The sequence below is a fragment of the Theobroma umbraticum genome, unplaced genomic scaffold (assembly GCF_002168275.2).
Source record: "Theobroma umbraticum cultivar Fairchild unplaced genomic scaffold, ASM216827v3 scaffold_81.0, whole genome shotgun sequence".
Classification (NCBI taxonomy): domain Eukaryota; kingdom Viridiplantae; phylum Streptophyta; class Magnoliopsida; order Malvales; family Malvaceae; genus Theobroma; species Theobroma umbraticum.
In genome coordinates, this window is record NW_018397268.1 from 4,265,846 (window position 1) to 4,410,024 (window position 144,179).

At 31.3% G+C, this 144,179-nt stretch overlaps 8 protein-coding genes, 1 non-coding gene and 2 pseudogenes across 17 annotated transcripts; 3 read left to right on the top strand and 8 right to left on the bottom strand.

Moving 5' to 3' along the window:
* Positions 1–12,997: 12,997 nt before the first annotated feature.
* LOC110425536 (uncharacterized) lies at positions 12,998–13,758 on the bottom strand. The gene has a single exon (XM_089785076.1). The coding sequence runs from the start codon at positions 13,540–13,542 to the stop codon at positions 13,186–13,188; it is 357 nt and encodes a 118-aa protein (XP_089641202.1). The 5' UTR covers positions 13,543–13,758; the 3' UTR covers positions 12,998–13,185.
* Positions 13,759–19,830: 6,072 nt separating this feature from the next.
* LOC110425596 (DNA binding protein) lies at positions 19,831–26,695 on the bottom strand. Its single transcript, XM_021440508.2, has 5 exons — positions 26,528–26,695; positions 24,054–24,224; positions 21,961–22,864; positions 20,537–20,703; positions 19,831–20,426 (listed from the first exon to the last, which is right to left on the bottom strand). Exons 2-5 carry the CDS (start codon positions 24,185–24,187, stop codon positions 20,318–20,320), a joined length of 1,314 nt encoding a protein of 437 aa, XP_021296183.1. The 5' UTR covers positions 24,188–24,224; positions 26,528–26,695; the 3' UTR covers positions 19,831–20,317.
* Positions 26,696–27,901: 1,206 nt separating this feature from the next.
* LOC110425276 (UDP-Glycosyltransferase superfamily protein) lies at positions 27,902–37,275 on the bottom strand. Its single transcript, XM_021440144.2, has 14 exons — positions 36,593–37,275; positions 34,866–34,952; positions 34,534–34,637; positions 34,277–34,327; positions 33,977–34,148; positions 33,555–33,875; positions 32,749–32,952; positions 32,124–32,609; positions 31,754–31,963; positions 31,020–31,208; positions 30,289–30,458; positions 29,246–29,398; positions 29,052–29,133; positions 27,902–28,962 (listed from the first exon to the last, which is right to left on the bottom strand). The coding sequence occupies exons 1-14, from the start codon at positions 37,100–37,102 to the stop codon at positions 28,576–28,578; spliced, it is 3,126 nt and encodes a 1,041-aa protein (XP_021295819.1). The 5' UTR covers positions 37,103–37,275; the 3' UTR covers positions 27,902–28,575.
* Positions 37,276–43,977: 6,702 nt separating this feature from the next.
* SEX4 (dual specificity protein phosphatase (DsPTP1) family protein) lies at positions 43,978–51,354 on the bottom strand. The gene is made up of 14 exons (XM_021440470.2): positions 51,245–51,354; positions 51,064–51,142; positions 50,900–50,944; positions 50,138–50,240; positions 49,692–49,768; positions 49,532–49,608; positions 49,259–49,339; positions 48,903–49,035; positions 48,703–48,762; positions 47,847–47,903; positions 47,105–47,200; positions 45,469–45,528; positions 44,733–44,840; positions 43,978–44,270 (listed from the first exon to the last, which is right to left on the bottom strand). The coding sequence occupies exons 1-14, from the start codon at positions 51,268–51,270 to the stop codon at positions 44,139–44,141; spliced, it is 1,134 nt and encodes a 377-aa protein (XP_021296145.1). The 5' UTR covers positions 51,271–51,354; the 3' UTR covers positions 43,978–44,138.
* Positions 51,355–63,600: 12,246 nt separating this feature from the next.
* LOC149526635 (small nucleolar RNA snoR8a) lies at positions 63,601–63,693 on the bottom strand. The gene has a single exon (XR_016351827.1). It is a non-coding gene; the product is annotated as a small nucleolar RNA snoR8a (small nucleolar RNA).
* A 5,146-nt stretch (positions 63,694–68,839) lies between these two features.
* LOC110425280 (receptor-like protein EIX2) lies at positions 68,840–70,582 on the top strand. The gene has a single exon (XM_021440149.1). It carries the CDS (start codon positions 68,840–68,842, stop codon positions 70,580–70,582), a length of 1,743 nt encoding a protein of 580 aa, XP_021295824.1.
* Positions 70,583–70,625: 43 nt separating this feature from the next.
* On the bottom strand, positions 70,626–78,324 carry LOC110425281 (P-loop containing nucleoside triphosphate hydrolases superfamily protein). Of its 8 annotated transcripts, none has more exons than XM_021440155.1 (10): positions 78,274–78,324; positions 77,993–78,110; positions 73,512–73,699; positions 73,315–73,428; positions 73,136–73,213; positions 72,873–73,026; positions 72,638–72,708; positions 72,413–72,509; positions 72,069–72,274; positions 70,626–70,976 (listed from the first exon to the last, which is right to left on the bottom strand). In XM_021440155.1, the coding sequence occupies exons 3-10, from the start codon at positions 73,680–73,682 to the stop codon at positions 70,728–70,730; spliced, it is 1,140 nt and encodes a 379-aa protein (XP_021295830.1). In that variant the 5' UTR covers positions 73,683–73,699; positions 77,993–78,110; positions 78,274–78,324; the 3' UTR covers positions 70,626–70,727. The 8 variants fall into 8 exon arrangements, with proteins under 8 accessions (XP_021295830.1, XP_021295826.1, XP_021295825.1 ...); XM_021440151.2 differs by having other exon boundaries at positions 73,512–74,324; positions 78,274–78,323; XM_021440150.1 differs by lacking the exon at positions 78,274–78,324 and adding an exon at positions 74,297–74,324 and having other exon boundaries at positions 77,993–78,256.
* Positions 78,325–84,997: 6,673 nt separating this feature from the next.
* Positions 84,998–85,892, bottom strand: LOC110425538 (egg cell-secreted protein 1.3-like; annotated as a pseudogene).
* Positions 85,893–87,550: 1,658 nt separating this feature from the next.
* On the top strand, positions 87,551–89,287 carry LOC110425041 (UDP-glucose 4-epimerase GEPI48 pseudogene; annotated as a pseudogene).
* A 343-nt stretch (positions 89,288–89,630) lies between these two features.
* Positions 89,631–96,403, bottom strand: PHF1 (phosphate transporter traffic facilitator1). Its single transcript, XM_021439815.2, has 10 exons — positions 95,909–96,403; positions 95,425–95,525; positions 93,035–93,167; positions 92,866–92,957; positions 92,408–92,507; positions 92,248–92,320; positions 92,044–92,164; positions 91,399–91,518; positions 90,194–90,264; positions 89,631–90,112 (listed from the first exon to the last, which is right to left on the bottom strand). Exons 1-10 carry the CDS (start codon positions 96,086–96,088, stop codon positions 89,922–89,924), a joined length of 1,182 nt encoding a protein of 393 aa, XP_021295490.1. The 5' UTR covers positions 96,089–96,403; the 3' UTR covers positions 89,631–89,921.
* Positions 96,404–107,146: 10,743 nt separating this feature from the next.
* On the top strand, positions 107,147–108,992 carry VTE5 (phytol kinase 1 VTE5). 2 transcript variants are annotated; one of them, XM_021440028.2, is made up of 6 exons: positions 107,158–107,664; positions 107,753–107,820; positions 107,906–108,037; positions 108,198–108,313; positions 108,452–108,566; positions 108,652–108,992. In XM_021440028.2, the coding sequence occupies exons 1-6, from the start codon at positions 107,365–107,367 to the stop codon at positions 108,836–108,838; spliced, it is 918 nt and encodes a 305-aa protein (XP_021295703.1). In that variant the 5' UTR covers positions 107,158–107,364; the 3' UTR covers positions 108,839–108,992. The 2 variants fall into 2 exon arrangements, with proteins under 2 accessions (XP_021295705.1, XP_021295703.1); XM_021440030.2 differs by lacking the exon at positions 107,906–108,037 and having other exon boundaries at positions 107,147–107,664.
* Positions 108,993–144,179: the final 35,187 nt, after the last annotated feature.

Below are 144,179 nucleotides of genomic sequence, written 5' to 3' on the forward strand. Positions count from 1 at the left end.
ATAAGGAACCAAAATCCCGCAGGAGTCGTTGTAAATCAACATGATAATCCTCTTTTACCGTAACAACTTGAATCTCAACACCTTAAGCTAGTTTGGAAGTTTTAATTCCATGTAATTCTATCTGTTTTCCAAATTTAGTCAAAGACATCCACATATTTGTAAAGTCCCACAAGATGGGTCCCAAAGTCTTTAACCAATTGACACTTAATACAACATCAAAATCGCTTAAAGTGAGAACATATAAATCAACAAAGACAGTGTGATTGCCTAACCGGAGTGACATTCCCTTGCATTGACCCAGACTTCTAATTCTCTCTCCATTTGTAACCACAACTCGCAATCCATCTCACCTTTTCACCTGGAGATTAAATTGCGATACAAATTTAGAGTGTACAAAACTGTGAGTACTACCAGAATCTACTAAGGTCAAAGCTGGGTTACCATTCAATTTGCCTTGCAGACCCATGTTCTAAGGAGTACTAATACTAATGATGGCATTCAACGAGATCTCCGGTTGATCAGTATTAAGAGGTGGCGCATATTCGGTTTGCTTTTCATCTCCTTCTTCAACTGAGTCAATCCATAATAATTTCTTACATTAATGGCCTCTGACAAATGACTCATCACAATTGAAGCAAAGACCTTTAAGCCGCCTCTCTTCCATTTCAGCCCTAGTCAATTTTTTCACAAATCTCGTATGGTGTTGAAGTGATGTATCAGGAGGTTTTAATCGTCAAACCTCTGATATTGGTGTCAAAGTAGGCTGACCCTTGCATTCACAGAGTCGAGATATACTCATTGCAGTTACTAAATTTGATAGATTGTGGAGTTCTACTTTAACTGCAATATAATCTGCAAGGCTATTAATGTAAAGTTCAATTTTTTTGTGCTTGAGTGAGAGTGTCTACCCGTGAATCCAATTGCTTAAATTTTTCTTGGTAATCTGTCACAGAACCATTTTGCCACAATTTTGCCAATTCTCTCAACTTATGACTCCTTATAGGTGGGCCAAATCGTAAGTGATATTGACATTTGAATTCATCCCAAGAAGGTTGTGCCGTGTCAACTTCCATTTGAAGAAACCACAGCTGTGCATTCCCCTCCAAGTGGAAAGAGGCAAGGTTAACTTTTTCTTCTTCGGGTGTTTGTTGGTGTCGAAAGAAATGCTTGCACTTGCTTAACACCCTAAAGGATCTTCTTGGCCATTGAATCATGGGAAATCTAACTTTGTGAACTCAGGGATGATGGCACCTCCCCCTGTGGTTTCGAATCCTATCCCTCTTGCAATGCCTTTGCCCTTATGACTTCGGTTGTTACTACCCTCTTCTGTAGATATGGTATTAACTTTGGAAACTGCTAAATCCCTGGTGAGTTCATCCATTCGAGCATTTATTGCTTCTTGTCGAGCCAAATTGATTGCACATTCATCTTAAAACAATGGTAAAAGTTGCTGCAAAAGTTGTTGAATAGGGTCTCCCATAACATTAGGCTTTGATACTAAATTGATACGGTTTCTTGAAACGGATCAAGTTATGGGACGGCGTATGGAAGGGTTTAGTTTAGTTTGAGGTACACTACGTACCTTATGGCTTCGGTTGTTACTACCCTCTTCTGTAGATATGGTATTAACTTTGGAAGCTGCTAAATCCTTGGTGAGTTCATCCATTCGAGCATTTATTGCTTCTTGTCGAGCCAAATTGATTGCACGTTTATCTTGAAACAATGGTAAAAGTTGCTGCAAAAGTTGCTGAATAGAGTCTCCCATAACATTAGGCTCTGATACCAAATTGATACGGTCCCTTGAAACGGATCAAGTTATGGGACGACGTATGGAAGGGTTTAGTTTAGTTTGAGGTACACTACGTACCTTATGGCTTCGGTTGTTACTACCCTCTTCTGTAGATATGGTATTAACTTTGGAAGCTGCTAAATCCCTGGTGAGTTCATCCATTCGAACATTTATTGCTTCTTGTCGAGCCAAATTGGTTGCACGTTCATCTTGGAACAATGGTAAAAGTTGCTGCAAAAGTTGCTGAATAGGGTCTCCCATAACATTAGGCTCTGATACCAAATTGATACGGTCCTTTAAAATGGATCAAGTTATGAGACGGCGTATGGAAGGGTTTAGTTTAGTTTGAGATACACTACGTACTTGGGTTGATGGTTTCTTTTTTTGACCTATGTTTGTAATGCTGGTTCATTAGAAAGAACCTATCTAGAATAGATGCTAAACAACCTCCTTTTATTAACTTCAGTCCTTTTAAACTACAACTTACCACTAACAATAAAATATGGTGGAGATACAACCTCCAACAACATGAAATGGAAAACTATCACTAACAATAAAATAGGAACCACAATGAAACTGCTAACAATAAATTGCCAGCAACCAATCATATATGTTGATTTAGTTTATACTTTCCATGTGTGAATCGCTTGTAAACTAAGAGATTATCATATGTGCTAACAATAACAATGTTAAAGTTTTTTTTAGTTTTTATAAACTGAGAATAATAGTCTTTATTTTAATCTTTTTGTATTTTATATATTTAATTAAAAAATATTTCAGCCAAAATTTTTCATTTCATAAAATGATGAAGGCATTGATGATGGAGATGAAGAGTTTGGTGATGACTTTGATAAAATGGTGGACAATTTGGACGAGGAAAAGGGCAAATCATAGAAGTTGCAGAAGCTGGTGTTAACATAGTGAATCATTGCTATCATCAGATTTGGAAAGAGGAAGTCTTAGTATTGCAAGTTAAAAGATTTTTCATAAAATAAAGGGTTGGTAGGTAATTGGTAACTCTTTGTCAATATAAGAAACCATTGGTGTTTCTTTTTCTTTGCCCCAATTTTTAATATTTTAGGAGGACTCTCTTTTGCTAACACTTATATAAATTTGTTGGTTCCTACATAATTGTTAATTGTATAGGATTATTTTTTAAAAAAATAAAAAAAATAAAAACAAATTTTTTGGGCAAGATGATTAAGTGCTTTTAAAAAGAGCATGTGCATTTGGATCTTCTTCTAAAAATTTTGAATAAAAACTCTAATAAATCAATACTAATAATGATCCAAATAAAAATAAAATCAATACAATTTTAAAATGAATTGATCAATCAAAATTCTCTTAATAAAGGTAATAATAAAAGCAATCATTATATTTATTTAAATTCAATATTCAAAAAATATATATTTTATAAAAATGAATTAAATGAATAAAAAAATGAGAGAGGAAAATTTGAAAACAAAAACAATGATTCAATCTTTTGAACTTATTTAGAATTCAAAAAAGAAAACACTCTCTTTCCTACTTAAAGAGTGAAAAAGTAAGAGAAAGTTGAAAAGGAACCCAAGAGTTTAAATATTTTTAATTAAATAAATAAAATACAAAATGGCTAAAACAAGGATTATTATTGCTTGATTATAAAAAAAAACTAATAGAAATTTTAGCACTCTTACCCTTTTGGGAATAAAACTAAAACACAAGATTATATATAAAAAAAAAAACCTCAAGAAGCTATATGAGAAAAATTCATATCACAAAGAGTGTACGTGGAGTTTACACAATAAGAAAATAAGAAAGAACAAATTCTATTACTAGTTGCATTGTGTCACGGGTTAGAACTTAAACCCAATCTCGTGCAATTTTAAGTTTTGAAAATAAAACTTAACTAAGCTTATAAATCACGAGCCCATATTCTCAATCTGAAAAATATGTTTGATAGGTGGTGGAAGATTCATGTTTATATACCTAAGATGATGTGAGATCCATGCAATTCTGCCCGATCCAATTGTATAATGCCCCCATTGCACTAGCTCCTTACCCGTAAAAGAGAGGGACTCTTACACTAGTCGAGGTCTACCTCGACCCTTGTATCTTTCGTGAGGCCCTACATCAATGAAGATCCGAATCTGCTCTGATATCATCGTTATGTGTTGGAACTTAAGCCCAATTTCGTGCAACATTAAACTCTTAAAATGGAGCTTAAGAAAGCCTTAAAACTAACAAAAAAGAAAGCTAAAGAAAGAAGAAGAGAGATAGCTATTTAGAGAAATGAAATGTTTTGCTAATTCTCTTATATGTGTTACAAATAAGAAGAAGAGGCCTATTTATAAGCAGATGGCTCCTCTTGGTTTGATAAGATTAAGTTACAAGATAGAGATAACATATGATAAGAAATTTAATTTGAAGAGATAATATTCAAATTAAATCCAAATCCTAATTTAATCTAATATATTTATATTTAAATGGAGATATATATTAACAAATTCAATAGTTCAAATCAAATTAGACATTTTTAAGGATATGTGAACATTTTTATCCCTATGTCGCAAGTTAGGCCTTCAGATTGATCTGTTATCTAATTTGCTAGTTTGTTTGGACTATTTGGCCTATTTGTGGGGCCTGAGTTAGTTTGAACTATTTGGTTGTGACACATTGAATATATAAAATATACAAGAACCCAAGAAAACTAACTTAGAAAACTAACTTATACGTTAGATGGCAGTTTTGAGGGCTTGGGGCATTTAGGTGATTTAAGATTGTTTAGCAATGGGTTAGGGTTTCCATCTTTCCTTCTCAGGCTCCTCTTATGCAAACAAATCATAATTTTATTTAAAATTTGTTTAAAATGCGAGAAAAGGGGGAAAAGAACATTAAATTCATCTTGAAAATAGTGATCAAATAAAAGAATTTTCCATCTATGACAAATACTTGGATTGAAATATGTTCTTGAAAGAAATAATTGGTAATTTAACAAATATCTTTAGAGCACTCATGCCAAAAACAAAAAAACCAAAAGAGAGAAGCTTTTGAAAATAAACATGGATTTTTGCCAACGAGTGTCTTTGAGACCTTTTAGATATTATTTATAACAATATTCTTCTAATAAATATAACAATTGATAGCTGGTGTGATGATTTTCAAGATATTGAAAGAAAATACTACTTAATATATTTTAAAGAGTATCTTCACGGTATTCTCCTTACAAAACCCAATAAACCTATGCTCATCAGTTTTTAAGACAATTTGCATAGTCCATTACAAAAAACCTTTTAGTTCTAAACTACTAACGCTAACATAAGTTTAAAATCAAAATTAATAAACTAAACATTACAATATTATTTTTCTGATATTTTAATCAATACTTTTTAATATATATCAGATATTATAATATTATTTTTTCAATAATCACATTTCTTATGAATAAATTACAATTAACGTACTTATAGAGATGGAGGGCATCATAGATTTTTCAAATATACTCCTCACCCTTCGTCTCCAGTGATTAGTTATGATGTTAATCTGGCCAAATTCCAAACAATTTCTGCCATTTTTTTCTCTTCTTCTAGCACTTGTTACGAGAGGCCCAAAAGAACACGAGTACAAAGCCTAGGAATAACACCTCGAATTCCATGAAATTGGATTCCTGTTTCAGACAATGGCACAAATGCTTTGTCCTGAAAGACAAAAGGATTCTGTTCCCAAGTACAAAATGCTGGGGTTTTGCTTCCATTTTCACCTTTTCTGGATTTACCTTTTCTCAGTTTCTTTCCCATTTCTTCTCTTTTGTCTTTCTCTTTCGGCAATAAAGATTGGAATACGTAATGGCGACGCTGCCGGCATACGTGACTAAAGGAAAAAAAAAAAACATATCAGTTTATTTATTTGTTAATTATAATACAATTTTAACATTATTTTTTTTCAAATTTTAGACTTTTTTTAAGTGAATTTGATTTTTTGTATGATTTCATTTTCTTTATATCGTGAATAATATTTTTATGATAAGATTTAACACACTATTTGTTTCCTCACTTGATTAATATGCTTGATTTTAATCCAAATAACTCACACAACATTTTTTTCCTTTGAAGTTAAAACAAATTTACTGCCCTTCCACACAATTTCAGCCCAAAATTTTTTAGGGCGTATGGTATTGTATTATCCCTTCAATAATTATGCAAAAAATTGAGGAAATACCTAACATGATATATGTATTAAAAAACATGTTCGATGTGGTACTTAAGCTTTCAATCCGTCTGTTAATATGTCATAACATTTCATACTATGAAAACGATATGATATAATAGACCATTTACAATGTGTCATGTATTTAAATAAACGTCACGTCATTTATTGGATTGATGGTTAAGGTAGATAGAAGAAATAATCTCATTGGTTAAAGATTTTAAATTTTTTATTTTTTAAATAACAAATTGGATTTTTTTTTGAAAATTTAAAAAAAATCAAAAAATTTTACAGAAAAATTTTTATTTTTTGGAAATAAGATGGAAAAATAAAAAAATTTCATCTTCTCTTTCTCAAAATTTTAAAATTCATTTTTTGAAAAGTATTAAAAAATTTAGAAAATACTTTTTTATTTTTGAACAAGTACAACACAATTTATTTATTTTTTTTGTTTGAGAAACAAAAACTAAAATTTTTTTAAAAGGAAAAACAATTTTCCTTTCGTCTTCTCCCGCCTCTTCTTTCACACTCCTCTCCACGTCGCACCAACTGCTTTGAAACTAGATCTGGAAATTCAACTTGTTTAGCTCAAAAAACAATATGAAAACAGTCGTTTTTCACTTGAAACAAACAAGGCTTATCGATGTTGGATTGGATCTCGACTAGCCACATGCACTCAAATATTGGTCTGATTCAGGCTTAAATTAAACTATTAAAGCATGATGGCGAAAAGAGAGAGTAGGGAAGAAAGAAAATGGTTTTAATTTTTTGTTTTCATTTTTTAAAAATTTAAATTTCAAATTTTTTAACAAATAAGATGACACCATAAGTTCATCCTAATTCTAGATATGGAAAGTGATGTGATTTTGATTTTATCACATGTCGTTTTTTTTATAAAATTAAATTAAAAAAATTCAAATTTTACTTTTTGAATAAAAATATCATATACCACTCAATAAACTAAATACCCAAATACTATATGGCATGTTTTAATTGATCCATGACATGTTATTAGATTTTCTTATCAATGTTAGACATTTGAAACGCAGATAAAATTTGAGAATCACATTGCATATCTTTTTAGCACAAAATTCACGTTAAATTAATATCGTAAGCCTAAAATGTGGCATTATATATTTATGTGGTTTATAATTAATGTAAGTGACACCTCATTAATAATTTGTAATGTTTAATCACGAGGTAAAAAAACCAAAAAATAAATTACTTTTTCTCAAGAGAGAGACTCTCTTCCACTCGTCTCTACCATAATCCATTTTTCCTATGCGTATTATCAATCACATGAGAAAACCTACTAGCTAGTAACCCTAACCATATAATCTATTTTGTAACGTCGGTACCGCAAGAGTCTTCACTTGCCGAGTAGAAAGATCCAAGATGGGACACGAATGTCGTTTAAATAAAAAATTATCAAGGTTTTATAAGAAATTTTAGAAAAATTTCAAGATAGGTACTTGAGTTGAAAATTAGTTTTATCGATGTATTTACTATACGAATGATCAACATATAAAATGTTTTACATTTATTTTTATTTATTAAAATAATAATATTTTATAATAGATCTAATATTGTTAACGTATTGAATTTATTAAAGTAAAATACTCTGATTCGTTTAAGTTTTAATCGAAATTATATGAATGTCTATTAATTTTTAAAATAGATATTTTATCTTAAAACTACAAACACCTTGAACAGAAATAATAAAAAATTAAAATATAAATTATTATTATTTAAAAAAAAAAGAAAAACCCAACTCCTCAAAAAATGAGAGCCCTGGTGCTCCCCAATAAGGAGCTTTTTACAAAAATTAATAAAAAATAAAAACAATAAAATTATATAATTATAACTATAAAAATTAATTAAAAATAAAATTATTTTTTTATTCTTACCAAATCAATAAATTGATAAAAATATTAACAATTCACTAATAGTTGAACTTACGTATCTTAAGAAAAATAATTTTTTAAAACGAAATATATATTTTAAAAATTAATATATTTTCATATAATTTTAATTAAAATTTAAAAATTAATATATTTTGCTTGATATATTATTATACGTTTAGAAGTATTGGGTCTAACATGTGACTAGAGCTCCCTCTTGCACCTCGCATATATAATTAAAAGAAAAACCTATATAATGATTGGCTATAAAATGCTATTGATGGAAACCCAAAATTAGTGTTGTATCTGACAATTTCAGGTCTCGAAAAGGATTTTTCCTTCAGGGGGGAAGTGGACCCGTACAATGCTTAAGACATTGTGTTCATTTTATTCGGCCCTAATCTTGGACTCCCAGCAAAATGGACCTCAACCTTATCATAAACTTTATTTTATTATTATTCTCCAACCTCAACTACATATTTGAAAAATATTATTAAAAATCAAATTGAACATGTCATTGCAAACCTAAGTATATATAGATGTGTTTATTCTTGTGCTTTAAATAGCCGCATATGTAAAAGTAACAATTCTCTTTCCATCAAATGTTTACCACCTTTATACCTTAATTAACACTGGGTCTCATCTCTTCTTTATTCAGTCAAAATTAGGATGCTAAGAATCGCTTATGTTCTAAGCTCTCTTCCCAACCCACCTTTTTCCTTGTTATTAATTCTTAATGTAAACTTGATTCATGAGATTAATAGACTAATTTTCTTCATTATAGTCTAATTTTACTTTGACTTCCCCATTAAATTGTGAAAATTTAAAATAAGATAGACTAATAAAAATGGAAATCATGTTGACTCAATTAGTGACTGACAATTTATTCATCTTAGCCATAAGGAATTTAATTTTCAAAGATATATAATGATTTTACTCGGAATTTAATGTGAAAAAGAAAGAAGAGGATACCAAAATTATGCACGTAGAGAAGTCATTTTCGTAATCATCAGATCTTTCAGACAGTATAATATTATTTCATTATTTTCATACACTGCAAAGGGGCCCGTACGTGTACATTCTATGTATTTAGTATTATATATACTTTTTATAATAATTATTTCTGCTGCCATTATTACACAGATTGTGTATCTCTTACTCCAACATGGACCCCAGGCTTCATCAATTCAATACCACTGCTTTTGTCTTCCTTACCTGCACATAAAATAATTTATTTAATGAGAAAAAGAAAAAAGAAAAATGAAGTACAAGAAAAGAATATTTCTGATCTTCTATATTTATATATATATTGGTTAAACATCAAAATAATTATTTTATAAAAAGTTAATTAACAATTATTTTATTTGATCCAAATATTAGGATTCAAATTAAAAACTTCATTTGGAGTATTAATTTTAAAAGATTGAGTGTTTCCTTTTTTTGCCACAAAAGGAATATACAATATAGTGGTAGTGGCAATGGTATGAATTAGCTTTGATTAAATCAAAATGGGACTGAGAGATAAGCTTGAGAATCTAAGTTGAAGGGGGAAAAAACCAATTGAGGACCACATTTTAGTTTCCCGTACAATTGCAGAAAAACATATAGTTAATTGTATATCTGAAACATTAATTTCATCTCGTTGAAGCTGGTGGTCTTTTCATGGCGGCTTTCAAACCTGTTGATTTCATGGATAACATAATTTTCTTTTAGTTTGAAAGTAAATTTTCAAATTGTTTTTGACTTTCAAAGCCATAGTTTTTGTTGCTAACGTATCAGTATTTAGAATATTTAGAGGTTTTTCTCTTATAATACTTGAAAAACTCTTAAATTATTTAAGAAAATTTAAATATTTTTTTATTTTTTATTATATTCAATCAATTTTATGTATTTTTATTTTGAATCAAATCAGTTTTTACAATTAATAGTTGACTGGGTCATTAGTCAAAATATTATTTATCATTTGTTGCCTATAAGATGATGACGTGGATGGTAAAATCATCATGTCACGTCATCATCATTATGGCATGTTAGCGCTATGTTATGTAAAATGATAAATGATATTTTGATTAATAATAATTAATCAACCATTAAATATAAAAACTTATTTGACTTAAAATAAAAATATATAGATTTGATTAAACGTAATAAATGAATAAAGATTTTTTTGAATTTTTAAAATAACATTATGTTTTTCTTTCTTGAGAAATTAGATACTGTAACCTCATTTAATTAGCATTTTCCACATTGAATTAGCAAAGAGACCTACTATTCATTGATTTTCTTCAATTATATAAAATTTAAAGCATCGATCTTAGTCATGCTTGTTTACCTACATTGAATCATCATATTGATATTTGCATTATTTACATAATGACAAAGTTTACAACCAAGAAGCTAGTATATAATTAAATTGTGGCAAGTATTTTACTACAAATAAGAAAATAAAGTGTTGGACATAATTTTCTAATTGTACTAGTTGGTCCCATAAATTGCTTGATTGATTTTTCTTTGGACAAAAAAAATATAATTGATTTATTTTTTAATGCAAAATGATTTAAGTGTATTCTTGAGTGAGTTGTTTATCTAAAAAATACATAAAATACAAACCCATTTTCTTCTTAAATAATTTTGGCTCCCTAATTTAAAACTTTTATTTAGAATTTGATCACTATCCATGTTGGTGACTTTTAAATCCAAATTAATATAATAAAACATGGCAATTGATTTATGATTTATCTATGTATTTTTATGTTTACATGGAGTCATATGATAAGGTATAAGGATGCAGATGAAGACCCCTTGTGGGCATGGGTGGACCCATGTTGGAAGGAGTGGTGTCACATGGCACCACTCACTTCTTAAAATATTTTAATTTTTATGCAATTTATTTAAGATTGAAGGTAGGTAATATGCTAATGAATTCATTATTTTTTTTATAATTTTATAGGAAGTGGAGTCAAAAACTCCAAGTAAAAGTGATTTATCAGAAACTAATTTATGTATTAATATTTACATATTATAAGGAAAGACAAAAAAAAAATTCTTCTATAATTTAAGATTTTATTAAAAATGTTAAAACCTAAACTGCTCTCTCCATCTAAAAATTCAAATCCTTCCCCTTCTTAGTCCTTCACTATGCTTTTCATTTTTTTGAAACAACTCATCTAGGTTTCAATTGTAAGTAATCTTCAACCAAAATTAAGTTTTTACATACTTCATGTCAAAATATTTTTTGATTAGTTTGATAATTTCAGTTCATAATTATAATCCAGCTAATAAAAAATAGTATTACATGTCAAATAATATCTTGAAATTTGAGTATTTTTTTATTTATTTTGTAGATATATTATTTGATTATTTGATTTGTGTACTTAACTTTACGTGATTAGTGAATACTTATATTTAGTTTTGATAAATGAATAGAAATTTATCATATTGTTAGTTACTAAACTTGATAATTGTTATGTAAAATCATATTTTATTTAATTTTGATATTTTAATTTATACTAATAAATAATAATTTTTAACCACTTTTATAATTTTAAATAAATAAGCTATGAAAAGATATTTTAAAAGAAAAGAAATTGTCTCATAAGACTCAAATCCCAAACAACAATAATAAAATTTTACTAATGATAATACTCAACAATATTCTTTTAAATAAAGTCGTGCTAAATTTGATCTAAAGACTCTCCTAACAAATCCTAGATCAAGAAAAAAAAAATTTAAATATAACACCACTCTAAAAAATTCTTAGGTCCATCTCTGCTTGTGGGGATATCCAAGTTATTAGAATTTTAGATTTTAATTTAAATTCTCAAGCTTGAATTGATAATTAACTTTTATATACAACAAAGGAAAGAAATTAGTGAAGATTTTATTTTTGTAAAAAAAAATGTAAGAACTCATTAGATTTATATATATCACATAACATGATATGATTGTTTTATCAAAAGTTGGACATTACATCTTCAAATTAAAATTTTCACACTAAACTATTGGAGTATTCTAGACTTACAGCTCATCAAGCTCGACTCAAGTTGGATCAGGATAGGGTTTTTTTAACTTGGTCCAACTCAGTCCGAGATATCATTTTACCAATAAAAAATGTATTTAATTTTAATTCAATATATTTTAATATTTCAATAATAAATTTAATTTAAATTGAGCTGAGTTTAAACTCAAACTTTATTTTTAGAGACATCAATCAAGCTTGACCTCAACCCTGCCTGATCCGATCTATAGATACCTCTAGAGTATCCTTTTGTAAAATATCACCAAAAAAATCATTTTAAAGGCCTTTCCCATAAAAATATGATTTGAATGATGATGCTTTCCCTCCTTGTCTTTGAACAAAAAATGAATTAAAAATTGTGTATATATTAGAAAAATCAGATTTGAGTTTATCTTGGGTAAATAAAATAAACTATTTATAATTAATGAGAAAGGAGAGAAAAAAACAGATCCATGGTAATTAGAAAATTAATTTGTTGCTTTTTAAGAACATTTGGAAATTGATGGTTGACAAGTAGTGACTCAGCAGTACTTTGTATATTTGTCAGTAAAATCCTACGAAGGCAGAAATTTTGGTGGCAAACAAGAAATCAATGCGTTTTTTTTTATCACAAGGGACAAAACAATTGCATATGACATTAGCACATTGGACCATTCTCACTTTCTCTCTCTTTCTCCTTCACTTTCTCTCACTTTCTCGAGGAAAATCATCTCCGAGAAGTTAAAATCTTACGTCTTAGCAGATCCCAAAGCCGTGTCAATCACTCAAAGTTTGTCACATGTCAAACAAACAACACCCAAAACACGAATCAACCATTTTTAACCAACGAGGAATATAATAAGAATAATAGTAATAATTTATTAGAAGCCTAATTTAAATCTTGCTGGGTTTGTTTTTCAAACTTGAACAACCAACCCACCTCATCTAACCTATTCAGAAACGTCATACTTTCAAGAACAAGTTTTGGATCCTATTCCTTTCTCTTTTCAATCGTGAAACCCATGGCGGAAATGTTTCTGGAATTCACAGGTACGTTAGCGGGAAATAGAAACAAACCTTGAGAGGTTGGATTCAAATTCAAAAGAAAAGGAAAGAAAAAGACGATATCGAAAACAATTCATTCAAACAAAAGAAAGGGAAAGACACTTAAGGATCGAGATCCAAAAGTACTGTCTGCAAGTTACAGACTTATATAAGCTTTCGAATCATAGTGGCAGATTGGCGTGTAATTTCAATTCAATATACAAAAGAAAAAAATAATAATAATGAAACACCGGCAAAAATGATAAAAGTTAGAAAAAGCTGGTGTATTTTAATGTACATGGGCACCTTCTCTTTGAGCTACCAAAACCAGCTTTGAGATACGCCTCAACTTCTTCCCTGTTAACGATCTCGAAGAACTGAAGCTGATCAGACAGCTTTCTTTTGCATGAAACAGTTCTCCTCTTAGGTTTCTTTGGTGCTGGTGGACATTTCAGAACAGCTGGGATCTTGCTTTCTTCCGAGGTTGGCGTCGTACACTCATTGCCGCTGTCTTGATTGTTGCTTTCTTGTTGAATTACGGCACCAATCCCATTGGAAGATTGAATCTTGAGTTGGGGTAGTTTTATTTTGGTCAAATCCTGGAACAATTCGAGATCTGCAGACATTGCTAAAGAAGGAAAAAAGAAACAACCCCAGAACCAGAAATGAAGCTAGGAAAAATGGGATTTTCTTGTTCTGTTTAAATGATAATGGGTGGCCAAGGCCAAGGGAAGGAAAAAGAAGACGTGTAAGGGAAGGTAAGACAAAGGTTGGGGAAGAGGAAGGAGGGGTGTTGGATTCTTTTATATTCTTCTATGAAGAGTTACTGTTTGTTATCTTTGATAGGAAAAATGAGTTGGAAGGCTTTTTTTTTTTTTTGACAACATCACATGGAATAGTACTATTGCATTTGCATATCTTTTTGTGTGAAAAACTCTGTTTAAGCTGGTCTTGTTGCTGAGTTGGGTTTGGGGACTTTAGGTGAGACTTGCTTCTTAGGCTTTTACCTTATTTCTTTTAGCTGTGGGGAGGAAGATTTTGCTTTGGCTTTTTACGGCAACATGTTATTAAGACTATGCTTTATGTAGTTTACTCTTTTTGGATCTGTCTATGGGTTAAGAATCTTACTTTCCCTATTTTATTTATTTATTTATTTATTTCTTACCTTTTCTTACCAACACCACTTATTATTGTTTTTTTTTTTTGAAAGATAAACACCTACTTATTAAGATGAACAATTTTATCAATTAATCAATATGTTTATGATTAAATGTTGAATTTTAATCTCCCAATAATTTCTTTAAAGTATATAAATTAATAAAATGGAAGTATGAATTGAATATGAGAGAGATATATATATATTTCTACTCCTTTTAAATAAATTTTATTCCTTTTTAACTAGTTTGGGAGATCAATACCCGACCTATTTCAACAACCGTACAAAATTGTCCTTGAATTGCCACGTGGCAGAGTTTTATGCAACCAACATTTTGAGATCAGACGCTAGCCATAAGACCCAACTTCTGTTTTTTTTTTTTTTTTTCACTTTAGCGGATTTCAACTGGTGGAATGTAAAACTTACGCTGAAGACAAAAGGTCGTAACTACTATGTCTTCCGTACTCACCCACGCTCTTTCAAGGAGCGTGTATATTACACTCCTTAACTTTCCAGATATCTTATGTCTCTTTTTATTATTTCCCTTTCACGTAATACGAGTCTAACTACCCTTAAACCTTTTTTTATTCTTACATTTTTTATTTTCAAAATTCACAACCTAATACTTAATTAATAATGTCAAATTACACCCAAGTATTTAACTTATTGATTAACACATAATCTTTCTGACTTAAGAGTAAGATTCAAATCTCTTCTCTCAATTATAAAAAAAAATTAATAATGTCAAATTTTTATTTAAGACCTACATGCATGTATGCCAAAAAATATACATTATATATACATATATATACACTCACAAAAGACATACATACATAAATATTTTTTATATCTATTAATGTTTAAATTACAAAACAATTATATAAATATTTTGCACAATGATAAATGCATGTATGTGATGCTTATAACAAGACATGTCCAAATCTCCTTTCCTTAATAAAAACAAAAGATTCATAATTAATAAAAATTGTTATCAAGAAAATTGGAAGTTTTCATTAGGATAAAAGAAAAGGTAAAAAAATGGATAATGTCCTCAACATTTTTTTTTTTACCTTATAAACTTAACTACATGGATGAATCTTTCTTGACTATGCATATGTTCAACTTATTATTATATTGATTCCCAAAATTAAATAAAAAAAAGATATCATTATATAGAGGAAGAAAGAAGCATTGGAGTAGCATGCCATTAAAACATACTCCTAGGGGTTAGGAATTCAATATCCCATCATTGGGATCCTACCAATAGTAAAAAAATAGACAAAAGGATATGCTGTTATTCACCTTATGCATATATGGTAGAGCTTAGACAAATTACAGCATAAAAAAATATTGTTATTAATTTAGTACTTTTCTTGAAAAGTCAATGCAAAATTTGCATGCACTATATTCTAAAATAGCATAGAGAGTTTTACCTTAGGTCCAAACAAATTTAATTTATGTATATAGTGATTTTCTGCTTTATTTTCTTGCCAAATTGATAATGATAATTACTTTTTTATTAGCAAAAAAAATTAATATTGTCAAGCACCACTATTCAAAATGTTCTATAATTATTTTTTTCTAGTAAGTGTGATAAGGAAACATAAAAACTGTTTTACCATTTTTTTTAATTTCAGATTTAATTTTTTGTGTCATTTTGTTATGCGATGTAATTTTTGAGTTATAACAAGTTTATATATAACATGAATATTGGATATCATTAATTGGAGTTAGCAATTAATATTCATCTACCAATTTAGTTCTCTTAGTAATTGTCTTCCCTGGCATTTTGCAAGGATTGAGATCCAAATGGTACGTTTCAATCTCATTATTGATTAATCCACCTTACTTCTTTAAAAGCCTTAATCATCATGTTAAATGTTAGTTAAATCCAATCTTTCACACAAATAGAAAAAAAATAGAGAAAAAAAAAACCGCAGATAGACACTCATTTCTCAATATTCACTGGAATTCCCTTATTTTCTTTTTTCTTTCTTACCAAAAAATAAAAATAAAAAATATATAAATATTTAACTCAATGATAAGCGTATACGTCTTAATTTGAATTATTTTCCATACAGATAATAAAAAAAATGAAGAAAAGAAAACGGCTTGTCTTTTAGCTCTACCTCTCTCCACTACTTATTTGGCATAGGATACCATGTTAGAGCCTTGAATACTCCTATCTAACCAGATCCCTTCTTTCAGTATTTTAATGGAAATTTGTTGGATTTGGTTTCACCAAATACCAACTCATCTTCACAAAGGAAAAAAAAAAATGAATCTTCCCACGTGAAAACTGTCTGTTTCTGCTTACTCATGTTAGCCTCTCACTTGCATGGTTTTCAACACTTAATCCCCTTTGCTTTTCGTCTCTTTTCCAAAAGGTAGACAATTGGATTATATTCCTTAAAACGAAACATTACTGATATAATCCCTTTGTTAGTCCAATCTAAAGCTGCTAAACAACTACTTTGATTTTCCTTTTGTTGTGATGGGATTGGGGTTTTGGGTGTCATTTTCCCTTACTTTGTTTTTTGAGTCATTTTCGTAAGCTGTGATGAACAATCATTTTTACCCAGAGTTCAGTGAAAAAAAAAAAAATAAAACCCTAATGAGATCAAAGTCAATGGATCAAAAACCCTTTTGCAGGTTCTTCATGAGCTAATAAAACCAGACAACAACATTCCAAACCTTACCCTGTTAACCTTCCACTTTATTCCTTGTGTCAAGCTTGTTTAAGAATTCTTAGCCTTTTCCTTTCTTTTTTATATTCTTTTCTTCTATGATACTACGATCAGATATCAGATATCAGATAAGAAGAGTTCACAACAAGCCTTGTTTTAAGGGTCTTCTTTTATTATTGTTGTTGTTTAGTAAAAGAAATAACAAAACCCAATCAGCTAAGAGAGAGTAGACAGGAAGGAAGAAAATCGTATGGATTTCCAAGACTTGGAAAGGTGTTTTGACTGGAATTTATAGAAGCAACTTAAGTACTGAACGAGCTGTTTTTTCCTTACTCCAACCTAAAAAACTTAAAAGATATTAAAACATACATGGTTTTAATTTCCTTTACATGAGCCACAAGTCATCATATCAAATGAAATAATGCTTCAAACGAAGTCGAAAAGGGGGGAGACCCACAAAACCAAGTTGATTGTTTTGTGGTTCTTTCCTTTGCTTAGTTTTTTGGAAAACTGAAGATGGGCTGTTCCCTTTAGCTGTATGATTGAGGTTATATTTGGATTTGCATGTGCTTTTTCCCTTTTCTTCTTTTTTCTCTTAATTAAGCATGGCCATATTTGGTGATAGGTCTATTCAGAATGGGGTTTCTTCAAGCTGCAATAAGAAGAATAAAACTCAAGGAACAAATGGAATATTAATGTAGCTCAATTATGTAAATAAAAGAAAGATAAAACCAGTGTGGTCCCTATATAGTTATTTATGATGTTTCATTTTTGTCTACAGATATATAATTATATAGATTATATTTTCCTCTTAGTACCCCATCAAATTTAATGCTTTTTTTTTTTTTACATATTTGTACCTATTTATCACCAAATATGTGATACATAATAATAGTAATAATAATAACATCATGATTAACAGTAAAAATTAAGGAATAAAAAAACACCCAGTTAAAAAAAGGAGAAAAAGGAACAGCGCAATGCCAATGGCTTTCATTGATTGCGTAGATAGGATTTTTGTTATGGAAGTCTTTAAATAGCTTTGATTATGGTTATAAATTCAACTGTCATCCTCCAATAAGGATATAGATGGGGTTTGGTATGATTATAAAGTCCAATGCAGTTTATAGCAATACAAGAATTGCTATTTTGTATGCTATTCTTTTACCATATACATAATTTTTATACAATATCAAGTATTCAGAAAGTACCACCTCATCAATATAGAAAGATGAAAATTTCAAAGTATTTAAAAATAAATATTTTTAAAATTATAAATATTTATTTTTAAAAGTTCTCTACGTTTGAAGTTCATTTATTAATGAGATGATGACATTTATTAATGAGTATAAATAATTTATATACTGTCAATGTATCAAATATAAATTTATATATGTGAACAAAGATTTACTAAATCTTTAATACATTTCTTCATCTTTAAAAATTGAACATGTATATATTATATAAACTAATAAAACCTTAAAATAATATAAACTATAAAAAAGGAGTTTGATCAACAGATATGTTGAACTCATATTCTATTTATTACAATGTGCTATGTTGAATTTTTATTATGCATAGTTTATGAATATTTTTGGTACATTTGTATATAGTTCATTATATTTAATTTACCTACAAATAATTAATGAATAAAAAAACTTAGCATATATATATTTATATATATTATCACAAACAATTATACATATTCTTTGTTCTGAATTGAAAACCTTTATAGAAGTGAGGTTTATGTTATTATTTTATGCATGATTACAAATTCAATCAATTTTAGTGAACGTGATTATAATTTATATAAATTACCCAAAATTATGAATTATGTATTGATCACTTTCTGTACCTCCCTTATCGTTTTGTTTCTTAATTATTTATAAAGACTAAAAGAGAGTTAGTATGATTCATCAATGGACGTATTTGTTTCTAGTATGAAATTAAGACTGCTCTTTTATATTCTTCGAAGTTATCCAGACGGATGCTTAATTTATATTTTCCTATCAAAATAGTTCTTTTGGGTAATATAAACTTGTAAGTTTAATGCACAGAAAAAGGAATAGTCCTAAAAATATTTATTCATTGAGGCACCCCTCTTAGTCTTGCATGCATGCAGTTTTTCTCTTGTAAATTAAATTAATGATGAACAAAACAGCATGTAATCACTCATGAAATGTTTATTTTTTAACATAAAGAGTCATTAGATTATACTCTATATATATATATATATATATATAGCTATACAGTAGTATAGGATGTAATAATCATTTCCAAAATCCGTAAATCTGATGATTTAAAATTAATCTGAAAATTTTCATATAAAAATATCAGACAAGTACAATGACATGACAAAGTTGGTGAAAGCCATCTAAAAACCTAATCGAAAGATTTAAATGAAATAACGTAAAATTGGTTGATCCGATACAACAGCAGCTTTTATGAAGGGTGAGGGTGAGTTGGAACGCTGTACCATTTATGGAATTGCTTCCGTTCTTGTTATCTGATCTGATTATCTTTATTAGCTCGGTTGGCGTAAGATTTCATGTGCCATAATTTGCCTTAATCGTAAGGGATCCACCTCGGCTGAATTGACTTGATGTTTACCTACTCAACTTGAACATTTAAGCAGTGGTTTCAATGCCCATGGCCATACCCAAACAACGCTTAACAAATATGAGTTAAAGATTAATCCCTGCCTTTTCGGTATGATTGAAAAGGTGTCCTTCAAATGCCAGGCTCTGGCTCATGGCAGAAAGGCCAGAGTACTGCAGCCTGTAGGCTTTGTCAGTAACTTCATTTTGTTCAAACAAACTCCCAACTTATATCCCCTAAATTGAATGAGCCCACTTCTGCCCAAGGGTAATGGAAAATTACCGTATTGCTTTTGGGTGTCGGCTCCTAACGCCTAATATGGACATCAATAGGCAGTTCAATTCTAAGGCACTTCCAACCAGGCAACAATGAGTTGAGAGAAACATAAAAATGTTGGTTCGACTGGCACACAACATAGCTGGGGTGCCACATCTGTGAAATATTAAAGAGCCTTGGTACAAAGCAGAATAATGTTTGTTTTATCACCAACAGCTCCCTAAGATTCCGGAGGCATGTATAAGCAGGGATTCAGCTAATCAGTTTGCCCTGCATGTCATGCTTGCCATCTGACATATCCGGCACATCAAAGAAAACAGATAAACATACCAGACAATGGCATTCCAAGTGCAATCTAATTAGGTTCAAGAAATAATAAGTGTCTCCATCCTAACATTAAACTCGACATGATATACCCACGGACCATTGGACCAACTATAGCCTTACAACTAAACCTGTCCATGGCATAATAAATATCCCATCATATCCTTCAAATTGAGCTGTCGATTTACACACCCGAACTCTTGTAATACCATGATCACTACTTACTACTGCATAAACATCGAGCATGGTAAATTGGGTGAAATTGGAAATATAAGTTCAAACACCCACACACTTCAATGTGAAAAAAAAACCCTAGTAAATTTCGCATTACTCTCAAAATTCAAAGACCAACCAAAACTGTTACTCAGACCAGAATTTCATAAAGGCTGATATAAAGGATTTGAAAATTGCCCACAGGGGGTTAGTTTCGGACTTGGCAGCACTTATTGATGTCCCTTCCCATGATTCACTGTCCAAAAAAAACAGATATAATCCTAAGAAACAGTATAACGTTCAAACCTGTGACTAAAAGTGATTCAACTTAAAAGTCTCATGACTGATGACAACAGAAAAACTTACAGATTAATTCTGTCTAATGTTTTATTGCTTCCTTTCTGGGACTTGACATGCTGCACGTCAACTTTACCTTCAACCACAACATCCTCCTGGGTTGTTGACTCCCCAGTGCAGCTGCCAGTGTAAGTGCCATCAATTTTTGGGTGGATGCCATTTGAAGCATTTACTGCCTGCAAAACAAGTAAACAATGAATCAAGTAAAAAAGTTGTTGTGAAATGTTTCCCAGGATAAAAATAGATTCAATTTCATAGATCATCAGGTTTTATTAGGACATTCTTTTGAGTTCAGATACCAGAAAGACCATCAGGTTTCTCATTTGATCTACTATTTAGTGTGTTTCTCAGCAATCAATTTGTTCGAACAAGATGGATTTAACTATAATATAATAAAAACCTCAATTATATTTAACAAAAACATGCCCATACACATTGGTGTGAGATGCCAGGTGGTTTAGGTAGCATGGCCTCTTCCTGAATTTTTCTTTTCATTTGAGCACAAAGAATCATGAGTTTAACCTAAAACAAAGCCATTAACTTTCTCCAACTGACCCATAGTACTTTTTATTAGGGATTCCAATTGCAGAAAGGCAAATAAAATATGTGCCTTGTAACAAAAGTAACCAAAGAAGTTGGACCAAGCACGCACTGGAACTTTAAGTTTTTGTTAGGTTCTCACCTGCATACCTACAATTATATGGAGTAACCTAAAAAGGTGATTCAAAAATATGCTCCCATAAGACACCAAAAAAAGTGCAGGCATGCATGGATAAAAACACATATGCATGCATCTTGGTCATGTTCAGTTACATCATTACGTTTTCAATGGCGCATATGTATGCATCTTGGTCATGTTATATTATAAGCAACGTTGTTTCATTTTTCAACAGACAAGGCATTTGTTGAAGAGCCTAAAATTTGAGGTGTGCACGGATGGAGGGGATTACAGGAGAGTGAAGGGAGTAAAAGGTTTTGCTCCACCTAGTTTGTGTCTTTTGGGCAGACACCTGTCTTAGAGGAGAGGGGGTATGGAGTGAATCAAATCCCTCCAAACCCTTAAACCGCACTTTTCGAATTCTCTCGAAGAACAAGATTTATGGGTATAGCATTGCCTTGGTGAATGATTTCAGCTTGTGACCCCTTTTTTACCCTTCAAAATTTATTCTAATGATTTCATATCAAGGTACAGTGCTAATAGCACATAGACTTAACTCTTACCGCCACTCTACTCTCTGGAACTTTCCCCCCTTTATTTTACCCTCATTTACCTTCAAACTTCTGACCACTGATATAAGCAAACTTACAATTAGGGAATATAGCCAAGGCAAATAAACACTATTGGGTGAAACCTATTAATCATGCACATTGAGCAATTTTTTTCGCTTGATGTCAGACATAGACATGCACAAAGGTTTCGGACAAAAATTTACCTCTTCAACAATTGCTTGGCTTTGTTCATTTATTTCAGATGTTAAAACATTGCTACAAGAGACCTCTAATGCTGCACCATTGTAATCTTCATCAATGCCACTTTTCCTGGTAAAGCAATCTGAGCTTTCTAATAGTGGATCTGAAATGTTTTCCACCACTTTCTTATCTGCTAAATCAGAGTTCTTCTCCAGCAATAGATCCACGAGGTTTTCCACTTCTTTCTCCTCTGTCAAATTAGAAAACTCAGAGGAATTTATATCATCTAACTTAGAACAGCCATATTCTAGACTCTCATTCACCTTCACAGTTTCTGTTTGATTCAAATTTTCATTTAATTCCCCTCCTTCACTAGACCTTCCATCAATGCTGTCAATTAGTTTAGCCACGGGCCGTAATGGAAATGTCTCGACTACAACATCTGCTGTTATTTGAGTAACTTTAGATGTGGCTGCTGCCAGTTCTTTTCCACTTTTATCACTTTCCAGTGGTTCAGTTACTTGCAAGTCAACAATTGCTACTTTATCAGTTCCATTGGTCACATCTACAAAATTCCCATTAATGATTTGCTCACTGTCAAACTTTTTATATTCAGACCCCATAGAATGGTCATCGGAAACCGAAACTGATCCATCATTTGCATCCTCATGATGACTAGGAATGAAAGGACTCCCATTCGATGGTATGGCCAAAGAAGTTTTGGGTGCTGCCGAAATTGAACCCAGTGGATTTTGTTCCAAGAACTGATCAATGTTCTGCTCCCCTTCAGTAAACTTAGCAGGCCCCAACACTTTATTTTCTTGGATTATCTCTCGCACAATCTCCCGTATGATGTAGAAAGACCCACCAACTTCCTTGTGGGTAAGGTTAAGAGATGGAAAATTTCCATTGTTTGATTTCTGATACCTGCAACAAGTTCACCCAATAAATGGTACAGAAAGGTCGCAACTCAGTTCAGCTTTTGGCTACAGGAACTAGAAAGTTTAACAACTTCATCAAAGGGGTAAGAACCCATAAGTCTAAAAATCCACAATGAAGATAGATAAATAAACTGCACACCAGATAATAAGACTAAAATTAATATTAAATTAGGAACACCAAATTAGATGCAACATGGAAACTGAACTAAGTCCAATAAGTTTAGATAGGTTTTAGAAGTCTAATATTTCACACTGAATGGACAACAAATGATGCTCCCACAAGGCATAAAGGCAAAGGATGATGTCAACAAGTTCATGAAATGCCACCATTTCAATTTTTTACTACCAAGTCCGCTGAAAGTTGGTTGATTTAGAGATCTCCACATTTTACATGTTGCGTTTGCAAAAAATTCCTATACAAAACAAAGTATATTCAGTTCCAAATACAGGCCAAAATGTGTCTCACAACACAGTCTTCAAAGAAATAGAATAAATTTAGGCATTGAAAAATGAAAGTTTGGTAGGCAAACTATACTTCTAAAAGCTAATAAAAGGCTCATTTGGTTCTATCAAGTTTATAATCACATACTTATAGAACATATAAGCTTACCAATGTGAGTATGGGACATAGACATGTTACATCAATGTTCTCAAAAAACATGACCAAATGCCACTTCTAACTTTTTATATTCTCATGATATAAGGCCAGTTATCATGCACTGCTCTTTCTTCATAACTTTGATACCTTCTATCAGTTGGCAAGCAGAAAGATATTATGGATCACAAATTTAAATTGGGCAAAGAATACTTATCACAATCTTCTTTTAATACATAGTATTTTAAAAAGTTCCATGTATGCCAATAAGATTGTCAAACTAGATTAAAAAAAAACAAAAAAAAAAGGAGGGGGGGGGGGATGTGGTTAAGTTTTTTTGGAGCGATTTCTATTAACCCACTTAAAGTTAGCAGTGATTGGATCAAAGTCAGTTTATTCAGAAAACCTGTATTGCAAAAATATCCAACTATGTACAGAAGAATAATATTATGAGTACCACGGCAGAAATATAGAACGGGGATTCGAATCAAAACAGAGGCAACTGCTCATCACATATTAAGATGATACCACTAGATTCACCAGTACTAGCAAATAAAAGGAATAGGATATGTTGGGTTACTTTCTTATAAAAGATTCAACCATTGCCTTCCTTTCCTCCTTTGAACGCCGAATCCGAGACTTCTTCCCTCCTTGCTCATTGCATTTAGCTAGGGCAAATGTCTGCCCAACCCATCCACCTTTTATAGCATGCATCAGGATAAGAAGGTTTACCAGCTTACAGCATATACACCTACATGATATAGAATAAAACAAATCAGTAAGAAAAGTCTGATCCAAAAATAATTATTTTATAGTTAAGCTTATGCAGTCCACAGCCAGCCATGATGCATCAACAGCCACTTGGTCATTAGCAAGACCAGAATGGCCATATCTTACTTCGCATTTTAAATTATAATAAGATTAACAGCAACACAAGGATTCAAAAAATAAACACTTAAATATTATGTTACAAAAGGCCAAGCACAGATTCCTTACAAAAGCTACATTGATTTATGCAAACATTCATTCTACACAAATGATAACAAAAAGAAATAAATAGGGTAATCATTTGCACCAAAAGGAGACAACAGAAAGAATAATGGTATCTGGTTCCTGTAATATCTCAAAATGAACCCCAGACCTCTAAGCCACCAAAACCCCTTCCCCCAACCCCAAGAAGAAAAAAAATATAAAATATTAAAAAGGGAGAGTAGGGAGAAATTTTTTGACTAGTTATTGGACTGCAATATCTGGTATTGCATTTCATAATCGTTTCTTCACCTCATTTCCCTCTCCCAAGCCAGCTTGCAATTGGATTGCTAATCCAGTACAACTCACAAAAGTTACCATTAACCTTCCTCCAGTAAATTGGCTTCTTCTAAAAATCTTGCAAAGGTAGAATGTATTGCTGACCAGTCAGCTTAGCTATATGCGGCATCCCAAAATCTCAATAATCAAGTTTTAATATCAAAATCTCAAATTATCAAAAGCTCGATAATACGAAGCTACTAGAAACTGGAAAAAAAAACATAGGTACTCAAAAGCTAAATCTTAAACCCTAACATCAACTTGAAAGCATAACAACATACCGCCCTAGTATCCAAATGCTTAGAAAATAAGCAAATACTAATTGATATAAAATAACCTAAATAATCTAAAACATCCTAAAACTATATGGAAATTACTATTAGCACAGAAGACTAGCAATTAATATCTTCAATAATTTAATCCCTCAACTACCTTCTTTCCATCATGCATCACTTCCTTTTCATTAACATTTACAGCTGGATAAATATCTTTCCTAGTGTTTCAATTCCTATGGTTACCATTATGTAGAAGCTTACATTTCTTCTCAGGCAAGTGAAACATAAAAACAATATCCATAATTTTCCATTTATTTATTAATTCTAACAAAGCACCTGCTTACCTCAAAACAGTGACATAACAGAAGGACCATCTTTCCAGGAAAATGACAAACAAAAGATAAGCATTAAAAGGCACTATCCATCTATATATTATGGGAAAATTTAGCAAGAAAATATTTAGCTAGGAGGCTGTGCACATTTCTCAAACTAGTATGACAAATCCCAATGTTTTCAAAAGTGACAGCTCCACACCAATCCAGCTAGAGTATAAGAGAATCTGCAAAAGCTTCTGAATCATGACATCCTAACATCAACACCATGTAAATTTTTTATATAGATTTTATTTCTTTTTCTATTTCCAGACAATAAAACTTTAGGCTCCGTTGTGACTTGTTTTTTATTTGCCTTTTGCACTTTGTTTCCTAAAAAGTAAAAGTAAATTCATAATTGACTAAAAATGAACAAATGACTAAACTGCAACACAAATTCTAACACGGTTACTCTAAATTAAAGTAAAATCATGCATTTTGTTCTCCAATAATTTACAATTTTAGCTTTTAATTCTTCAAATGTATTACTTGCTTTTGCATCCAAGGGAATTTTATGGATTTTTATTCCAAAAGCAAATAATAACAAGCAAATGGAGCCTCACTGATCCTAGCAAAGCTAATAGCTTGAAGCCAGGTTCAATTCGGTTCAAAGTTTTAATTTTCCAGCTAAAGAACTTCAAAAAAATTACAAACTTTTAAAATTCAACCGAAAAAAAGCAGCAGTTCATTTCCCAATATTTAAACTTAATATAAATAATACCCATTTCATTTCAAGCATTAAAGACGTTGCAACACCAACTTCAAAAAGGGGTCAAAACTGAAAGAAAGAAGGGGCAAAAAACACTTCAAGGAACCAACTGCCAAAGTCCCATAAAAGGTCGAATGTCCAAACCAATACAAGACAAACACTCAAAACTAGTTACAAAATGACCCCATAATCTGAAGTGCATAGGCAAATTATAACTTGCTGACCGAAAGAAACTCTAAGCTAAGACGAAAAAGAAAACCCAGCAATTAAAACTAACAAGATAATCAAAGTTCATAGTCGGAATTGAATATCGAAGATCACCCAGGAAAATAAAATTAAAAAAAAAAAAGAAGCTTTAAAGTAGGGAAATGAACAGAGAAAGAGTGCTTACCTGAAGATAGACTGAGAGAGAGATTGGGGTTTTCTTTTCTTTTCTTGTTTTTTTGTTTTTTTGGTGAAATTATCTGGGGGTTTGGAGAAATGTTTTAAAACCCTACTGTAACGAGAGTAAAAGGATAACTGTAACTGTGCTCCAATTGGTCCTTGCTGGGGGTTGGGTGGGCGGGATTCTACTGAAAGAAGCACCATACACCATTCTGAAATGCTCTCTTATTTTTTTTTTCATTTTAATGAGTCGGTCGGGTTCAACCCGATTGAATTTGTTGGTTTGGTTCGTTTACAACGGTTTTTAATTGGTATAATACTTTAAAATATCTTTAACTTATTTAAAAATTTAATAAAGTTGTTATTATTTTATTACATTCAATATAATTTTTATATTTTTGTTTTAAATTAAATATTTTTTATAATTAATGATTAATTATTTATTACTAATTAAAATATTATTTATTAAACAATACTTATGTGACATATTAATATATCATAATAGATAATGATTGATATGATGATATTATTGTGTGTTATTTTCACTTTTCATATCAATTTCGGTAGAGTATAAAATGATAAATAGTATTTTAATTAATAATAATTAATTAATTATTAATTATAAAATTTATTTAATTTAAAATAAAAATATAAAAATTTATTAAATGTAACAAAAGAATAAAATTTATTAAAAAAAATTTTAATAATGTAAGAATTTTTTCAAACATTATATCTTTCTTAGATAAATTAATATTTTCTTATCTCATTAATCACATCCCTTGTATCAATATCTTATCCAAAATTTCAAGTTAAATTTCAAATTTCAATGGTTTTTTGAAAGCATATGCATCAAGATTGACAAATTTTAAAATATTAAACAAAATACAAAATAAATCAAAGATTTTATATTTTTTTATTAACTTTAGAGATACTTGAATTAATAATGTATTGAAATTGTTATTATTATTTAAATATTATTTTTTAATACTTAAGCAAGTATTTTTGTAACTTAAAGTGTCAAAATTAATTTTAATCTTGTTAAAAAAACCCATGGCCACGCACAAGTTCTATGCTCTCTTTATTGCCACAAGTGTCTCAAGCTCACGAATACAAATCATACTTTTTAAGCAAAAAAAGAACATTTATTTATAAATTCAAAATTCATCTAAGCTTTTTTGAAATTAAGATCTATGACATGTTCTGAGCTCTTTCCGTATAAGAAAAAAAGATTCATTTTAATTTAGACCTACCTCGATCTTCAAAATTTAACACCGCACGAAAGTTGAATTAAAATCTTGGCACATGACACAAGCAGTATGCTGATGCTCATTCTTATGAGAGTAACATTATTGAATAACACTACTCAAAAATAATATCCCTGTACTGATAAATAATAACTTCATAAACTCTTTATTCGTTTTAGTAGTCAAAAGGAGGGACCATTCTATATTATCAAAAAAAAAAACAAAACAAGATCCTAGTTTGCCTTATCAGACTGTCAATAGAATAAAACAATCAGAAAAGCAAGCCTCACCAGAAACTGAACTACAATTCTGATCAAACTACAATCCTAGTTTGCCCCTTCATTTTCTTTCCCCCCCTGAACCAAAATAAAATATACAATGATGAAAGAATATATCTACCAGCGCCAATTAAATAGAGAACGAAAAAAAAAAAGGAATATATCTACTGGATTGAATGTTCTATATGGTGAAAGGAATTTCTATCAGTCTTGCCATGTTTACCAGAATCCTGGTATGCTGTGTGCCTCATGAGAAAACCCTGTGAAACGGCTTTGAATCGCTAGTGAACCGAAATTGCTGGGAAGCTGCTTTGTTCTCCCCTTCCTCCTTGAAAGCAATTTTACTTGACATAAAAAATGAGAAGAATAAAATTTCTCCAACTGTGCTGTTAGATGTAACTAGGCTTCTCTTGTATGCAGCAGTTTTCCGCTCTTCCCAGTTTGGGAAAAAATAAGGGTTCAGTAGCTGTGCTAGAAGTCGAGTGTTTCTAAGTTAGTATAAAGTCATCTAGATTTAGCTTCTAAGTATCCTATTATCCGAGTGATCTCTGCTTGTACCCATTCTTCATCCTTTCAAATAGTTTCTCCTTAGTTTTCCTCTTTTTGTCCATCTTCAGCCTGTATCTTTCTTCCCTCTCCCTCTCATAAATTCCTTGCCAATGCACTTCCCCTGTCAATGGCCACAACCACATCTTCCTCGGGTGGTCTTCATCGTCTGCAGCCTCTGCTAGATCTTCATCCATACTCTTTAATAATGTAAAGTTAAAATATCTAGCCCACATAAATTCTTTTCTCTGATCAACTGGATGTTGCTCTTCGAGCAAACCAGAGTGTGGATCTATGTAGACCATCCTCCGCCCACTATGGTAAGCCCAGACATTGACCAAGAGTTCCAATACCCGACAGTAACAGTGTTTTTTCTGTCCATAATTAAATAAACAAAGAAGAGCACTGTTATGATTATACTCTCACTGAAACCCACAGATGTTATAGGAACTACACAACTTACCTCAAGCTCTGAGGAACCCAACAAACACAAATTGACCTCACCAGAGTTGGTATGCAAGGCATCAAGGGAATCAACAAACATCCTGCAGTCCGATTATATAAGTTTCCTGTCATCATCTACTGTACTTTGCTCGATATTGAAAAGAGAAAAACAGATAAGATGCCAAAAAAAGAAGAGCAGGCTCTGTAGATTACCGTGAAAACATTACAAACTCCAGAAAGGAAGTGGTTGGCATCACCCAGCTATGCAAGGCAGACCAGTGACCATCATCTTTGGGCATGGGAGGAAGAGCTTCCATATCCGATGGCAATATATACATCTTGCGGAAAGCACTTTCAAAAGCAGTTCTGCAGGCATTTAAAGTAATCTTCTAAGCCACTCCATATATTTTTCATATAGCAATAAAACTAATTTAAGATACCCACCTATCTAGTGCAAGTTACATAACAAAGCAGCAGTTGCATGTCCATATAACTCAACCAATAACCTATCTAGACCCTATCAGACTCAGGCTTGGATAAGAAATTTGTTCCAAATTTTTGAAAAGCTCAGCTTCTAGGCCCATAAAAAATGAATAAGCATCCACACCCAGTTTCAGCACATGATAACCTCCTAACCTATAAAACCAGATCCTCAGGTTCTTAAACAACAAATGTTGAGCTTTAAATAAACCAAGCCTGAAGCCCAAATCCCAGCCAATGACTAATTATCATCTCCTCACCTATTGATTTGATCTTGACCCATGTTCATGAACAAGAAATGTTGAACTTTGATGAGACCAGGCTTAAAACCGAATAAAGGATGCTAAGAATTAGGCCAAAGTCACAGCCAATGATTACCTCTTCACGACCCCGCCTATCTTGTTTTCAGCTTACCAAAAGGTGTTACGGAACAGGTAAAAGGAGCTTTTACCATGTAAACATCTCAATCTTTCCTTGGTCTCCTATTTGTAACAATAATCAAAATGGTACCATGACAACTTCAGGAAAAAAAAACCTCTGACATATTTGATTTGAAAAGCATCTCAACAGGAAGAAGGAACTTAGGGAAAAGCAACTTGATGTAGGAAGAAATTGTCTGTATATCTACAACATGACAAGATGGCAAGCAAAATACCCTCATTCAACTCATGGAAAATTAAAGTGCAAATCTTGGCATCAGCAAGGCATGACAGATGACACCATCACCTACAATGCATAACAAATCATATTTCCAACGGATATTTAGTAAAACAAACCTGCAGCGTCCAGCATTTAACATATCACAGATTGACCAAAATGTGAGTGCATCATTGGTGCCTGCACCTTCACCATCAACGTCAAGGCGCGCCCAAAAGTACATTACATCTCCTTTACTTCCTTGAATTGTTTCTTCCAGAACATCTTCAGCTTTTGTGGACAATGAAACCTATTTAGAGAAAAAGACGGAGCAGTCAATAATTGCAAACTCCAAAACCAGATACTTGTAGACTTGAATCAAAAAAGAAATGGATTTCTTTTGTTTTAGGAACTATTGTTTTTTCCTCCTTTATATACTAACAATAAACAGAGTAAACAGATGGAAAGCTAAGATTATAGTAGAATAAACAACTCTTCCTTGATTTTTTTGAGTGCAGAGGAGAGTAAAGGAGTGAGTTTATACACCATTATCATTGCACCCTGATTGAAGATAGTTCTTAAAATAAATTTTGAGGGGTAAAAGGGAAATCATCCTGATTTGGGGGAATTAAAAAAATGATTAACGGGGTATTCGAGGGATTTGGTTCACCTTCAAACCATCCCCCAACACCCCCCTCAAAATAAAAAAATTCTGAACAGGATAAAGTAAACCATTTACTCCCTTTCACTGTACAGTGTTCTACCACCCTTCTATCACAACACTGAAAAATTTGAATAACCAAAAAATTGGTTCATAAAACTCCAGCTAATATTCAACAATTAAACACCATATCATCAATATAAGGAATACCTTCCTACCAGCAGCACGCCATGATTGAAAACCAATCCAAGGTCTCTTGTGAATGTTATCCACCCTATTTGCAACGGAAAACATCCCTCCAACTTCACATAACAAATCCCGATAGTGAGTGTCATTCAAAACTGGAAGTCGACCAACAGCATCCACATCATCTGATCTCAACCTCCTTGCTCTCCTAGACTGACATATAAAATGAATAGTTACAAATGTGAAAACTACTTATTTTAATACATCATTTGTCAGTAGCCAAACAAATAAGAAAGGAAAGCTCCTCTACAAGGTGAAAAAAGGACTAAGGAGCACTACAGCAAATACAAGAAATCTATTATAAGTATATACGTAGACTACGTTAAAGAAGAAAAACGGTGGGGCTGGATGGTTGGGGAAGCTATGATCTGTACAAAGTTTCTCCAAGTGCAAATTTTTCATGTCAGATTTTTGAGCAAGCATTCTATTCACCCTTCGCAAGAAAACTCAAGCTACCCAACAATTACATAAAAAGATTCAAAGCATTTTTGTCAAGAACTATATGAAGATATTGTTTATACAATACTTTCTGGTACATGATTTCTCTTCAATTGAATCAACACTCGATCATAGTTAAATGTTCCAGATCATAAAATCACAAAAACACTCATGAGAAAATGACGAAGAAGACATAAAAAGAAATGTAATGAAGATTGATTAAAAGATAAAATACCAAATATGGATTAGGAGAAACTCACAAGACTTAGTCCTCGGTACAAAGATCCATGGTGCAAGAATGGCCAGGCCCCAGCGCCACTATAGATCTCATAAATGCATACTGGTTGACCTGTCCTTTCTAGCTCTCCCTCATCTCTTTCATTTGCCTCAAACTTCAGTTTCTCAGATCTCCGAGCATTTCGATATATTTCATCCCATACACCAGGATTTCTCTCCATTCTTTCTTCAACCTACAGAATTAAGGAAAAAGAAATAATATTTTTTCACATCACTGTGCATTCATGAGAAAGTTAAATATAATAAAAAGAAAATAGTTACAAGAGGAGAAGAACAAGGTCAGGGTGGGGAGAGATCCAAACAAATGACTGTAATTATGAAGAATTATCATACCTCTTCCATTTCAAGTCTTTCATAATCTTCAAAATTCTCAATTTCTGTCACGATATCCCAGTCCTGTTCAGTTGGGATATCCTGATCCTGAATCTCAGCTCCATTCTGAGATATGTCTGATGAAAAGGTGTGCTTGGTAAATTCCTCCTCAAGGGCATAAACAACACTAAAATTTCTGGAAATATCACCAGTTCCGTGCTCGATTTCCATCCCGAAAACATTCCATTCCCATGATCCCTGCCTAAGTTGAGAAACAGGAGCTGGCAGCAAGACATCTGATGGGAAATTGAGTAAATTTTCAAGAAGGCTTGCATAACCAGTTATGGATTCAGATGCCAAAATGTTCTTAGCAAGCAGTCTTCCAGAAGAAGCAACTGTCTGAGCAAATCTGGAGAGTCTGCCATTCAAAATCAAAAGAGAGAAAGCCCTCAACAAAGCATCAGGCTGATGTTTTGGGAAAAAAACACCATGGGTTCCATCAACCACCTGTCATTTCAGAGCCATTTAAAATGTAAGATACAGAATAACAAGTCCACTCTCTCTCTCTCTCTCTCGTGCACGCATGCATACACATACACAAATAAGAAATTATGAACTAAGAAGAAAATAATGTAAATGGACCTACATATTTTTTCATGATAGGAAAATCAGGTGTGATGACAGGGATACCAAAGGTCATGGCTCGGACAATTAATGAAGGAAACCCCTGTTCTTCTTGGGAGGTACCATATAGAACAATGTCAGCCATTAATAAAACTCCATTGACATCACCATCCAAGCCATAATGCCTAACAGAGCCTTGAGTAAGTCCTAGCCGCGATGCAACTTGCTGCATAGAAGTACAAGGTATAACATCAATCTTGAATGAAATAACATTAAGCCAGTAAACTAACCTCACTACAGTGTGCTGAACACACCATATATGATTGAATAGAGGACAAAGGGAAAATTACATGACAGTTTCTTATGCTATTCTCTCCAAGGTTTGCAGTCTTATTAATATCTCTAAGCTTCTATCCTTCCTTCTACCAGTATGTAACTGATTGAAAAGAAAAAAAAAAAGCTTGGCCATACTACAATTTATAAGTTTGTAATTAGAAAAAAAAAGCAAATACAAAATTACAAATGAATGACTTAAGTTTCATATCCCCATGAAGTAGCAAGTCAGATATAATTCATGAAGAAAATGATCATAAGTTCTTTGAAATGCCTCACTTAATCCATGCAATAATATTTCTTTGTTACCATTTTGATGTATTGTTTTCCCTTTCCATGAAAAATAAGGAGCTAATGAATGAGCATGAGGATTAATGCATACAAATACCACATTTTGAATTGAAAAGAAGTTTCACCACTAGAGTTGTGTGATTAATGGCTGCCGGCAATATATGCATGCATGTATGTATGATGCACCTATCAACAGTTAACTACCTGTAAAGCATCATAATACCCATCAGTGGAGTTACCACTCAAGAAAACAAATTTAAATGACCCTCCTGCATCATTTCTCCTTGTGTATCTCATAAGAAGAGGTCCTATAGTGTGCATTGCAACAGCATAGTCCCATGATAACTGATCATAGAAGAAAGAACTTCCAACAACTAGCACCACCATATCATCCATACTAAACCCATTGTCCTTCCTTAGTTGATGCTTTGCGTGGGTCTTACTGTAACTTTCTGCACCCCACACATCCACTGGTGATCCAGGAATTACAAGGAAGTTTCCAGTGTCTAGCATGCTATATAACATCTGGTATGAGAAGGAATAGAAATTGAGAAACCACATAAGATGTCTAACACAAGGCCGTCCGAAAATTCTGTGTTGAAGTATTGACAGAATGTCAGATTTACCGGTAGAGTAAAATCAGGAAACACAATAACATTGGCCCTGGTAAAAGCACTTTTCCAATGAGAAACAAGATGCTCCAAGCCCATCTCCTCATAAGCAGGAAGACGTTTTGCCAGAGTATCTTCTTGAATTATCCATATAAGTGGTACTGTATCAAAAGGCTCCTGCATAAGGCTGCATGGATATAAAATTCACTAATCATAGTATCCCAAACTAAAACAACACCTATAGGGGTGTTGTAGTGTTCAAAAAGTGTCTGTACATGAGAGATAGATAACTGGCAAGCTAGATATAGAATGTACCTTGAGATGGCCTCTTTTGCTTCGAGAGAATCAGCAATAACACCTTCAAAGCTAGATATAGAAAATGCAAGAAAACATATATAATCAATGCCAGGTGAACAAACAAAAATAATTATCACCAAAAGGATTGTGACCAAAAATTCAAACATAAACCACTGCACAAACTGAAAATATAAATAAGAACCAATATAAACACAAATGGAAAGGGAGAAAAAAGGGAAAGAGAGAATCCATAATACAGGAATTCGATAACATACATTAACCAATCAATATGACCAAATTGCTCTGGACCTAAAAATGAAATCTGACCACTTATGTGCTCCCACATTGCATGTGCTTTGCCATTTGCTACAGCATAAATCTGTCAAATTGACATTGTAAGGATCCATAATACTTTCAGAACTGATCAGTGCGTAACATACTTTACTTTCACGCCTAGGCTATTAGAAAGCAAAGCCATGCATACATAAGTATTAGCACTTCCAACATGTTTCCAAAGTTATATAAGATGTATTTATCATAAAATCTGTTGCATGAGCATATCCAAAAGGGAAGCAATAGGAAAATAAATTTAAAAAACTTTATTCACCTTTATTACATAGCCAAGTCTCTGAAGACTCTTTACCACAGTAAGCATCATCAATGACTGAGGGTCTTTCTTCATGTTCCCTAAAATCTGTCAATTATAGTGCGAAAGTCAATTTGCATTTAAATGCAAAAGTCAAACTATTTCAAATACAGAGATACCACAAAAAAGCTGCTTTTAGTGCGAGGTCTGGTCCACAATGATGCTAATTAACTTAAAACATCCCCATTCTAATCACTGTATTGGTAAGCATTTAATATCACTATAACTTTTAGCATCCTACCATTCAAGCATTTAATAGTATTTTCTTTGAAAACATGTTCTAATTTAGAAACCAAAATTTTGCAATAATCTCCTAATGACTTGTTGGTAAATTGCTTAAATAAAACCACTTTATCTCCACTAGCATTCCTTTAAATAAAATCAGGCAGTTATATACTTAGATTTCTTGATTTCTTCTGATTTTCAGTCTTTTGCCCCACACCATCCTACAATAGGTTTTATATTGTTATACTTGTTTAATTCCTGATTAAGTCTGCAATCTTAATAGGTCATCAAAAGTTCTTACAACCAAACCATATATAGTATAAACCACCTATAACTCCAATTAAAGCAACCAAATCTCTTTTAGTCCTCAATACTTATTCTCCCCTTTTTCCCTTTTATTTGTGGTACAAGTTTTTTTTTTTTTTAAGAAGGATAAATAAAAACAATTCTTATTAGATAATTTGTAAATCACCCCAGTACTAATGCCAAAAAAACCTTTGCTTGGCCAGCAAGAAAATTCGTAAAAATTTGATAAAACATTGAAAAGTTTACTTTCCAATTATATAAATTTCTCAGTGAACTTTGTTAGCTCAATTTTGAAGTGTTTAGTAGTTAAGGCCAGCCAAAAAAAAAAATTATCGTTTAATTTCCCTTGTGGTTTAATTAATTTTTTGTCTATTTTATTTTCATTTTAAATCTTATTAGATGTGAAATATCTCTAAAATCATAAACTCCCTCTTTCACCCAAAAAAAGAAAACCTAGTCAATATTCAATAGCATATATCAAAACAGTTTCCAGTGCGAAAATTTAGTGCTTAAAATTTTCACCGCTAAAATTCGGTACTTAATTTTTCAATATTTCAATTTATCACACAGCATGCTAGAATAAAGAAGGGAAATTATATATTATGAATCTTAATCTTAATGATACATAGAAAAAGAACTTTTTTGCTTAACTCCAACTAACAATTTAAGAAAAAGGGTAACCTATAACAATGCCTTTGTGCTAGCCTTCAAGTTCTTATTCAGCAACTACCACCTACATTTCTTTTTAAAAATAAAATGGACAATCATTAGCAATTCATAAGTAAAGTAACCATAACTCCTAAAGCAGAACTCCTTAACCAATATATAATAACCATTTAAAAATTAAAAAAAAAAAGGATATTCAACTTCAATAAACTAATCCAAAATCATAAACTACCAACTGAGAAGATTATGAACTTTAAGTTATTGCTCAGAAGTACCCAAAGGAGAAGTTTCAGCTGCACTTAGCGCTCTAATGAAAAATAAATATCTGAAATACTAATTCCTACAAAAATTCAAAATCTAAAACTTAAAATAAAATTTCAGTCACATTAATTATTTTCAATACTGCAAACACAGAAAATAAACAAAAAATAAATAAAAATCTCATCTTCACATTAATTAATCCAATAAATAAAAAAAACATAGTCACTCACAAGAGCAAGTCTAGGGCCACGAACGCCGATCCTGGCAGCCGATTTCATTCGATCAAGTCCACCGCCTTCGGCGACCCACCGTGAGATCCCTGCCGGCATAAACTTCAACGTGCTCCCGAGCCTGAGCCCTTCTTTAACCGACTTCCTCCAACCCCTCTCTCCTCCTTGCCTAAACACCACCGCCGCAATCGAACTCTGCATCAGCATCGACGCCATAGCGAAAGCGAAAACCGAGAAAAATATCAAAAAATAAAACAAATAAATGCCTCGCAAAGGAAAGAGCCAAAATCCTTTCCGGTTGAACCGGGGACGGTTCCGGACTAAAGGCCGGTCGAGTAAAGAAGACTGCTTGGTTCGATCTCGGGTGTGGATAGGGTTTCTCTTGAAAGGCAATCGATCACGGATCGTGTAGAATCCTTGATCGTCGTTGTTGTTGTTATCACTGTTTTTGTTTTTGCCATTCTCGTTTCCATTGCCGTCGAGTATCGGAGGAGAAGAGTTTCGGCCCATAGGAAGTGGTACCTTATTTATATCTCTTCTGTTATTTTCCCGAGAAAGTGACGGAAAATTTTCAGAGAGGAAGTTTTGTAAGAGTTGGCTTCGAAAGAGAAATCGAAGAGTGACGGAGTCGAGCCGTTGTTGGATTTTTTTTTTCTTTTATGAAATTTAGGTGTTCTTTTCTTCGTATTGTTTGGGAAAACGACAGCAAAAGCCCGCACTACCAAAAATAAAATGCGTCAAATTATATTTTCTTTTTTATTTTTTTAAAAAAGGTCTTGTCACCTCAGTTACTCATCCTAAATAATGACAACTGGAAATTCATTACGGCATTATCCGAAAAAGAAAATCAAGAAAATGAAATTATAGTTAGAAAAATTATTATTATTATTATTATTATATAACACTAATTTAACATTTTTTTGTTGGGATTCCCCTTTTCCTTTTATCCCTTTATATTGGTTTTTAGTTTCATAAAATGATGATTTTGGGATATCTTCAGCATTTTAATATGAGTTCAATTTCACAATTAAATTAATAGGATGTATGGGAATAATATCTCTAGCTTTACATGCAAAACTTTTAAATTATAGTTTAATCTCAATCAAGAGACAAACAATTAAATAAGAGAAAATAGATATAATATTTTTAAAAAAATTTTAATTATTTAAAAAAATTTAAAAAAATTTTTATTTTTTATTATATTTAAATTTTATATTGACGTGTTACTGATGAGAAATGTTTTATGATCATATATCATGTCATATTACTATCCACGCATCACGTTATATAAAACGATAAATAATATTTTAATTAATTACAATTCGTTGTTCACAAAATAAAAATATAAAAAACTTGATTAAATGTTGTAGATGTCTAATTCTGATTTTACAAAATAATTACATCAAGATGTTTCAAGTGTAGGAGAGCTTAAGGCATTTTTCCTACGGTGTTTTAAGTCAAGAGTATTCAAAGCGTAAAAGTACCCAGAGGTGTTCTAATCATAGAAGCGCCGAAGGGCTAAAAGCGTCTAGTGTTCCAAGCACAGAAGCACCCAGGAGCGTTTCAAGTGCAGAAGCGCCTAGGGTGTTCAAAGTATAGAACCGCCAGAGCGTTACAAGCGCAGAAACATCTAAGGTGTTTCAAGTACAAAAGCGCCCAAAAGCGTTCCAAACTCAAAAGCACCCATGGGCGTTCCAAGCGCAAAAGTATCCAGGGTGTTCCAAGTACAAAAACATTCCAAGTGTAGTAGCACCCAAAGAGCGTTACAACCATAGAAACACTCAATGTGCAATGACTATATGTAGGGAAAGTGAAAGTAACTCAGAACAAATGGCAATGTTCATGAGTTACTTTCATATTTGGAATGTTCTAGAGAGTTTGGTTTAGGTGGCTTAAATAAAGATATAGTTAAAAGGACTTCCTTTTAATCTTTCCTGAAAGTACATGTGCTTTACCTCCTTCTTCTTTTTTTACTCCTTAAAAATACACGTGACACACTATCAAATGCCACTACTCCATTTACCAAAAACTTACGCCCACTACCCAACTATATGATCATTCTTTTAATATCTCATAAACTGTTTTAATTGTTCTTCCATAACAAGCACATTCTCTCATGATTGAACGTGCTCTCCTAACAACTCCTAAGAAAATGTCCCTGTTTAGTATAAATATGAGAGCCTTGAAAGTTGGAAAGAGAGGAGGATGAGAAACCCAGCAGAGATTATACTAAAAAGCTCTCTCAAGACTCCTCTATAAAGTCTTTTTATTCAGTCTTTTCTCATTCGCTGTCATCCGCCGTTCTGTCAACTCTTTCTCATCCCTTGCCACCTACCACTCAAAGTACTTACGCTTTAAGGACTGCTCCAGTTTTTCTCTCTGTCGCCTTTAGCGCATCTTGATTCATTCATTGCAACACGTCTTCTCTCTCTGACCAAAAGAACTCTTTACAAATATAAAAAAAAATAAAAATTTATTTAAAATTTTCTTAAATAGTTTAAGTGATTTTTCAAATATTATGTAAAAAAAAAATATTAAATAAGATAAAAAGGAGGTAAATACCAAAGTAAACAAATAATAAACATTAGAAAAAGTCAAATAAAATCAAATAAATGTTTGCATTTAGAGAAAAATATAGTCAAGAAATTGAACTGCATCGAGCAAAAAATTATTTTATTAAAGCATCAAATGATATCAAGAATACATAAGGGACTAGGCCTAGTTAGAGAATGAGCTAAAATATTAGCCTCCCTCCTATCATAATGGAAAGAATAACAATAAATTAAAAGTAGCTAAGCCTTACAATTAATTATCATTTATCAACAATCACAATTAACTCTCAAAGTCTAGTCTGTGTGTGATTGGAATTCACTTTCGAGCATGACTACTTGAATGAAACCCAACCCTAAATAATATGGCTAAGTAATTTTAATTTTTGTGGAGCTTAGGAGAAAGAGTGCCCACTTTCACTCTTCATCTGCCTCACAAATATATATATATATATATATATATATATATAACAAAAAAAAAGACATAATGCCAAAAAAATCCTAAATTATTAAAAAAATTTAAATAAACCTTTTATTCTTCTATTTTATTCAATTAAATTTGTGTACTTTTATTTTAAGTTAAATATAGCCTATAATTAGCGATTGATTCATTATTATTAATCAAAATGTTACTTGTTATTTTATATTCATGTAGCACTGACGTGGAATTGGAGTGAAGAGTTAAAAATGTTATATGATTATGTTATCATATCACATAAATATCTATTATAATAAGTTAACATATTATCTCAACAACACATAACATAAAATGATAAATAATATTTTAATTATCAATAATTAATTAATCATTAATGGTAAAGGCTCATTTAGTTCAAACTAAAACTATTAGAACTTAGTTAAATGTAATAAAAAAATAAAAATTTATTTGAATTGTTTTAATATAATTCAGGGACCATTTTAAGTATTATTAGGTAAAAAAAAAAGTAAAAACCTAAGAATATGCATTAATTTTTTAGGAAAAAATTTGAATAATTAAATCAAACATATGTAACTTAAAAAAAAGAAACAATATAATACTAAAATAAAACCATATGGAAGCAAAAGCAAAAAAGCAGAGCAAATGACAAGAAAAATAAACCTAAGAAGGGACAGCAAAAGATATGTTGCATATAAAAATATCGATCAAAACACATAAAAATTATAAGATGTGTTTTCGTATAGTCAATAGCCATATAGTTTTTGGCATAATTTAGGCAATTCTTAAACTGGTCTAATAATATTTAATCAAATCAAATTAAATTCATTATTTGATTAGCATATATGGAATGTGGTACTTAGCTAAGCTATGCAAGTAGGATAATTGCCTCTTTTGTGGGAAGTTTTATCGTTTATATACTTATATTAAGTTGATGGTTATACATGAATTGTTGTGCTTTACTTCATTTTTTATAAGATAAATAACTAGTTAAAATGTTTTATATTTATATTTACGATAGAATTTTTTAAAATTCATAAGCAGTGTTCAATAGTTATCATATATTAATTAATTATTTTTATAAATATACTTAAAGGGACATGTGTCAATCTTTTAGTCTGCTTTGTTGAGTTTGTATATAGTTAATTTTTCCTATTTTAAATTGCCAAACTTATATTTTGGATCTGTAAAAAAGAGAAATATTATATGTACTATCTATATTAGGCGATTGGTTCATAATCTGTCAAAATAAAGATTAATTAAATGTTTATTTTAGGATTTAATGTTTACCAAATTAACCTATTATTTCATTCAAATTAAGATGTAACATTTACAATCTTCTTCATTTTAAAAAATTCATAATAATAGTTATGTAAATTATTATTAATAGAATTAAGGGATTCAAATATATATATTTGGTAATGATTATCTTCTAGTAGCAACTGTTAATCCTTTTATCTATATTTACAAATTTTTATAATTAATATTCTTTTTATGAATACAATAAAAATTTTTATATATTAATTTGAACAAAATAATAAATTGAATCTTGAAATGATAAACATTAAACTCTAAAACGAGCATTTAGTTATCAAACTGGTGTACAACTCCTTTCACTAGTGCAGATTTTTACTTATTACATAATGCTTGGTCTATGTGGAAGACAGAGTTAAAAGATATCAAAAAGCATTTGATCATTTAGTTCATTAATTGTATATATTTTTTAAAAAAATTAAGATTTGAATGTTTTTTCTTTATTTTTAAAAAATAAAAATAATTAAGTCAATTATTGGAATAAATTTAGTGGAGGAAAGAAACCAAACTTGACTTTTCAAATTGAGATATATATGTATTTATTACAAAATTAAATAACTAAGTATTTTTTTTATATAATTCTGAGTTGTGACGTATGCTAATGTAAAAAATGTACGAAAAAGAAGGATATGCATGGTGTATACTAATATTTAAAGTGACATCTCTTTATGTTTCTTTTTGGCACTAACATTAATTAATTATATGAAGAAAAACAAAACATAGAGAACTGTTGAATCCAACATTCAATTTCATTTGGGATAATTAAAGTAAAGATTGATGGAAAAGACTTGGCATTAGAAACAACATGGAATTAGGGCGGACCCCACTTTGTATTTACAGTGGCAGAAGTCATAATCCATCCTTCAGTTGAACAAGATGCCATTTATTACCACCTACCTTTTCATTTATTTAATGACACATCTTAAAATTTGAGTTCACTTAGAGTAAATAAAATTTGTTTATTTTATTTATTATTTTTTAAAAATAAGATTTAATATTTAAAAAATTTATTATGTATGAATATTTATTTATCATAAAATAAAATAGAGTACCTATTCTTTATCATTAGATTTCAATAATTGTAAGTCAAGTTTTGTAGTGTATGAATATAAATGTATTTTTTTTTTGAATTTAAAGAAGAGAGATTCGAACTTTATCTTTGGAGATCATGCAATAATCAATGAGTCAGATACTTAGATGCATGTATAAATATTGATGTATGTATTTTTTTATTTCAAAAATTGAGTTTAAAATTATCTTTTTTAATAAAAATATAAATATTATTAATTAAATTGACCCATTTTGATGTGTTTCACAAAATAAAATAAATAATGATATTTGCAAGTCTTGTTTTAGTAATAGTGAAAAACTGTCTTTTTTTTTTGTTTTAAGATTTTATTAACAAATATATTGAAAATGATTATCAAGATTACTATGGTTACAATTTTATTTTGGTGTATTATTTTTTGTTTCAAATCAAGATGTAACTTTTTCAATTTTATTCTGTCAAGAACAAATTAAAGACAAAAGTAAGTAATTATCGTTAATGGGACTAACGGAAGCCACTTGACTATGCTTGCTAACAGACATAGATTTACAACCATTAGTCCCATTCGTTTGTTTAAAATGAATAAAATAAAAAAAATTATATGATAATTTTTTTTAAAAAAAGTTGAATTTTGAAATGAATAATTTCATAAATTTTATATTCTAAAATGAACATTTATTAATCAGATTAGTAACAAATTAATTCTTATCACCATCTTAAATTTTGACTTTCATCTATGGATATCTACATATATAGCATTGTAAGTCTTATCACCATCTTAAAAAATTTTCCTTTAAGTTTGATTGAAATCTAGTGATAACATCAAACCCTTTCTCATTACATCTGTCCAATTTGTTCAGATTAAAATTTGAAAGATATATTTTCTTTCAAGTACTAACTATTTATAGCTAAATAGACCCATTGTTAGTATATGGCATTTTTTTTTCCAAAAAAGAAAAAGAAAAATACAGTTGCAACCATTAATTGTTAGATTTATCGTCATAATTTTGTTGATTAATTGAAAGCAAACAAACAAAAAATATCCTAAGAAAAGGCTATTAAATATGACTAAACTACCAGACCAATTAATGCAAGGTGATGTTCCAATTAGCAATCATCGAGTACTGAAAAGGATAAAGAGATAGCAAACATCATATCACTTTTCTCTCAAAACCCATAATTATTGGTGCTTTGTTACTACATCTACTTCAACATTTATTGCATGCAAGAATTAGTGGCTAAAATCTTTTTTTTTTTCATAATTAATTACTATTGGCCACGTCATTTTCTGGTTTCAAGAGTTATGAATAAAGATATCAATAAATAGGGTATTCATTATTTTTTATGTATTCTATCTAGAACTTTATTATTTGAAAAGGTAAGAAAATTTTATAAATACTTAATTAAGTTTTTGAATTGTTATTTGAACTCGTACTTAAATATCTTAGATTGTTTGTTAAATAAATTAATAATTATAATTAATATATAAAAAATAAATTAATGTATTTAAAATAATTAATGAATTTTAATAAATACTATATTAATTATAAGGAATTTGTAAACAAATATATATAAAATTAAAATTTAATATTAAAAATCATTATTTATAGTCGAATTTAAATAGTGAGTACATTAATATCACAATCTAAAACCTATCTAAATTTGTAACAAGTAATAGTTTTACTATTTGAACCTGATTATACGATACTCTAACTTACTTAATTAGAGTGTATAGTCACCCTGTGACAGAAGTCTTAACCATACCAAATTTGCAACTGGGCTATCTCCCAGTAAATGGAGGATAGACTCATCCTCCACATCGCATTGCAAACATTTAGGATCATCCACCGTATGACGACGTTGTCTCACCTTGTTAGTGAGAATTCGGTCATGTAGACATCGTAGTAGGAACATTGGAATCTCATGAGGCTTTGCCATTTCCATGCTATGTTCCACACGCCACTGTTCAATAACTGAGCTGTTCCCAAAATGCAGTTTTTGGGTTTCAGAAAGCAGGGCTTGTCAGATTTGTTCAGCAAGAAAAGCTCAATTGAAACTCTGCAAGTATAATTTTGCAGAAATGCAACAACTTTTATTTATTAACTATTCTACAACAGTTTCATATTGCTATGATACATGCTTATTCCAAGCAAATATTACATTTATATACTACAACATGCCCTGTCTTGCATTTCCAGTTCACTCTTCCTCAGGGTAGGCTTCAAGAAACTCTCTGATTTTCAACCGTTCTTCCTTTGTAAGACCAGGATCCTCACTAGTCAACCTCTTCCGAACTACCCCATTAACACTGCTTGGATCATTGTTCACAACCTGCATTGAGAGGAAAATAAACATCAGAGATTTTGCATGAGACAAGAAAGTACAAGATGGTAAAAAGTGCCTAGTTGGTGGAGGGCTGGTATAAAAGAGAAAATTATGGCCAGCCATTAGAGCTTTTCCAGATTATAGTTGAGGCACCCTAAATATACTTTGAGCTATTCCTGAGTAGTGTCCTTCGTGGACAAGGTTTTTTCAACTACAAGTGCTAATTGGAAGCATGCACAAACAGTCCCGGTGGCAAATTTTTTAGAAGGTTTCAAAGTTTCAATCAGCTCGAACTAAAGTTCAGCTTTCTAATATGATCCATCGGAGATGACCAAACACCTCCTGAACTAATTTATACAAAAGCACAGGCTTGTGAACAACCTTTAATACAATCCATAGATTATAGAATTGAGTACACAAGATTGAGCTTTCCCCTTGCCATCCAGACAGTAGAAACTGAGAACTTACATGAAGAAAATTGTTGACATGGCCATCTTGGTTAGGAGTTGTTACCAGCTCAAATGCATTGTATGTCCATTCCCCATCCACTATATACTTGTACTCATAGCGTCCTTCCTGTTAAAGAAAGAGACAACATACTATAATCTTATAATCTGGTTTAGTTATATTGACATGAGTTTCCATTTTCAAGGTAGCATTTCTCTAAGTAATAATCTATACATCGACAAATATACCTCAGGTAAAAAATTCTATACTAAATAATTTACACCTGCACCAGGTCATTATGTTTCTGAACCTGAAAGCTATAGCCTATATATATTATCAAGTTATGAAATAAGAATTCTAAGCCATGTTTCCATGAATATTAGACCTGACACAGGCAAGGACATGACAATATGAAGCACTAACATGAATTGCATTAGAATTGGTCCCGAGGAGAATCCAAATCAAGGTGCTTAGAATAAATGAAAAGTTAACAAAATGCTCATGGATCTTGATTCTTCAATGCATGAATAGCTACTACGCATAAATTTAGGTGCCGACAGGATGCCTAAATGAATAAGACTAAAAGAGAAACATGAAAGAAAACAAGAAAAGCAAGATCAAAAAAGTTGTGACTGGTTAAATGTAGAAAAATTGTTAACGCAGGGGTTTGAAACACAAAGACAAATGGAGTAATATGTTTTTGATTTGAAGAACTTCAAGACAATAAAATGCATTCCTACAAACAAAAGACACTTACAGGCAGTTCTCTCTGGAGAGTCCATGAACCATGCTCGTTGTCAAACTTCAAAGGCATTCTCTGGATAAAAAGACAAAATACATAGAATGATCAACAGCTGGAAGTGAAAGAATTAATTAATATATCATCTCAAAATAACGAATCATTCCAATCCAATGAACTCTTCTTATAACTCCTTTTAACTTTTGCATGAAAAGGGAAATAAGATCCAAACAAATAAATCAGTCTTTATCCAATGTAGTTGACAAATCTCAACTCATTATAAAGAAAAACAAGAACCCAGTACACGCACAACAATTAGTTTGTTTCCATATGACATGCTGGATATGGCTTCAAAAGCTACCCTTAGGAATACAGGCCCCCCTTTGAACACCAGATTATATCCGCATAGGATGGCTTTTGTACAATACTGAGTTTTATGTGCCTTTTAAGGAAAGGATTAAAAGTAAATTCAAATGACACATCTGGGGCAGACCTGATGAAGATATCCCGAAGCAAAGTTCCTGATTCAACTATCTGGCCTATTGTTAAAACCATCCAAAACTTATTTTCTATTGTATATGCTATGTTGTCCATATTACCCTTTTTTTTTAAATTGACGTTCCATGTTATATTCAAACTTCAAAGTGAGGTCAACCAAGTTTTAGTCTACACTGGTTTGAACTATTTTCTCTTTTTGGGTTTTCCCACTATAAAACATTTATTAAAAAAAAAAAGTAGGCCAATTCAATATTATGGATAGCTTGGTCAACTCATTTAAAAGAAAAAAAGAAAGAAGTGCTAGGCCATAAATAGATATAGGGAGAAAAGATGATATGTATAAGAAATGGAGTAAATGAATCAATTTTATCAAAAGTTAAGGAAGATGGCTACAAATGCTAAACATCACTTTCAAACCTTGCATAAGTGTTGCACAATAACAAAAGTGAGATCTTGACACTAAATATACTTATGAATATTAAATCTTGACACTAAATGATATGTAGAATAGGCTATCTTTGTCGACATATAAAATATCTATCTTATCATATCCTTCATCCTTCCTAATTATGTTTGTACCAAACGTAAGAAAGGATAAAAATAATCTAATCTTATCATCATTCTTTTCTTGTCTTATACTCTTCAAGTCTTCATACTGTACTGCACCGAAAGCAACCAAGAAGTCTGGGATGTGCAGATAGGACAAGACTGAATGCAGACAAAAGAAGAAACTGGAAACCCCTATGAAAACTCTCTAGATTTAGACGGAAAAGCACATGATACACCTGTTTAACAAACTGCTGGAATATGCAGAGAGAAGTCTTTATTGGGGATGAATGAGTTTCTCTGGAATCGATATTATTCAATTGAGAAAAACTGCATTGATATTTGTTTCCAACAATTGATCATCTTCACATTAGTGAGAAAAACAAAAGGTATATATTAGGACTGGAACTTCACCAATCTGCTGGAATGAGGAACTGTTTGACTAGACTAGCTCTTGTTAGTCACCAAATAAGTCGCAAGGTTTTCAATCTCATATTTTATGAGGAATTTGGGTTAAAAATAACACAGTTCTTTATTCTGAAGGACTAAATAAAGTATCCAAGGAAATTCTTACACCTCAGTGGGCTAAAAATTAATAGAAGTCCATTACCTGGCCCCACCCAAAATCAAGTCCAGAAACTTCCACTGTAGAGCACTTGCTGTCTTCCCATGTCAAAGTCACAAGCTCCCTCTTAAGATCTGTAAGCTTTACATTGAGAAAATATGATAAAATGAGTTTGCAATAACTTCCCATTCAATATATAATGCTTATATACATTAAAAAACGCACACACACACACAACAATCAAATAATGAAGCTAGTGCTTTAGTGAGTACTGCAATTAACATTGTATTACACACCAGAAAAGCAAATTTTTTTGCAATGACTACATGATGCTTATGCTTTAGCAAATGCTGCAATTAAGATTGTATTACATAGCAAAAAAATAATGTTTTGCAATTTCATGAACTTATGAAGCAAAGAATGAAATAGCTTTTTCTACATTTCTTAATTGGGATAATGTCACATTTGACCCCTATAATTTAGGAAAATGTCTAATGTGGTACCTGTACCGAAAGAATGCTAAATGTGGACCCTTTCTAATAAGAGCTAATACTCCAGAAATTATAAATGCCAAAACAGGAATAGCACTTGATATTATTAGAAATGCCCAGAAAATATCATATTCGTGAAGCGGAAACATAGACAAACCCCTATGAATGTGAAAAATAGACCAGATTAGTTGATTCGCCTTGGAATTCATTGTCAAGTCATCCAAACATCTAAAAAGAAAACAAAACTTTAAGCTTCAAATTATTACACCTATAGTAATAGAAGGAAAATGACTCACAATATCAGCAGTTGCACTTTTGATGGCATCCAGTTTAGGGAAGCATGACCGTTTGCTCTGAAAGAGAAGAAACAAAATGATATACCAGAGATGTTATAAAGTAAGCTACGCACATATTGATAATGCAAAAACTTCTTTTTCAAGAATCATTTACAAAGAAAAAGAGAGAGGGAAAACAAAAAAAAAAATTCTAGAGATCACTATCACACCAGTGTTGACCAAAATTTACAAAACCAATTCCAGAATTGAACTAAAGTAACTGTTAAAAACTATATATATATATATCTAAATTTATAACCTGAAATTACATCCATGAAAAAAATCAAGTAACAAATCACGTATTCTAGTTTTGGGAAAAATGGGGACTCTAGGGTTTGTTTTCTGTGAATAATAAAAAAAAAAAAACTGAAATCTGACCGTCCGCACTAACTATTGAGTACCCTATATATCTGCAGGCACAAGGTGCTGCTCCTCAAAATAACTTGAAGGCAGTAGGTCTTGTCATATTGATAAAGGAAGCTGTTCAGACACACAAAGATCCTTGACATTAGATTGTTGCCATTTCAATTGGGGGATTCTCAGCCATGTGGCTACATGCACAAGTTAGGGTTTCATAAATTAATTACAAATATGTCCTTACTGTTAAAAGTATTGATTCAAGATAGAGTTCATCAACTATGAAATGGTAGAAATAAATCCCTGCATCCAAAATGCATTGGCCCTTCTAATGATTGTAAATCCATTCATACATTTAAATGGGCGGAGCCTGTTTAGGTCTCAGATCATTGTCCCAAAAGAAATGATACGCGTGGAGACAAAAAAGAAATGATAAGCATGGAGACAAAGGCAAAGATACCAGCAGCACTCTGTGAGCTTCGCTAAGTTTATAGCCTTGAACCCAGAACATGTATGCCATCTGTCATTGATAACAACAAAAATCTACAGATCAGTTTAACAGATAGATTAGAGCAACTGAAAGATTGCTCATTCCAAGAAAATTGAGCTTTCAAGTCTGGACGGCCAAAGACATGTTAGAAAAATAAATGAATCTAATACCGCAACAGCAGGAGCTCTTCCAAGTCCAGCAGTACAATGTACATACGTAACACCTCCATTCCGATTTATGGCCTTGTATAATTTGCTAACCACAGCTGGAAGCCGCATCCGTAAATCAAATGAATCAAAGTCCCTGCTTCACCAATTATTGACCTAACTAAATTAGTCACAAAAAGGACTTAAAATAACAAAAACAGCTACTTCAGCTTAACAAGTTAAGGTATCAGTCATACATAAAAAAAGTTGTCTTTTGACAAGAAAAATTGATAGCTAATTTCACTCATAGCATTACAAACAATGCTTTTCACGATGAAAACTCATTAAAATGTAATGACCACTCAATTGTCATGTCTGACCTTATTTGAGCACGTATGTGTTCAATATCACTGCATTTCTCGGCATAATCTTGAATGGCACCAATATCAACCCCAAAATATCTGGAAATTGTAGTAAAGGAATCACAGCACTTACTTATTTGCTAAACCAATCTTGTTAATCATTGTCCAAATGACATATCTCACAAACAATCATGCACACAGAAATACGTAAGAGCAATTAGTTACTTCCATTTTTCAATTATCAAATCATAAATTTAGATGGCACTTCAATGACAATAGTGTCTAGGATACTCCAAATCTGGATCTTGCTGCAAGCAAAATATGGTTTTCACTCCGACTTTACGAAGCTTGTCAACATCTTCTGGAGTCTATCAATTTGAAGATGGAAAAAAAAATCAGGTAATCATTTCAGAGAATTATTTTCAATTATTTACTTAGAAACGAGAATTACCTGCAGACATGAACCCACAATCAGGTCTGGACGGATGAAGTTATAGTTCATTCCCAGTTCATGCCTATAAGTCAAAACTGCAGCAAACCACATAACAAATGATTAACAACAACTAAACCTAGAAGAAACAAAATTATAAAATAGAGAAATAAGAGCGTAACGATACCACTAAATTAAACACTAACATATTAATTTATCATGTTGAAACTTGAATGTTGAGGCTGCCAGAAAGTATCTGGCAGCCACTGAATTGTTCAACACTTCATATTAAGAAGATCTGTCTGGTAGCTGTGAGCATTTACAGTAAGGTTTAGCTTACATTTTTGTACCCCACATCAAAAGGAACAGCACTGACCAAGCTTCTGACATGAAAAATGCCAGCCACACCTAAATGCAAGCAAACCTTCCTCAAACTTAAAGCAAAAGCACAGCAAAAGTGAACTTACCAGCACCCATTGCTTCTGTCATATTGTGACTATATATCTCGGATTTTCCCCCCTCTGATTCAGAGCTACTCTGCTTTGCACTTGATGTGGAACCGGAAATTGCCTGTTGAAAAAGAAATTAGTAATCCAAAAGACAGTTTACATACAATCAAGCAGCATCTTGAGCAGCATGCAGAGAATGGCATTTTTCATCATAAACCAAATTAATTTAATCATCATATATAGACTGCCAAAAGGTTACTAAACCTCCTAGTACAATTTGGGCGCAATCATCATTTTGATTTCACATGTTACAGGTTTAATGCAAACAGAAAATTAACAAATCCTTCATTTCATATTAAATGCAAAAATTCAGTTAGAACATAGGCACTAACTACAACAGCTTAATCAGTTTCCCTTGATAAAAACTTAAAAAGCTCTTTTGATAACCTTCTCATTTCCAATCATAACTACATAAATTCAACTCAGTGAACTAAACAGTTATAAATAAAACATGTAATCACCTTATTCAATAACACCATCCATTCATAAAGAGTAAAGGACCAAAGAGAGAAAAAAAGAAAAAGAAATATTTTAATCCAAGAAGAAAAGTCAAAGAATTCGAATCTTTAAAAACAAATAGATCAAGATGAAGAAAAAAAAAAAAAAAGATGAAGAAAAGAAGTGTACAGAGTCTACAGTGAAATTAAATCTTTAAAGCTAAAACTAAATTCTAATGAAAACCCAGATAAAGACTCTGAAATTCATGGATAATTCAGTTACCTTAACTGCCATACTTCTCGGTATATCACTAAAATCCATCCCTCCCTACATTAAACCAAACAATTCAAAAACCAACAAAAACAGTAAAAGATAAATCACACACACATCAATAATTATTAATGTTGATATTATATAAGAGTAAAGATTAGAAGCTGAAAAATTACCATCATATTGATGGAGCATGAAAAGGGTTTTCTTGGGTCGCTCTTGAAACCTTGAAATGGCCATGCATAGGATCTGAATCTATTCCAAAATAAAATTTTAAGCAAGCTTTTGGATTAGACCCATGTTAGAAAAAAGCACTGGAATATTGAAAAGATTAAAAAGAAAGGATTTTGAACAGACCTTGGAAGATTCTGAAGACAATTCATAGTCGATCAGAAAGGAAAAAATATATCTTGAATATGACAGAAAAATCTTAGTTGCAGTGGTGTGAAATTTTTGTTGGGGGTTTCTACTACCGGGGTTTTATAGAAGTTGGCTCGGAGAATTAAAAAAAGGATTGCTTTTTAAAACAATCTCAATAATGCCATTCAGAGCAATCTGTGGGACCCACTTTCCTAAGATGTTGGATCCCCTGCGTTGGTCGTGTATCATTTATTATTACTATTTTCTATTTATATAAACTTATGATATTTTAACAATATTAGAAATAAAAATCATAATAATATAAAAACGAAAAAAAAGAGGAAAAATTAAGTATAATTTTTTTTATGATCGAATAATTTATTAAATTATGAGTATAAGAGTAAGATACATTGTGCATCTGAAAATTTTTTACTTAAAAAATTAAATTCAATTTTTTTCATTAAATAATAATAATAATAATAATAATAAAACTGTGACATTTGAGTTGTCGGGTTTGGCATAATTGCAAGTATCCTTCCTTTTGAAGGGGAAAGAAGGTTCTATCGAATTAAGATTCTATGATCTTTGCTCATATTGAAAAATCAAGAGTTAATATTTTATTTTTGAACGAAAAAAAAAAGAAAGAAGAAATGTTGTGATTTTTCTATTAGAACGATACATATATTTCATAATCACCTAATTATTATCCTTAAAAGATTTTTTTTTAATTTTGTGATAAAATAATAGATTAGAGAATTGAATTATGACATTTTAATAACCAAGTTATGTGCTCATGGCCAGCATGTATTAGGGTTTTGATTTTCTCTATTAATAATGATTAAAACAATTATAAAATACAAATTTGACTATAATAAGAGATACAAATGTATAAATCTTTATTAATTTATTAAGGAGAAAGGTAGTGTTGCAACAAGTAAAATAAGATTGGCTAGAAATGATAGAGAGATAGATTGAAGCAGCGTTTGAAGTGTTAAATGCTTGTGACATGAGTTGAGAGATACAAATTAGGAGAAAGTAGAGAAAGTGTCGTGACGAAGTATGGCAGAGAATAAGAGGGAAAGTGCTAAGTTAAAAAGAGAATGTGTTTAGGAAAAGTTTAGAAACAACTTTTTAGGAGAGAATATCTTAGGGATGGAGTCCATTGAATTTCTAGTCCTTTTGATGAATTGTTGAGGGTCCTATATATATATATATATATATATATATATATTAAGTAGAAACGGTTTCTTACAAATAATTAACGAGAAAGTGTTTATTAGATATTATGGGAAAAACATGTTTAAATAGAACATGTTTATCAAGGGAAGAACATATTTATTATGAAAAATATGTTAATCATATCCATTATGAAAGAATGCGTTCATTGTAAAAATATCCCGTATATTAAGTAGTCAACGGAAATATTAATTTAATAATATAGTGACAGTTAGTATTGCATCATGTGTTTTTTGAAAATAAGAGAAAAAGAAGAGCACTTATGCTAAGAAAAAAAGAAAGGTAAGAATAGAACTTCTTAATTATCTTTATATTTGAAACGTTAAATCAAACTCTTTAAAACATCTCAATAATAAAATTAACTTATGAACTGTAATCATTATGTTTATTTTTATTTCGTAAGATAACTTTTACAGAAATGATTAGTTCTTTAAATAGCAAATATAAAAATATTAAAAGAGAATCATAAATATGAGTTTCTATTAGAATTATCGTTAATTAAACAATGCTCAGCTGGCATGCAAGGATACTTAATTTACCACAAAATTTCATTTTGATTTATAGCTAATATTCTCAAAGACTGGGTCAGTTTTATTTGGTAAAGGGGTTTGAAATACTTGGTTCGGTATTCTTTTAGTTAAATAAAGGAGGGAAGCAACACTTAGAAGTATCCACGGGCTGGGTCGCCTGCCTAAGCCCCAAAGCTTGGCCCAAGGCAGCCGGGCTTGGCTATAAATATTTAAATCTAAGCTTGAACCAATACGATCCAACTATATTTTTATATTAATAAATAATATCTAAATATTAATATGACATATATATTTTCAATATTTTAATAATAATTAAAACTTATATGGGTTGATTGAGTCAAAATCAAGCTTAAATTTATAAAGTGTAAATTGGGCTTAAATTAGCTCGACTTAACTCATAAATGTCTTATGATAATTGCATTAGTTTGTGTTCTTAATGAAAAGTATAATATTTAAGAAAAACTTTTCAATTATTTAAAATTTTTTTGTTGTATTTTATCAAGTTTTTATATTTTTTATTCTAAGTTAAATAAATTCTTATGATTAATGATTGATTAATTGTTATTAGTCAACATAACACTTATCATTTTCTGTCATGTGATATTGGTGTGATATATTGACATGTTGATGTGATATGATGATATAATTACATGATATTTTTTACTTTTCATATTAATTTCAAAAAATATTTTAATTAATAATAATTAATCAATTGTTATTGAAACTTAAGTCTGTACGTACCAATCCAATTCAAAGCTTTTGTATTGAAACTTAAGTCTGTTTTTTTCAAAAGAAATTACAAGACATCAATCGACTCATCACTACTCAGTCTGATGGGATCCATGGCAGCCGAAAATTCTCCCTTCATGACACAACAAGAATGCTTTCTGGAAACTTGTCAATGGCCTGTTAAGAGAATTTTGACAGTAATTTTATTAAAATTTAATTTAAAAACTATGTGCCAATGATTATCTGTCAATGATTAGAACTGGGGGTTTTCCAATCACTTCATGTCGCTGGTTAAAATGCTATAAACAGATGGTGAGAAACACGTTTTCTAGAATATCCCAAGGCTCAAGAATGGATTCTATAATGTCTCTTTCCAAGTTTAGCAATTATGGTTAAGGTTAATGGATCCTTTTGCAATCACCTTCTTGGTGTTGCTATGTATGAACATATTTACTCATAGCTTCTGCATCAGAATCCACAACAGTACTTGCATTAAAAGTGAGAAGCAGGCTCTTTTGAAGTTTAGGCAGGATCTCCAAGACCCTTCAAACATGTTAGCTGATTGGACCAGTAATAGAGATTACTGTAATTGGTCTGGCGTTGTTTGTGACAATGTAACTGGCCATGTTACTGAGCTACACCTTGGAAGTGCTTAGTGTGGGTTTGCATCAAAGGCTAAAGCTGAAGCGAAGTTAGGCGGTAAGTTTTATCCTTTACTAGATTTGAAGTCTTTATCTTGCTTGGATCTAAGCGATCATAATTTTGGACAAACTCCAATCCCTACTTGGTTTTGGAACTTGACTTCCCATCTGCACTATCTGAACATCTCTAGAAATCAATTCCTTGGAAACATTTCAGATTTACTCACAATGAGTCATCCTTCTATTGTGCTAGACTTGAGTTCCAACAACTTTAGCGGTCCATTTCCTCGTATCTCTGTCAATGTGACTGGTCTGGATCTTTCTAAAAATGCCCTGTCAGGATCTATTTCCCTTTTTTTTTTGCTATAGAATGTATCAGCGGATAAGATTGGAAGTCCTCAATCTTAGCTATAATCTTCTTTCAAGAGAAATACTAGACTGTTGGGAGAAATGGCCAAAATTGGTGGCCATAAAATTTTGTAACAACAGTTTTAGTGGTAAGATTCCAAGTTCCATGGGAACCTTAACTCATCTTCAATCCTTGCACCTGCGCAACAACAGTCTAGTGGGTGAAGTGCCCTTCTCTCTAAGAAATTGTACTGAATTGCTCACTGTTGCCTTTGGTGCTAATCAACTCTCCGGAGAAATACCACCATGGATGGGAGAGAGGCTCACAAAATTAATTGTTATCATCCTAAAAACAAACAGATTTCATGGTCCTATACCGGAAGAATTTTGTGCCCTATCTTCTCTTCAAATCTTGGACCTCTCGCACAATAATTTATTAGGAAGTATACCAAGCTGTATAAAGAATCTTAGTGCGATGATCTCAAGAAATAACTCAGATGGCAAGATATCTTATCACACCTCCAAGGGATGCTTTTTTGATGATGTAGCACTTGTGGTGAAAGGAGTGGTAATGGATTATAGCGCTACCCTTAAACTACTTGCATTGTTGAATCTTTCTGACAACAATTTATCAGGTGACATCCCTGAGGAGTTGACAAGTCTCACAGGTTTAATATCATTGAATTTGTCAAACAATCTATTGGTTGGAATGATTCCAGATAATATTGGTGCCATGAGATTATTAGAATGTGTTGATTTATCAAAAAACAATCTTTCTGGTCGAATCCCACTAAGTATGACTGAGCTAAATTCTTGAGTTACCTCAACTTGTCCAATAAAAAGCTCACTGGAGAAATCCCATCAAGCACCCAGCTCCAAAGCTTAAGTGCATCTAGCTTTCTTGGCACTGAGCTCTTTGGACCACCATTAACTAAGGCTAACATTTCTAGCCCTTCGACCTCAAGCAACACCGTAGGAGAAGAAGTGGATAATGCACCTAAAGTGAACTAGTTTCATCTAAGTATGGAATTTGGATATTTGTTTGGATTTTTTGGTGTAATAGGCCCTGTTATATTTAGTAAGTCATGGAGACTTGTGTATTTTCAATATCTGGATAACATTGCATATGGATTTTGTGGCATCATTTGTATATACTTTAGAGCGTATGTAGTTAAACATCATAGCTGTTAACACCTCTAACAGTACTGCTCAAATAAAATGCGCTGTGATTTTTTTTTTTTGCTTTTAATGTGCAAGTGTCCCTTCTAATATGGAAGCAGAGTTCACTTTATCCTTCGATTTGTTGTCACTTTGTTGCTAAATTAGAAAAAAAAAAATCTAAAAAAAAGAAACTTCATTTGTCTGATAAGTAATTGCTTGGTCATTTAGCCCTTTTTATCGCCCATAACTCATCATGAGTTGAAGGATACAAAATTAGGAAAACAGGATAGGAAGGATAATCAGTAGCTAAAGTTTTGAGAATTGAGCAGCACATACAAGTATTTTGCATTTGCATACTTTCCTATGATGATACTTTCTATTGAAGAATTTGCATTCATCAAACTGGTTGGTATGGTTGAACTTTGTTAGCACTCTGTAATATGAGTGAATGCTTGAAGAAGTTTAGTGTATACTTTCCTATCAGATTTCAGAATTGTATTTCTAAAAGGGAAATTGTTTTTTTTTTCCAAAATCTTTGCTTGAAGAAGTTTAGTGAATGATCTTTCAAAGTTCCTTCGGAATGACATTTTTACAGTTAGAATGAGCTTCTGGCAATTGGGGTTTCTTTAGGATAGAAATTAACCTTTATTTCTTGAGGGAAATAATCGTTAGAGACTAAAAACTTCCAAGGGATCAATTCCACTTGAAGGAGGGGATCCATCTCGTGAAGCAAAATTGCTTGAAACTCATGGGATTGCTCCCATGAATAAAGGGATCAATCCCTTCTTTCTTGTTTCCATATCCTTCACATTATTTGTTGATTCCTTTTCTTTCCTTTGCTAAACCTTTGCAAATTCAAGCATTAACCATTTGAAAGTCATTTTAAAGCTAAAGACATGAGGTACAAATTGAGAGACTTTTGAAAAAAATATTTTTCACTAAATACTTTAGTCCAAAAATAAATATTTGCAAAGTAAAATTTTTTTGGACTTTCTTTCACCTTAATTATGAAAATATTTCTTCTCTTTCGAAAAATTGGTTTCTTAAAGAAAATTTTAGAAGTCAAGAACATTTTTTTTTTCTTTTTAAGAAGTAAAGCACATAAGTAGATTTCTTTCTCAAAACTAATAATGCCAACATTATATTAAATCCAAGGAAAACCTTTTTTTTCTTTGAATATCAATTGGAATTGCAATTTAGGCTTAAATAAATGATCTTTAAAGCAAAACTTTTGGTTCACGAAATCAGACATGTGCAGCAAATCTGAATTTGAAATTGTGGGTAAATCCGAATAATTTTGTAGTTTTCTTCCTAAACTTTCAATCACACTAGAAAACCCTAGTTCCAAGCATTACCAAAATTCTACATTCTGCACATTTGGACTTTAGACCTAGGATGCAAGGTGCCGAAGTTGTACGGAGTAAGCAAATCTTAAACGTGAATGGTAAATGCTCTCAGAAGAGTCAACCAAACTTCATAGAACTCTGCTCTTGAAGAAACCCCTTTATGCTTCCAACTTGATGATCCCATGATCTAAGCAAGACTATCCAACTGAAAGGAGTTGGCATTGTGGTGACATTAAATGATGACCCCTACCCATGGCATGCTAGCCACTGAGATACTTTTACCCTAATCCTGCCAATTTCTTATTTCTTGTAGCAGAAATTTATAATAAATTATTAGGGAGGACAATCAAGGAGGCTGAGATTTTTTCCTGATAAATTTAGATCAGAACAAATGACGGTTCAACTGATGTGAGGGTTATTGCCTTGGACAATGGTGAAAATCTTTACATTGCCAAGTATAGCTGCATGTCTATAGGAAAATTAAGCAGCTATCTAACACAAAAGTACAGGGTTGGAGACCAAATCAATGCATATGAACAATATTGGCTACCCCATAGTAATTCTGTTGGAAAATAGTCTGCAACGGAATTTCGTTTGAAATTTCCAATGAAATTTCGGTTAGAAAAGAATTTGAAATGAAATTTCCAACGGAATTTTCATTGGAACAGAATTTCCAACGCTATACAATATAGAATATGCTTCTTTATTTTTTGCTTAATTTGTATTTTTATTATTTATGTCAAAATATCCAAGATTAATATATTTTTCGTTGGATCCAAGCGTCTAAGGTTGATAGTGCAAGCAATTACCGTAACAAGTATCAATGGCCTCTCTACACGTACCATACGACAATGTTCTTCCCATGAGTTAAATTTAAATTTATATTTTATTAAGAATGTTAACTTTAATAAAAAAAAAGTCAAAGATAACATGAAAATTAATAAACAAAAATTACTCAATATTTAATTTAATAAAAATTCATCGATTAAAGAAAGTTTACAATAAAACACTTCATAACCCTAAAAAAATTAAAAATTAAATCAACATTTTAATTTAATAAAAAAGCATTAATTAAGAATAGAGTATCTTGCTATCCACCACATGGTCCAACACTTTCCAATAATACACACCAACCAGAAACTCAGTTCTCTCCATCCTAACTTGGTCAAGTGAGTCAGTCTCATTTAAAACACTCCAATAGTTCCAATTCCTCCGTTGTTCCTTACCACCCATGCCAGGCCACCTTCAATTAGATTCAATTCAATAAGTTCTTCTATCTTGGACTCATGGCATTTCCACAAACAACTATAGAACATAGTTAATATAAGCTCTGCATATTTCGACTCATGAACTCCAACTACCTTTAAAAAACAGTCATAATGTAGCACTGCTCGCATCTCATAGAACCCCACCGTATGCATCCAGTTAAACCCGATTTGCCTCTAACCGATCCACAGCAAAGACAACATATTCTCATAGAAACACTCTCGCAATCCAACTAGACCAGCCACTGAGATAGCATATTTGCGCAGCTCAAAATCATTGAGCAACATAAACATTCTCTATTGACAAATGTGCAACACAGAGTAACTAAAAAACTGGAACCAAAAGTATAGCTGTTTCAGCACATGCTCATGCAGGACAACACGTAAACCCCCAAAGCAGATCCAACTGCAGAAAACACGCAAAGCCCCAAAGCAGTAGCCAAAAATTAACAAAACACGAAGATCAAACCACAGCAAGCAAGGATTAAACAGCACAAACCTCAACACTGAGCAAAACGGCGGGCACAACACCGAGTAGATGCAATGGGAGGCAGCAAAGAGAGATTTAGGAAAGTGAACCACTGGTTAGGGATTAGAATAGTGTAGGGGGGTTTAAATTTTTTTAGGTCATTAAACTTTGTAACGGATTTCCAACAGATAAGTTTCCGTGGGAAATTTCGTCGAAAAATTTGGTGGGACAATTTTTTATTTCTTAAGAAATCTCCAACGGATTTCAACGGAAATCATTCGTTGGTATATTTCTGTTAAAAATCCGTCAGAAATCTATCAAAAATAATCACAACAATTTTTATTGAAATTTTGTTGAAATTCTGTTGGAAATCTATAAGAAATTTTCGTTGGCAATCCATAGGAAATTTCCATTGAAAATTTCCCATGGAGTTTTTTCCGTCGGAAAAACCTGAATTTCTTGTAGTATAAAAAATCTAAATTATGAATTGAGAAATCTAAATTACGTATGTTATATTCTTGTGATTTTTCTAATTCTAAGATTGAGAAATTGTTTGTATTTAATCTACTTGGAATTCATTTGAAGATTATGTGCTTTCAAATGTCTCATAATGTTGATTCTAATTGAATTTCATTAAATTTTTTATTCAATTTCTTCATCTAGGTGAAGTTAATTGATTTTTCTATTAGTTTTGAAAAATTTTAAAATGTGATCAAATTTACTGCATTCATAACAATTTATTCTTCTGTCAATTTTATTTTGCACTTTTTTTCTTTGTTTTTGTTTTCTATATCTTTTGTATTTTGATTTTTTACAGTAGTTTGAAGTTGTACAACATCTTCAACAAAATTCAAAAAGAAACTTGCAAACGAAGCATCTCTAAAGATTGTAGAGGCATTTTCGACAAAATTCAAAAAGGTAGTAGAAACTTTCGAAATTGTATTGAAACTTTGTAACAATTTTCAATGTTGTTATCATGTTAGAAGGGCAGAAACCACGTATATAAGTCACTCCTTTGTGTTGAAGAAGGTAGAGCTAGTTTTATGAACTTCTTTATAAAAGATTTTCTGAAATAAAAGTTTGAAATTTTCATATTCTCTTTCTTTTGAGTTTCAATATTTCTGTTCTAAATTTCTCTTCAAGATTTCAAATTTACTTTTTGTCTTCCCTTCTGCATAAGCATTTTGTTTGCAAGATTTCTACTCCCTAGATCCTATGTGACCATTTGGTATTAGAGTTATGGAGTGGAGATATTTCTGAATACTTGAAAATATTTTATTAAATATAGATTTTGTTTATTGAGTTTTGGTTTTAACTGCTTTATCAATATCTTATCGTTTTGTGCTAAGTTTATAAGGACAATAGTCTAGCAAGCCATCGGTTAGGCATGTTAAGATAATTTTTCTCCTTGTAGGTAGAATACGATATTGGTAGGTAACAAGATAGAAACCCCCTTTTTGTAGGGAAACAAAATTTATAACTTTAAAATCCTTCCATTTCTCAAAATCACTTCTTCTTCAAGCTTAATATCAAATCAAACTCAATCGATTAATGAAGAAAATGTTCATTATGAAAACATTATCCAAGAATTTGATAATTGAAAAATCTCAAGGGTTTCTCAAAATCAAATTTATAAATCATCAACTTTTCATAACCTGCATCTATATTCTTTATGTGGATATTTGATCAAAAATAGAGAAAAGGGAACACCCATCCAAAACTAATAAAGAAAATATCCAACTCTTGGATTAAGAGACAATAGAAAAACTCAAATACTAAAAATATAATTGTATTCACTTTGCATTAGTTCAAGTAAAGTAGGAGCTAAACCTCTCACAAAATGAGGATTAAGTACTTCTATTCTCAAAACCCTCAGAGATAAAAGACATGTCCATTTCAATGACTCTTTATTAGGTAATAGAAACCAACCTGTGTAGAGGATCTATACATTTCAACTGTTTCTCCAATTTTATCGTCTCCTTTAAAGATAAGAATATCCAAAATTCCTTGACACTCTAAATCCGAACACATAATTACAAGACGATGTCATGATTTGAATCATTGACTTTAGTTTATATGTTATACTACAAGGCTATGTATTCTATGATCAATACCAAGGCTTTTACCTACAACTCCAAAGGAGAAACTTTCCTAATTCAAACAAACATGTCCATCTCCTATACTAGCATACCGAGGATCATACACTGGCATGAAGTCTAACTCCTAAGTAAATGGACGTTTGAAGGAGTTACGACTACTGTTCCCATCCAAAATACAGGAATTAACTATGTAGCCCAATGTAAAGATAGATTTGTAGAACAAGTTTTTAGCAAACCTCCAAAAATGCCTCCAAGACAATCTTTTGACTTATGAAAAGCCATTGCTTCTGTTGGAAGCTTAAACATTCTAGGTGATGAGTCATCCACAACAACTCATAAAACAGACTTTAGGATAGCTAGAGCTTTTGTTTCTTTAATACCATTCACTATTAGGACAAATTTACAAGGAATAAATAATTCCTCAACCTTAATCAATATACAATAAGAAAGAACCTAATCCAACCAATTCACCTTATGCCTCCAACATATTCATCAATGACTAATAATCCAAACATAGCCACAGAAGACATTGAAGAAAACTATATATGTATGTGTGTGTGTGCGTGTATAAGGATAACCATAATCTTATTTATAGTCTAACTCTAACTAACTAATAATATGACAGTATAACTCTAATAAGATATTGTAGTCTAACTAGGTAATAGTATTAAATAATAACTCTAACTCAATAACTTGTATAATCATCTTAACACTCCCTTTCAAACTCAAGATGGTATGGTACATGCCAACTTGAGTTTGAAAACTAAGATAAACTAAGTCTTAAAATCAACTAGAGTTTGCATGATGCAGTGACATGGAAAAGCACAATGCAAAGGATAACATGGCGAAACACGTGGCAAGTGATGTGACAAAACATGAAACAGATGATAACGAGACAAAATATGGCATAAAATTAAAAGTGGCAAAGCACGTGGTAAGTGACATGATGAAACACAACATAAAGATGATGTGGCGAAATACAACATAAAAGATAAATGTGATGAAACACATGATACGTGACATGGCGAAACATGAAACAAAAGATGGCGTGGTGAAACATGACATAAATAATTGAAATACAAATGATGCTACAAGAACATGCGACAATGAACGTATCCAATAAATTATAGTGGTAAAAGACGTTAATACATGGTCAATTGAAGCATGGGACTATTGATGAGTAAAGCATGTGAAACAAGGCATAGGACCTGTGAAACAAGGTTTGCTAACAACCAAGGTGGTTTTGTTACCATGGTAGAAGAAGGAAAAATCTTGTGTAATATAAAACTGTATAAGTTATAGAGAAAGATAAATTAGGTATTGAGAAATCTAAATTATGCATGCTACACAAATAAATAAGGAATATATATATATATGGTCAAAAGACCGATTTGGTCCTTATACTTTTTAATTTTGTTTAATTTAGTCCCTATATTCAAAATTGAAGCAATTTAGTTCCTTGATTTCGGGAATTTCATCAATTAATCCCTTCCCCTGACGACATCCAATTTTGCCTTTAAAGGATAACGTCATTGCTAACGTTAGTGATGATGTCAACATTGACATGTCACATTTTAAAGACGTGGTATTAAAATGATGACGTGACAATGCCGTGTGGCACTATACGATGATGTGATAGTGTTGATGTGGCATTGACATGCTGACATGTCAGCATGTCAATGCCACATGACAGATAAAAAAATTCTATCACGTCATAGGGACTAAAGTGAGCAAAAGTATATAGCACAAGGACTAAATTAAATAAAATTGAGATGTTGAGGGACTAAATTGAAAAAAACATTTGACAAATACAAATATGAAAATAGATTATCGATATGTTTATTAATAAGCTAAATATTTAAGTGTAAAAGATTTATGCTGTTAAATATATATATAAATATTTTCTTACTTGATTATTTGATTATAGAATCTATAAATTAATTTATCCTGTTTACAAAAATTAAGTTTGAATTCTCCTTCTATAAAAATAATTTTGAAAAAATTTCACACCTAAAGTCAAATATAGATGAATAACTTGCATTACATTAAAATAAAATAATATGAAATGACTAAATATGTTGATTTTGTTACAACTTTCATAATTTACAAATATACATTCTTTTGAAATTATTCAACTCTTACACAATTTACCTTTTATTTAAATTTACTTAAATTAACAAAATATGTTAATTAGTTACAACTTTCACAATTTATAAATACACGTTCGTTTCAAATTATTCAACTCTTACCCAATTTACCTTTTATTTAAATTTACTCAAACTTTCTTATAAAACAATTTTATTTAAATTCAAATACCACAATCAAATTTTACTAAATTTAAATTTAAATTATTAATTTAGATTTATAAAAAATTTATTAATAAAATAAAATAGTATAAATATTTACAGTTATACTTAACTTTGTCAACTATAAATACTGTCTTTAATTTAGAAAACTTCAACTTAAAAATATAATTTGAAATATTAAACAAAATAAAAACATAAAAAATAAATAAATAATTGGAAGGATGGAGCTTAGATTCTATGATTGTAATAAGAGGTTTGTCATGTCTAAATTAAGCAAGTCAGAATGAAAAATTATTTTTATAATCATCGCTAACTCCATCTCTTCGTTTTTCACTTTTTTAAAAGAAAAAACTAAATCCACATATTTTGCTTATTTGACTTTAGCTCAAGTTAAAGACTAAGTTAAATAAATTTTAAATTTGTATACTATTATAAATAAAAGAAAAAAGAATTTATTTAGTTATTTTATATTATTTTATTTTAACATAATACAAGTTATTCATCTAAATTTGACTTCAGGTATGAAATTTTTTTTAAATTTTTTTATAGAAGGAGAATTCAAACTTATTTTTTGTAAAAAAGATAAATTAATTTACATATTATAGAATCAAATAATCAAGTAAAAAAATATTTATATATATTTTTTAACACTATAAATCTTTTTCATTTAAATACTTGACTTATTAATAAGTATATCAATAATCTACTTAAAGATTTGTATTTTTCAAATATTTTTTTCAATTTAGTTCCTTAACATCTCAATTTTGTTTACTTTAATCCTCATACATTATATTTTTGTTCACTTTAGTTCCTATCACGTGGTAGAATTTTTTTTTTGAAATTTTTTTTGATCTGCCACGTGGTATTGACATGCTGACATGTTAATGCCATGTCAGCATAGCCACATCATTATATAGTGTCACATGGCATTGTCATGTTATCACTCGATCCCACGTGGCATGCCATATCATCAAATTATGACATGTCATTGTTGATGTCAACGATGACATCATCCTTGAATGGCAAAATTGAATACAAGTAAAGAAAGGGACTAAATCGACGCAATTCCCAAAATCAAGAGATTAAATTGCTTTGATTTTGAGTACATGGACTAAATTGAATAAAATTGAAGAGTATAGGGATTGGATAGGTTTTTTGACCATATATATATATATATATAAGGCTAATCCTAATCTTATTCATAATCTAACTCTTACTAACTAACATTATTATAGTATAAATCTAATAAGATATTATAGTCTAACTATATAATAATATTGTCTAATAGCTCTAACTAAATAATTTGTATAATGATCTTAACAATAACAATAGAGATTTTCATCTTCCTATAGCTGAAGTCTTCACAATTCATAGTTTTATTGTCAAGAGCTATTAATTCTCCTCATAATTTTGCAATACTCGAGATATTGTTGTATACACGTGAGTAAATTGTAACGCCCTATTTTTTGTCTCTCGCTGATTTCTTTCTTTCTTTAGATATTTGGTTCAATTTGTCTCCCTTTTGTCAATTTTTTGTTAATTGGCCTAATTCTATTCTGCTACCTATAAAAGGCTTTTGGGTTAGTCTACAAGTCAAATTCGATTAACGATATCTATTTTCCTGAAGCCATTCCATCTTTTTTTTTTAGCAGTCAATGTACTCTTATTAAAACAAAACCTTCCTCTATCTTTTTTTTGGAAACCCATCTGCTTCTTCACAAATAAAAATGTCTTTCTTTTTGTCTATTTTGTTACTTTTTTCTATAAAACATACTTCTTTTCTTAATTCGTCTAATTAAAACCTTCTTTTCCCTTTCTTTTAAAGACCCACCTTTTTTTCCTCAAAAATAAAAAAAGAAAAGAATTTGCTTTCTCCCGTTGTCTATTTTTGTTAAAAATATTTTATTTTTTAATTCTCCCATTCTATTAGCTTTCGAATCCTATTTATATTATATTAAGCCTAATCTTCTTATTTCTTTCAAACTTAATGGTGCCGTTAAAAATTTGTTCCTAAATTTTTACTAACTACTAAAATTTTATAACAATTCAATCTTATTTAAGTAACCAAAATTTATAAAAAATTAATTAAAATGAAATTAAAATAATCACTAAATTAACTAACCGAAATTAAATTTACTTGAGATAGAAAATAGACTAAAGACCTAAGATTATGGGTTCATTCAATTATTCATTTGATACTAGCTTCACTTATTATTTATCTTCCTGGGTTGTATTATTAACCTAGAATCCAAAGTTATATATAAGTTTCTGTCGAGATGCTTGAACAAATACCTAACTTAATTAGTTCATTATATGTTTATAGGAATCAATTAAATTACATTCATTAAGCTAGTGTTTTAATTTGGCTATGCATGACGATTGGCGTATGTCTATCCAAATCGCGAATCAAATCACCTAAGTGATGTGAACATATACTATTCAAATCTTAATACAACGTAAAATCCCTCTATCAAGTTTCAATTAAATTTACAAATTAGTTAATTATTGATCAGACAATTAAAAGTGTTAAAGAACAAATTTGACTAAGTAAATTATACCCATTCATGATAAATAAAAGAAAAATTAATATTCAAATTACATGTTGAAATTCACCATAATCCTATAAAAATAAGTTAGATCATGATATCTAAACAAAACATTATCCAAAGAAATTTAATGATGAATTCAAGTAAAAGAAAATAAGAATAACACAAAAGAGAGAAAAAAACTAATGTTGAAGTTTTGTGATCTCGAATCTCTCTCAATTGCTCTTGTTCTCTTGCTTGATTCTTAGCGCAAAATCTCTAAAAAAGCTATTGCCATTCTCTCCTAATATTCTTTGAAAAAGTCCTTCAAATAAGCATAAATTAACCTAATTCCAAAATTTCTTGTCAACCAATTTATTTTTGGAAACAAGCATCCAGTGCCGCAACCATCACCTTGAGAACCATGGCCCTCAAGTATTTTGACTTAAAAATTTGTCTCATATGCCTTTCAAAGCCGCGGCCCTCAAGTGCTATGTTTTGTGTTGTTCTCTTACTGCGGTACTTTCTTTTTAACATGAATTTTTTACTACCTTCCAATCCGAACTGAAAAAAGTGATAAACAAAAAAATTGTAATTTTTTCTCTCAGCTTTCTAGTGATCTAAGAATCACTTTATTTGGACTCTAGTAGAGAAAATTATTGTAAAAAGACCACAACATATTCAACAAATTCTGCACCTAACCATCTTGCATGTTTCACTTTCATAAAGTTCTTTACATTTGAAAACCTTCAAAATAAAAATTAAATCAATAATTTCTTAAATTAAGACTGTTGTTATAAAAATGAACTCAAATTACTCAAATTAAAAGCAATTCAAATGTATTAAACTAAGTATAGGAAAGTATAAAAACTACATAAAATTAACTTGAAAACACAAAGACTTAACTATTTTTTACAATCAAAATGTGACAAAATAGCTCTATATTTTAGAGTTATCAAGCTAATTTTTAAATATATCAACAACAACTAAGAGTGAAACCAAGGTGGTGGTTTATTATTATACATATAAAACTTGAGATATAAACATCCATGAGCTTGTATGATTACCCTTTTTAATCACCTCTCATGCAAAATCTTGAATATACCACTGACAACAGCCACCTTAATCAAGTTGTCTTTGAAAATTCTTTAGATGGAATACTAGTTACTTAGATTAAAGTATCTTCTGTCCTGGCTTTCTGTAATTCCAAAAAAAAGATAATTTGAGTTGATGTGGTACCTAAATTATTGGATCCATGGAGTCTTTTAGATTAAATGCTTTGTTTTTTTTCAATTAGCAGAAGGCAACCAGATGGTTTGCTATACTACATGGACCAATCTTAGACTTCAACCAAAACTATATAAGATAATATACTACTTAAATTTCTAGTAGCTTAATAATCTCACAAACCCTTTTTTATTTAATTTTTCTTTAATATGCTTGAGAAGAATATCATCCAAGCAATTGCAACTGTGTTCTTTGTTGGCAATCAAATTATAATGGCTTGTCTAACTAATTGTAGGCCTTGAAAAAACCAATAATCAACATTTTGATTGATTTACAGAAAACTTCCTGAAAAAATGCAAAATGCCCCTGGGATAGGCTAGAGCATTTGGCCAAGGGAACTGAAATGCTGGGCTGATAATGTTCACGTTCTTATCATTATCTTCTATTTGTTGGTGTTACGTATTGAAGACTATGAACAAATTAAAGTCACTTAACTTTCAAACAATGACCTTCACCTGCTCCCAATTTTCTAAGAAAAAACATATCAAACTTTTCTCCATGCTATTGAAAGTGAAAGATACATTGGACTATTAAGGAAGCTTTTCAAAAATTACCAACTCTAAAAGAAAAGTATGCAATCAATTTTTTTACTAATCAAAATTAAAACTAAATAATGTTTGTGTTGTGCAAAATCATGGGTGATTTTTAAATATGTCAACAACAACTATCTTTTTGTTTGTTTAGTATATTCACTTTCACCAGCTCCAAATTTTCAAAAAAATAAGAAAAACATCAAATTTACATAAAAACTATTAAAAGTGAAACACCACATTGGGCTATTAGGATAGAGCTTTCCAAAAGCTACCAAATCTAAAAGAGAAGTGTACAGTCAAATTTTTTACTAATCAAAATTCAAACTAAGAAAGGAGCTTTTCAAAAGTCACCTAATTTCAAAAAAAGAAAGAAAGTGCAGTTAAACTTTTTACTATTCAAAATTAAAACTAAATAGTGATTTCAAATTTATTGTGCTTTAAATTTGTTATTCTACCCTAGAATCGCATTTATATCAGGATTTGATAATCAATAACATTCTTTTTTTTTTTTATTTGGCTTCATGCTTCTTGCTAATTCTTTGTTAATCAAACCTTTAAAATTATTGAAACGGTTTAACATGTTTTTGGGTACCCTATCAGACAACAAGTGACTTACGCAATAATTGAGTCTCAATAATGCTAATGGCATGGAAAAGTTTTCCACAAGAAATAGTCAAGGGACAAGGATAGATGTTTCTAAGAATTTTCTCATTTAATCGATTGAAGCACTGGGAAGTTTGCTAAATGAATGAAAGACAAGTATGGTAGAAACTTTCATGCATTAGTCAACCAAAAAGAAAATTAATGGAGGACACCCAATCCATGTAAATTATTTTTTTTAACCAAATTAATATAAGGGTTTTGTTAACAGATATCCTAAGAGTGTTCTTAAAGGTTTCTACATTAAGTAATTGCTTTTTCAATGCTTTGAAATTCATAATATCAACCGTCAACTATCGCATTTAATACAGAAATATTATTATGAATAGTAATTTAACTAATCTTATATAGTACCCTTAGGACACTCTTTAGAAAAATCTTATTTAAGTAGCACAACGATAACAAAGCCTTCATGATAAAGCATCATATGTTGTTTGAAGCTTGAAAACTGGTAGTCATGGGTACTGTTGCAATTACTTTCCTGATCATGTTGCTATTTCTAGAATCTTTTAATCCTAGCTTTTGTGCCAGAAACCGCAACATTAGTTGCATTCAAATTGAGAAACGGGCTCTTTTGAGGTTTAAGCAAGATCTCAAGGATCCTTCAAACCGATTAGCTAGTTGGACCAATGATGGAGATTGTTGCAAATGGGATGGAATCGTCTGCAGTAATGTAACCGGCCATGTTATTCAGCTCCACCTTGGAAGTTCTCAGGATGCTAGTCATGCAGCGCATGAAAGGTCTAAGTTGGGGGGTAAGTTGAACCCTTCTCTGCTAGATTTGAAGTATTTAACGTACTTGGACCTAAGCAACAATAAGTTCAGAGAAACTCAAATTCCCACTTGGTTTTGGAACTTGTCTTCTTATCTATACTATCTAAATATCTCTAGAAATCAATTCCAAGGTCACATTCCTGATCTACCCACAATGGCTCTTCCTTCTGTTGTGATAGACCTCAGTTCGAATAACTTCAGAGGTCAATTACCTCGTCTCTCCTCGAATGTGACTGTTATAGATCTTTCTAACAATTCCATGTCAGGATCTATCTCCCATTTCTTGTGCTACAAAGTGAATGAGCCAATGAAGTTGGAAGTTCTCAATCTTGGGAATAATCTTTTATCAGGAGAAATACCTGACTGTTGGAAGAAGTGGCCAAGGTTGGTGGGGATAAAATTTTGTGACAACAATTTTAGTGGTAAGATTCCCAGTTCCATGGGAAGTTTAACTTCTCTTCAATCATTACACCTACGAAACAACAGTCTAGTTGGTGAAGTACCCTCCTCTATAAAACATTGCAGAGAATTGCTTACCGTTGACTTTGGTGGTAATCGGTTGTCCGGACATATACCCCCATGGATGGGAGGAAGGCTCTCAAAATTAATTATCCTCAGCCTTCACACGAGCAAGTTTAATGGCAATATACCTAAAGAACTTTGTGTCCTATCATCTCTTCAAATTCTAGACCTTTCCCATAACAATTTTTCAGGTAATATACCAAGCTGTATCAACAATCTCAGTGCCATGGTCTCAAGAAATAATTCCCATGACAAGATATTTTACAGAACTTCTAAGGGAAGTTTTTTTGAGAATATATTAGTTGTGATGAAAGGAAGGGTGGTGGAGTATAGCAATACGCTTAAACTAGTTAAACTTGTGGACCTTTCGGACAACAATTTATCAGGTGAGATTCCCAAGGAGGTGACAAGTCTTGTAGGCCTACAATCATTGAATTTCTCACATAATCGTTTAGTTGGAAGAATTCCTGACAACATTGGTGCCATGATATCATTAGAATGTGTTGATTTATCAACAAACCTACTTTCTGGCAAAATCCCTCCAACTATCTCTTGCCTAACCTTCTTGAGTCACTTGAACTTGTCCTATAACAAGAGAATTACAGGAAAAATCCCAACAAGTACTCAGTTGCAAAGCTTAGATGCATCCAGCTTTCTTGGAACTGAGCTCTTTGGACCACCACTAAGTGAGAATTCGAATGCTGTGACGTTCAGCAGCAGTGCAGGAGAAAAAGAGGACGGTCGACATGACGTAGACTGGTCCTTTCTAAGCATTGCATTGGGATTTTGGTTTGGATTACTTGGTACGTTAGTCCCTGTTCTGTTCTGCAAGTCATGGAGATTTGTATATTTTCGATATCTGGATTACGTACTACATAACTTATATGGCATTATTAGTAAATAATTCTAAATATGTAGTATAAGGTATGTAGTTGAACTAGGAAAACCATCATCCACTTTAATGTTACTCTTTTTGTATATATAGTTGAAATGAGGTGTTTGTCCCAAAATGAACACATTAACTTTGTTAATGTATGGCTTACAAACAATCAGTGTGTTGCAGGAACTGGGTCCAGAGTATAATGCCCAAGCCTCCCAGTACGACACAAATTCAGCAACTTGACAGCAACTTTATCTTGAACATTTTGATCTATTTCTTCCTGAACATGAAAAGCCTCCCTTAATGCTACAAACTGCGCCTCGATAAGTTTTACCATATCGTCCTCACACTCTAGATTACCATCAAAAGATGAAATGGCATCAAAAAGAGCCCGACGAACATCATGCACCATGAAGTCCTGCATGAACAGTCATCAACATCTTTTTCTCTCAGTGTTTGGGAAGACAGAGAGGTGTCACTAATCATACGAAAAAGAATAACTTCCATTTTTCTTGTTTAAATTTTAAAATTCCAAAATTTATATATTTATTTACTACTTTATTAGTGCACAGAAAATGCCTCATATCAATCCAAGCACCACTTGATCACTGACCAAGTCTCATGACAAGTAAGACCCAAGCCAAGCTCTGGGTTCTTGTTCATTATCAGAGCTCTCCATGAGCATGAGTACTGCATGGTAGAAATAAATTTAGACACTTCATAAACCTAAACACAAAATAAATTTAACAACCATACATTTAGGGTCACTACATTTACTAAGCAAGAAATTCTGTGTCCCTCAACTAGGCATAAGCATGGGTTTTATCTACTTATAACATAAACAGCCCAAAGATTTTATTTCCAATTAGAAGCTTTTCACAACATACATGAGGCAATTGTTATAAGGGAACAACAGCAAAGCGGCAGAAAGAAAATTTTCAAAAACAAAAAATTGAGAAAGAGCTAATGACCAACAAATATGAATAAGCCTGAAAGCACCTAAAAAATAGATCCAGAGGAAGATTCTACCAGAATTTTTTTCAATGCAGCTTATTCCATTGGTCTTATAGAAAAGTGAAAGAGTTTATCACAATTTTTACGGTTAAAATAGTTTGTAAGTAATATAAGGGCTTAAATAGTAAAAAAATCTCTAAACTAAATTCATTTATGCTAGAAAGCCCCTATTTATTTCTTGTACCCAAAAAGGCCCTTATCATCTTATTTGTTTCCACACAAACCCTTAACCATAACGGAAAATTAATAGCAGTCAGACTCAATGTCAGCTGGCATTTCTATCCATGTCAACCGCGATGTGGCAACATGGACGAAAAATGCCAACTGGCATTAAGTCTGATGTCAGTTAATTTTCCATTAGAATTAAAAGCTTGAGCGGATACAAAACAAAGGATAAGGACTTCTTCGGTACAATAAAAGAATAAAGGCTTTCTTGCATAAATGGATATAATTCAAAGGCTTTCTTTGTATTTAAGCCTAATATAAGAGCTCGTACCTGCGTGTGATCCGTTAGATATTGCCTTTTCTGTCTCATCTCCAACTTAGAGCTACTTGAATGCTCTTCTTTGTGCTCTAAAATTGACACCTTACCCCAATTGGTTGATAATTTTGCCCACTTTTCATACTGGTCACTTAAGTTGAGAATAGCCAAAAAATATTGAGCAAGGTCCTTTAGCCCAATCAAACTGTCTCTAATTGCTCCTGCACATGCAAAAAGAAAACTTGAACTAAAGACAACCTGCTGGATTAAGCAGAGGAGATACTTCAGCTTGATATAGTTGAACTATTACAATTAATTCATAACACAGAAAGAGGGACACAAAGTCATTATCACCCCACCTGTTAATGCTAGCTTGGAGCAGCGCTCAGCATCATGAATGGTAGGAGGCAAAATACCAGGAGTATCCAACAAATAGATATTGGGATGGCTACCAATCTGGACAAAAGAGTCAATTATGAACCCCCAACATGATGCTGCTACAAACACAACTCTGATGGAGTAAAATTAATCTTGGCTAAAAATAAAAAATAAAAAAGACCATTATGACATTGTCACATACATACCTTCAAGCTGCTGATATCTTTTGTCTCTCCAGGCTGAGGACTCACCAAAGCATGCTTCAATTTACCTTTCTCTAAGAGAAGGAACATGGCATAATTTAGATTTCACCTAAAGGTCATTTAAGCAGGAGAGAAACAACAGAGAAAATTAAATGAGTTAATAAAATTAGCACCCACAATCACTACACTCCAACAATAAAACAATGTTGGGCCAGAGGATTTGAGAAGGTTAAAACACCTGCAGCACTAATCCTCCCAATCTGATGCAAAGAATTAGCGAGTGCTGATTTACCAACATTAGGAATCCCAACTAGCATTACTGTTATGGCATCACTAAAACGATGATCAGCTTTGTTCAGTTCCCTAGCTTGAGCTTGTATAAAGTTAAGCAACTGTAAAAAATGAAGTATTTCAATTGTTAGTATATCTTAACAAGACATAAGGTTACTTTAAGACTTCCTAAGAAAAGATCTAAGTAGGTAGATAGGAGAGTTAAAATACCCCTTTGACACTGTCCTTGTTATGGGAATTGACTCCATAAGAAATGCACTTTTGTTGCTCAAAATATCTCATCCATTCCTAAAAAGTAAAGCAGAACCTCTTAAAACAAATAAAGTCAATTAGGATTGGTAGGCAACACAAGAAACAGAGACCAAGGGGATTTTTAATGGAATAAGAACCTTTATTTGGGTTGGGTTTGTGAGGTCCATCTTATTCATGACAACAATTCGCTTAGAAGGAGGACAAGGAGGAGGAACGATTCTCAACAGCTCATACTCAGACGATAAAGGAATCTAAGAGCTTAAAGCAGTCAACAAATTGGTTGAGAAATTTAACCATACAGAAAAAGCATAACGACAAATAAAAAAAATTATACCCTGGCATCTCTGATCTCAACAATGAGATCGACCAATGGAAGCCGTTGAGCAATGGCACATGAGGCCGCAGCCATGTGGGGGCTGTACCATCCTCTGTTTGAGCTTACTGCCTTCTTCACTACACTCCCAATTTCCCTCGCTAATTTACTTGCGATACTACCCAATGCCATTACAGAACTTCAAAACCCTATTCATTTTGCTTCATTGTTAACCCACACAGGAAAATGAACAAAAACAAAAACACCCCAATCGCCAAAAACAATGCAAATGTGGTATGGAATTAAAATAAAGTTTACAAATTAGTATTAAAAAAAAAAACACAATTTACACCCTATATTTTCAAATCAGATATCATCATCTTCATATCTACAACAAGGTGGCAGTCACAGTGGTTATGAAAGGCATAGGGTTACATGAAGGAGGAATTTGATGGGGTTGCTATGAATCAGGGAGTTTATCAGCAAAAAGGAGAAACAGAAGCTCCTTAAAATCCACTCCATATACCTTTACTTTCATACTAAATAAAATGCACGCATTGAATCAAAATATAATATAGATATTCATCATATATGCCCAACTAAGTAGCAGAGAGTTACAAAAAATGTCTACATTAAACCATCTAATGAACCAGGTCAGAAGGAAAAAAAAAATTTTAAAAATATATATAGATTTATAGTAACTCAAAGGAAAGGAAAAGAAAACAAAAATAAATAGATAAATTAGGAAAAAAGCCTGTTTGGTTACCAAGAAAATTGAAACGAAAATGAGAGAAATAGTAAAATACCCATCACAAAATACTCTTGCTTCAAGATCTGCAAAAGATATAATTTACATTAACACGTGGTTATAACTAGAAGATTCAAAACTCAAGCCAAGAAATTTGAAATACAATTAGATAATCGAGATATTTAAACAGGAATAGAAAATTTTAAAAAATAAAAGATGAACAGAGAGATAACTTCCATTTGGTTACCAAGAAATTTGGACAAAAACTGAAAAGAGTTCCATTCGCTGCTGAGAAAATCTTAAAAACAAAAATTGATTCAGGTCTAGAAAGCTTGATGGATTGGTAGACGGAGGTGTTATGGTTGCAATGAAGAGCCGTTTGAAAAATTTTGGCATTTTAAGTTTAAGCATGTTTCCTTTTAATCGTATCTAATTAAACCCCTGGAAGTCTTATCTTTCACTATAGAAGCCCTAATTTGAACGGAATTGGTCATGTGACTTGGACTTCCGTTAAATCCTTAACATGTTGGCATTTATTAGTCATGTGAAAAAGACAGCATGCGTTTATTAGCTGACGTGTGCAAAACTATGCATACAATTAAGGGAAAAAATGAAAAATTAAGAGTCGGTTTGTTTTGACGTAGAATATTTTTCGGAAAATGATTTCAAGACTTCTACTTGTTTGAAAGATAAAAAATTTATTTTAGATATAAAACATTATACAGGTCAACAGGAAAAACACCCATTGAACACATAAAATGTCTTAAGCCTTGAAAGGCGTTAAGACATTTTCCGGAGGATTGGAAAAACACTTTTATACTAAACCTAGTAGTATAACTTTGATAAATATTAATATTTAACTTAAAATATTAAAAAATATTAATATTTAACTTAAAATATTAAAAAATATTAATATTTAGTTAAAATTTTTAACTTAAAAAATTAATATTTAAATTATTCAATACTATTAAAATATTAAAAAATATTTTTTAATAAAATCATTCAATGCTATTAAAATTTTTATTTATAAATTAAATTAATCTTACTAATAATTATAGTAAAAAATATTTCAATAATCGCCATTTAATGAATACACATTTATAAATATAAGTTTTGGATGTTTTACACAATTGATAAATATTGATATTTTTAAAGTGTTATGGTAAAAAAATGATAAGATGAATTTTTTTTTTAAAATTAGAGTTTGCATATGCCGTTAAATGCTTTGAAAAATATTATTATTTATTTTGTCAATTTTCATTTCCATTTTTAATTTTGATTCAAATTTAATGAGAACCAAATGGCACATTTTATTATAAGCAACTCTTATTTATCACCCAACTAGCTCCACCAGTGAAGGTGGAAAATATTTTGCACAGAATGATCCAAACAATAGAAAATGTTTTCAACAGTTTATCCAAATGATAAAAAATATTAAATTTTCTTGTAAACTTGCACAGACAAAATTTTCCTCCAGCAAGTTATTTTCTGGTTGCCAAACAGACCTTAATTTAACTTTTAACAAAAAAATACTATTTTCGCTTGAGCTTCATCGTTTTTCCTCAATTTTCTTCTACAGTTTCTGGTAGGGTAATATTGACTTTTTGTCCCTCTTTCACTGCTATGAATTAATTGTAATAGTTCAACTATATCAAGCTCAAATATCTCCTCTGCTTAATCCAGCTGGTTGTCTTTAGTTCAAGTTTTCTTTTAGCATGTGCAGGAGCAATTAGAGACAATTTGATTGGGCTAAAGGAGCTTCCTAAAGTTCTAGCAATGTCCTAGGATATATAGTTCGATATTATAAGGTTAATACTTTTTTATACATTAGTGATAGAATTTACATTAAAATTTCACAAGCGTGTTTATATGCTTAAGATATATATTAAATCAAGTATGAGAACTAACTAATTTGAAATTTATTTTTTTAATTATCAAAATTAAATAGACATATAACAAGTGTGTGCATATATATATACCAAGTTACTTTTAAAATATTTTAAAATCATATCAAAACATTTGTTTCAATGATAAGTGAATGTATAATATACTTTTACTCAGTAAATTTAATTTAAATTTCTCTTTCTCAAATAAATAAAAGAAGAAAATTTTACAGAGCCAACATACGTCTCAGATAATAATATGCCATCAAATTTTAAACACTTTCATAAAACTTACAACTTTTAAGTTGGGAAGTGTTAACCCTATAAAAATTTATGAGAATTGAATCATGAGCTTAACATATGTGATCATTATGTTAATCTTCTTCTAGTTACGTCCACGTCACTTCCTCTCTTCATAATAAATCCACCAACAATCTTGAGCCAATCAGATTAACGCAAATACCCCATGAAAACAAGAATGGAAAACCAAAAGAGAATGTAATTTAGTAAATTCAGTCAAGCATCATCCTCAAAGTCCTATAGTATAAAACTGGCTTCAAAAACTGTAATTTACTTTACCAAAAAATAATGTTCTGACAAGGCAATTAGCCCATATCTTAGAAGAAACAAATGTCATATATGCAGTAATGTGCATACTGTGTAACAAGTCTATAACAAAATATTGAAGCCTTCCTCACAAAAACTAGATATCAGATTTACTAACATTTTATCTGTCACTATACTGGATGTCCATCAACAATATATATAGTCAATATTCTTGACTATATTTGAATTTTCATTTTTCTACTTCTAAAACTACTGCTCACGTTGTTTCCTAAAGGTTTTTTTCACATTGCTTGCAAGAGTCTACCGATGTTTGGAAGGGAACAGCATTGGTCTTTCCTGCTCATGGGCAGTAAGTTTTACCACACTCAAGGTACTTTTCATGATATTTTGTTGTGCCTTACAAATCAGTTTCCTGTTTTGTACATGGTGATTTTACCATATTAATTAATGAAGGAGGAACCCCGGTTTTTGGTAGACAATTTATGTTTCTGAACTGAACATATGTAAGTGTCATTTACAGAAACTCTGAAGTAATCTTGCTGAGAATATGGTTGTGACTTGTAAAACACAGAGATAGATTGTGGTTGTAGTTTCTAAACATGCAGGGTAACATAAATGTAGGCCTATTGCTTTTGAATGAATTAGTTGATCATTTAACTCGTGAGATTATTGTTTCTTTCTTTTCTTCTCTGTATAAAGTGTCTGCACCAGTGCGGGAGGTTTGAAAACCTGTATGTGTTTTACATAATCATTTAGCGTGCAAGTAAGATGCATATACATAATTGGTATAATAATTGTATTAGCCTTGTACTAGAAAGCTAAAAATTAGATTCAACTGATGGAGGTAGATGTAGTTAACTCTTTAAATTAATTAACAATCTTTGTTTTGGCATCCAGAACATAGAGCTATGAGATTGGTATTACACAAAATAGAGTTTGATTCCCTACTTTGATGACTTTCTAATTTTTCTCGTTTTAAAATTGATTATAAATATATAAGGATAATTCCAATTTCTAAACCCTTTTTTTTTTGGAAGTTAAAGTGCTGAAATAAGGGTTCAAAGTTATGAGGAAGATGTTAATGAGTGGTTATGAAAAGGGAAATTAACAAGTGTCTCAGTTGGTAGGGAAAGTTAAAGTTGTCCCAGGCACAAAAAGAACAAGTGAAAGCTCTATGAAAAATTAGATGCATTCCGACGAAGGCGCCATTAAACAAACAAAAAGGCAGCAATTAAACAAGAAACAAGGCAGAAGACAAGGCAAACATTTCGACATACATAAGAGGCAGCGTGGGTCGCACTTACACTTCAGACAGAACGGCAAGGCAGCAAGAGGAAACGTGGGCCAGCCAGCGCACCGAAGGTCACCGAGATTCACCGGAGGTCAGCAAGGGGCGGCAAGGGTTTTGTGGGCACAGGGAATCTGAAAGATTGAAAATTTGGTAAAAAATCAAGGCGGCAAGGCTTGGTTAATTAGGATTTGTTTCCTTCTTAAATTAAAAAAAAAAGTGAGAGTTTTATTATTTTTAAACCAAGAAATTGTTGGCAGAGTTGGTAAAAGTAGTGTATTTTCATTCATCGCATACCAGATAGTACATCAGTCAAGATGAGCTTCGACTATTAAATCGATTCATTTTTTATTAAATATGAAATGAGTTGAGTTAAAAAATTTAAGTTTATATTAAAATCGGATCTAATAGATCAGCTCATCAAATTAGTGAGTTGAGGTGGATTGGAGCGGATCTTCAGAAAAAAATAATTTTAATTAATTTAATAATTTTATATATTTAATTAAATAATTTTATATATTTATATAAAATTAATAATTTAGTTACTAATAATATTACTTATTTTATATATTTTAATATCTTTAATCTTTATTTGTCAAATTAAAAATTTTAATTTAAATTAAAAATTATTATCTCTTTTTCTTTTATGGTAATGAATATTAGATGATAAATTAATAATGATTCAGATCTTGAAAATTATTACTGTCTAAATAAGATTTAAATTTTTACTTGAGAATGAGGATTGAGATGATATAAATGAGTCTTGAAATTTTTATTATTTGGCTATAAACTGTATGATAGTAGTTTGTGTTAAAGATTTAAACTTTATTATGTAATTTATTTATTTTTTATATTTGATGTAATTTGTTTTTGTAATATGTTTTTATTATTCAATTTATGAATTAATCATAGAAAATTTTATTAATAAAAAATTTATCAAGTAAAATAAATAAAAATAAAAGATGGCCTAACCAAGCCATGGGCTAACAAGGGTGGGTTGGGTTGAGTTTTGATGATAGCCATATAAAAAATGAACTGGCCCGACCCAATCCATATTTTCTACCCACAAGGTTGGGTTGGGTGGGTCGGTACTCATATTGAAGCTCTACCAGAGAAGGATAATATCAACAAAATTATATATATATATATATTCAATTTATATTTTTAAAAATTTAAATAAATTTTTCATATTTTCGTTATATTTAATTAAGTTTTTATATTTTATTTTAAATCAAATAAATTCTTATATTTTATTTTAAGTTAAAAAAGCCATCATAATTATTTATTGATTTAATTAAAATACTATTTATCATTTTATACTATGTAACATTAACATGATATGTTAATATATTATAATTGAATACTGTTACATGTTAATTTGGTATGATAATATAATCAAGTGATTTTTTCACCCTTCAGATCAAAATCATATCAATGTCATGTAGATATATAAATGACAAAGGACACTTTGAAGAATGACAATTAATCAATTATTAGTTATAAAAGCTTATTTGAATAAAATAAAAATATAAGAGCTTTATTGAAGACAATAAAAATAAGAGTTTATTTGAATTTTTTTGAATAATTTAGCGGTTTATTTGAGTATTATGTATTTTATATTATATTAATTATTGAACCATTAATAATAATAATAAAGTTTAATATTCTTATAATAAGCTTTACTATATAAATTATGAATATTATATATCATAATTTATATATAAAACAATATTTATAGATAATCATAATAGATTATATATTAATGTATAATATAAAATATGTAATCTATTATTTTGTTGATTATATAATATATTGTTTATGATTTATTATTAATTAAATATATTATTTTGTAAAATATAACTTGCTTAATCATAAATCAATATCTATAATTAAGTTATATATTAGTATTTTATAGTATGTCAAATTAATATATGTTATAGTTTTAAATGTTACCAAGTTGGTATATATAATAACTACTATACTATATATTATATTTATACTCTTCTAATTTTATGAAATTATTTTTATATATTTAATAATATTAATATATTAATTATTCCAAATAATATATATTATTAATTTGTTGTTTATATAATATATTATTTATTACTTTTTATTAACTAAGAATATTATTTTATAAAATATAACTTACTTATAATTAATATAATTCATCGATATAATGATATATATATATATAATTCATAGATACATATATAGTTTTTTTTATGACATATATATAAGTAATAATATTATTAATATATTATTCTTATATGTATAATCTATTCTTTTAAAAAAATTTATAATTACTATATATGCTTTTTTTAAAAAAAATTATGCAATTTTATTACATGGTGCCAAAGATTAATTCCTTGGACTTATTGGTATAAAATACAATAAAAAACTAAAATAGAAAAAATAGCCGCTAAAAATAAAAAATTGGATGTGGGAATGTCTGGTCCCTCTATCCCTATCCCAAACCTTAGACACATCAAACTAATTCAATACTTAACGGTCCCAAAATAATTGATGCCCTGCAGTTGTTTAATTAGCGAAACGCAGCCTAAAAATTAAGCCATGTCCAAATTAGACAATAAAATGTCCAACTTCACTCCGGAACTTTGCAAATCACGTCTCTTTCAAACTCAGCATCCAAATTCAACAATTCTTAAGACTCCTGGAAACAGCAGACTTTTAGCTCCTTTCCACCGGCTAATCTCCTACTCCCACAATAAATGATACCTAAAACTCTTTTAAGTTTTAACCATAATTATATACGACTTTACTAATTTTCAAAATAAAAAATTTACTCTAAAAAATATATTTCCTTAGATATATAAATTCAGTCATTAATTAATTATTAATATTTTTGCTAATTTAATGAAATAATAATTTATTTGAAAGAACAATTTTACTCTTTATTAATTTTAAAAATTACTATTATACGAACTTTTTTTTGACAAAAAAAATTCTTTCAAGCTAGGGGAGGGGAGCACCGAAGGGAGGGAAACACCAACCTAGTGCTCCCAAAAGAGGGGAGCACTAGATCAATGCTCCCCAAAGGAAGGGAGCACTGCGCACGAGCTTTGAAGGTAAACTCACGAAACTCGAGAAAGCCGTTTCGAGAAGCCTTCGTACATAAATCTAATTAACATATTTCATCCACATGAGGCTTTATAGCCATCATCATTTCATAAGCATTCTCTTAATTTAACATTCAACATTAACCTTCTGAACCCATAATCACTATGATTTTAATATCATCATTCACATAGGTATACGTTGACTAACACATTAATTCAGTCAAACATATCATTATATAAAACTAGTGCAAAGTAATGCCTGCATAATTCGTTAAAGACATAAACTAACATCATAGTGCGAAAGCATAACGCTCAACTATGACTCAATGGAATTGACTTGTCATAAGGGAAGGCTTACCGGATGCCAAATGTCCATCTTACAAGATGATGATGCTAAACCACCCGAACCTTGGTGTCTATTTATCTGCACAATACAGCTAAAAGGGTGAGTCATACAAATACTTAGTGTGTGGGAGCATAAATCGAAAGTAAATGTGTAAGGTTAATTGCTACACGTATCCTCTAAAAATACATACATTACATTTAGACTAAACATGAACATTATACGACAAGTGGAACATCACTTGTCATGAACCACTCTTAATCATAATTCGAGGTAGCTGTATTACGCTACGTACATATATACATTTTACATACGAGGGTAGCGCATTTTATCTTTACTTATCGTGTCTCATCATCATAGCCATCTATTGTCTTCATTCATCATATGAATCGGCACACCATATGGCTAAAATTGTACAACGATCAATTGCAATCCAGCAACCAACAGCAACCGTCAATTGTTCCGATCGGCTTAGTCGTTGAGGGGGTTTAGGGAATTAATGTAGCACATCTGCTACTATTCTTCCCCTCAACCGCCCTTATTTTCACTCCCCTTTCTACCTCTCCTTCTGATACTAAACCCTAAACTAGTAACCACCAACCAAGGCACTTGGTTCTATTCTTCAATCAGTGCTTCATTATCAGTCTAACTTGCTGCCAATCATCTATTCTAATAAGGTAAACCATAGATTTTTTTTTGTTATTGATCTTATGAAAATAACAAGAGAAAGCGAGCTTGAGAGATTATGAATATTATTTTTTATAATTAAAATTCATGCTAGAGAGGAAATATGTTAGAGATTATGAGTATGATATGTTGTTTTTTGCTTGTAAAAATTAATTTTAGTGCAAATAAAAATAATTCCAAGGGATTAGAAAAATGATAGGTTTGATTTTTAATTTTTGAGAATTAAATTTTTTTCTCAACTGTAGATTATTTCAACCTTAGTTAACATTAAACATTTTAAATATTTTAATATTTAGAATTATTGTTTGGATAATTAATGAAAATGATTTGATGCTAGAATTAAACATTAAGAATTATGTTGAGGAATTAATGTTTAGAATTATTGTTTTTGTTTTTAATTTAAACGATGGGTAATAAATTAGGATTAAACATTAATAATTATGTTTGGGAATTAATGTTAAAATTATTGTTTAGATTTTTAATTAAAATGATTGGTAATACGCTAGAATTAAATATTAAAAATTATGTTTGAAAATTAATGTTTAGAATTATTATTTAGATTTTTAATTAAAATGATTGGCAATATGTTAGAATTAAATATTAAAAACTATGTTTGGGAATTAATGTTTAGAATTATTATTTCGATTTTTAATTAAAATGATTGGTAATATACTAGAATTAAACATTGGAATTAATATTTGGATATTACTTTTTTCATTTTGTAGATGTCAACCAATGAGGAAACAAATGTCATAATTAGTGAAACACCAACACCAACACTATTAATGTCTACACCTCATGTTACTGCTAGTTCTACTGAAACCAACAAAACATGTGAAGTTGTAAGTGAAGTGCGAAAGTGAAGGGAGCCATCTTAATCTACATCGGTTGTGTAGGATCGCTTCACTAGATTTGTTAATAAGAAAGGTAATAAGAAGGCTAAATGTTCTTATTGTGGTTAAAAATTTAAAACATATGAATAAATAGAATTGAAATGAAAAAAATAAATAAATAAAAATAAAAATAATAATATAAATTGAGAAAAGAAAACAAAAAAAAACTTTAAAATTGTGACATGTGAAACTATTTTGTTTTTGTTTATTTGCATTAGTTGTTAAATAAAAATTATTTTGAAAGAGCTGTTAAATAAATATATAAAAAATTTAAAAAATTTTATATAATATAAAAAACCCCTCCAAAAGTAAATGAGGCTTTGCCCCTACTAAATCCAATCAATTAATGGATATCCAAATATGTTAGCTGTTTGAAGTTGGCAGAAGTAGGATATGTGACTAGTGCTTAGCTAGGCAAAACTTTAATTAATAAGAGATGAGCCTATTTGTGAGAGATGGTAATGGATATCTTGTAATTTTGAATCATGTATTACCCGACTCAAATTAAGTATGATTAAGGCATTTTTTAATTAATCATATTTTGGTAACATTTGGATGGTAAAATTACTATTGCCACAAGTTTAGGTATTGGTCTCGAGTATCGCTATTCAAATCCGATTATAAATAATCACTTTTAATATCAAATTTTAGTTATATATATTTATAAATTATTTATAATCGATAGAATACTTACTAAAATTCATTAACTGTTCGAAATACTATATTTAACTTTAGTTACTTAATGTTATAATGAGTTAACTTTAATGTATTAATTTAATTTTCAGTAATAATATATTTAAAATTTTTTTCAATTTGTTTATTTTTGATAATTCGAGTTTGAGTCAAGTTTAATAATGAGTATCCATGTTATTTATAAATAATCTGGTTTGAATCTTGGCAAGTATTAGTAATTAGGTTTGGTATTAGGTAATTGATTTTTAATCAAGTTCGAACAAGAGATAGATAATTAAATTTTATTTAAGTTTAGATTCAAGAGTACTTCAAAATGAACTAGTATTGTGCTCATTACCGCTCCTACTAATTGCTTATAACACATTCCATCATTCCTGATTAATACTGACCTTTCATCATGTAAGAACTAAAGTCATTCATGAATCTCTATTCATTCAATATTTAGAGTGAAAATAAATTGAGCAACAGAAATTAAAACAAACAAAAAGGTTAATCCTTGTTAGATAAAATAATTGGAATAATGCACATTTTAGGGAAAATTACTTTTGGTCATTAAATTTTATTTAGTAAAATAAAGCCATCAAAAGGTTTATTTTTGGTACAAATTGCTATAAACAAAAATTGGACATTACAGGAACCAAAAGTCTATTAAAAATATTAACATGAAATGCTATACTGGGCACTAATGATAAATTTAAAATTTTGCATGAGAAGTGACTGAAAGATAATTATAAAGATAATTATACTATATATATATATATATCAAATTTTATACATAAATAATAAAGAAAATTAAAATCTGAACTTCTGCCACCAGCTTGGCTTGGCTGCTGTTGGGCACCATAACCTAGATTTTCCCTATGAGGTTCAAAGTTTCTGTTAATGTTTTTTTCTTAGAACTCATAAAATCTTCAATTCTCAGCACAACGGTAAACAGGCTCTTGAAGAATAAGTCTGGCATGTTAAACCTATAGCTTATTTAAACATCAGAGACCACAATTTTCTTTTCCCATTAGCGAGGTACAAATTCTTAAATAAGTTAGTAGTCTTTCATTCTTTTGTAATGTTTTATTTTCATTCATGACTTAAAAATTTTATATTTTTTATTTACGTCTCGTCAGTTTGCATTAAAATTTAAATAGAATGTGGATAAAATTTGTCATGTGGTACTTTGGTAGATATACACATGATAAATTTTATCGAAAATTAAACGGTACGTTGAAAGATGGATGAATTTGAAACAAAGTCAATAGGTCGTGGATGGAGAAATTAATTTTTTCAGATTATAAATGAAAATAAAACATTTCCAAAAGATAATATATTGATTAATAATAAAATTTATTCTAAACTCTTTTGTTAATTCAATTTATTCAAACAACTTTTCCATATAGCAAACACCATTACAACCAGTGGTAATGCTAATAAAAACATAAGACCAAAGAAAATAAACTCCAAGGCTGAACATGTTAAATGTTGTCTTCTCTATATAAAGGTCGCCGAACTAATTGGAGAGCCAGCAAAAGGGGCAGCAGTAGGTGCAGAAGGAGCATCGCAGTAGCCTGTAAGTCTTTTGTCTTCCTCATATGTGAAACCAATGGAAATGAACATGCCAGGCCAGCAGTCATTGATTTTGAGAATGTCACTGCAACATTTATGGCCAATACCTTGTTGGCCATTGATGACTAAGAAGCCAACAATCTGAGGCATGCAAGATTTCAGGTCATTCAGTGCAATCCAGCACTTAAGAAGGCCTTTACTAGCCTCAAGCCTTGCTGCAAGGTCATGGCCTGGTGCCTTGTAGCCGGATAGCTCCCTTTTTGCAGTTGCACTAGTAGCCAAGAGGCAGAACATGGACAAAAGAAGAAACACATTTTTGCGAGCCATGCTAATGTAAATAGTTGATAGGGAAAGAGAGCAAACTGATGGATAGATGCATGAGGAGAAGGTGAGAGTCTGGGAGGTTATTTATAGGAGAAATATGAGAGGGAGATGGAGGAAAGAACTAAAAAAAGTTAAAAGGTGTGATTGGTTTCATGATTACGAGTTCTAATTGTCTTAACCAAAAGATTAATTAAGAGAAGATGATGGGTTTGTATAACTGGAGTAACTGCAATTAGTCATGTAACTTGCATGAAGCCATGGAGGAGTGTAACAACAGCGGGTTTCCAAGTAGCAATAGGTACTTGCCTTCCTGTCCAAGTTGATGCGAGACGGAAACATTTGAGCAAAGCCTTCAGAATTTGTGCCTGAGTAGTTCCTTAATGAACATGCCAGGTTTGATGGAAGGGGTCAAGGTTTTGAGTGTATACCATTTGGTTCTAGCGGAAGGATGAGTCTAGCCGTCACTTTTGTACTTCAAGTCCTACACTTGGCATCGTGTCGGCTGCTTCCTGGTCAGACAAAGCAGTCGATATTGGACTCCTTTGATATGTCTCTTGTATTTCTTGCTTGGATTTAGTAGGGATGTTTGTAAGGTTGAAGGTTTAGGAGGATGTAATCAATATAGGTTCTGCTAATTAATAAATTATTAAGAATTTTTTCTTTTTGAATAAAAATATGATATGATTATTTTTTTATAAAAAAATTGACATGACACTTAAACGACAAAAAATATCTCATAGAGAAATAAATTTAATAATACCCTTGTTCGAGAATATATAATTTTGTCATGTTATATATATTTTTGAAACACTTTGTATTTAAGGGGTTAATTTTTTTAACTAAACAATCACATATAGTAAGCCCTAAACAGTATTTTCTTGATTTATAATTAAATTTAGCTTTAGATCAAGAGATCATATTTGTAAGTTCCCATTCCTTTTCGTTTTATATTTTTGTTTTGAATCATGATAATGATTTCTTATTTTTCAAGAAAAATATTTGAACACAATAGTGACACTAATACTTCTTTACTTGAAAGTAACGAAGATGTTTTTTTTTTTTTTGAAAGAATAATGGCTGCATCATCATTTTGCAAACGTGCGCAGCTTTCCTCAAGTTTTCATGAATTTCAGTGCTTTGGAAATTCATCTACCTTCCTAACTTCATCTCTACCACTTCAATATTACTCTTAGTGCGTGAAAATGTATATATTATAAAGTTTCTTTTAGTATGTTACCACCCAAAATGGAAAAAGGACTTGCTTGCTTTATCCTTTAGCGTGTTGTCGCTTTGATGCCATACTAAAGAACATGGACCTTCACTACTCTTGAGTAATTTTGGTGCCATGGGTTCATTAATCAGAATGTGTTGTGTTATCAGCAATCAAACTGTTCTGGCAGAATCCCTCCAACCATGAACCATGTCTAACCTAAGCTCCTTGAGTGTCTTAAACTTGTCCATAGAGTACTCAAATGCTGTAATGTTCAGCAGCTGTATAGGAGAAAAAGTGGACAATCGACATGAAGTGGACTGGTTCTGTCTACGCCTGCAATTGGGATTTTGGTTAGGAGTCTTATCACCTCTCCATTCTAGTAATTCTGCATTTGCAAACTGTTTGTTAAGATTACACTACCTCAACGCTCTTCATTGTTTGCCAATCAGAACTCCGAGTTGTATTTCTATCTAATAATTTTCTCAGCAGGCAAACAATTTTATTCTAAAATCAGTCGTCTCTAATTCGCTAAGTACAAAATTATGAGCGTCTTTGTCATCCTATAGTTCAACATCTGGCGCAATAGTCAACAGAAAATCATGTGCAAATAGTCTTGCACAGCCAAATATTGTCTATGTTACATGCATCTAGACTTGAAAGATAGATATCAGACCAATGAACCTAACAATAATCCTCTGAGTCTGACATTGGATAAAGTTGAAAACTAAAGAGACAATAACGTGATTCTCTTTTCTTTTGACTGAAATTGTAGCCCTTTGACACCCAATCAGAATGGAAACCAATCAACTTGAAAAGCTGCTCCCTCTAAGGCATGACCAAGGATGCTACTTGGAAATTTCTCAATAAATGGATAGAGTAGGAATTTGTAAGAAATCAGTGTGCATCAGTTAGCAAATACTTTGAGAGATACTCTCTGGAGGAGAGCCTTACAACAAATTTAGCTTGAAACCTGAAGAAACGTGCTTGTGTCTGCCAGGATGATATAGATATTCCAGATTCACCAGAAAGGCGGTGGGATCATCAGAATATAGGAAATAGCGTACTGGTAGGTTTTTGTTTCTCTCTACTTCTCTGCTATAGTTGGTGCCATTATGGCAAAGAACATTCTGGTGACTGGTGGTGCTGGTTTTATTGGAACCCACACAGTGCTGCAGCTGCTATTGGCGGGTTATAATGCAGTGGTGGTGGACAATCTCAATAATTCCTCTGATATTGCCATCAGAAGAGTCAAAGAACTCGCCGGCGAATACGGCAACAACCTTGACTTTCACCAGCTGGACCTTCGAGACAAAGCAGCTTTGCAAAAACTTTTTACAGAAACAAAGTTTGATGCTGTAATACACTTTGCTGGATTGAAAGCAGTGGGTGAAAGCATGAAGAAACCATTGCTGTATTACAACAACAATCTCATTGGAGCAATCACCTTATTGGAAGTCATGGCTCTAAATGGATGCAAAAATCTTGTCTTCTCATCATCAGCTACTGTTTATGGTTGGCCAAAGGAGGTTCCATGTACAGAAGACTTTCCTTTGGCTGCAATCAATCCTTATGGACGAACCAAGCCTTTCATTGAACAGATTTGTCGAGACATCCAACATGCGGACCAAGAATGGAACATCATATTGCTAAGATACTTTAATCCTGTCGGTGCACACCCCAGTGGCTATATCGGAGAAGATCCCCGTGGAACACCAAACAATCTCATGCCTTACATTCAGCAGGTTGCTGTTGGCAGGCGACCTGCCTTGACTGTATTTGGGAATGATTATTCCACCAAGGATGGAACTGGGGTACGTGATTACATACATGTTGTGGATTTAGCAGAAGGTCACATTGCGGCACTGCGAAAACTATGCGATCCCAAAATAGGCTGTGAGGTCTACAACTTAGGTACAGGAAAAGGAACATCAGTTTTGGAGATCGTTGCTGCATTTGAAAAGGCATCTGGGAAGAAAATTCCTCTTGTAATGGCTGGCAGGCGACCCGGTGATGGTGAAATAGTTTATGCTTCAACAGAGAAGGCAGAGCGTGAGCTGAATTGGAAAGCTAAATACGGCATTGAAGACATGTGCAGGGACCAATGGAACTGGGCCAACAAGAACCCTTATGGCTATCAATCTCCGCCGGAGTAAGCTGATAACTTTTCGTGCTTTTTCACGGGCTTGCCCTGTTCCTGAAGCCTTTTTCAGATTTAAGTTGCCGAACGTTTGTGGGAAATCTTTTAATCTGTCATTAACGTGTTACTACTGAAATAAAATTGTAATGACCCATAGATTTGGCATGATCATATCCTAATTGTTGATAATTGTGACTCATTACTTGCATAAAACATGGTGTCACAAGTCGAATCCAAATCTTCTACCTCCATTTTGTACCCCAACTCAAATCTCAATTTTCTGCCTCTATTTCCTATCTCATTCTGTATTCCAACTCTCACAAAACACCACTTGTCTCCCGTTTTATTCCTTAATAATACATGTTTGGGCTTAAGTTTTTTTTCCCTTTTCTTTCACTCTCATATTTTTTCCCCTCTTTCTCTATTGGCAGATGGTTGGTAATCTTCTTTCTTCTACTGCTTGTTATTGTTCCGGCAAACCAACATCGCAATCCCAATACTAATCGCCCAAAGCTAGCATTCACTATAAAATCTGTTATGTCTTATCCTCACCCTTGGGCGTAAAGCTTAGTTAAAATTGACAACATGAGCACCAGAGGGCTACTGCTAAGTGCTGAGCAGTAGCAGTTACTATTTGCCAACAACCCTATATATGTACTCAACACCATTTTTTGTAAACAAATGATGTTAAAGCTAAAATATTTTAGCCTTAACAATTGTAACTGTCTTTAATGTCTCAATAGCAAAGCCACTTTTCTGTCTAATTCAAAGGTTAACCCCTAAACAAGTTGTTTATAGTGCAACATTTAATCGATAAAAACAAATAATAGTAGAAAACAAGCAAGTTCCTTCCCACCCTCGAAGAAGAGTAGTCTTTATCATGTTAACATTTTCCAGTTATTTGAAGTATGAGAGCTGCATATACAGTACAATTTCAATGACTAATGCGTGCCAAAACTGCAATACCACTTATTTGTACGTTGACGCTATTTCCAAATTGATTGGATCAAATAAATGCTCACATATCTAAAGGTCCAAATGCATTTTGATCCTCAGACTGTGCATCCCCTAAAAATGAATCCATCTTTGGTCTTTGTTGTTGTCTTGTAAGAGGGAAGTTCCAAAATGAATCAGAATTCTTGAAGAATATGTAAAATGCAACTGCTGATGCCAAAAATAGTCCTAAAAGCAGCAAATAAATCTGCCACTCTGCACATGAAAAGAAGATCATCATTCTTCTATCCTTGGAATTGTTCACATGCACCTCGAGAGAGAGAGAGAGAGGAATACCTTTCCAGTCTGCAGGAACATTTAATTTTGTTACCATAGCTCCCCATTGACTCGAAGTTGTAAGCACAACCCTGCAACAAAGAAATCATGAGAGAAACCAAGCAGATAAACAACCGATATCATACATTCCAGGGTACTATCTCAGGGATGTAACTCCTCACATCTTTTCCAATAAGTAAATTTTGGAGACAAAGTTTATAAATATATCGCATGGCTAGTTGGTTTATTATATGCCAACATGAAGTTAAGAGGGTCAAAAGTTAAAAAGAGGCTATAATTCAAACACACGGAATAAACAAATGGCACCAAACCGTCTTTAAAATTCTTCAAGATCCCTTGGTGCAATGGTATGTGCAATATTGTCAAGACAGGGACTATGACATGTTTAGGATTCATACACCCTTTAATGATCTACACTACAATGTATGATAACAACAATAAGTTAGTATGAAAATGAACACCAACTCACATCAACTCTAATTAATTTGATTAATGGCCTCAAAACAAACTAACACTCAAATGAAAAATAAATAAAACAAGAAACAGAGAAAGGATCAAACCACCTTATTTAATTAAATATAGTGCTTCCAACAAATGGAATGTTAATTGGATCTATAACAACATAGGTTGAAAGATTGCCACAAGTACATTTAGATAATGTTAAAATTGTGATCCAGAGAGGAGATCATGGAGTGCCAATGAAGATAATGGTGTTTAATGAAGACCGAAAGAGCAAAACAATAATCTAGAAGAGACATCACCTAAGGACTGGCAAAGCACAACCGTGTTTACCCATCTAGTGCGGTCAGCAGAATGACACACAAAGCAGGATTTAAAAGTAACTTCTTTTAGAAAGCCCAAATAAACATGGGATCAGACAAAGCAAAGACAACATAAGCAGATATGCTTTTAAATAAAATATAACTTTCTGGATCTAAACTACCATGCAGTTGCTTAAAAAAAACCTACAAAGCAAGTATAAAAATCCCATTTGGAGCATTTCTTAGTCATCTCTATGGTAATAACAACCACGTCATCTTTGTTTAATGAGATCCTTTCAATCTAGAAAAGGTCAAGGGATCCACAATCATTTAAGGTTGATCACATGACTCTGCAATCTAGAAACACTATTGGAAAAAACTAAATACCAGAATATTTGCCTTGTCAATGATTAGCCAAAATAGTACTTGCAAACAGAATTTTACCTTTGACCAGGACAGAACTCTAACAACGAAATGGATGCACCCAGGTGTAGCCTCTTGCTCCAATGGCTGATCTCCATTTTCTTTACTTCAACCACACAGATGTCTCCATCTTTGCTTCCGCTAGAATGAAAACAATCAAACATAATTATCAATGAACATACCCATTGAAACATATTATAAATGTAATCAATTCTACAAATCTTTCCAAGCACCATAAACCAGTGCTTGGTATGTATAAATCCTGACTGCCACATCCTTCCCTTTTGTCTCCCACAGTTCTTTCCTTTCTATCAGTCCCTACTCCATTCTCTCCATGAGAACCCAGACAAGTTAAACACATACATAGACATGTATATTGAGTATTGACACACATGCACAATTCCCACTTTTTGCTACAATATAACCAAGGAAATAGAGCTCTGAAATATAAAGCTGTTCCAAAGCAAGCATGAAATTCTACTGTGACAAAAAACATCACTTGAGAATAAATTTGAAAACCAAGACTATAGGACATTTAACAATTTCAAACAGTCAAACCAAATTAAACCAAACCGACCAAAAGCAATGATGCTTCATTTTACTAATTTCCAATATGAACCTTGATATTAGAAAGAAGAAATCAAAAAGGCATTGCTTAATGCTTACAGAGCAAGATATTTGCCATCCAGGCTAATAGATATAACAGAAGCAGGCTTTCTGAGTAACCTCTTATGTCCAATTTTATTCCACGTACTTATGTCATAAACTGCAGTAAGTGCTTTATCACCTGTCACATTACAGCAGTACAGTTCATAAAAGTCAACTAATAACAGAAGGTAAATTGTTTACTTCATACAAAACCATGCATACCCTTTTGAACAGTACAAAACAAAAATGGTTTTGTCCCATCTTTGGAGAACCGACATAATTCGATCTTTTCATCCTACAGAACGGACATACCAAAAATTTGTTAAAGACCAACTAAATTTTGCAGTACACAACAAAAACTATTTGGTTGAAGAAATGGTACCGAGTCGCGAGCTAAAGTTGTCAAAGGCACACCATCTTCTGTCTTCCATATTCTTGCTGAACCATCAGTAGATGTTGAAGCTAAGAACTCTGAATCTAGGCTAAAATATGACAAACAAACCAGGCCAATTCAAAAGTTAGGTTGGAAAAACCATCAAAACAAATCAAATTCAGTATACCCAACTTTAGAAAAATATATTCTATGAACCACTTTTCATCAAATGCCATAGATGTAAAAATTTTCAGCACATTTTTAAAGGTCATTAGAAATTTTATGTCAAATAAAGAAGACTTATAACGGCCTACCTTATTGTCTAAAATATTTCTAGAAAGGAAACCAGATTAACACATTTTATATTTTTAAAAAATACCTTCTTAAATAATTTAACTTTGCACAGCAAGTTAATGGGAAAAAAAAGATTATGTTTATGATTACATACAAATGGGCTCAATTCCTACCTAAAATCCATATCCCGAAAGGATTTATGCGCTCTTACTTCATCTACAATGATGCGAAGACTTGGCCATTCCAAGATTCTAAGATGCCCATCCTATTGTTGATAAAGACAGACATTACCAACATGAAAATAAACCAAAAGTCTTGATCAAAGTCCAGGTGACTGCTTACCACCCCACCAGTGGCAAATCTAGAGCCATCAACACTGAAAGCTAGGCATTTCTGTGGACCAGCATCTCGGAAAGGAGGTAGTTCTTTGGCAAACAGCTTTAAATTTGTTTCCTGACCATACAATTCGAACAATCTGCACATAAAGAGAATATCTCATTCTAGAAGACCATTCTTCTGAAGACTCAAAGGCTAATGGCTAACGCAAAGTAATTCTTAGTTATATTAACCATCAATATGAAATGTCAAAACTTCCCTTTTTTCTCAGGCCACAATGCATAATATCATGTGTACTTAAATAAATAAATAGATAATAGGCCCCACTAATAAATGACCATACGAGAGTGAAAGAAAGAGAGTCATGAACAAACAAATAGATAAAGGAGCATTAGATGGTAATAACAACACAGTTTACATAAACAAATACCCATGAGACCATTACTTTTCCAAGGGATCATAGAGGTAGAGGATATGTCTCTGGTGCAAAGGGGCTGAGGCAGGGTGATCCCCTTCTTCCTATCTCTTTGTCCTGGTCATCGAAGTGCTTTATAGGCTCCTTAATGATGCTGCTAAGAGACAGATCTTTACTTATTAGCCCTACTATACCAAAGTAGCACCACTTCACCTTTGTTTTGCGGATGATGTTATGATTTTTACTAAGGTAGATATTCATTTTGTCATTACCATCCAACGTATTATGGAACTTTTTTACTATATGAAAGGGCTTCAAATGAATACTGTCAAGAATGATTGTTTGCAGCAATGATTCGATATCGGGATCTGGCAACTATTCAACAAGCTACTGGGTTTAAAATTGGTTGTTTACCAGTTAGGTACCTAGGTGTGCCTCTTACTAAAGGTAGACTGATTGAAAATATTGCAGCAGCTTGATCCAGAAACTTACATGCAGAACCAATAGATGGGGCTCAAGGAATCTAACATCTGGCAGACTCCAATTGATCAGTTCAGCCCTCTTTAGAATCCACAACTTTCTTATCTTACAAAATCTATTGAAAATTACACACAAAAGCATGTCCTATCCAGGAAAAGAAAAAAAAAAGTTGAACAAAAGCTGTAGTAAGATATTCTTGATATCTTATGATTTTCCATAAAAAAAAAAGAGTTTCATAGAAGTCGTACGTAGGCAAGCCTCCGTAATTCAGTAGGCATTCTTCAGTGCAAGTTTACAACACAGGTCTAATCCACAGAAACACAATCCTGCAAGCAAATTCCATGCAGGAGTGAAGCTTAGAAAAGCCTCTCTGAATGTGGGATGGAATCACTTTGCTCAGACACAAAAGGTCCAAAACCAAGATTACATTTTTACAACTGCAGTCTATCGCCAAAAACTAAGCCAAGTAGTTTTTCTTTCGGAGGGCGGGAGGGTGTGGTAAACTAAAGATATATTTTGAGAACTTTCAAATTTCCTTGTGAACTAGATGTAGCGGCCAAAAGTTAAATGTTTTATGAAAACAATATATAAAGAATTTAGCAGTGCTCATAAATTGGCATCTAGGACAATCTGGCAAAGCAGCATCAAGAACTCAGTGTTCTTCTAGATTCCAGGTATTCCAAACCAATGATGTGCAAGTTCAAGTCAGCCAGCAAACAGCTCAAACAAGGACAAAGTTGAAGAACTTAAATGGAAAAATCTAGAACAAAAAGAACTGAACATTGTTGAATGTTGATTAAGAAATCATTCCTCAACTTCAAATAGGCAAACTGAGCTTGCCAACGGGAGTTAAAACAACACAAGAGAGTCGAACATGCTGACATCATTCTTAGAAAAGACCAAAGCCAAATACTTATTTAACCAAGAGAAACCAATCTTAGTAAATTGTCGAAATGCAAAAGGCCCCCAGAAGAAGATTAAGTGTTTAACTGAGAAAACAGAACTACTGAAAACTGGTATCCTAATCTCGCCAACCAACAATTAAAAGAGAAGAAAATATCCCAGTTTTCCATCCAACTGCTCCAAAAGAAAACATTTCCAAGCCACACAATTACCATCCCAAGATTGAAAAAATCTTCAACTCCCTCACATTTCTCTGCCGCCTTACTTAAATTATTAAAAAGAAAGGAGAAAATGCAGAGCAGCTGTTCCCTGAAATGAAACAAGGATGCAACATACAAAGAAAACAACTAGTCACAGATTTAATCAGAAAAATTCTCAGTGTTATTCCAAAGCAGGCCCTACCCCTACCCTCAGCTTGGTTTCAATCCCATAAACAGCTTAAACAAGTTTTTTATAACTTAACCTACAGCCTCATGCCCATCAGGAAGCATTTCATAACAATACAAATCAATATTTAAACAAAATTGACTACTCATACATTTCCAAACTACGGCAACATGCAGATAAGAAATCATTTTTTTAAAAAAAAAAAACTCACTTGCAGCCTCCATTAGTGGTAGAGCAGACAAAATCATCTCCACTTGGGTGCACTGCAATGGTTATTGGATTACCATCACTCTCTTCAAGCTCATGTCTAGCCTAATATAACAAATTTAAAGTATAAATATTGAATTCTAAATAAATGAAAGAAATTAAAAAAAAAACCATTAAGGTGACCGTTATTATCGTTAAAAAAACAAATTTTATTCTTTGAAAAAATAATTCCAACAATCAAGCTCCATCAAGTAATTTTTCTTCTATAATCAACAACGGAAAAAAAAACACCATGAAATATATTTCGTTAACTAATAAAAAAATGAATTAAAACAACACTTTTTCCCCTTTAAAATGGAGGGAAAATCCCAACCACCATTCAAAAAAAAAAAACCCGTTTCTTTTTTGCACTTCCCAAAACCAAAAACCCAATTTTTTTAATTGGGGAGAAAGCCCAACATTTCTGTTAAAACGTAAAACGAGCTTACCAATGGAGATGCAGAGAGAGAATTGGTCTTGGGATCAAAAGAGAAAATCTCGATGACAGAAGAACAAGAGGGAGAAGAGCCGGGCGGGGTCATGGAGCGGCCCAACACGACCAAGATGCTGTTTTCGGGTCGCCGGATCCATGAGCCGCACGTGACGGACCCACCTGCTCCTCCTTCCATTGATGAAGAAAATGAAAGCTGGGAAACAAGTCAACAACAGGAGAAGAGAGTTTGTCTATTTTCTTTTCCGTTTCTGGGTTTCCGAAGCTTGGAGTGATTAAAGCCGATTTTTATAGGCCAAAAATATAGTAGTAATAAAAAGGAAAAAATAATGTACAAGTCGGGCAGATAAAGCTGTTATTTCTTGGGTAGTGGATCCCACAAAGGAATTTCGGAAGCATCGATTCAGAATAAAATTGGTGGAATGAACAATGTCAGCTCGAGGGTTCTTGAATTTGATTGTGGATATTCCTTTATGATTCCGCCCAAACGCTGAACAATGCTCTGTTCCTTTTAATCTTCTTTTCTTTTTGTTTATTGCAACTTGCCACTTAATAACAAAAATTAGCTGTAGGATTATTTTTTCTTTTTTATTTATTTAGTTTTAGACTAAAACCTGGTATTATTTATATACGAAAATTGAAACTATAAATTATCTTGTTTTCACCTACAAAAGATGTGAATTTTTTTAATTAGTTTAAATAATAATTATTTATAAATATAAATTTTTAAATAACATATAATTAAAAGTTTATAGTATTAATTTATAAATTATTTCAATTGATAAATATATTTTTAATAAAAGTCATTTAATGTAATTAGAATTTTTATTTACAAATTAAATAAAATTTATAATAAAAAATATTTTTAATGATAATTTAGAAATATAATGCACAAATGTATTAGTTTTCATTAATTAAAAAAGTATTCAATATCATATTTTATATTTTTATATATATCATAAATATATATAAATATATAATAATATTAATAATATATGTATGTATGTATGTATTAATTATTAGTTTTATATGTCAAGATGAAGTTTTTTATCTGGTTGGCCTAATTCTTACAATGTCATGTTATGAACCTTTTTTTTTTTGTCCTAATTACTTTTTGTAATCATCAAAAGAAAATTATTTAAGGACGTTTGGCTAGTTCATTGTGGCTCCTTTTGGAACCAATTTTGTAACATCATATTATTCGGCTAACTTGTTTATTAAATATTAAAATAAATTAAGGTGTTTTTAAGTGATTTCGGGTCTTAAATTCAACTTCTTCAAAAGATGTTTGTTCAATATTTGCTTCGGACCAAGATCTTGTTAGGTAGTGGGCGGGGAGAATCATGTGTAAGGTTAGTTATGTGGAAATCAAGTACCTTGTTTTTGCTGGGTAGAGCTATTCTTTTAAAGTTGATGTCAGAAAGGCTTCTAATTTTCTTTATGTTGATTTTCCAAATTTTAGTTGGGGTGACACTTGATAAAATTCAAAGGTGGTTTTTATGGGGTAGTACTCTTGAGATTTAGTTTCCTATTAAATCACATATTTATATTGAATAAAGTTTTAATATTAAAAACAAAATAAAAAAATAAAATAACAACAAAAAGATACAAAGAATTTAAGAGTTGAATTTTTGATCTTCAAATCTTTTTGAATTCTTCAATTTCCTCTTTAGCTTCTAATGAGACTTTTCTTTAATGATTTTGTAGCTTGATTTTCAACTTTCAATTTGATGTTTCGTTCTCTTATCTTAAAAGTCTTCCAAAAGATTATTTTTATAAGGTTTTGAAGTTAGGTCAAATTGGGTGAAGAAGGAATTCAATCTCAATCAAGATTTTCTTATCAAACTACGTGGACTGTGGTCTTGACCCATTAATTAACAGAAATCATAATTGTTACAGGACTGCTGCAGTGCTCCAAATTCAATATGATTTTTGACCATCTTTGACGAACTGGATGAAGTAGTAAATATAAAAATTGTAGCTTTTTCTCTTTTCTTTCCAATAATGTAAGAATCATCTCATTTGGAGCTCTGTAAAGAAAGAGAGAGTTGTTATTGAAATACCAAAACATATGTAATAAAAGTCTGCACCTTGAAATTGCTCTTATTCTTTCACTAAAATTTTTGTTTCATCAAACACCTACAAAAATACAAACAAATTAATAACAACCTATTTTAACCACATTAACACCGAATTAAACATAAAATTAACTAAGTTTAAATTGACTCACCTAAATTAACTAATTTAAAATAATTAAATAAAATTTACTAATTTCTATGTATCACTACAAGAACTAAGCTAAATTACTATCAAAATTAAACCCAAATAACTCTATATCGTAGAGTTATTAGTCATCAACAATCAATGTCAAATCTTCATTAGAGAGATCGAAGGACCCTCGCGACGAAGGGTTGATGCATAGTAAATAAATTAATATTTGCATTTCATTTTTATTTTTCATATAATTGTTCATTTTTTACTTTTTATTTTTAATTGATTGTAATAAAAATTGATACAATTTGTATTCATTTTTTAATATGATTAATACAATATTTTCAATATTTAAATTTAATAAAATATTTGTTGTATATTATAAATTAGTTCTTTTATATATTTCTCTTATATATGTGTACTCATAGATACTTAATTTTTTATCATTATTTTTATAGACAATTTTCACAAAGTTATATTGACAGAATTTATCAACAGATTCACACTTTTTATCGATGAAAAGTTATAATAAGGTTTCTTTCAAATTCGTCCATAATGCATTGATGGAATTTACTGACTCTATATTTGTTTCACTAGCCAAACCTACAATCAACGAATTTGGTATTCTCCTGATGAATAGGCTAACGAAATTTCAAAGATATTGCAACAGATTTTTTCATCATCGACAGAATTGCTATTACTAATGAAGGTATTTTGATCATGTGCCAACAAATTTTTCTGTCAACAATTTCGTCGTTAAAGTACAACATCGACATATTGTTTCCCTTTATCGACAGAATTTTCTATCAATAAAGCTCGAGTTTTTGGTAGTGAGGTTTAGTTATTCATATGTAAAGCCATCCAACTCTAAGTGTATATAACTTAGTCTATTTTGAAAAATAAAAGAGCTCAACTTGATTTCATAATTTTTATGTTTTTAAGTTGAAAAATATACTTGCACAGGTCCAAAATAATGTTTTTAATTTCTTTTTGAATTAAAATCTACCCTTAAGTTTGATAGAAAATCATTTTGGACCATCATATACATTTTGAAAAGTCAAAAATATGAATTTTAGAGCTATAATAGTGCAATTATCGATACTTCATTCATTGTTTGAACAAAGTATCGATAACTTAAAACATGTATTGATACTTTCAACATAGAAACCAAAAATAAAAATCCCTACAAGAAAGTATTGATACCTCACCTCAAGTATCAATTACCTTCAATAGTATAAAAGGTTCCAAGGCGTCAGTTTCTACCAAAGTTGTGGGCATCTCTCTCATTCGTTCTCAAATTCTCTCAACTCCCTTACATAAATTTTCAAACTTCCTACGAATTGCACCGATCTAGGGCAAGATTTTCTATTTTTACTCATTATAACACAAGATTTAAACCTTCAATCCTCATACTTAAGTCAAAATCCCATTTTCTCTTATCAAAATCCTAACTCTAAAACCTTTAATTTCTCCTTTTAAAATAATTTTTTGATCGATTCTTGAGTCTTTTCCAAATATTTTTCCACTTTGAAACACTTCTACCATTTCAAATTCATTAAAAAACACCTATTGTCAAACTTTTCAAAATTCCTCCAAAATAAGTGCCAAACCAAAACGAGTCAAGACTATTGCTTAAAGGAGTTTGGATGCCAGTGTTGGAACTTCCATTGGTGCCGATTCCTCCTAACCATGAAGAATCATTCAATCATGAGAAAACTCCTTCTACTAGCAAAATTTTCGAACACTAGCGCTCGAATAAAAATATCATCGCTAAGAGTCACTGATTTCAATTATCTTGAGACCTTAGGTTTCTCATATTCGATGGATAACTTTTTCAATCTCTATCACAGGTTTGATAGATCTGAATCTTGCGTTTATGGACATGTATGGATCCCCCCAGCTTTGCTTATATAGAAAACCTTAAGAGATTATGTCACAACCCAATCTCAAGCCATGACCAGTGCTTGGGCCTAATAAGCATAGCCCATTAAGCCCAAGCAAGCTTATTTGTGTAAACTTGTTCATCAGTCTATCTATCACACTTTATTTTTTAAGATCCATAATTCATAATTTTCAACAATAATTTCCTCAAAAATAAATCATGACAACCAAGCGTATACTATCCTTAAAATAGTGTTATCACTTGCCAAATTGTGACAACATTATTAATCAAACTAGATATATAGTGTTTACAAACAAATCTCACAATCCATATACACATGCAAAAAACCCTTGATTACCAACAGAATGACTCTAGGTGTGGGTTTTATTATTGAATGCCATGGTAAACCTACCGAAAGATGAGTATGAGTAGGCACCTTAATCTAGGATTTAATTACCTTCGGATCTGAAAACCAAAACATGAAGTAAAAAAGAATAAATATAAACCCAGTGAGTGAACATAAGAAGGGAACAAGCAAATGATACAAAAAGTTTTATTTAACACTATGCACTTATGTTAGAAATAATGCAATTTATATTTATAAACCAAACCTGATGCTATGCTGTCCTTTGAAAACATTTAGGAGTTCCAACCTTTAACATTCAATGCAATCACATTACATTTCTCCAACATCTTTATAGTATATGTATACATGTATGTAAGTATTTATATATATATATATATATTTCAGACATGCATCAAGGATATCTAGCTCATTGCCAAAGATGGTCAATGTACTCCTATGAATACAACCATTGACCTCAACACAAGTCATGTGAACTCCCACACTGCACATAGCAATTATCATCATATGCACTCCCACACCGCACATAACTATTATTGCCATGTGCACTCCCACACAACACATGGTCATTGTGTCATGAGCTCTCCCACACCATACACCACCGTTACCGTCATGTGCACTCCCACACTGCACATACATGGTTATAAATATATTTTTTTTTGATCATGCCTTTTAAGGTATAGCATATATAACAACATGTAAATAAGAATTTTACATATTAATAGCTTCCACATAATTCATTATTTAGGTCATATACATGGTTGCACAATCCAACTTCCAAGGAAAATAATATTAACTATCATACCACTAGTTACAACATCCCAAGCTTCTTAATGTATTACACACCACAATTCAATTAGCAATTATATATAACAATTCAAACTCATGGTTCATCACATTATACATTTTACAATATAAGGATGCCACTCATCAAAAAGGCTTGTTTCCATGCATATTTTAAAAGATTCAAATAAATGTTTTCAAGTATTTTATTCAAACACATATGCATTTCTTTCCAAAACAGTTTTATATGCAAGTTCACTCACTTTTTTTTGATACCTTACCAAACCCAGCACCAAAACCTTAATCCAACTTAGATCTTGAAGCTCCAATAGATCCTATAATGACCAACAACACATTCAACTAATTGCTTTTAATAAATTTATAATTTATTGCTCATAAATCAACATCTACCCATTTTCAATCTAATCTTAATTCAACTAAAAAAATCTAGTCTAAATAATAAACCCACTAAATCAGTAATTGACCAACCAAGAAAAGCAATCCAATTGAAACATAACCCAATCTAACATTAAAACTGATTAAATTGAAGCTAATAGCTCAATAATTAAGTCTCACCTAGTTTCACAGTTCCTTTGCTCCTACCATGTCTAAATTTTTGGTGGAGATGCAAAAGAGAACAACAACCCAATTTTATTCAACTCGTGAGGAATATGAAGGAAATGGAAAAGCAATTTAGCTTACTTCCCTAGAGAATGTTCGGAAATGGTGTGATAACATGCTACCTATGGCACCATAAGATGAAATTAGGGAACTAAAAAGTTTTTGGGTCTTGTCTTTATTCTACCCGTGACTAATCTAGGAAGAATTAAAGGAAGTGAAGCTCAGGTAAGGAATCAAAAGATGAAAGAGATGGGAAACAAGGTTTCCCCCTAAAAAGAAAAGAAAGCAATGGCTTTCTTTTTGATGAAAAGTAAAGGTTCTGGAAGCCATTAGGCTAAGAAAGAAAAAGTAAGAAAGGTTGGCCTTAGTTGGCTGACCAAGTGGAAAAGAAAAAGTCAAAAGAAAACATGTAAAATCTTTTCACTTGGTCAAAAGTAAAGCATAACAACTATTCTTCTTTCTTTACTTTTTTTTTTTATATATGTTGACTTTGGATTTCTAATAATCCCATATGAGATAGCCGGCCTTATTATATATTATACATGCTTTTCATTATTTTTGAAAGCTTATATTTTACTTATTTAACACATGGAAAATTACTCATCATTTTATTGGCCAAATCTTAATTTATTTTTTTTATCTTTCAACTTTTCTTTTTTTTACTCCAATTATTTTCTATTTTTCTTCCTTTATACATGTACAAATTAAATATCTAATAGACACTTTACTCAAGTATCACCACAATATTTGAATATATACAAACCTTTTTATACTCTATTTAATGAAGACATGTGAGTCCCATTAACGCTCTGTTTCTTCGTAATTTTTTTTTTTACTCTCCCCCACTTTGGCCATATCCAACTCATTGAAATTGATTTTCAATATTACATCATCCTATTCATCTGTAATTAATAAACTAATATTATTTTATTACAAAACTAGTATTTTAATTCTATGTTGACTTCTCCACATCCATAAACCTTTTCTTATTAATAATAGCCACAATTCATCTTTATTGGCACTTAATATCTTAATTTAATTAACATCTCAAAGGACAGTGTGTTACAAACTAGTTTGGTTTGAATATTTGAGCTTAGATAGAAAATATTTTGAGGATTTAACTAAGGCATTTTATTCTGATGCATCTCACTAATTTTATTTTGTGATCAACTTTTGTGTTGGATGATTAGGTGCCTTGCATTTGCATGGATATTATTTAGTATGGTTTTGGTGTTTGGATATTGGCTTCCTAGCTGTTTATCTTAGTTATTATTCTCTTGACAAACTTTTGTATGTATATTTAGTCGTCAAACGTTAGGAGTTTTAATGTTGGATGTTATGTTTGTTCAAGATGGATGGCTTTGATATTATGGAAATGTAATGGTTATTGCATTATGAGTTTTCTCTATGATTCATTCAAATTGCTTCAAATCATGAATAATGAGTATGTTAAAATGGTTTTGTATTATGCTTGATGATCAATTGATAATTTGTGTGTTCATGAGGACATTTCTCTTAAAATGACTAATTCATGTTTTTCTCTCTTGGCACATGAAGCTTTAAATTGATCCTTTTAAAATGACTTTTCCAGCTTACACCATTTTTTTTTTTCGACATAGCAAAAGGGGGAGAAAGTTTAAGAGACAAATTTGCAAATTACAACTTATAGTTTTGAAAATTATTATTTATTATTGAACCAAGCACTAAGTGAGGGGAGTTATTTATTTTTCAAAATATTTCTACACTCTCAAAATCAACCTTTAGCAAAAATTTTTGAAAGAAAATTAAAGTAGGCAAATTTTGCACATAGTTTTGTCATTTCAAAAAGGAAAAGATTGTTAGCTTTACAATTGATCATAGTTTTCAAATGACAAAATGAATGATTAGAATTGTAAGTTCAAGTCTTTAAAATGTTTGACAAAGCCTAAAAACCCCTTGAAATATTAAAAAGAAATGGCCAAGTGTTTATTCAAACAAAAGGTTCAAAATAGTCTTCAAAAATGATGTTTAAGTTGTAAGTATCGATACCTCATGCTTAGCAAGCAACAAATATCGATCCCTTTTGAATAAAGTATCGATACATCTTACACCTCATTTTCATTTTGACATATCAAAAGGGGGAGAAAGTTTTAAGAGACAAATTTGCAAATTACAACTTATAGTTTTGAAAATTATTATTTATTATTAAACCAAGCACTAAGTGAGAGGGAGTTATTTATTTTTCAAAATCTTTCTACCCTCTCAAAATCAAACTGTAGTAAAAAATTTGACAGAAACTTAAAGTCTTAAAATCAGAGGGAGTTTTTTAAAGTTTTTAGGTAAATTTTGCACATAATTTTGCCATATTAAAAAGGAAAAGATTGTTAGCTTTACAATTGATTTTAGTTTTCAAATGACAAAAGGAATGATTAGAATTGCAAGTTCAAGTCTTTAAAATGTTTGACAAAGCCTAAAAACCCCTTGAAATAATAAAAAGAAATGGCTAAGTGTTTATTCGAACAAAAGGTTCAAATAGTCTTCAAAAATGAAGTTTAAGCTATAAGTATCGATACCTCATGCTTAGCAAGCAACAAGTATTGATCCCTTTTGAATAAAGTATCGATATATTTCAGGCAGTGTTTAAAATTTTATATGCTAAGGGAAAAGTATCGATAACATGTTTATAAGTATCGGTACTTTTCTACTAGAGAGCAAAAATTTCAAAGCAAAGGTAAAAGTATCGATACATGGGTTGAAAGTATCACTACCTTGTATAGAAGTATAGATGCTTTTGTGCAAGGTTGAAAAACCCGCCTCAGAAGTATCAATACCTCAGTAGAAGTATCATACATGTGATCGGTGAGCATAAAATTCTCGCAACTAATGGCTTTATTTTGCATTAAATGCACACCAATGGCTCTAAAAGACTCTCCCACTATAAATTGAAGGTTCCAACCACATTTATGAATTGAGAAGATTTTGGAATCAAATTAAAACAAGAGAGCAAAGCTTCAAGCACTAAAATCACTCTTCATTCTCTCTTGAGCATTTATTGTCTTCATTTATTGAGCTCAACTTCTTTACTATTCATTCTTTGCTTATTCAATCCTTGTACCTACCTAGCTTACCAGCCTTAAAAAGGCATTTTAGCTCTTCCATTTTCTTATTATTGTAATCCTTGTTGGTTATACATTAACCATTCAAAAGGTAGTTTATTTGGTTGTAGCTTAACCATAGAAAAGGTAGAGGGTTTAACCTTATCCTTGAAAAGGTTGTTGTAAAGGTTGTACTTGCACCCTTAAAAGGCATTCATACTTAAAAAATTAATGTAGAAGACATAGGTAAGAGGTTGAGAATTTCTTTGCAAGCTATTCTCCTTACTCCTTAAGTTTTGTTTTTGTCAAATCTTAATCTTTGAAGAAAGCTTGTGCACTAGTTAGTAATTGAAACTTAGTTTAAAACTCATTTTCTACTCTCAAAGTTTAATTTGCAAAAAGTTTCCATCATTTCCAATTCACCCCCTCTTGGAAATCCTTTATAGATTGAGTTTTTATTTTAACACTCTAAGAGTGATATAATCAATAAAAACCATGAACAAGCTACTCCACAATCTAGCCATCTCTAACTGGCCATGTCCCTTGTTTTCCCTTCCTTTCACTCTCTCTCCCATATTTTTTTGGTATCTTTAATCAGATTAAGTTCCTTTAAGTCTCTTTTTAATACCTAGTTTGGCATTATGACTACAATTGGTGATTAGAGAATTGTGGTTTGAAAATTGCCTAAAAATTTTATCAATGAAAAACTATGACATGACATCATAAAGTGTTCATTACTTTCTTGAAACTATTGTGAAACGATAAAATGTCTAAAATGGTTTGGACTTTATTTTATGTTAGCTTTATAGCTTTACAATTGATCTTATGTTTTGAAATGACAAAATAAAGTGATCGCAATTGCTTAAATATGTTCTTGAACAAGTGTGCAAAACTTTTGACATGTTTAAAAGAAATGGTTAAGTGTTTATCAAAGAAAACCAACCCAAAAAGGCTTTAAAAATTGGATTCCGCACTAAAAGTATCGGGTCAAACTGAAAATATTAATACTTGTTCATCAATATTGATACATGTTCTTTAAAAAATCAAAAGTAAAAAAGTCAAACTATTAAGTATAGATATATTTTTTTACAAAATGCTTAAGACATTTAAGTTGTGTTGAAAATATTGACACTCGGTTCTCAAAGTATTGATACATATTAGGCACAAGTTTTTGATCTAATATTTTTCCATACAAAACTTTAGAATACGCATAGGAGCGGAGCCTCCGTATGTGATAGGGGGCCACGGCCCTTGGCCCTCCCAAAACTTTTAAAGATTTTTTCATAACATATAAAAATTTTTAAATTTTTATATATATTCTATTAATGGCCCTCTCAAAATATTTTTTTATTTAATAATTAATATAAATAAAAAATAATAAAATGATTTCACATATCTCACTCAATTTCCATTTTTTTCAATTTATATTATTATTTTTATTTTTTTCATTTTTATTCTATTTGTTCATATGTTATAAGTTTTTATAAATTTTCTTTCTCAAATTTTTACAAACCATTAACTGAATTCCTTTTCTTTCCTTTTTGTTATGTAATATATGGTATCTACCTTCTACTTGTCATGTTCTTTTTTTTTTTTCATGTTAGGTAGTTTTTAAGTTTTATGATTTTTAACTTTTAAAAATTAATAAATTATTATATAATTTTCGAATATAAGTTGTAGTGTTCAATTGTTACTTAAAATTTAATTAATGTATCAATTTTTTTATTAATCTTGATTATGTAAGAAGAAATTAACTTGAATATATTTTTTTATATGCTTTATGTTTTATATTTAGTTGAAATAAAAGTATTTTGAATATATAGTATTTAAATAATTTTAATTATATAAAGAGAAATGATTAAACTTAAATATTGTTTTTAATTATTTATATTTTATAAATTATAATTTTATATTTTATTTTATATTTTTATTATTGATTGAAATTAATATATTAATTTTTAAAAATTTTTAATTTTTAATTTTTTATATTTAACTTTTCAACAAAATTTGACTAACGTCGTCTTGAAATATACACATCCGTACTTTATTTTATTTTTATTATTATCAAGTCAAACACATCTCTGGATGTGCATTTTCCCCCACAAAGTATTCCGTCTATAAATGCTGCAATTAGGTAGTGTTCTGGTAAGAACCATTTCAGTCTACAAGTTTGATCTCTTTTTTATCAACATTGGATTAATAGAAGAAATAACTCTGTTTTACCTCTCTCACATTTACCTGCATCCACGACAATTGTGTGCTGAAGGTGCAAAAATTCCAGTTTCCTCAGCTCTCCAGCCCGTTCCATGTTACATCCTGACACGGTAACTCACCATGTCGGTTCGTTAGGTTGATTCATACAGTTAAAACCTTCGCAATCATTATTCAATTCCATACCTAGAAACAGAATATACAGTTTCCCTAACTATAAACAAATCAAAAATAAGAAAAAAGGTTCCATCTTCAAGCAATTTAAGCTCACTGTCACTCTCTCTCTCTGCTAGTTCTCCTGCGCAATCATGACTCTCTCCTTATCCTTCACCCACCCTATCTTAAGCCGCCACGTGCACTCCACCGCACTCTCTCTCTCTTCCTCTCCTCCTCCCCCTCCTCCTGGTTTCTTCTTTTTCTCTCCTCCCACCCCGACCTCGCTTCGTTTCCATTTCCTCTACCGCGTGCCCCAGCGCGCCGCAGCATTTTCCGCTGCCCAAACCGCCGCACTTTTCCAAGACACGGCCGCCTCCGCCGCTGTCCTAGCTGGCGCCTATGCTCTCGTCTTCACCTTCGATACTCTTACCCAGAAAGAACTCATTCAACAGGTTTTGCATTTTTTTCTTTTCTTTTTTCTTTTTGTCAAAAAATATAATTTTTTAATTTATTTGTCTGTTTTTTGACTTATTTGAGCAGAATCTAAGCAGAAAACTGGTGCATATATTATCCGGGTTACTTTTCGCCTTTTCGTGGCCAATTTTCAGGTGAACTTTTATGCAATTAAATATATTTTGTTTATAAACTTTACTAATGAATTATAGCTGATGATATATTCATCCCCTAGAATAGCAACTCCATACTGGCTCGTTACTTTGCATCTGTGGTTCCCCTTGTGAATTGCGTAAGGCTTGTTATTCATGGTCTCTCACTGGCTGATGATCAAGGCTTGATCAAATCTGTTACCCGAGAAGGAAATCCCAAGTAATTTTTCCATCATCGTTAAATCCAGCTCCTGAAATTTATTACATCATCCTTTTCAGACCCTTTTCACGTGTCTTTAATTCTTCTAATTAATTTTTCATATTTCTCAGATTACATTTTGCTGTGATTTGGTGCTGATTATTTCCAAAATTAATTGCAGGGAGTTGCTTGGAGGGCCTTTATATTATGTTCTGATATTGATCTTATGTGCCCTTGTCTTTTGGCGTGAATCCCCTGTTGGCGTCATCTCCTTGGCAATGATGTGCGGCGGAGATGGTAAAGTTTCTGCCATTTGCCTTTTATGAAAGTGACTCGTTTCATCTCCATGACTCCTCATCAGCTAATGGACCCCACTTACAGTTGTGCACGTAAAAATAGAGCATCAGTATTAATTTCTAGCTCTTGGTTCCACAGGTGTTGCAGATATAATGGGTAGAAGGTTTGGGTCCTCCAAGATACCTTATAATCGAAACAAGAGTTGGGTTGGCAGCATATCCATGTTTGTTTTCGGGTTCTTCATTTCTGTAGGGTAAGTTCCAGAAATTGGCTACATATATTACTAAATGTTTCCCTTTCTCCTAACATTGCCTATGAGCTTTTATTGTTCCACCTAGGGTGCTGTACTACTATTCAGTTCTTGGATATTTCCAGTTGGATTGGGGTTGGACAATGTGCAGGGTCGCTTTAGTTTCTCTAGTGGCGACAGTGGTGGAGTCTCTTCCATTTACAACGGTAGTAGATGATAACATCTCTGTTCCTCTTGCTACAATGATAGCAGCCTATTTTAGTTTTAGACCCTAGTTTGTTCCATTCCTAGTATCTCAATATAGCTTGTTCTTTTCCTTTTAACCTAAATTTTGCCATATTTGAGTTTGAAACATCTTGTATTCTATTGTTGCCAACAAGAGACTTGTTAGTTGAGAGAGAATCAATTCTTGAGAGAGGAATTGTAGAATATGTATTCATTAATTGAATCTGTTAGCAACAGACTGTTGTTATACACACGGTTACAAGAAAATGGAAAAGACCAACTACTGCCCTGGCGATTAGTTACACAGTAAGCAAAAATAGCAGAAAGATAAAACAGCAGTAACAAAAGTAAATCCCTATGATAACAGTTCTTAACCATGCCTAGTTAAGTCATTAAGTAACAAAAGTATTGTCTATCCCGTGGGCATGGTTCTCAAGTTGGCGGTCTTATTTGTTTCTGGTCTTTCTTGGTCTTTTGTCGAGGTTGGTCAATGTGTATATGAGTTGGGGTGCCTTGGGTGTGCAAATTCTCAGTTTTAAGGGAATGCTGTCTTTGGATTCCCACAATTAACTCCTTGATCGGGTTTTTTTGTGTAATCAGGAGACAATTTACTTGGTCAAATGTACAGGTTTCGATGCCTTTTCTAATGAAATTCCTACTTTTCAAAAAAAAAAAATTGGTAATTAAGTGCTCCATGTAAGGGGAACGTGTTGCAGTTGTCCAGCAGATAGGTACTCATCTGTTAATTCTTGTAATACTTTCCCTTAAGATATGCATGAATATTCAAAATGCTAATATTGTTTAACAGATTTCGAAACTGTCTCGGTTGGTGAACAAGTTTGCAACGTACAATTCAGTATGAATGTGCTTTGGCACTATAACCCCTGCTAGGATTCTCTCTAATGAAATGACAAATCATTTCAATGTGCTTCATTTTCTATGGAATATGTGGTTGTTACGAATATGCAGGCTTTACTGATTATCACAATAAAGTTCTACTGCATCAATATACTTTATACCAAAATCATTTAACAGACATATCAACCACATAACTTCAAAACAAGCAAAAGCCATAAACCCGTATTCTACCTTAGTTGAGCTCTTTGGCATCACATACTAGGATTTCCAATTGACAAGGGATTCCCCTAGAAAAACACTGAAACCAGTGACTAATCTTTTAGTATCAGGGGATTTCCAATTGCCACGCTTTACATGTAAGGTATTCAGTCATTAACTATAAAACTCATATTAATTAATTTGGAAAAGGGTCTTCAAATGTTGCCTACTTTATCAAAGATTTCTACGAGAATTTGAATGTTGGCAATAACGTTGATAAATCCATTTGGAAGACTATTTGGAGTGGTTTGGCGCCTCACAAAGCTAAGGCTCTATGTTGGTTAATCTTAAAAGGAAAGTGTAGATAGTCGATTTTGGTTAATAATTATTCTTTAAAAAATCATTTTATCACGTAACATTATATAAAGAATAATGAGAACAACCATTATAAGTGAAGCATTACTTCCTACAGAACAACTAGAATAGGTGGAGTATTACTCCATGTGGAACAATTAATACAAATAGAACAACTATTTTATACAAATAATAATTTCACACAGATAACAATGAAAGTAATCCGAAATAGGTGACAGGGTTCATGGATTACTTTCATATTGGGATGTTCTGAAGAGTTTGGCTTGGTGGCTCAAATATGGAGGTAGTTAAGAGGTCTCTCTTAACCTTTTCCTGAAGTACAAATGTTTTTTGCTTGTTCTTTGTTCTCTTATACTTGTTCAGGTACAGCCTTTTCTCTTGTACCTGTTCATGTACAGCTTCCTCTCTTGTACCTGTTCACGTACGGCTTTTCTTTATTAATTCCTACTCGAGAACAAGTTTTATTAAATATAATTATTTCAATGGTCACATAATAAGTTTTAACCGTTACGCAAAATTAACTCTCAGTAACGGTTACCTAACATTAAAACTCTCCTTAATGGTATCATTCATTACGCGTATTAAAACCTTTTCTTGTAACTGTTATTTTTGACACTATATATATAGAGTCTTCACAACTCAAAAGGGGACTTTTGGGGGACTGGACTCTAACTCATAGCTTTTCTGCTTAGCCTCTTCTCACTCAGAACACTTATTCTTTTCTTATTCTCTTTCACCTGCCATGACATTTAGTACTTCAGGAACTGCTCCAATCCTCCTCTCCGTCACCTCCGGTACATCCCTTACTTGTTTGCAATGCTTCATCTTTTCATCACAAGAACCCCATTTACATTTTGGCGACTTCGCTGGGGAGGAGTGATTGCATTAAGTAAGACTTTTACTGCTACAAGTTCGTGTTACTGAAAAAGATGGAGAGTTCCACTGGCAATCAAGATGCATTTGTTCCTTTTATATTCAGGATCTGATGAGAATGATCCAAGCTTCTCAAGAGAGGATGCAAACATTGGAGGACAATCATAGGCGAATGATGGACATTATATCTCAACTTGCGTCATCTACTGGCACCACTTCTCAAGCTCAGCCTGTGAATCTTAATGAGAGTATACCTGATGGAGTCACTCATCTAGTTACAAACACTGAAGGGAATGGAGGAAATAGAGAATGTGCAGCTGATGTAGTAGTTGCTGCAAACCCAAATCCTACTAACACCACTGCTGCAGTTACCCTAGCAACTACCTCTACTGCGATGCTCCCACCTGCTTCTACTCAAGGATTTGTGAAATGAAAGAGCTCCAAAGGCTATTAGATCAGAAGAACAAGAGTTTGAATTTTTCTGAGTTTGATCTCAAGTTACCTTACCCGGCCTGTGTAGTCGCAAAATCATACCCTAAAGACTATACCAGCTCTAAGTTCAAACAATTCAATGGAAAGACCGGAGATGCACGTGAACATGTCATGAAATTTGTGGAGACCCTCAAAGTTGCTAGATTGGATGATGACCTGAAGTTAAAGGAGTTTTCCAAGTCTCTCACTGAGAAGGCTTGTACATGGTATGTTAATATCACTCTTGGTTCTGTTAAATCTTGGAATTAGATGTGCAGGATGTTTGGAGAAAAGTTCTTCTCTACTCAAGAGAAGGTTACTCTTGTTGATTTTGGAAGAGAGTTTCAAAAGTCTAGAGAGGATTTAATGAAGTATATCCAATGCTTTAGAGAGAGGGTGTTAGACATTCAAGAGTCTCATGATGAGAAAGAGTTGGTAAAAGTATGCATTCAGGGGATGTTTGATGAATACAGGCTACACTTGGAGAATTTACCTCTTCCAACCTTTGCTACACTAGTGAAAGCTGCACAAAGGACTAATAATACTGTTCTTAGACAAAAAGGACTCACTCACTTTGGTAGAAGGAATACTCCAATAGTGAACGTTATCTAAGAAGGAGGTAGAGAAAGAAGGGGTCCAATCCTAACAAATTTATGCCCTAGAAGAGATGTCCCAAGGAGAAGTCCAAATGAGGAGAATGACTCTTTTCCACCATTCTCAGTACCTTTAGATAGAGTGAGAGCTCTTCTTCTAGAATGGGTTAGGGATGGACAAATAAACTTACCGTACACTTCGCGACCACCAATAGCGGAGGAGAAAGCTAACCCAAGATATTGTGATTATCATCAAGCGGTTGGTCATCCACTTTCTGAATGCAGAAATCTTCAGAGAATGTTCCATCAACAAGTACAAGCAGGAGAGGTATTGATTGGAAATAATAAAGTCCAGAATAACCCTTTTCCGATTCATCCAAATCCTTGAGGGCAAGTAAGTGCAATAATTCATGATCACCATGATGATACTATGGTATATTGGTTGTAAGTGCATTACAACCACAGTATTACCAGTTTTATATTGGTTGTGTTTTACTATTTTATTAGCTATCTTCATTGCTTATATCTTGACTGCAATTATATTATATTATTGGTCACAAGCTATATCGCTCAATCTTTAACCATAATTCAGCCACTAGCTTTATCGCTCATAATTTGGCTGTAATTATATTACATTATTGGTCGTAAGCTATATCACTCAATCTTTGACCATAATTCAGCCGCTAGTTTTATCGTTCATGATTTGGCTGTAATTATATTACATTATTGGTCACAAGCTATATCGCTCAATCTTTGACCATAATTCAGCGCTAGCTTTATCGCTCGTGATTTTGCTGTAATGATATTATATTATTGGTCGCAAGCTATATCGCTCAATCTTTGACCATAATTTATCATTAATGTTTCAGCCGCTAGCTTTATCGCTCATCTTTGGCCTTAGCTTAATACTCAAAAATTGGTCGCAGCTCTTACGCTTGCTTATTTAAAAAAATAAAATAATCTCCTTTATGTCAAGTTAGAGTTAATCTCCTTGATGAAAAGTTGAGAGTTATCCTTTGGCCACATATAATAATATGAAAGGTGAATAAGTACGCAACAAGCGTATAACATTATTATTATTATTATCGCAAAAAGAAAAAAAATATGACATATTAAAAGTGAAGTACTAGCTCGAATGAAAAGCAAAAGACTAGCCAACTACATACTCCATAGAAAAGAGTTATTATTGGCAAAAACATCTAACTGTTCTCGTACTTCAGCTTCACGTTTTTTCAGGGAAGCTATCTTTGCTGCAATATCTTCTAACTCATTTTCCAAGGAAGACTTGTTGAGGAAAATCTTGGCTTTAGATCTACAATCACTGAGGCAGTCAAGCTTGAATCCAAAGTTACAAGCATCATCGAAATCCTGTAACATCTGTTGCAATTCCTCTGAAGAAGTACTCATTAATGGAGCATAGGAAATGGCTAAAGCTTTACCCAACACTTCCATCATTAAGCAAATGACGTCTACATTCTTCACAAAGGAAGTACTCCAAAACTCTCCCTCTATATTGAAAACATGCTCCAAGTATTTCACATACTCTAATGAAATTTGAAAACCATGGAAGTCAACCGTCTTACCACTTTGTTCAGTATGTGCTACTTGAGTGCCAAAAGCACTATTAGCATCTCTGTGTTCTGGCACTGGGGAGGAAGAAGCACGAGGAACATCATGAACAAGCTCAACATTTGGAGTAGTCTCAAGAACAACTTCAACAGTAAGAATAGCCTCAATGTCAGGAACAACCTCAACTTCAACAGCAGGAACAACCTCAGTGTCAAGAACAACCTCATCCCGAATTGCCTAGAGAGTAAGAACAATCTTAATTTTTTTAAAAAATAAAACAAAATTAATTTGTGATATGTTTATACCTGGTTCATAGTGGAGCTCTAAACATGATTTGGAAATAAAACATCCGAATCAATGAAATCATCCAAAGGAGTTGACTTACTCTCAACTTCAACATTATCAACATCAACTGATTCATCATCAGATTCATCACTATGTTCAGAGTCACATGATTCTTCTTCAGTCTCTACTTCAGAAGTTTCTTCTTCCTCAACTGAATCAGGTTCTACTCGTGTAGTTGATTCTCCCTAAAAAATAAAATGAATGAGAAAATATATAATATATATATATAATATAGAAAAAAAAGAAAGAATGCACTTATTTTTCAACAAACGTGTTTATCTTTTGTTGGACGAGTAGAAGCACGAGGTGCAGTATCTTCTTCATCAACTATACATTTTTTCTTTTTAAGAGGAATCAAGCGCAAGGATATATCATTATTACTTACATGAAGAGTGTAGAGATGAGCTGTGGGATTAACTAGTGGCACAGTAAAAGATTTTCATTCTCCAAGACACTTTCTCTAATAAGCAAACCATCCAGAAGTATGGATACCAACTCTATTAAAAGGTGGGATAGTACAATTCTTAAGTTTATCTGAACGGAGTAGAAGTCCTATCATGAGAAATGAAGAAACACAAGAAGAAAAGCTGGTAGATAAAGAAGAGTCAGGTGGAGCTGGTTGGTCAAATCCAAATTGACGTGCCACTTTATAAGGAGAATACACTTCAACAGAACGAAAATTTCTATCTCTACTAACATTAGAACTCTCAATCATAAAAGGCAATTGGGAACTATGAAACCATAAACAAAAGTTGATACCTCGTGAGCTCATTCTTTCAAACTGTAGAGGATGAAGGTCATAATAAATTACAGGATTACCAAATCCATTTATAGGTTTCACATAAGGTCTGGGATTGAATTCCTTTATAACATCCATCACTTCAAGAACATTACCTCTTGGTAGTCGATCTTGCCATGCCCAAGCTCTATAGTTGTTTCTGGATAAAGGGTTAGTTACAGAAAAATATGCAAAAGGATATGCATTAGGCATGGGTGCGCAAGAACCAAACCTTTCCCATAAGCACATCTGAATGAAAGAAGCATCCACATAAGTCAAAACTCTGTAACGCCCAGCTGACTCAATAGTTTTGAGTTGGTACAAGTCTAATCTCTTATATAGAGATCCCAAATATAGTGGAGCAAGAGGAAAGCGTATTCCACTAACAAGTTTTATTGCTAAAGGAACAACTGCTGAAGAAATACCATTATCTTGACACCCTGGGAGTGTGTGTCGTGCCAACCCAAAAATTACTAAAGCTACTAGCTCATGCTTATGGTCTGGGTACTCAAGAAAACCAATTTCAACTCTCTTAGCATTGAATTTTTTATAAAAAACCCCTATCCAATTGGAGAAGTGTGCAACCTTCAAAGTTTTACTCAAACTTTTAAGGAGCTCAAAGAAAAAGTCTCGAATACATACCTTTTCTTCAGAAAGTTTAATAGACTGAAAATCATGCTTTCCTATACAAGAAAGTTCAAAGAGAACACATACATCTTCCAAAGTGAAGGTGAATTCTCCCTATGCTGTAATCATAGTATGAGAAAAAGTGCTCCACCTTATAAGAATAGCACGCCATACATCCATCATTTTCTCTCTACGAATATTGAGCTTAGAAGTGATACGTATAGCATTCAATATCCCAACAGATGAGAGAAGTTTAATATAAGTAGGATTCTTCAACACCTTATTTACCCACTCATCCCAACCATGAACAAATTGAGAATTAGAGCCTAACTTAGCAGCAGAAAGGGGAAACTCATCATGCTCAAACTTGAACTTCAAAATAGATCGTCTTGAAATATCACTTCTTTTATGAGAAGATGCTTCTGAGCATAGACGATTCCAATCATATCCAACAAGCTCAGAGAGATGTTCGTCAACCTGTCTTGCACAAACTTCTTCCCAAAATCGATCTTCTCCTCGTTCTTTAATAATTTCGTCTTTCCAATTTTCAAGGACAGGAGGAACTTCACCACTCTTTCCTACTCTAATTTTCTTGGGAGCAACTAATTCGGAATCATTATTCTTTTTTTTTATGTGCAGTGGCTTTCTTTCTTGTTGCAGCCCTTCTAGGCTCACCATAATGGATCTTTGGAGGGAAGCGTGTTCTAGGCATAGAGTAAAATGAAGGAAGACGAGAAAAAAAGCCTACAAATATGATCATAGAAAAAGAGATAAGCATTCATGTGTAATAAATTTTATTATTTATATATTTGTCAATTAAAATATATATATATACATATACTACTAATAATAATAAAAAACAATAAAAAATAAAATAACTAAAATATATATTTATTATTAATATATATAACAATTATAGTAATAAAAAAAAGTAAAGTTCAAAATTGAAAAAAAAAAGGCGGCTCGCAGCACATGCCGCGAACTTCGCTTAAAAAGGCTCGCGGCATGCCACAAGCTTCATTGTGAAAAGCTTGCGGCATGTGCTGCGAGCTTCGCTTAAAAAGGCTCGTGGCATGTGCATCGAGCTTGATTTTGATAGGCTCACGGCACGTGCCGCAGGCCTCACTTACAAAAGCTCGCTGCAAGCAACTTTGCTCTGAATTTTTTTTTGCTTTGCTCTGAATTTGAATGCAGAAAATTATTCATAGTAGTTTCATATTTATAAAGCACATAGAATCAGGATTTTTATGAAAAAGATTGACTTTTATTATTTGTATCTTGAAAATCTTATGTATATGGAAAATTATTATTACATATTCAATCAAATATTAAAAAAGTATATATCTTGAAAATCTTATTTATATGGAGAATATTATTATGAAATCAATCAAATATTACAAAAAAAAAATATTAGCATAAGGTAGTAACATGTTACTACTTAAAGCATTACTGGCTAAGGTGTTACTGTCTAGGGTAATACTGCCTAAGGCATGACTACTCAAAGTGATACAATACAATACGTTATAGTACAAAATAAAACTTTTACATTTTAAATTAATATATAAGAATTAATTTTAACAATGAATTCTTATGCAGGGAGTAAAATGTGGATAGTCGATTTTGGTTAATACTTATTCTCTAAAAAATCATTTGATCGCGTAACATTATATAAAAAATAATGAGAACAATCATTATAAGTGAAGCACTACTTCACGAAGAACAACTAGAATAGGTCGAGTATTACTCCATGTGGAATAATTAATATAAGTAGAACAACTATTTTATACAAAATAATAATTTCACTTAGATGACAGTGAAAGTAATCCGAAATAGGTGGTAGGGTTCATGAATTACTTTCATATTGGGATGTTCCGGAGAGTTTGGATTGGTGGCTCAGATATGGAGGTAGTTAAGAGGTCTCTCTTAACCTTTTCCTGAAGTAAAAATGTTTTTTGCTTGTTCCTTGTTCTCTTATACTTGTTCATGTACAGCCTTTTCTCTTGTACCTGTTCATGTACAGCTTCCTCTCTTGTATCTATTCACGTACAGCTTTTTTTTCTTAATTCCTACTCGAGAACAAATTTTATTAAATATAATTATTTTAATTGTCACATAATAAGTTTTAACAGTTACTCAACATTAACTCTCAATAACGGTTACCTAACATTAAAACTCTCCTTAATAATATCATTCATTACGCGTATTAAATCATTTTCTTGTAATTGTTATTTTTGACACTATATATATAGAGTCTTCACAACTCAAAAAGGGACTTTTAGGGGACTGGACTCTGACTCATAGCTTTTCTCCTTAGCCTATTCTCACTCAGAACGCTTATTCTTTTCTTATTCTCTTTCACCTGCTACGACATTTAGTACTTCAGGAACTGCTCCAATCTTCCTCTCCGTCACCTCCGGTACATCCCTTACCTTTTTGCAACGCTTCCTCTTTTCTTATTCTCTTACTACTTTTGCATATTGTTTATTCTCTTATAAAAAGCTAAAAACCTTTAATCATCTCTTTTATATTAGAAAAGCTAGAATATATGGGTTGCTTGGTGTCGAGAGTGAAAGATTGAATGGACAACTTTAGGGAATGCTTGGAAATTTTTTTTAGGCATGGATTGAAGCTGTTCATGACCCTAATCATTTCAAAATTTAACGAATGGTGTTTTTTGGTATAATATGGTCCCTATGGTTGTTTAGAAATGATATGATGTTTGATGGGAAATATTGGCACATTTGTCAACTTATGGATGTTGTTAAAATCAAATTTGCATGCTGGATTAAGGTTAAGTGGGATGATCAATAAATTATAGGTCTTGACCTTTTCCGTTTCCCAAAGTATGGCATTCCCAATTGTACTAAAGCATCGGTTAGAAAGGTTGATCAATGGAAGGCCCCCAAACCGAGTTAGCTCAAATTTGATGTTGATGGCCTCAATGGGCAATTTGAGTGATACAGATATTGGGGGTGTACTTAGAGATTTTGAAAAGAGAGTTAAATTGCAGTTTTTGAAAGTTTCACAACAAGCATATGCTGATATGGCTGAAATTAAAGTTGTGAGAGAAGCCTTCCTCTTGTTTGCTACTTCTAATTTGGTTGGAAAATTTGAACTGACCATTTAAAGTGATTCCACCAATGCAGTTACATGGGCAAAACTCCTTAAGGAATCACCATGAAAGTTTTGGATTATCATTCAGCAAATCGAAAAATTGAAATCAAAGGTCAGTAGCAAGAAAATTAATCATTATCTTAGATTTAACAATGGCTTTGCTGATATGTTGCTTAAGGAAGGAGTTAGGAAGACAAACGATCAAGGGTGGAGAGTTGTACATCACGACCTCCCCAACATTGTTGAAAGTTTTTATTTGTTATATATATTTTTGAATGGTCTCCCAAAATTTTTGAAAATTTTCATTTTGACCCCTCAAAATAAATTTTTTATTTTATAATTAATACAAATAAAAAAATAAAATAACTTCACAAATCCTACTCAATTTTACCCTAATTTAAGTTTTATCCTTTTGTTTTTAAGTTAACAGAGAATTTTAATTCTTAGGATTTAACGTAGCCAAAAAGATTTTTTTTTTTGAGGTTACAATTGAGGCATTACTGAGACACCTATACTTATGGTACCCAAATAAAAAATAATAATAATTGTTATAAAAAATAACTTTATAAAAACAAATAAAAATAACTTGAAAGAATACTTAAACAGAAAAAAAAGCATTTAAGGGAGAGAAGAAATCTTATTGAAGTGTGTATACAAATAAACTAAAGGGGGTCTATTTATAGGCAAATAACCTCTTTACAAGATGAAGATAATACTTATAGATTAGATGGATTATATCCTAATTTAATATGATTTACATCAAATCTAGATTTAGATAACATGAATGGATATTCACAAAGTATTCATAACACTCCCCCTTAAATATCCATTATATTAAGAATATGCCTCATTCAAACCTTATAAGGAAAAAACCTAATGGGAAAAAATCCAAGTAAAGAAAAAAGAGTATATAATTCTTTTCAAGAATACGCTTATGAAATTTTGCTTCATTAAAAACCTTATCAAGAAAAACCCAATGAGGAAAAACTTGATGAAGGAAAAAAGAGTACAGTGCATATTTTATCTCCTGACAATTGCATTATTTAAGATCTTTAAAATGACGCATCTCGATCTTTTGTACCAACTTTTTCAAATGTTGCAGTAGGAAGGGCTTTAGTAAACAAATCTGCTAGATTGTCACTTGAACGAATTTGTTGAACACTAATATCATCCTTTTTTTTGAGATCATGAGTGAAAAAGAATTTTGACGAAATATGTTTTGTTCGATCGCCTTTAATGTATCATTCCTTTAACTGTGTTATGCAAGCAGTGTTATCCTCATATAATGTTGTTGGAATTTCTCTCTTGGTTGACAAACTACACGTTTCTCGAATATGTTGAGTTACTGATCTTAACCATACACATTCACGACTTGCCTCATGAATTGTTAAAATTTCTGCATGGTTAGAAGAAGTACCAACTATAGTTTGTTTTATAGAACGCCATGAAATAGTCATACCTCCATATGTGAATACATAACCTGTCTGAGATCGAGCTTTATGTGGATCTGATAAATATCTTGCATCTGCATAACCGATTAAATCTGATTTTGATGCATTTGAATAGTATAAGCCCATATCCATTGTTCCTTAGAGATATCGAAATATATGTTTAATTCCATTCCAATGTCTTCAAGTTGGAAACAAATTATATCTTACTAATAAATTCACAACAAATGATATATCAGGTCGTGTATTGCTAGCAAGATACATTAGTGCTTCAATTACACTAAGATATAGTACTTTAGGACCAATAAGTTCTTCATTATCCTCACGAGGTCGAAAATGATCTTTTTTCACATCTAATGATCTCTCAACCATTGGTGAACTCACTGGATGTGCTTTTTCCATATAAAATCATTTTAACACCTTTGCTATGTAATTAGATTGATGGACAAAAATTCATTTGTGAAGTGTTCAATCTGAAGTCCTAAACAAAACTTTGTTTTCCCAAGGTCTTTCATCTCAAATTCGTTCTTTAAGTAATCCACGACTTTTGATAACTCTTCAGGAGTTTCAATAATATTTAGATCATCAACATAAACAGCAATTCACAAATTCAGATTTAAATCTTTTTATAAAAACACATGGGCATATAGGACCATTTTTATAGCCTTCTTTCGACAAATATTCACTAAGGCGATTATACCACATGCGTCCAGATTATTTTAATTCATATAAAAATTTATTCAATTTGATCAAATAAATCTCTCGAGAATTCAAATTTTGTGCTTTAGGCAGCTTAAATCCTTCAGGCATCTTCATATAGATATCATTATCGAGTGAGCCATATAAATAGGTTGTAACTACATCCCTCAAACGCATTTCAAGCTTTTCATGTATTGCCAAACTAATTAAATATCAAAATATAATTGCATCCACCACAGGAGAATATGTCTTTTCAATACCAGGTTTTTGGGTAAAACCATGTGTGACAAGCCATGCTTTATATCTCACAATCTCATCTTTCTCATTTGATTTTCTCACAAATACCCATTTATATCCCACTGGTTTTACGACATTTGGTGTACGGACTACTGGTCCAAAAATTTCACATTTTCCAAGAGAATTTAATTTCACTTTGATTGCGTCTTTCCACATTGGCTAATCATTTCTATATCTATATTCTTCAAAGATGTAGGTTCAAGATCCTCATTTTCTTTCATAATATTGAGCGCTACATTATATGCAAAAATATCGTCGATGTTTATTTCATTTCGATTTCATCGTTTTCTCGTCATGACATAATTTATTGAGATCTCTTCATTTTCACTAATTTCAGGTACCTGAATTTCTTCTGGAATTATGTCAAGGTCTTTTCTAGAGTTTTTGTTTCCTCTTCTTGACCATTTTGAAAATTTGCTCTTTTTCTTTTTTAAGGATTTTTATCTTTAGAACTGATTGGTCTTCCACGCTTCTGACGTGTCTTAGACTCATTAATAATAGTAGATTGTTCTACATCAATTCTGATTGGAGGATTTGCAGCTGGTATATGAGATTTAGTTACTCTTTTTAGGTTAGTAAATGCGTTTGGCAACTTATTTGCTATATTCTACAAATGAATTATCTTTTGAACTTCTTGTTCACATTGATTTGTGTGAAGAGCAAGACTAGATAATGATAATGTATTCCAAGATATTTCCTTTTCCAACTGCTTATTTTCTCCCCCTAATGTTGAAAAAATTATTTTATCAAAATGACAATCAGCAAACCTTGTAGTGAATAAATCTTCTGTTGAAGGTTCTAGATATTTAATTATAAATGGAAATTCTTATCCAACATGTATTCCTAACCTCTTTTGATGACCCATCTTTATGCGTTGTGGTGGAGGAATTGGAACATATACCGCACATTCAAAAATTCTTAGATGGAAAATATTTGGTTCTTGACTATAAACCAATTGTATAGGGAATAATTTATGATAACTTGTTGGCCTGATGCGTATAAGTGTTGCTGCATGCAAAATGGCACGTCCCCAAGCAGAGATTGGGAGTTTGGATTTCATAAGTAATGGCCTTGCAATCAGTTTAAGGCGTTTGATAAAAGATTTTGCTAGACCGTTTTGTGTATGAACATGACTAATAGATTATTCAACATTTATTCCAATTGACATACAATATTCATTAAAAGCTTGAGATGTAAATTCATCAGCATTGTCAAGACGAATTGTCTTGATTGCATAATCAGAAAAATGTACTCACAAATGAATTATTTGTGCAAGTAATCTTGCAAATGCCAAATTACGAGTTGATAATAAGCACAGATGTGACCATTTTGTTGATGCATCAATTAAAACCATAAAATATCTGAATGGTCCACATGGTGGATGTATGGGTCCACATATATCACCCTGAATACATTTCAAAAATGAAGGGGATTCAATCTCAACTTTAGCTGGTGATGGCCTTATAATTAATTTACCTTGAGAGTATGTAGCACATGAGAATTCATTAGATTGAAAAATCTTTTGGTTTTCAATGGATGACTAATGAATTTTCGATAATTTTTTACATCATTATTGATCCAGGATGACCTAACCGGTCATGCCAAACATTAAAATTATCAGTAAACTTCTGGTTTGCTATAGCATAAGTTTCAATCATTTTAATTTTTGTGTAGTACATTTTAAAGGACAAAACGGGTAATTTTTTCAGTACATACTTGTTACTCGATATAATAGATGTAATATAAAGGTATTCAGTACCTCTTTCATTCGTTGTCTCAATATGATATCCATTCAAACGAATATCTTTAAAGCTTAATAAGTTTCTTTGAAACCTAGTAGAAAGTAATGCATCTTTTATTATTAACTTTGTTCCTCCAAGTAGTGAAATATTGGCTCTTTCGAAACTTTCAATTAATCTTGTACTACCAGATATTATATTGACATTAGCTTCTTGCATTGTCAAGTGGGAACAATCTTCCTAATAGATATATTAAAACATGTTAACTTCTTAATAGAATAATACTAAACATGCCAAGTTCCAAATATAGTTGTACAAAAATAATCAATAAATAATTTAAAAATTTTCATTATTGGGATTCTCATCACCAATCAAATGATCAATCCATCCTTCAGGGTGGGCAAAAAAATCAACAACATCCAAGTGTGTTATATCAACATGGCTATCATCTTCAACAAAATTTGTTAAGATATTTTTTCTTTTATCTTTTAATGATGCTTGATAAAGTTCAATAAGATGTTTTTGATGTATGACAGGTACGTGACCACTGACCTTTCATGCCACATCGATAGCAAACATTTTCTATATTCCTTTTACTTTGTCCACCTTTGTCCTTTTCTTGTATCTCTTCACTATTCATTCACTTCTGATGGATATTCTTATTATTAGAATAATAATTTATGTAACTACCATAATTGCGATAATTATGGCACCTCTAGCTAATTTTCCCTAACTTAGAGGTCCTCATATTTGAAATCATGCTTTCTGATTGTCCAAAAATTTGGATAATCAGTTTCTTTAAGAACCCTCAAAATCTTTGATTTAAGAGGACGCTGGATTGAAAAAAATTTAAAGGGTTAGCCAAATTTGAAATCGAAAAAACCTTAAAAGAATTTCCAGAGAGAGCAGAAGCAAAAAAGCAAAAATCCCTAGCAATAAAAATCCTCAAAAATCTCTGAAAACCTTAGGGATTTCTAGATCTAAAAATCTAGCATCAACTAAAAGACCCAATTCTACCAACTGGTGAGATACAACAAACAAAAACCTATCTAAACACCCCAGTTTCACCTTTTCTAGCAGCCAACAAAATACCCAAAAGAAATCCCAAAGAAAAAACGAAAACAAAAACACATAATGAAAAAAAGGGTTTCGGGTTTTGAGGTTTAGGCTTAGAGAGGAAAACCTCCAAATTTTTAGACGTTGAAAGTGTGGAGTGCTGTCATTGAGAGGGGTCCACTGTTTAACGGTGAAAAATCAGTGGGGGAGAGAAAGAGAAAAGGTGAAGGCTTTTGGGATTTTAGAGAAAGGAGGAAAGGGACAACCGTTAGAAAGAGAAAAAGTGAAAATGAAAAATAAGAGAGGGAAAAAAAAGAAGGAATTTATAGTTAAGGTTGGAAGGAGCAAGGTACTAAACGACACGGTCTAGAGCATAACAAAAACAAAAATAGGAGAAGGCTGGAAGAGGCGGGTCGTAGCTAGCCCATTTGAGTATTAATAGAGTTTGCTGACTTTCGGGCCTCTTTGTGTCCACTTGGTATCGGCTCCTTGCACCATTTTTTGTTTTTTTCATGTGCTTGGGCTTGTTGGCATTTTTGTTGGTTGTGTATATTAATAAATGATGTAGGAACAAAAAAATATAGATGTAAAATATTATTAGAATAAGAATAAAAGAAATAATAAAAAGGTTATAATAATAATAATAATAATAATAATAATAATTGAAAGCTGAAAATGAAAAAGATAGATAAATATTTAGCTGTAAATGTTTAGGTTTAGATAGGTAAAATATATAAAAAGAAAATAAATGGCAATAGGTTTACGTAGAAAGTTATAAAAATAAATAACAATTTAGCAAAAAAAGAAATAGGAAAGAATAAAAAAAATATGTAGTTGTAGAGAAATAAATTTAGATTGATGGCGAATATGAAAAGCAATGAAATATTTAGTTATGAAAAAATAAGTTAGAAAAATAAGTAAAAATACTAAAAAGAGAATATTTTAAAAAATAGAAAAAAAATATTTATTTTCAAAAAGGTATAGAAATAATAATAATAATAATAAATAAACATATATATATATTTAGGATCAATATTAATAGGTAAGAAAGTATCTAGGTTTGGTTTAAAAGTGTTATAATATAAATAACTACAAAAATAATATAAATAATACTAATGATGGAATGCCATTCGGAATGCGAGAAGTCGTAGTTTTGGATGAACTTTTCTAGATAACGGATTTCGATTATGATCCCACCAGTACGATGGGAGGGTCTTAATTTCGAATCCCGATGTTTCTAATTAAAAATAAATGAACATATATTAACCTAATTATTAATTAAGCAAAATACAAAACCAAAAGAAGTAAAGAAATAATAAAGATAATAAATAAATAGTAAAAAATAATAAAACTTTCAATGATGGTAAATTCGCGATAATCAATACCACTAAAATATAAAAGATGAGTATAAAATAGATTTATGAAAAAAGATAAAAAAAATATCTAGTCAAAAAGAAAATAAGTTAGGTTAATAAGAAAAAAGGAAAGAAATTGATTTATAAAAAACAAATAAATAAATAATAATCATGAAATAAGATATTTGGCTTAAAAAGAAATAGTATTTAGATAAAAAGGGAAATCTGTGTACCAAAAATAGATAAATACTTGAATTAAAAAACTATATAATAAATTAAATAAAAAATATAGTTAGATAAAAATAATAAATATCAAATATTTATCCATGATATATATGCATACAAAGAAAATGAATAAAAAGAAATTTCAAAGAAATAATGAAAGAATTGTAAGAAGTTTAATAAACAAATATTAACATTTATGGGTATATCATACCTCATAATTGCATTGTTAAATGTCATGGCATTTAGATGTATTATGTACACGAGTCAAAGCTCCGAGGATGAGACTTTTCAAGAGAATTTGCAAAGGTGAGTTCCTTCCAAATATTTCCTAGGTGAAAGGATACCTTTGAGTCTCACCAATATAATGGGAGGGTTCGAAGAATATCCTTAATAAAAAGCTTCTGCTCATGTTAGGATTTGCATTCAAGAAAATATTGTCTTTACTTGAAAACAACTACCCCAATAATAGGATTTACCCGATAAATTTGCGAAGGTGAGTTTCCTAGGTATTTTTCTAGGTGAAAGAGTATCCTCGAATCCCACTAGTATGATGGGTAGATTTAAGAAATATCCTCAAGAAAAGGCTTTCATTTAGTATTATCCAGATTTTATGCTATACATTTCACAATTGCATCATGTGCACATTTCACCTGTTTATTGTTTTTTAGACAAACCTAAAATCAATTTTGGACTCCGTCAAATAGAACAAATTTAATAGGTAGCTAATTGCACCTAGACAAAAAATATTGGTAGTGACTCTCTAAATTTTCCATGTCTAGCGGTTGGGTTCCTAGACCCACACATTATGACAGCTTGGCAACTCCACTAGGGACTTTGAAAGTCGAGCCAAGAATTAATTATGTATTATCCTATGCCTTAATTAATTATAATTCAATATCCAACCTTATTTCCTTTAATTTTAAGAAAAAATAAATAATAATAATAATATTCCCTTTATTCACTTTTCTTGTTTATCATTATTCTTTTATCCTATTTAATTTACTTTCTACATTTCAATAATTGTGGGGCATTTAGGATAAGGGCATGAGACTGATGGTCAAGGGTTGGAATGTTTCTTCACACATATGGAACGTTTGCATTCATGCATGAGCCTTTTACTTGGGCTTTGTCCTCATTAAAAGGGGTTAAGTAGCTACACTCTCGTGAGGTATAACCTCCATATGGACTAGTGAAACACTCCCACTCAAATTAAACTTAGTTAGTTTGAAGCCTGTAATGGATGAGGGTTGGGGTGCCTTGCTAGTCCAAATGGGACAACAACGAGGAACAATTTGAGAACCTTGAGCTTTAAGTGAAACCGAACTCAACATATAAAAAATCGTGAAAAACTATCCCATAGGTAGAACCTTATCGAACTTGTCATGAAAGGTACACCTTAATTTAGGACACGTGAAGAAACAAATCCGTCTTAGTAGCCTTTTTTTATAAAATAAAATAACACATGTCAAAGAGATTTAAAAAAAAAAAAACAAGAAAATTTCTTTCTTTTTCCATCTTAAAAAAAGGAGATGAACAAGGTTTTTGACATTCATTATTTCTCTATTTTCTTAAGACTACTTTTTTCCCTATTTTTACTTTAAAAATTTTAGAAGAATAGCTTTATCTATTTTCTCCTAAAAATAAAAAGGATAAACATGAAAAAGAGGGAGATTTATTTTTCTTTTATGAAAAAAACAAAATATAAAGAAAGGAAATAAAAAAGAGAGAGGTATTTCCTGTGAGTCAGGTTTCTCAAGACATTAAAGAAAAAAAAAAAGGGTCTTTAGTTCCTTTTGTCCATAAAAATGAGACAAGAAAAAGAGAGAAAAGCTTCTTCTCTTACAAAAATAAATGAGGAAGGCAAGAGGAGAAAATGGTGTTTACGAAATGGAAAATAAAAAGCATGTGGTTTCCCATTTAGGCAACAAGAAGAGAAAACATAAAAAGGTTTTTTTATTTCTTCCATTTCTTTAAAAATCACAAAAAAAGAGAGATTTTAGTTTTAAATAAAATTTTCTACTTCCCATTGAACATGATTTTCAATAATATGATCTTCCATTTCACTTCATATCATCCATACATCAACATATTATAGCACTTCATGCATACATGCAAATATCATGTTTTCATCTACATGCAATCATCTCATGTTTATTCTAATAAAGAAAAACCATATAGTGCTGTTAGCTTTGTAGGAAAGAGAATAAATCCCTCTTTTGAAAAAATTTTAGTAAAGTTTCAATTTTTTTTCTTTCTTTTGTCTTTAATTTATTTTGGTTTAGGTCAAAAAGATTGAATGATATGGAACATCAATTGGAAGTAAAGATAAGTGTATTGGAATGCAATCAAGAAGAATTTAGACATAACCTTCAAGAGATGAAAAGATGGATTGTCAAATTGATGGAAATGGTTGAACGTCTCAATGAAGCCAAAGAAGAGCACCCTCAAGAATCCTTATTGCTTCATATCGAACCACTTCAAAAGCAATCACTGAATAAAAAATCAATTTGTCCTTGATAAACCCAACACATTGCTCAATGGCTCAAGCAAGGATCAAGGTTTGAAAAAAGTTGTAAAAGAGAATCATCTCATTTCTATTCTAATAAAGAAGAACCCTATAGTGTTGTTAGCTTTGTAGGAAAGAGAGTAAATCCTCTTTTTGAAAAAAATTTAGTAAATTTTAATTTTTTTCTTTCTTTTTTCTAATTTATTTAGGTTTGGGTCAAAAGAATTGAACGATATGGAACATCAATTGGAAGCAATGATAAGTGTATTAGAATGCAATCAAGAAGAATTTGGACATGACCTTGAAAAGATGAAAGGACGAATTGCCAAATTGATGGAAATGGTTGAACATCTCAATGAAGCTAAGGGAAAACACCTTCAAGAATCTCCATCACTTCACATCAAACCACACGAAAAGCAGTCACTAAATAAAAATCAATTTGTCATTGATAAACCCAACACATTGCTCAGTGGCTCAAGTAAGGACCAAGGTTTGAAAAAAGTTGTAAAAGGGATGGATGAGTTGAATATGCAAATGATTGAGTTGAAAAGTTTCATGACCAAGATGGGGTCTCCAAACGCTACACAACCCTCGAATAATGGGTTTCAACCAAGTGCATATTCTCAACCCAATATTTCTCAACTCACGAGAATCAATTTGCAACCAAATTCATACCCTTGTCCAAGTACTTTCAGCCACCTTTTCAACAAGCCTTTCAAAGCTAACCACGGGCACCATTATCAATCACCCCTACTCCTAGCCTAGGCACCCCTCAAAAACAATCCAAAAGCAAAAAACAATTTGACCCTATTCCAATTACCTACAAAGAACTCTTTTATCAATTAGTTCATGATCATCTTATTGTCTTGGTGCCTTTGAAACCCTTACAACCTCCATACCCAAAGTGGTTCAATTCAGAGATAAGATGTGATTATCATGGTGGAGCTATGGTACATTCTATTGAAGATTGTGACGCCTTCAAGTATCAAGCGTAAACATTAATAGATGTCAAATGGTTTGATCTAGAAAAGATGATGGGCCATGGTTATGGGAAGCAAAATTAGGTGTTAGGATGAAAGAAGGATTGACTATGTTGATTTTTTCTAGAAAAGTTTTCTTTGCGACCTTAAGACATTTTAATCTTTAACTTATTTTGAATCTTGTAAAAATGGGTTCATGTTTGCAAATAATTATGTTGACTTGTGAGGTCTTGTTCAACATTTTCCAAAATATTGTTTCATAAAAAAAAAAGCCACAAAAAATGGAAAAAAAGAGTTTGTTTGAAATGTAATCATGTTGGTGCACTATTAATAATCAAGTGTCTTTATGTTTCAAATCACTCATCATACATTTAATCATCCATTCATGCATTCAAACATCTTTCAATTTTGACACACATGCATGCATCATTCATCTCCCTTTGTTGCCAGTAGCATCACTTAAACTTACTACAGTCCATGAAAGAAAAACAAGATTATTGTTGATTTTTACGAATAAAAGAGCTCTTTCTAATTATATATATTGAAAGATCAAGATATCTAGAAGGATCTTTGGTATAATTTGTTTCTCAATCTAATTTATTTCTACCTTGTGAAAAGTGAAAAGCTCGAGGGAGTCCACCTACAATTGGCACAATGCAAAGGCTCAAGCTAGAATCATGGGAGATGAACAATCAAATTTGATAGACAAGATAGAAAAGACTCAAAAAGAGATGAGAAAATAGGTGGCAAAGCTAATGGAGAGAGTGAATGCCAATGAAATGAAGGGGACTATCGAAGGATCCACAAGTTTTGAAAGATTAAGCCATTCGTCAACATAAAGGCAAACTATGCCAATTCTGGGGGCAAATCTTTGTAACCAGGTTCCTACACTTGACTTGAATGACGTTAAGGAATAAGGAAAATTGAAAGTGTACTTATCAAGATCAAGAGAGAAATCAAGAATGCAACAAAAGTATAATCTTTTAGAAGAGCGCTTTAAAGCCATAGAGGGAATGGATCTCTGTGATTCCATTAAGGCAAGGGAATTAAGTTTGGTGCCTAATATGGTTTTCCCACCCAAGTTTAGAGTCTCAGAGTTTGAAAAGTATGATGGAACCAAATGCCCTAAGGGACATTTAATCATGTATTGCAACAAGATGGCTCTATATGCCTATGATGAGAAATTGTTGATTCATTTTTTCAAAATAGTTTGAAAGGAGCTGCGTTGAAATGGTACTTCAAGTTGGAAAAAGATTGTATTTGCACATGAAGAGATTTGGTCCGAGCATTTTTGGGACAATACATGTATAGGCCAAAAGTAATTCCTAATCGAAATAACTCTCCAAAACATGAAAAAAAACCCTTTTGAAATATTGAAGGAGTACGCTTGTAGGTGGAAGGAAGTAGCATCACAAGTCCAACCACCCTTTAGAGAATTAGATTCGCTATTTGTCGATACTCTTCCTCCTCCATTTTATAACAAATTGGTGGATAATGCTTCTTCAAATTTTGCAAATTTGGAGTTCTTCATGGGAAAGATTGAAGATGGAATAAAAAAGGAAAAGATCGTAGACTCTCGAGCAAATGATCTTGTTGAAAGAGAATATGATAATTTTGATAAAAGAGTTCAAACAATGACTTTTGAAATGAGAAACAAAAGGAAATTTTGTGACATAGAAAGAGATCTTATGGGCACTCATTCACGCCCATCAGCATATGTCCATAATCTACCTCGACCTTTCGCTTAATCATCACTTACACAAGCTCTTCTACCTTACATGTCCACTTCATGTGATCAAGAAATTAATTCGGATTGCCTTCAAAGCAACAAGAGAAAGAAAGCAAAGGTGTACCATTCAATACCAATGTCCTATGCAGAGCTTCTCCCTTTATTAGTACAAAACCATAAGATTTTCGTTATTTCTGCAAAGCCTAGGAAACCTCTCTATCCAAGATGGTATAACCCAAATGTTAAATGTGATTACCATTCTGGAGTTGAAGGTCATTCCATAGAGAATTGCACTTTACTTAAGAACAAAGTTCAAGCTTTAATCAATGCAAACCAACTAAATTCAATGAACTTGTCAACAGCTACAAAAATCAAGGGTGATGGATGCAAGGCTTTGGTTTTGGAACGATTAAGTGGCATGCCAATTCAAAGGCAATCCTTGATCACTTTCTAGCCATGTACATGTTTATATTTTGAGAGTAGAAACTCTTGAGAATATGGACTTTTGTCTTTCATGCATGATCATATAATTTGAGATGAATGTATGTTTAGTTCTTATCATCATAACATGTTGTCATGAGTTGAATCAAGTTTGTAAATATAAGTATGAAAATTGCTTAAATTTCATTTGGTTCTTATTTATTTATTTATTTTTAAAAAGAAAAAAGAGAGGAGTTTTTAGAATGTTGGCAATTTAAAAATAAAACCCTATACTGCTTATTTCCAAAATCATGCATGAAAAAGAAAAAAGGAAAAGCAAAAGGTTCTTATAAAATAAATGGTGAAAAGAATCTCGAAAGAATTGGTGGTTGCTATTTGCAAATTAACCCATCTTTTTAAACATTCTCAAACCATATCTTTAAACACTCTCAATGCCTTAACCAAGAGAATAAAGGCCATTCAAGGGCTTGAATTCAACAAGAAGCAAAAGCTTTGAAAATTCATCAATCTTATCATTTGAGATCTAAGTATGATGGTCTTCGTCTAAGTAATGATCAATGTTGTGACAAGGTAAAATTCATCTTAATCAAAAAATAAGGAAAATCTTGCATTCTTGGAAAGAATTTGAATTTGGTAATTTGATAAGTGTCAAGACTAGCTAGAGCTTCAAATACATTGAAACTACTCAACATGTTATAATTGGATCCAAAATGTGAGCTTCTCCAACCATTGCCTAAAGTTGTCCTTCATTCATACTCTGGGGCAAGATGATCATAAGGAAAAAAAGTTCCCAATACCTCTAAGACACCTGACTTGCAAATAACCCTTGTTTCTTTTTCATCTAAATGTTAACAAGAGCAATTTGTGAAATTGAGATTTGAAGTGAGATCTCTAAAGGTTTTGAAAGGGCCATAATTGCTTAAAGTTGTTGCTTAAATGGCTAAACGATATTTGGTTCATCCATTCACCAAAACACTAACTGCAGGTATTACCAATGGGATTTAGATTAACTTAAAGAGAAAAACTCAAATTGCCCAAATATCTGTCCACAGACTATATGTATACATCCACATTGTCAACTAGATTGCTAGTAAAATTGTCATTCCAGCTTCCCCACTTTCCAACCTAAAATTCCTTTGCAATATCATGATTGTTTAGATCTAAGATATACCATATCTCTTGAAAAGTTTCTTGCTAATGACAAGATAACTTCGAGAGGTTAAAAGAAGTGAATAATGAGGTTCTGCATATTAAAGCCAAGGCATGGTCCTTCAAATTTAACAATCATGAAAACACCAAAGAGTTATAAGAGCAAATGGAACACAAAGCATAAGTGAAGAACCCAAAATCATCAACTATTTAGCTTCTTCTTAATCAATGCAAAATAATTTACCTAAAATTCCACAAACCTGTGTCATAAAGCGAGGCAGCATTAGCCTAAGTGTTTGTTCAAGGACTAGTGTTCCAGTTGATTAAATCATTCCCAATGAAATTGGTATAAACGCAAAGAACCTCGATGCTGACTTTATACAAATTGAACAAAAATTAGTCAAAATCAATTTTTGAATGAAAAGAGAGATGCATAATATTTGGTTGTCAAGTAATTGCTGAAAACATTACATATATTTAGTTGTGCCTTGACTACATCAAGGGTAAAAAGGAAATGGATTACCTACCTTGTACTTATATTTTACCAATTATCCTAAAAAAAAAAAACAAATCACAACAACAAAAAATACAGAAAATAAAAAATTAAATAAACTATACGATCAACAAAAGAATGAAAATTAATCACTTCCAACAATACTTCTCCAAAACTGGGCTTTAAATGTGAGAAACAGAATGAGTAAAATGAACAAAAATTAACTTTTAAATCGAACTGTTATATTGAATTGCTAAACTATTTTTGTCTAATTTTAAAATAAATCACTAACTATATAATTGAACTGAATAAAAAAGATTGAGTACTATTAACAACTAAATATGTATAAAAAATCTATTAAATTCAAATATTTTTATTAGAATATAATTTAAGATTATGACATATGTAATCTGGTCAACTCAAGCCAAATTGTTGGAAAATTACTTTAATATTATTATTAAATAATATGTTTTCGGTAGTGTTCTAAACATGCTTTTCTCATCTCAAAAATCTATTTTTAAAAATTGTTATCATAACCTTTCTTTCGAGATTCCATCTTAAGATAAACAAGAATATTCAATTGGAAAAGCAAGAAGTTTTGTTTATCGAAGCAACTTTTATGATTGGTTTCTTTTCTTAAACTTTTACCGTAAGATTGGTTCACAAAATGTAATAGAAAGAAAATATAATAATTATATGTGAAACTAAAATAAGACAACAATAATTATTATACAATATTTTTTCTTGAAATAGAATTGACATTTTAACATATTTCAATGTTTGATTGGAAAAAATAGTTTTGAAATAATATAAAAAGACAAAAATATCTTTTAATATAACTGATAATTTCTGATATGAAATATTAATTTTTTATAATTTATTTAAAATATTAATAAATTTTAATTAAAGTTTTAATTTGATTATTTATTTTATTTTCCCTCTATTCTAATTTTCTAAAATTTTAAAATATGAATAATTTAGGATTTATATAAAATATAAATAATTTGTAATTAAAATATAGTAAATTTTAATAATTATTATATAATAATTTATAATTAATTTATCAATAACTTATTTCTCTAATTTTATAATTTATAATTAAAATATTAATTTTTTAAATTTATCTAAAATGTTAATAATTTATAATTAAAATATTAACAATTTATTCATAATTTATTAATGATTGATAATTAGAAGTTTTTTAGGTGGCTTTGCTTTAAAGAAATTAGAAGTTGTTTTATTTTCAATAGAGAATGAATGTTGATGATGCAAAAATGACTAAAAAGAAATTTTATTTATTTATTTATTTGTTATATGTATTTTTCTTTTTTTTTAGTGATACATATTTTTTGAATGTATATATTTATTCACTCTCTATTTGTTCCTATTTTCTATATACTTTCTCTATAACATTCTTAATTTTTATAGTAGATTAATTTTCTATTAGTATTATTGTTAATTTATCTATCATTTTATTTATTTGTTACACACACAAATATATATATATATATATATATATATATTTCAATGCCACGTACTACAATTAACATTCATAGTATTTATATCTTATTGTTATATTTTATTTTTAATTACATTTTATAATATTCTTATTTTCAATTTTTTTAAAAGAAACAAATTCTCTTATTTATTATTATTATTTATCAATTTATTATTCACTTCACTACTTTTCCATCACAAGTATATTTATTTTATTATTTTGCTTTTATTATTGAATCATATTATTTAAATAATTTTTTAAGTTTTTATTTGAATTAATTTAGTATTGGAATAGAATTTTAGGAACTCTCCCAACCCTTTTGTGGAGTCCTAATTTATTCCTCATCCTAGAAAAATTAACTTGAAATTGTGTCTCTACACATTTCAAGTAAAATTCCATCATAGGGATTAATTGAAATAACTATTAATTTGACAATAAATAGTTTATTATGCTAAGTAGATGATAAACACAATAAGAAAATCAAATAAATAATTATGAAAAAAGTCGTTAAAGGAATTATGTCTCAAAAGGGGTCCTTTTGGATTTAAAATTAAGCTATCCCAACAAAATTAAAAATGTACTTAATTGGACTTAGATTTTAATTTATTTAGAGTTAAGCCCAAACAAAATTAAGCTAAGTAAACTAAAAAAAATGGACTTAATTCAAAATTAAGAATCAAATGATTATTGCAACTTGATTTTCAGGGATCTCAACATCATTGCCGTGGGGCAGCAGATTGAAGATTGCCATTGGAGCTGCCAAACGGCTTGCATTCTTGCATGGGCTGAGAATCTTGTCATTTATCACGACTTCAAAACTTCCAATATCTTGCTTGATTCTATGTGTACTTTGCACTATGTTATAATTATTCTTTCTAATTCTAATTCTACTTTATCAAGCACATAGCTCTATGCGTATATATACGAGAGCACCCTTTGCTTCCATTGCTCTTAATTAGTATTGTGTATTAAATTAAAGTTGTATGATATACTTGTATATACGTTAATTATGCTATAATTAATATTACGAAATCAATATTTTTAAGAGGCAAATGCACCTATTTTTCTTTCCTCGTATTTCCTCTCTACCAAATGAGGGATAAGGATAAAAAGAAAGTAATTTGCCCTTCCACTTTCCCTCCTACCAAACACAATGAATTATATCTTATGTATTAGAATAATTTCCTTTTAACAATTTAAATTTTTTTCTTATTCATAGTTGAATGCACAAATAATCTTATAAGATTTTAATCTTTAAGACAAACGGCAACAAACAAGTAGTAATAAATGAAACAAACAACCAAACTAAGAGCCTTTAAAAAAAAAAAGGTAAGAGAAGGTGATATTAATTATGTGATGACATGACTTCATCATGCTAACGTGGTGCTTGTTGATGGCCAAATGTTGATGTGAAAAAAATGCTACTGGACAAAACCCTTAAATTTTAATCCAAAATCCCTTAACTTTAAATTAAAATAGATTAACAACAAAATTAAGAGATTAACTCTCGCATAGGGAGAGTTATTGATGTGGAAGGCACCAATGTTGGGGTGGTTAAAGTTTAACGTTGATGGTGCGTCAGCTGGGAACCCAAGTGATGCGGGAATTGGTGGAGTTTTATGTAACATTAAGGGAATATCGTCATATGTTTCTCTAAGTTAGGGGGCGTGTGTGATGCAAATTGAGCACAAATTTTGGCTACTAGGGAAGCATTTATATTGTTCACTAAATTTCTAAGGCATTCATCTTTTAATCTTCCAAAGTACCATGGAGTTTTAGACAACATATGGTGCAAATTGGATGCCTTCAAAAGTTAATTAACCTTTGGAAAGTAACACACACTGCGTGAAGCTAATGGTGATGCAGATTTCTTGGCCAAAGATGGGGCTGGCAGACGGGAGGAATTAGTCCATTATTTTGGAGCTAGTGAGGAATGGAAGTGAGATCTACACCTTTGGAGTTATTTGGATAGGAAGTTTAACTGGGTAGGATTTTGTTGCTGACTTTATAAATTTATTTTAGAAGGATGTTTAATGTTCTCGATTTACAAGCACTTGAGGAGTTTGAATTGGATCTGTGTTTGAAGTTTTTAAATTCTTTGGGACTAACTCAAATATAGGTGGCACTATTATGTCATGGTATGGGTTGATACTCTTGATGGATGCACTAAATCTGCATTTAAGGTGTTAATGTCATGTTGCGTGCCACGATCCAAACCCAGGGGCTTATGATCAAGGCGCAAGCCATGCAAGCAAAGCCCATGAGAACCGTGCAAGCCTCAAAGTTCAAAATCAAACATAGGTAGCCAAGGGATTTCAAATGTTCATATTCATATAATATATTAAGTTTCAATTACACAAATATTGCCCTTGGTGCATAGTTCACACGTAGTATTCACAAGGTCATACATTAGTGAGTTTGTATTTAACAACCCTAAAACAAATTTAAATGGCACAATGTGCCTACAACTACACCTAATTCCAAATGCGAAGTCGAAGTTCATGACAGATGTAGCGGAGTGAACATCTCAGATGAAATCTATCAAATACCAAAATTGATTTTGTTAAGTTTATATGCTTTTGATGATAACAAATCATTCCTCATTCATTAAAGTTTAATCTTGTTGTTTAAGTGTGTAGGATTTAATCTTATACCCCTAACAAAGTTGTTAATTAAAAGTAAGTCAAGGAGCTTACTAAGTTTAATGAAGAGTTAATCAGTTAAGAAACAAAGAGCAAATAATGAACAAAAATAGAACCCTAGTAACAGATTACCAAGGGACCTTAATCAACTAAGGCATGGTTGTGCAATAAGTTGAAGCAAAACAGAAATATGCTAATCGGTTAAAAGGTTTGGTTAATCGGTTAGAGCATAAGGTCTTAGTATCTTTAAGTGCCGAAAACAAGTTTAAATATATTGTTGACCGCTGAAGGGAGCCAAAATAGAGAAGTTTAAAATTCAAAAACCTTTTAGTCAATTAAAACTGATTTTAATCAGTTATGGCTAAAGGAACCAAAGCCTCAATTTGTTAAGAGAAGTGTTAACCAATTAGAAGAAGACCGTTGTGTAAAGAAGTGAAAACAGAAAGTTTGTAGTCAGTTAGAACCTACTGTAACCAGTTAGAGGAAGTTTGCTGAAGAAGAGGAGTCTAAAGGCAAAGAACTCCTAATTAGTTAGAACCTCTTGTAATCAGTTAGAGCAAAGAACGTAGTAGTAGGACAGTGTAAGGCAGAAAAGCTATAATCATATTGATTTGCCTATAATCGATTAGTCAAAATTTGTCTACCTATTTTAATTTAAACAATAGAAAACAAAATAATGGCTAGAAGTTTATTAGAGTTGTTTATAATGGCTAAAAACTATCTTCAATAGAAAAATCTGATTCCCCAAGTATAAAAGGAAGCTCCAACGATCAAAGAAAGGATATTTGAAGAGAAGAAAGCTATTTTGACAAAAAGCCAAATATTCTTCACTAAAAATGCTTATTTTTCATTTCAATTCCACAAAAAGTATTTGAGCTTGATTGTAATTTATCCATACTTGTAAAGATACTTTATTGTCCTTTTTTTCTTCTTTTTTTTGAGAAATTAGAGTGTACGAACCACCTAAAGCTTTGTTGTAAAGGATTTGAGCTGGGATTAGAAGCTCACATTGTAAAAGCCTAGTAGAAACTATTAATTCCACTAGTATAGTGAAGTTAGGTTAAAAATCCTTAAGTGAGAGATCAAGGTAGTGGATGTAGATTAAGGGGACTGAACCACTATAAATATTCTTGCATTGTCCACTTCTCTTTACCTTTCCTTATTTAGTGTCCTTTAATCCTTACATGTTCTAGTCTTTCCACTCATCTAGTTGATTAAGAGCTCTTCAAGCTCTAAAGGGTTGAGTAGAAAATTTTCAATGCTATTCACCCCCTTCTAGCATTCCAACAAGACCAAGAAGTGGTATCAGAGTCATACCCTCAATTTCAAGGCTTAACATCCTTAGAGAAGATCCACATGACTTTATAAAAGTAGTTGCTGCTGAAAGTCAGTCCACAAATAGGCCTCTTCTATTTGATGGTTCAAATTATGCATATTGAGGCACTAGGATGTCCATATTCATTAGGTCCCTTGACTATGAAATGTGAGATGTTATTACGGAAGGACCTTATGTTCCCACCTTATCTAGTTTTGTCACTAGTAAGAAAATGCCAAAGCCTAGAGCTGAATGAATTGAGGTTAAAGTTAAAAAGGTCCAAACAAATTTTAAAGCTATCAACACCCTTCATTGTGCACTTAATCCTTTAAAATTCAACAAAATCTCTAGCTACACAATAGCTAAAGAGATTTAAGAAAAACTTAAAGTCATTCATGAGGGGACATCACTAGTAAAGGAGTTCAAAATTACCTTACTCACTCATAATTATGAAATATTTAAAATGAAACTAGATGAAAATATCACTACCATGTTTGATAGGTTTACTAATATTACAAACAAGCTTAATCAACTTGGTAAAACCATTCCTAAACATGAACTAGTAAAAAGATTACTTAGATGTCTCCCCGAAAGCTAGAACCTAAAGTCACAACTATTTGAGAAGCCAAAGATCTCAATGTTGTCATACTTGATGAAATTTGTGATTCCCTCCTCACACATGAACTTGAAATGAAAGAAGAAAAAGAGGAAGAAAAGAAAGCAATGGTGGCAGCAAATCACATGTAGTGGCCAATTGGAGGAGTCAAATCATGTTTAAGGTAAAGCCGTTGGTGGGGAACAAATCACGCGAGTGCCGATGCAATGGGTAAAATATCATAATCATTATTTAGAGTAATCTCCTAATAGACAACATCACCTAAAGTAATCTCAAACAAATGACATCAAAGCACTATAGGAAGGAATTACAAGCGAGACTAATACCACTATCCCTATTTACCACTACCCCTATAGGTATAGAACAAAGTTACAAGAGAATGGGACTCCACTTAAACCTCAAATCAGATCAACATTCGGAATTCATCCATCGGACGAAATACGTATCCACAAGTAAAGGCCATCAAACCCTTGGTATCATATGTACCGCAATTCACATCAGATATCATTCTAAGCTTCAAACATCTCTAACTTAATAGCTCATCTAAGTGCCTTTAAGTCTCTAAGGCATCAATTACACATTATCTATCTTAGGGGTTAATCGTCTAGAGTAACCTACTCTTAGAAGTTCATCATATCCTCTAGACTTCCTAGTCTAAGCTCACACAACATAAGCACCTATGTGGCTAGCACCAAGGAACACAATTACACACAATTTCACATTTTTGTTCTATACCATAAGCACATACATCTAGGCATTTAAATACATATATACATATTTCTAATCTAGTACCATGGTTAGGCCTCTAACATGCGTCATGCTTCATATGCATGTTAAATCAAACCCTTTCATAGTGACAGTTGAAAGCATCACATCAACCAAGCTCCAATTCTTAGCCACCAGCCGACTCCTAGCTCACCAATGAGTTGATTATCTCCAACTTCCCTTTAACACATCAAAGCATCACAAAAATATTTATTTCTTAGCTTTCAAAAATATCTAACTTTTTAAAAATAACCAATTAAATATTTATGCTCAATCCTTCAACAAAAGAGCTAAATCCTTACCTTGGGTGTTGGGTGGGCCAAATCTTAGCTTCAAATCCCCAACAAACTTAAGAGAGAAAATTTCACCAAAGTTGGACCAAATCGAATCTAAATTAGTTACCAATTAAATTAAAAATCTATCGGTAAAAAGATGTAATCTTACCTTTAGAGGCATTTCTTGAGCTCCGATAAGCTCCAAATTGTTTCAAAAATCCATTGGGGGAGTTAAGTTTTGGGTTTTAGAGAGATAAGGAGATTTTCTTTTTGTTGTTAAGACAGATGACGCCTTCAGCCCTTTTTATTTTTGCATTTTCCAAATCATCTATCGATAGATAAAAAGCATCTATTGATAAATCTCTCTAAAATTTTGGACATTGACCTTTATCTATCGATAGATTCATTGAATCTGATGATAGTTTTGAATGAGCATTGTTTTTTTTTAACTCTCAAGTTACCATCCATCGATAAATACCCTCTATAATATTAATAAATAGAACCCATAACACGTCCCCTTGCTCACCGCCTTTCATCTATCAATATATCATTAACATCTATTGATAGATGTTCATGTGTTCTTCTAAATTACTCACATCTACCAATAGATGTTGAACATCTATCTATAGATCATGCCCACAATTCAGTTCATCACTTCTTTAAGTCCCCAAATTCATTCCTAAAGCCTCCAATTCATTTCCTTCAATTACAACACCTTAAATCATTCATATTTCTTGATATCCTCCATACATAAACTCAAATACACAATCAAGTCATCAAACTCTAAGATTTATCAAATATCTTTATAGAAATTTTGCCCAAGTATCACTAGGCTTAAGTCCACATACTTAATCACATTCAATCCATCATTAAGGTCCTCAAATACATCATAATTATATTGGAAAAATTTGAGATCCTACACTATGGGTTTTTGGCATTTAAGCACGATGTGGACAACTTTGTCTCATATTTATTTGATCATTTAGTTAACGATTTCTTCATATAATTGATTGCTAGGGATTGATGCTAATTTTGTGGATGGGATGAATTGACAGAAACGTGAATATGGGATTTTATTCTGCTAACTTAAAATCTTGTAATAGTGGGGGTAAAATCTAAAAAGCTCCCTCAAAACACTTCAAAAAGACACTTTGATCCCTTTTGTTTCAAAATGATGTTTTTAGCCCCTTGACACTTAATACCGTTAGTCAATAGTTCAAAAAAAATTAAATTTAATACTACATAAGTATCTTAAGACATAAATATTGTTTTTTGAATTTAACCATATTCTCTTTTTTTTTTAAATACTCATCCTTCTCTCAAAAACCTTAATAAAAAAATCTAAAAATTTTTTATTTGAAAGCTTGGAAATTTGAGGCTCTATCTGTCTTGAAGACCATAAATTTCTTTCTTAAGTTAAAGTCTATTGCCATTAAACTCATTTTTTCTCCAATATTTTGAGAATTTTTTTTATTAAAAAAATGTATTAGAAGCAAATCTTTTGTTTAATGATGGATATTTTAAATTTGATGTTGTTTGGTCAAGAGATTAACTTTTTACTCATGATTACTAATTTTGTTGAAAAACTTTTACCCAAAATTTATTCTTTAAAACTAATGTTTAAGGTGACGTAAAAAGATTTTGACTAGATTACTATATAAAAAAAATTTAAAAGTTTGATGGTGCACCACGTAGTAGTTTACCTTCTCTATTTATAAGGCTTTAGCTCTACTGTATTTTTGTTTTTGATTTACTAGTTCAGCTCTGCTGTGTGTTTTATTTGGTTGGGGTTGAGTTTTGCTTTTGATGTAGTGCTTGTTGTATAACTGTTGGAAAAGGACTCCTATGGTTGCCTTGAGATTTGATGGGAAGACATCTTAATCTTCTTCCAACTTGGGGAGCGATCTTGAGTTTCTATTTGATGATCGGATTTGGATTTTTGGGTTCTTGTTTCTAGCATGCTTGGTAGTTCTTTGTATTTTTCATTATGAAATCAAAGCTAGTTTTCAAAAAGAAAAAAAGTTTTAATTTTTTTATTAAATGTTGAATATTATTAGGTATCAAAGGAAAACAAACTATCGTATTCATAAATTTTGATTTATAATTTTATTAAATTTTAATTTTTTTTGTCAAATATTGAATTTATTAAATATCAAAATAAATTTTATTAAATTTTGAAAAAAATATTAATAGATTTGTTTTAAGAAAAATTTATATGTTAAAATATTTATGTAGTATTAGACATAATTTTTTTACCAATTGACTAACAGTATTAAGGGTTAAAAGATCAAAAATATAATTTCAAAATAAAAGGGATCAAAATATGTTTTAAAATGTTTTAAAAGGGTTTTTCGAAATTTACCCGCATTAGTGGCCCACGTGTTAATTATGCAAGTGTTTGCATTGGGATGTTATCGTTGCTTTCCTGACACATTCACACAGCAGACTGTCTTGAGTCAGCATGTTGACTTTTATGAATAGGATTCTTGTGGCGGAATATTAGCTAGGGATTTTAATACTCCAATTAAAATTCCTGCAGTAGAGGCCGTTTGCATTCGGGGACCACCTAATGACCTGTAAGAGTGGGAGCGCATCCGTATGGTTGGCGATGTAGCCGTTACGACTTTTTATTGTTTACCGTACTGGAGTAAGTACATCCAATTTTGGGTCTCAGATATATATGGTGCTTTCGTTATTTTCATTTCTTTCATTTCAGTTTATTATAAATCTCAAAGCTTGAGTTTTGACACCCAGTAATAAAATTTTATATTTTTAAAATATATATAGTTTAATATATACATGTATACATATATATAATTTATTAATTTATAATATATCATAATGATAATTTTGAATCATTAGATACATAATTATATATATGTATATAATTAATATAATAATATCATATGTTCATTATGTATAATAATATAATTACATCGTATTTATTTATAAAAGTATTTATATATATAGACTTACACACATATATACTCTTCTTTTATGAAATAATTTTTATATATCTAATAAGATTAATATATTAATTATTCTTATAAAATATATAATATTAGTAATTTGTTGTTTATATAATATATTTTTTATTACTTGTTATTAACTAAATATATTATTTTATAAAATATAACTATTTATAGTTAATATAATTAATCTAATAATATATTAATATTATTATATATTTCATAAACATGTATATACAAAACTTTTTTATAAAATATATATAATAATTTTAATATTATTCTTATAAATTTATATAAAACCAAAAATAGTATCATAGTTATAAAATTGAAGTAGAACATGGATCATAAAGAATTGCAAACCCAGAGGCTGGTATCTTAAATTTGTAGTGAAGCTATGATATGGAAGACATCACCTGGTTGATTAAAGGGTCGAAGCTAATGGAGAAAGCATCACCAAAATGACCACCATCAACACCGATAAGAGAAAAACGTATCCCAACATCAAATTTTCTTTCTTCAACGGAAATGAAAATGAAAGTGTGTAATCATATAAATAAAGTATATCATAAATTATAAAAATATTTGTGTAAATCAAATATATATTATAATTAACATATACATAATTATATAATTATATATAATATAATTAATATAATTATAATATTTTAATTATGTGCAATAATACAGTCACGTTTTATTTATTTATGAAACTATATATATCTAATAATATTAATATATTATTCTTCAAAAATATATAATATTATTTTGTTGTTTATATAATATATTGTTTATTACTTATTAGTAACTAAATATATTATTTTGTAAAATATAACTTATTTATAGTTAATATAATTCATCTAAAGATATACATATATATAAAAGAATAATATATTAATATTATTATATATATTTCAAAAACACGCATATATATAGTCTTCTTTTATAAAATATACATATATAGTAATTTTAATATTATTCTTATAAATATATAATACTAAAAATAGTATCATAATTATAAGATATAGAGGTTGGTATCTTAAATTTGCAATGAAGTTATAACATAATGACATTATTTGTTTATTATTATCAAGAAAAATAACGAAGAAGAAATTTGTTATTAAAAAAAAAAAACAAAAAGAAGTTAAAGTTGATATGGAAGGAGAAAAAAATTATTACCTGATTGATTAAAGGGTCAAAGCTATTAGAGAAAGAACCACCAACATGACCACCATCAACATTAACCAGAGAGAAGGTATCCCAACCTCTGATTAGATTTTCTCTCTTCAATAGAAATGGTGATGAAAGTATGTAATCATATAAATAAAGTGTATTATAAATTATAAAAATGTTTATGTGTAAATTATATATATGTATATTATAATTAATAAATACA

Excerpts from the sequence above, each read along its gene's own strand:
- LOC110425281 (XM_021440155.1), bottom strand. The coding sequence starts at position 73,682 with ATGGCATTGGGTAGTATCGCAAGTAAATTAGCGAGGGAAATTGGGAGT. Across the intron at positions 73,429-73,511 it reads TTGAGATCAGAGATGCCAGG|ATTCCTTTATCGTCTGAGTA; the intron begins GTATAATTTTTT and ends TTAAGCTCTTAG. Across the intron at positions 72,275-72,412 it reads CTCCAAGCTAGCATTAACAG|GAGCAATTAGAGACAGTTTG; the intron begins GTGGGGTGATAA and ends TTGCATGTGCAG.
- LOC110425596 (XM_021440508.2), bottom strand. The coding sequence starts at position 24,187 with ATGCATGCTATAAAAGGTGGATGGGTTGGGCAGACATTTGCCCTAGCT. Across the intron at positions 20,704-21,960 it reads GCCAAGCAATTGTTGAAGAG|GCAGTAAATGCTTCAAATGG; the intron begins GTAAATTTTTGT and ends CTTGTTTTGCAG. Across the intron at positions 20,427-20,536 it reads ACATTAGACAGAATTAATCT|TGAATCATGGGAAGGGACAT; the intron begins GTAAGTTTTTCT and ends TTTTTTGGACAG.
- LOC110425536 (XM_089785076.1), bottom strand. The coding sequence starts at position 13,542 with ATGTCTGCAGATCTCGAATTGTTCCAGGATTTGACCAAAATAAAACTA.
- VTE5 (XM_021440028.2), top strand. The coding sequence starts at position 107,365 with ATGACTCTCTCCTTATCCTTCACCCACCCTATCTTAAGCCGCCACGTG. Across the intron at positions 107,665-107,752 it reads AGAAAGAACTCATTCAACAG|AATCTAAGCAGAAAACTGGT; the intron begins GTTTTGCATTTT and ends TTATTTGAGCAG. Across the intron at positions 108,038-108,197 it reads ACCCGAGAAGGAAATCCCAA|GGAGTTGCTTGGAGGGCCTT; the intron begins GTAATTTTTCCA and ends AATTAATTGCAG.
- SEX4 (XM_021440470.2), bottom strand. The coding sequence starts at position 51,270 with ATGAATTGTCTTCAGAATCTTCCAAG. Across the intron at positions 45,529-47,104 it reads TTGATTTTGGGTGGGGCCAG|AGAATGCCTTTGAAGTTTGA; the intron begins GTAATGGACTTC and ends CTTTTTATCCAG. Across the intron at positions 44,841-45,468 it reads CTCTCCAGAGAGAACTGCCT|GAAGGACGCTATGAGTACAA; the intron begins GTAAGTGTCTTT and ends TTTCTTTAACAG.
- LOC110425276 (XM_021440144.2), bottom strand. The coding sequence starts at position 37,102 with ATGGGCCGAAACTCTTCTCCTCCGATACTCGACGGCAATGGAAACGAG. Across the intron at positions 34,149-34,276 it reads GCAAAAGAGGCCATCTCAAG|CCTTATGCAGGAGCCTTTTG; the intron begins GTACATTCTATA and ends ATATCCATGCAG. Across the intron at positions 29,399-30,288 it reads TTAAATGCTGGACGCTGCAG|AACTGCTTTTGAAAGTGCTT; the intron begins GTTTGTTTTACT and ends AAATGCCTGCAG.
- LOC110425280 (XM_021440149.1), top strand. The coding sequence starts at position 68,840 with ATGGGTACTGTTGCAATTACTTTCCTGATCATGTTGCTATTTCTAGAA.
- PHF1 (XM_021439815.2), bottom strand. The coding sequence starts at position 96,088 with ATGGAAGGAGGAGCAGGTGGGTCCGTCACGTGCGGCTCATGGATCCGG. Across the intron at positions 93,168-95,424 it reads ACCACTAATGGAGGCTGCAA|ATTGTTCGAATTGTATGGTC; the intron begins GTGAGTTTTTTT and ends CTTTATGTGCAG. Across the intron at positions 90,113-90,193 it reads TGTTCCTGCAGACTGGAAAG|AGTGGCAGATTTATTTGCTG; the intron begins GTATTCCTCTCT and ends TTTCATGTGCAG.